Raw genomic sequence first — 141034 nt, forward strand, 5'->3', positions numbered from 1 at the left:
TGGGTGTATTTGCAACGTCCTGCAGGGAACGAATCGATCCATACGGCAACGCCGCCTACTGGCGCCACACGGGTACTCGGGCATTTTGGCATCTGGAGATGGTAGACACATGTAAACAGGCAGACATGTAAATGTCTTACAACAACGTAATATCAGGCTTTTAATATCAAATTAAAAAAAACATGCGACAGCCAGAAGTCATTTTAAAATGAAAGATAAACCTAGAATAACAATCTAAAAAAAAACAAAAAACCAAGGTTTTCCTCTGAAGCACAGAGCTATTAGCATTCAGCTAATCAAGCACAGCACAAAACATCACCGTTGGAGTTTAATGGAAGCGGCGCCGCAGCTACTTTTGCTGAGACTCTTTAGATTCCACGTCTGTGAGCTGTTGAACACGCACATTCTTAAACAGCCAAACAGCCTTCGCAGCTCGTTTGCTCTGACGGCTACTTAGAACTCGCCAATGTTTTCCTTTCCATCAAAGGGCAACACAGAACTATTTAAATATTGAAATGCCAAGTACTGTTTGACAGAAGCCGCGTTTCCACTGCGGGAGTTCCAGGCAAATACTGGGGCAGGAACTTTGCAGGAACCATTCCTCTCATGTGGCCCTCTCAGGGGCCACGGCGCCACCGCGGGGTGGGGCCGCTTGGCGACGTCATGAGCATCGATCACCACGTAATGTAACGTCAAGTAACCTTCACGCCCCGCCCAGTGGCGTTTAGGAGCCGATACGCCCCCCCCCCCCCCCGGAGCAGGGACTCAGTAGGGCAAACTAAACGTTCCTGAACAGGCTGCTTGGGAGCGGTTCCTGCAGGGGAGACAGGCACCAGCGGGGCCGGGATGGAGAGATTACCCTGAAGTTCCTGCGGAGGAAACGTGCCTGGAATCAGTTCTGTTGATAAAATGCTCAGAATTGATTCGCTTTCAGTTCCTTAGAGCCCAATAAAGTCAGTTTATCATTTCATTATTGTGTAAAATACCTTCTGATTTTGATCATTGACGGCTCTATTGTATTGCTCTCTCTCTCTCTCTCTCTCTCTCTCTCTCTCTCTCTCTCTCTCTCCTCTGACACACCACAATAATTCCATCCATTTCATTTGTCTTCATTATTGATCTATATGTTCCTATCCTCCTTTCCGTCCCTCCCATCTCCCCTTTGCCACCACCAAAGACGACGAGGACAAAGATGAACACTTTCTACAAGTTTTCAGCTTTGACCTGCGCGTTCGTGTGTGTGTGTGTGTGTTATGTGTGTTTTACTTTCCCTTCTTCAGTGTGTGTGAGGCTGGAGCCGGTGGCAGTAATCACTTTCCCTCCATACTGCAGGGACTCCCTGTCTCTTATCTCCACCCGGAGAGGTTAAAAACACACATTTGTCTCTTCCCAGCAGCCCCTGAGTCAACACACACGCACACACACACACGCGCACACACACAACTGTTATCTCTGCTTCTAACATGGAACTTAATAAATCTACAGTTGTTTTTGACCCGTTTTAAACTCCACTCAGATGTTGTGTTGAGAGTCATCTTTATGTCCTCTCCTCACTTCCTGCCTGTCCACCGGGCGTCCTGTCCAGGGTCCGTCTCCATTTCCGCTGGTTCCTACAGGAGGCTGCAGCTAACAGCAGCTAACAGCAGCTAACAGCAGCTAACAGCAGCTAACAGCAGCTAACAGCAGCTAACAGCAGCTCCTTTGGTAGCTCGTGCTTCATCACTAACAGTAGAGTTTCATTGTTGTTGTGTCTGTGGCTCTGGTTGCTAATTGGCTGACCCCTTGGAGTTCCCCACCAGTACCAACCCAGACAAAGCCCAGAGTCAGCACCCCCCCCCCCCCCCCCCCAGTGCTAAATACGCTCCCTGAAACTCAATTATTCACAAACTTATGAATAACACACTTTACTGCGAGCAAGGGTATTTTTGCACATAGCGCCTTGAATTAGTCATCACCTCACAATGGCTCAACATACAATTTTCATGCCTCCACTTCCTTTTCCGGTGCCGAATGGAAAAATATTTTCCCGTGGCTACACGTGGAGGCTGTCGCGGAGCGGCCGGCGCAGGATTGACCTGGCGCGTGAAGGAACGCGCTTGTGTTTAGTAGCGCTGAAATCACTGCAGCATCGCTCTTCCCGCTGGACGGATCGGCGTTATTCCCATCAAACCAGGCACAGAGGGCGCGGAGTTTTTAACGCTTCCTGTTCCAGGCCAGCTCCCACGGGCACCCCAGCCTCTATCCCTGAGGACCTCTTTTATTCAGCATTTCATGGGGGATATTAAATACAGCTGAGCTCTGCACCTCCCTGCATGACGAGACCGTGTGTGTGTGTGTGTGTGTGTGTGTGTGTGTGTGTGTGTGTGTGTGTGTGTGTGTGTGGTGGGGTGAGGTCACATGATCTTCTAATGGCCTCTAATGAGACTGCTTTATACAAAGCCCTGACAGCAGCAGATGAAGATCTACCTTCTGGCACTGAAAACAGACACGTGCGAGAACGTTGACCAAGCGCTTTGCCCCCCCACCAGGGGAGGTTAAGGGTGATGGATGGAGGGCTTGAGAACGGAACCACCCACATTAATGCCACGCTACCTTTGTTTCTTCCCCAAATGATTCTCCTTTTCTTTTTCTGCTGGACTTCGCTGGGAGAAAAGGCTGAATTCGCTGTCCATGGTGCTGAAAGTGTGTTTGTGTGTGTGTGTTGTGGTGGTGGTGTGTGTGTGTGTTTGTGGTGTGGTGTGTGTGTGTGTGTGTGTGTGGTGGTGGTGGTGGTGTGGTGTGTGTGTTGTGTGTGGTGTGTGGTGTGTGTGGTGGTGGTGGTGGTGTGGTGTGTGTTGTGTGTGTTGTGGTGTGTGTGTGGTGTGGTGTGTGTGGTGTGGTGTGTGTGTGTGGTTGTGTGTGTGTGTGTGGTGTGGTGTGGTGTGGTGTGTGTGGTGTGTGGTGTGGTGGTGGTGGTGTGGTGTGTGTGTGTGTGTGTGGCGGGGTGGTGTGTGTGTGTGTGTTGTGTGTGTGTGTGGTGTGTGTGTGTGTGTGTGTGTGTGTGTGGTGGTGTGTGTGTGGTGTGTGTGGTGTGGTGTGTGTGTGTGTTGTGTTGTGTGTGTGGTGTGTTGTGGTGTGTGTGTGTGTGTTGTGGTGTGGTGTGGTGTGTGTGGTGTGGTGTGGTGTGTGTGTGTGTGGTGGGGTGGTGTGTGTGTGTTGTGTGTGTGTGTTGTGGTGTGGTGGTGAGGTGGTGTGTGTGTGGTGTGGTGGTGAGGTGTGTGTGTGTGTGTGGTGTGTGTGGTGTGGTGTGGTGTGGTGGTGAGGTGGTGTGTGTGTGTTGTGTGTGTGTGTGTGTGTTGTGGTGTGGTGGTGAGGTGGTGTGTGTGTGTGTGTGTGTGGTGGTGGTGGTGGTGTGGTGTGTGTGTTGTGTGTGTGTGTGTGTGGTGGTGGTGGTGGTGTGTGTGTGGTGTGTGTGTGTGTGTGTGTGTGGTGTGTGTGTGTGTGGTGTGTGTGTGGTGGTGTGTGTGTGTGTGTTGTGTGTGTTGTGGTGTGTGTGTGTTGTGGTGGTGGTGGTGGTGTGGTGTGTGTGTGTGTGTGGTGTGTGTGTGTGTGTGTGTGTGCTGGTGTGTGTGTGTGTGTGTGTGTGTGGTCCTAATCTGGTGACTTCCTTCACACTGAGCTTCTGTCCGTCCTTCTGGGCTCGTACTAAATTCCACCAATCACTTCTTTGATTCGTCACCTTCATCTCTGTCTCACATTCCGTCCTTCTCACAGACACGCGCACGCCCATCACGAGCCCATGCTACCGCCTCCCAGTCGCCCCGCGCTGTTTGCGGTGCAGTTGCCCCCTCTGATCCCACGGAACGCAGAACCTACTCCCGCGCGCGCGTCCCCTCCCCGCGGCACGCGCGCCACCCGTCCCACCCTCCGCGGTGCCTCGAGCAGCGACACCGGGGCGAAGCCTCGGCGAACTCGGCGGGAAGGGTGGTGAATATTTCACCAAGGACCGTCAGCCGACCTCAGCAAACGCGCGCTTAATGACGCGCACACGCACGGAGTCGGAACGGGGCGCAGCTGCTCCGCGCTTGTTAAGTGACAACAATCACAATGATCTGAATGTTTGAGGGAGCGTTTCTGCCCTGGCACAAAATGAAGATGCGCTCGCACACGCACCCAGCAGCCTCTCTCTCTCCCTCCCCCCATCTCCCTCCCCTCCTCTCTCTCTCCCTCTCTCTCTCCTCTCTCTCTCTCTCCTCTCTCTCTCTCTCTCTCTCTCTCTCTCTCTCTCTCTCTCTCTCTCTCTCTCTCTCTCTCTCTCTCTCACAGAACTCTTGCTGAGAAATCACAACGACGGAGACAAAATCTGAAAGCAGCTGCCGTCTGGAGCTGATGAGGGGGACAGTTTATTCCGCTGCATCTCGGACGCAACACTTTGGCGAGGCTCTTTGGGATATTCTGTGTGTTTCCAGACTTTGGGAAAACGATGAAACCAAACCTGCGCTCCCGTTAGGATTCTGGGGGGATTCCGCGTCTCAGACTGCAGGTGTTCGAGCCGGTTTTGGAGGAAAGAAAAGCGCGAGGATGCGTTTTGGGAAGCGCCGCCATCGCCTGCAGGATCAGAGTTTGGACGGTCTGAGAACATCTTTTCCTGGTGTGTGTGAGGAAAGGAGAGTTTAAGAATTCAGCGGCGTTAATGTTTAATCACCAAAAGTGGGACGGGATTTTTTTCTTCCTCTTCTCCGTCGGATTTTTGCCGCCTGCTCAGGCAACGTGACCGCCTCGACTAAAGTGTCCGGAGCGCGTGGAACTACAGATATTGATTATCTGTGGGGTGAATTCTTGTTTGCAAGCCAGAAATCTTCTTTAGGAGCTTTTAAATAAGGGTTCAAGAAAGCACTAAGAGAATTGCCTTTTGGTTTTCTTCCGTGGAAATGTGAGTCCAGCGCGCCCCGCAGAGCGGCTGCAGCGGACGACCCAGGTTTTCCCAGCGGGGATTCGGGCTCAGCGCCGCCGCACCGCAACGCCCCTTCTCCCGGAGACGCCCCCCCACCCCCCCTCATCCTGCGCGCCGTTCCCAAAAGTGTCCGGCGGATAGTGGTTCTCCATGTGCGTTCACCCGGGGAGGGAGAGCCCTCGGCGGTTTGGTTCCATCCCGGGCACACCTTTTTAGATGCCAGTCAAGGTAAGTTTGGGCCTGTTTGGGCTTCAGGTGTTTGTCGCATGGCGCCGCGATCGTTGAAAACAAGACAATTTTGCGTCATGGACCTTTGAGGAAGGTTGCGAAACAAGTTGTCTTGAAAACGCCTGAAATTTTGGGCCGTTTGAAATCATTCAGCGGGGATTTTACCCCCCGCAGACAGCAGATTCAGTGGTTTTTGTTGCGTCGGGAGCTTCCTTCCTTCCTTTCCTTTGGCTTTTTGGGTCGCTGAAGCCCAGTTTGGCCTGTAAATGATGCCGCACGTGCACTGCTGTGTTGCCTCCTCCCAAAGCAGCCCCCGCACACACCACAGTTTGACCCTTCTGTGTGCCTGCTAAATTTTTTAAAGTCTGGACCAACATCTCATCAGACAGTTCTCACTGGAATAACCCCCCCCCCCCCCCCCCCCCCCTTCCCCTCCCCCTCCCTTCCCTACCCATATTATTGATGAAAGGAATGGCTGGCACGTCTCACTGCTCTGGCAGCAAATATACATGTGTATCTGCGTAACTGCACTTTTTCATCCACCTAAAGGATCCATGAGCCTCATGCGCTCCTGTGACCCCCCCCCCCCCCCCCCCCCCTCCTCCAGTGCTGCACCCACTGTAAATGACTCTGCACAACACTGCCATCTTAAAGTCCACGGCCTAATATGATTGAATTGCACATGCATATGCTGCCCCTCTCATGAGCAGACCCCCCCCCCCCCCCCCCCCTTTGGTCCCTGCTGCTCATGGTAGAATTTCTGCTAACACTGAGGTCGACCGCGACACCTTAAAATAATGAAAAGTCCAGCAGCTGGACATTAAGGGGCAGATGGAAATAATGTAAAGCGACCTCTGGACCCTTCCCCGGACCCTTTGGCCGAAACATCAATGCCCCCCTCTGTTCATATCTTCGCTCCCCTCCGTCTGCTCTTATTGATGTTTGCTTCCGTGGCGGCGGCTAACCTCGGGCTCCCGTTTTAGCATGAGCCGATGGATGGTATTTAGCTTGTCCTCAGCAGGTCACCTGTGCCAGGAGCTCACGATCCATATTTCAGTTTATTATTAGAAGGTAAACACCGACACTGGTATTAAATCTGACGGGCGTAAAGGAGGAAGTGTGTGTCTTTGCGTGTGTGTGGAGGGGGGTGCTGCAGTAAAGTGCAAGATTATTTTGCCTCCGTGTCCACCTCCACATCTGCAAGGCAAGGTTTGCCACGTTTTTGTGACTTTAAGAACCTTCTGGCAAAGCGTGGGAGTGCGCTAACACTGTAACCGCCTTTTATTTTGTAAAGCTCAATAAGCAACGGCGGAACGTGGCAATCATTCAGCTCGGTATTCCGAGGTCATTGAAACACAGTTCATCAACTCAGTTCATTTCATTTCAAAATATGATTTTTTCTTTCGACCTCTTCTTTCAAAACCATCACTGATGAGCAAATATCACGCAGATGTTTGGACTCCCGGGTGCGATACTGCCTTCCACCACAGGGGGCAGTGTGAGAGCAGAAGTTCAGACTGGCTTGACTATAACAGAGGGGAGGAATAAATAGAGACATGTTGGCGTGTGATGCACTACACAATAAAAACACCACAAAAGACCAAGGACAATTGCACAACAGAGGTGTAAGATGAGGATAAAGTCCACAAGATTGGAGCTGGAGCGAGGGACAGGGAGCGGATGTTGGCTGGCTCTGTAGAGAATGCTTATTATTGAGTTAGAAAGATTGTTTTTTCATCTGACAGCCGTGTAGTAAGGGCAGACGCTGACCCGAGAGCCTCTCGTTGGGGTCAGAAGGAGACAGAGAGGGTGCACAGAAGACACGCGGCGGCCATTATTTCCCAGAGAATGCAGAAAAAGAAGAAAGGCGAGGGCAGATGTAACGACAGGCGTGACCCTGCGACTCTGCGAGCCTCCGCGGGCGTCAGGCAGGGAGAGACTGATGAAGTGGCTCCGCTGGTGTTTAAGATGAAAGATTATTTCCATCTTTAATCACCCCCCAGACAACAAACCTTCCTGGTTCTCTTTACGTGAAGCGCGAGGGTTCATTACCAACATAAAGCCTCCCTCTGAGACCGGTCCCGGTTGCTGTTTCCATTAGAACCGACACAGCCTGAATGTGTCAACGGGTGCGCGCTTTAATCCAGGTGCTTTGGTTCTGGATGCAACGGAGCGGACGCAAACCTGCAGGTAATGTCTGATGACACGCAGCTGCCGGCGCCTCAGCCAACACCCCGATTACCCGCCGCATTGTGCGCGAGGGGGGGGCGGGTTTATGATGGCTGTATGCATTAGAAATGGCGGGGATTAGCCACTGGGCCGCCAGATTCCCTCTGACAGGTGAGGTTTGCTGGCTAAGCTGCGTTTGAGTCTGTAAATGAAAGGGTCGGTTCGGATCCAACACACGACGGAAAACATTAATCCAAAGACCAGCTCAGGTCCGAGGATTTGGTCTTGTGCTAAATTTTAGGAGCGGATTCACAGAGCTGGTGCGCTGGCACAAATTTAACCTCTGGCGCAGTATTAAATTGAGCACCCACACACACACACCCACACACACACACACACACTCCCACCCACTCATATCCACACTTGTCTCGCCTGACAATAGGGACTCTTCACTGAGTTCTCTCGCCATGGCTCCCTTGGCGGCCTCTCCCGCAGCTGTTTTGTCACCTGTCAGGGCCAACATGAGTAAGGAAGGGCCGCTCCAGCCCCACTCTACCGTCACTAAACCGCTTTGACGGGCACGGCGCCCCGCCGCTCAGGCCTCCGCTCGCTGCTCAGTGGCGTGAACGGAAATAGAGGCGCGACCTTTGCGCGGCAGAGCGTCATTTCCTCAGCGTCACTGTCTTCTGAGGTCGTCCACGGTGGAAGACGCGACGGTCGAGTGCTTTTCTTGACGGAGCGTCACCGTGCTACAAAATCTGGCAGCAATGATCTCAGCGGCTGGAATCAGCCTCCGAGAGGAACGTGGCGGCCGCACTGGCCCTGACCTCTACTCTGGGCTCTTGTCCTTGTCCTCACAGGCTGCGGGACGCTTGTACCGTGTCTCAGTTTCGGGGGCGGCTGACGGTATCGGCGGTCGTCGCCACAGTCGAGCTTGTCATCAGCGGCGGCGGCGCCAAAGACGTTTTCCCGCCCGAGCCAGGTCTGTCTGAGCTGCGGGCTCCTCTCCTCAGACTTCTGCTTCATCAGTTCGGCCCTGCGGTGCCGGGTTGTAACGGCTGCTTGTTTGAGTCATTAACTGCATGTTCGTCACTCTATTTTGAGGGGGGGGGGACCCACGGCTTTGATGCAGCAGCCATTTTTAATGGCCCGTTCTGACCTGCCTGGTTCTGTTGTGGTTCTGCTCACTTCTCCTAGCGATGCTGGTGTGTCGGGCCCAAACTTTTAATGGAAATGTTTCCCATCCTTCTTTCTATTTCGGTGGAAGCTCAGACGATTCCCCCAGCCAGATTGCTGCTCCTTCCTCCTGGCTTGGGCTCGTTTTCCCCTCACAGATCTCGGAACAACCTTTTTTCCTCAAACTAAAATCGGAAGGCTTTTTTTTTTCTCCTTTTGGCTTTAAAAAAAAAAAAAAAAGTCCCAGCCTTTTCCAGCAGCCGCAGCCGTGTCTCTTTCACTCCGCAGTCCTTTCTGATGCCCCCCCCCCCACACACACACCACCCCTCCCCCATCGCATTACATTGATTGTCGCATGGTAACGCTCCGAAATGCCTCCCTCCCCTCCCTCTCGCTGCCATCATTGCAAACGGCGGCGCCGGTCGGCCCCGCCGGCGGCGTGCCATCGCCACCAGCCGCTCTGGTCACTCACCGGGGCTGCAATTTCCATCACCAGGAAACGACCTGTCGGTAATAAAGTTTAAGCATTGATCGTCTGATGATAGGTGGGTGCCTCCTATCAGACAGAATTATGCTAAATGACCTGCCCCTGTAGCCCCCCACCCCCAACAAAACCTGTTCATTATTCAGAGTGACAGGAAATGCAAATAAAACACACAAACTGAACCGAGACTGTAAATGTCAGCCTTCACTTTGACTATTTGTTGATCAATAGCATTGATTTGGGGCCTGTGTGTGTCTGGCGCGCGCGCGCGTGTGTGTGTGTGTGCTGCGTCAAAGCTGTTGCAAATCCGGGTTTGTGCGGCATGAATCCTGCCGCCATGACGCCCCAAGAAATCTGCCCATCCGTCCGTCTCTCTGTCCGTCCGTCTTCATAGTCTCAGTTTGCTCCCGTCTCCCAAGCGCGGCGTCGCCCTTCACCGTTTAGCGGCTTGTCAAGCGACGCGCACAAACTCTTTGTCAGAAAAAATGTCATCCATCGGGTGACATTTGGATGCAGCATGTCGCGGGGCGCGTTACACCGGATTAGTCACGGATGCTAATGATGAGACGTGGGGGCGATGGACTCTGAGTAACTGGTGCAGTCACACGACATGACATCTGACATCAGCTGGGGGACGGATGGAGTGTGGCAGAGAAAATGCACTAAGCCTGTGTGAGTGTGCGTGTGTGTGTGTGTGTGTGTTACAGTGAACATGTAACACGGCTGATCATGGATCCAGAAAGCTCCGTTGTATCACCGTTTTCAAGGCACCTACTGTCTCCGTTATTGTCGTGCTTGTCGTAATAATGTGATTTAGGACATTCGGCTCATCCAGCTCACGTGCACGGCAGGGCCCTCCGACGTCGAGTGTGCTGCATGAGGGTTTCAGACGCAGGTGTTCATTCGCCTGACCTTTTACACTGTAATGGCTTTTTCGGGCCCTCAAAATGGCACTATTTGTAAAACAGGAGTGGAGTCTCGCGTCACACAAAACTCGCCGCCCACCTGTAAATCGATGGCAATGCAGGTGGTTCTCCTGTAAATAAGGTGTAAATTACCTCTAGGTGTGAGTGTGTGAGAGCCAGTGAGTAAGGGAATGGTGTGTGCGCACTTGTGTGTGTGTGTGTGTGTGTGTGTGTGTGTGTGTGTGTGTGGTGTGTGTGTGCGCAATCGGCTGGTATTCTGGGGTCATCCAGCCTCTCGTCCGGTGACTGCTGGGGTCACAGCTGAATTCCATTCTCAAAGGACATCTCAGCACCTGCACGTGGCTCCCCAGGAATAGATATTAATCATTTAACGAGCTCATTTTATTTCCCATAACAGAAATACTTGGATACATTAAGATGAGTAAGATGTAGTTCAGGTTGAGCTCAGGCAGATGTCTCCATCTCCTCCCCTCTACATCTGTGGCTCAGATGAGGCCACCGGGCAGGCAGTGATACACCTCTGTACATCACACTGATGCATCGCCGGCTGAGACTAACTCTCAGGCGTCAACAGCGAGCTCAAAATCAAGAAAGGGAATACACAGATCCTTCGTGTCGTGTAAATTCATATTTGCTACCATACAAACAACATGAAAAAAGGGAGGGGGGGGCAAAAAAATCAGGATTTGTCCTCTCGTTTAGCAACAACTCATCATTTATTTAGTTTGTTTTCATCAATAAACCAAACCGGAGCAAAACAGCTTTACCTTGTTATCCCGATCCCGATCATACATAAATAATGGGGGGAAAGAATCTAAAGGTTTTATGGAAATGCAAGAAGAAATAACACAACGCTCGCTGCAGAAGCGTTTGCGGTATTTTCTCACCCCGGCTCGCCCGCCCCTCTAACACACACTTGTCCTTGTGCTTCCAGCTTGTGAGGACGTTTGCAGACATCACGCACGAGCCCGTCCCAACCCCGAACCACCACAGCTCAGGACCTCCCGCTGACCCCAACCTTAAAACCACGTCTTAACCCTCAAACAGCTATTTGAACTTGTGAGGACCGGCCAGAAATGACCTCGCTTTGCTCGTAGAATGATTATTTTGGTCTTCAATAAACACAAGAATACACACGTGCACGCAGACACACAAAGAAGCAACGTGCTGACGGCACTCGTCCTGTTCCCCCCTCAAGGATTTTTGTAATTAGATTCCTACAGGCCAAGTCTCTCAATTTCACTGCATTTAATTGGAAACACACACACACACACACACGTGCACACACACTGTGAAGACTCCACAGGTCCGGGCTTGTTGATCACAAGCCCGGACCGTGCCGCTCTAATAATTAATTTCTATGCTGCCCCCCTCACATGCCTCATTTACCCATCAATCCCTTCTTTGTTTTATGAATTCTATTAAGTCTGTTCTGCTGGGAGGTGATGAGAGGAAGATGAGAGGTGACAGTGTGTGTGTGTGTGTGTGTGTGTGTGGGGGGGTCTTGTCACATTACTTTGAGCCGTGTACGGAGCTCTTGGGAACGTTTGTCCGAGCCGAGTGAGCTCCAACAGCCAACTTCCTGCGCAGTTCTGCCCGGGGCTGAGCAGCGGGGGTGAAGGCTGCGGCGTGTTTTGGTTCATAACGTGTGTGTTCGACGCACGCAGGGTGAGAAGGTGTGTGTGATCACACTCGGGCTCCAGCGGTCAGAACCCTTTACCTTCCATGTAGGGGTTTACATGCCACAATCCTTTGCCCGGCAGTAGTTGCTGGGCAACCAATGAATGAACCAGTAAATGAAGCTGTATTAGTCACCTGAAAATAGTTTATGGGATTAAACCAGCAGTTTGTGACAAGCTCATTAGCAGGATGATTTCCTGTGGGGGTAGTTACCTATGGAAAAGCTACTGTGGCGATCGCGGTGAGCTTGTTTAGACATGAATGTGCCATTAGCAGCGGTTATTTGCCTCCCAACAAGGAAGCCCCCCCCCCCCCCCCCACCCCACGTTCCCAGCCCTGCCCGTCATCGTTGAAATATGCAGGCTTCTATTGATCTGCTGCGGACTCACCTTGAAGCCTCAGCCGGCGTTTCCAACCCAAGTCTTATACAGTGTTTGTTGTTAATTACCTGGTCTCCAGCAGCCCACGTGCATCATAATGACCTTAAAGATTCCTCGCTCTCAGAGAGACCCCACTCACCGTTTCCCCTTTGTTGTGTGCTCTCATCCTCTCGCTCACCCACTCCTCCTGGTAAAGTCAAGGGTTTCCAGTGCTCACCGCTTCAGTAATGGTGAAGAGAAACTAACATTTTCATTTAAAATAAGGGGCTGGTGAGAGGCTTTATTAGCTCTGGCGGCACCCGAGGCAACAGTTTACCAATCTGATTGACAACCTCCGTCCCCATTTATAAGGCAGATACTGAGATGAAACCCGGGACCTTAAGGAGATGGTAAGGTGACCCTTCAGAAGCTAGCATATTAATTTAAAAGACTCTCACCTTCTGCAACTATGTAAGCATAATATGTTAGGCTAGGCTATGCTAAGCATCTTAAAAATAAACAGAGCTGCCCCAAAGTTGATTCTTGATCAAGTCCTTTTGGTTGCTAAGGTAATGCGATTACTTGGTATCTTCACAATGTTGACAATAAACCTTGTGCCGATTCTAAAATAGGAACTTTTGAAGTTTTAGACGATCCTGGGATCCAGCCTCATGTGTGTCTGGGAGCTAATTAGCATCAGGGGTAAGAACACGCTAGTGTAGGGTTAAAAAATGCGTCCATGGACCTCCTCCTGTCCGTCCTTTAGCTATAGAAGGAAGGGGTCGTCCAGATTGCCTGGTTCAAAAGCCGGCATCTGTGTTGGCGCGGAGGTGCGACCACCCCCACAGTGTGGGCACACCTGTCGTGGCTATTATGGGGTTTTGGAAGAACATATGCTGCTTTGTCAATGGCTTTTCTCCTCCTGGGTACCTGTCCTCTCATTCGACCGGGGAAATGCCGAATCACTTTCATTGCTTCAGAGCGAACGCCTGGTGGTTTACGGTGGTCCAGGGACCTCCCACTGCCACCCCCCTGTGCCTGTAAGTAAATGAATGACATTATAGGAGCTTGCGTTTTATCTCCTTGGGGAAGGAGTGTCCCTGCAACGTGTCAATGAAAACAGATTTACATGCACTCACAAAAAGCCCAGACCAAGAAAAGAGTGACTTCACCTTGAACAGCACAAAGCAGGGTGCTTGTAGGTGCTGCCAGCACCCGCCCAGCGCCCTAATAATGGAGAGGACTGCATGGAATGTTTCTAAATTATTCTTATTATTAAGAAGTGGAGCAAGCAATTAAGAAGGGTCGTTTAATCTGTTGTGAATGCAGACACAAGCAGTGAAGTAGACCATGAAAGCTCTCTATTTTTGATGGCGTTCCTCCTCCCTGGAGAGGCAGCGTGCATCCTGAGGCGCCCTGACTGCTGTGCACACGCGGGACAGGCTCGTATGTGGAATTGCTGCAGGATATTGTGTTCCGTTCTACCTCTGCAGCCTGATGGAACTCTGTTATTTGCTTATTTTACCTTTTGTGTTTGGAGAGGAGCCACCTGGGCTACTCCTGGGATGGGTGATCGGAGCGAGCTTATTTGTCGATTTGAAGCTTATGTGGGAGCAGAAATGACCTGGAAATAGTGTTTTTGGGAAGCGTGCAGACTTTAGGTAACCGGTATTGACGACTGCCTAACCAGCCAGCGTTGGCTGTCACACTCCAAATGTGGTGGCATCAGCTTGAACGTGTACATTGGAACAATGAGCTTTTAATGTACGGAGAAATGAAGCGGGCGATCTTATTGGAAACCCCCCTAATGTGTTTGGACAGGTGCCGTACTCTCAGAACCACGAGCTACCGTTTTTATCTGCGTAAGTCTGATGTAACCGAATGCAAAAAAGAGTACAATCGCATCGAAAGCGAGTCTTTCTTTAGCCTTAAGCTAACCCTGCCCGTGCGTGCACGCGTGAGCGAGGGTGCATTTAGAGAACCTCTGAGTAATGAGACGGAGCCGAGATGCATTAGTATTTTTAGACTTCACACAGGAGAAGAGAGGGGTTTCGGCAAAGCGTTGCTTGCGACTTGTTCTGCCTTTTAGTCTGCGCCTCTTATTAGGCGAGGACGGATGGTGGGCAGAGAGGCACGCCAACACATCCCAGGGGAGGAAAGGAGATGAGAAGGTGGTGGAGGGGGGGTCAGGAGATGCCGCCACCCAAACAGGTTTAGGGAAGGAACTGTTGTGCCTCTTGGCTGCCAGTCACATGACCCCCGATGAGCCTTCGCACACGTTTCACATCTGTTGTGTTCTTTATTAGCGGTCTGTTGCTCCGGACCTGCAGGTTGTCGTCCAATATAGCAGAGCCCTTCACCTTTTCATTACCCCCCCGGGTGTCAGTCATTCCTCCCGGGGAACAGAAAACCAGTCTGACCAGGACCTCACTGCAACTTCCTATGCAGCTAATTAAGGTGGGCAAACATGAGCAGAGGCGCTGTTGGCGTGGACGGAGACGGCAACAACGTAGTATCTTCCATTACGTAAGTGGAAGTACCCGATTGGTCGGTTCTGTTGTCAGGTGTGGTGCAGTCAGCCCCGACATATTCTGACCGGTGGAGAGCGGGTTTAACGGCCCAGAGGCGCAGAGCAAAATAAGGAAATGGGACAAAGACTGAAGCGTTCCATCAATATTTCATGGAAAAGAAGCAATCAGAGCGGTTATTGTCAGCGTCATGTGCCAGGCAAGGTGGAAATGCTGCTGCGCGGCACAGCGGAGCCAAAGGAAGCGACAGAAAGGGCGGGATGAAAAAGAGGGCATCAGGAATGACAGGCGAGCGGAGGAGATGGAGATGTAAAGGGAGGCTGGGAAATGAAGGGTGGACTGAAATGAAGACCTTTGAAGATCGGCGGGCGCGTCGTCTCTTTGATATCCGCACGCTGCCTTTCTGTCGCTGCGTTTGTATGCGTTAGCGCAGGTGTGCGTCTGTCTCAGGTCTCAGCGGGACTAAAGCGAAGCTAATGTTTCACGCAACACCTGCCTGTCAGCTCGGGCAGGTGTGCGTCGTGCCGCTTGTTCTTCTGCTGCCGCTGCGGCGTGGACGAGGCTGGCGTTTGCCTTTGGGAGACTTCAAATGGTATTTCAGCGCCGTCCTCTGCGGGCGATTTGGCGCGGTCACACTCGATCGGGAGTGTGTTTACCCTCCGGAGAGGGGGGAAGCGTTCGCCAGTCTGGCGGGGGTTTCATGCCGAGCTGGCCACGTGGCTGATGGGAGCTGACGTCACTCCAGGCCCAACAAACGTCAAATTTGAAGGCCAGGGGCTCCAACTTGCCAACTTGAACAGTTCCTAGGAGAAATCTATAGGTGGCAGCGTACCTGTCAAAATGCCATTTAAATACTTTATAAATATGTTTCCGCGGCTCAGGTTGCGTACCTGACTCCATTATACTAGAGACTTGTGACCCCCCCCCCCCCCCCCTTCAGACCTGTATCCTGAAGCAGGATCGCCTCCATGGTGATTGAGGACTGGGTGACAGGTGCTTCTTCCACCTGAGACAGCTCAGATTGGGACACATCTGCCTGTTCTCCACCTTGCAGTGCTTATTGATAACTAGGGTCGGGGGGGTTGGAGCCCGGGACTAACGCTGGACACCACACACACACCCTGAACACTACACACACACCTGAACACCACACACGCACTCTGAACACTACACAGGCACCCTGAACACCACACACACACTCTGAACACCACACACACACCCTGAACACCACACACACACCTGAACACCACACAGGCACCCTGAACACCACACACACACCCTGAACACCACACACACACCCTGAACACCACACAGGCACCCTGAACACCACACACACACCCTGAACACCACCACACACACCCTGAACACACACACACACCCTGAACACCACACACACACCCTGAACACCACACAGCCATTGCTGAGTCATTAATAGCAGTCGTGCTAACCACCCCAGGCCACCTGAAGTGAGAATTGGGTGGATTTTTGAAAAAAAAAAGTGCAGCAGCTTTATGAGCACCATTAGATCCACATCGCTATCTGAGCGCGGAGCCCCCCCACTCCCCTGGACGTACCTACTGTATGTCAGGAGGATTTCATTCTTATTTTAGTCGCCATTTTTATTTTAGTTGTCCCCGAGTGTTAGTGGCTAAATTAGCAGAGTTGAAGTATCAAACATGTCATCCGTCCGGGACAAACAAGCTCCATGATGAATTTATTCTTTGAACCAGATCCTGATATTATGTCAAATGAAAGCACATACATTTAGTTTGACATTTGCGTAAGGTCGTCGCTCAACGGCTTCCAAGTCTGGGATAATTGAATTTGGACCGTAGCTTTCGCCTCCGGCCTCCCGAAGATTACTTACAGGGCGCGGAGCACATGCCCACGCTCCCCAGGACCAGCGTGCGTGCCGAGCCAGCGCGAGATAGATGGTAATAAGGTGATTAATAACGCTGGATGCATGTGGTTACGGTTACGAGAGTCGTATCAGTCCGCTGAGTTCGAGCTGCCACTTTGTCTCCAAGTCTGATTGGTGCTGGTGTCACTGAGGCGCAGATATATGAGGTCTGTGTAACGGCAGCGTGGCGGGGGCTTCCTCCGTGGCACGTACACCATGAAGGTGTTCTCTGTGCGGATGCGCGTCCTGAATCTTGACTCTGCTGTCTTGAAGAACAGCTAATCACTTCAGCGCTCCCCGGCGGACGGGCCTAATGCAGTTAACTGCTCCTGCGGGAGCTGCAGCCTGACAGTGCAGAACGGCCTTGACGCTCGCTGCTACGGAAATTCTGCCCTTCTCCTCCAAGCTCTTTCATTTTTGCTTTTATCACTACATAACTCCTCCCTGTAGTCTCCTCTTACTGGAACCTGTCGTCCAGGAAGACTGCGGCTACTTTCATCTGCTGTAAAGTTGTTTTTTCGACCCGCGTCAAAGGCCAGGTGGCTAAATGCTAGCCTGCGAAACGCTAACTGCTTTATTAGATTTTATGATTCGCCCTTTCAGAGCCAGACAAAAACGTGCTCACCTCAAAGCGCCGGCTGGCTCCCTTTTGATATTGCGGGAAGAAAAATGGAAAAATCCTTTAGGAATTTCCAACAAAAAGCAAGCCTGCGTGTAAACAAACAAGGAAGGACAAGAATTCCTCCCCTGTTAGCATTATAACTCGTCAGCCTGCTGCTGGAAATAAATGTTGTCTATGAAAAACAGCAGCGTTTTAATGCTTCACTTTGTCTTCTGTCTTGCCTTCGCATTTCCTCGAGTTCGCCGAAGCGAACCTTCGTTCATTATCAGCACAGTCTGTGTTTTACGACGCTCTTTTCTGTCCTTGTCCACATTACTGTAACTCGGTCAATTGGACAGCAATGAGCTGGAATAACTGTCGAGACAAGTCCCTGGACTCGCACGTCCACGGAGGAGCATGTGGATCCAATTCTGCTCTTTACTCAGTCACTGGAAGAAATAAGCAAATCATTACTACTTAATGGAAAAGTGAGATAAACGACATTTACAGAAATGTTCTTTGATGTTTCTTTGAACATCCAATCACGCGTCAGCAATCCTTTTCCATTATAAATGAGCGACGACGTGGTCCAGATCCGTTTCCCCCATATTCTTTCATTTATGACTCGTCGTCACTGACTAACACACAAACTGCTGATTTTTTGTCCTCCCTCTTCTGTTTATTGCATCATTCGCAGTGTTGAGAGGCTCTGACTCACTGCTTTGAACAAAAATCAAAGCCTAAATATTAATATACGCGCTGCGGGGATAATGGAGCGCTGTTTTGATTTTAATCATCTTTATTTTGGTCTAATCTTCCTAGTTTCACTGTCATTCTGATACAGTGGTACCATCTCTGAATGGGTCACGCTCCTGTGACGCTCCAGAGCTGGAAGCCTCACGTGCACCGTGCAAGCTGTTCTCCGATCTGGAGCACTCCGTCTCTCCGTGGCTCGGAGTGACGTCTTTCATCATTGTCTTTCACGAGACTCCTCATCTTCATTTTTCCCCTCGTCTCCTTTCTCTGACCTGAGTTTGACCTTCCGATTCCTCCTGGAACCTTGAACCCGTGTGTGGAGGTCAGGTGGCGCACGTCCTCCCACTGATTGGCACTTCTTTGACCTACGCATCAATGTGACATCGAGTCGGGATTTTTGATCCTGAGTGTTCCCTCTTGAAAAGATGCAACTTTTTTCTCTTTGCAGACGTTCAGGAAGAAGCATTTTGAGCCATCGGAGAAACAACCTGCGTCCTCATTATTATGTCAGGAATCAATAACGGCTGGAGGCATTTCGTCTTTAAGTCCGTCAATTTTTATGGAAGGAAACTGACCGCCTGAGTCAGGGGAACACGCCATCTAACAGATTCTTAATTAAAAGGCAACGTTTAGTGAAGAAAGCTGGATAAATCCATTAAGGGGGGAAAACGGTTGCCCGGAGAAAAATGCAACAGAGTCAGGAGACGGAGGAAGAGGCTAAGAGCTAAGAGATGGAGATGTTATGATACGTGGTTGTAGAGGACCCGGACGCAGGCCAGGACACAGTGGTGGAGTGGTCAACAGCTTTATTTACGGGGGGGGGGGGGGGGCAGCACACACTGACGACAGGAAACAGTCCTCCTGGACCACAGGGGGATGGGGAGGCAGCGTCCGCCCGTCACAGGTGCATCGGCGAGTCCCCAACCAGACGCAGTCCCCCTAGACTGCGGAGAACTCGGGAGTCTGGCGCGACACACTCACCGGTCCAGCAAACGGCACGAAGACCGCGAACGTGCCTCGAGACGCTAAAGACAGAGGCAGTCCTCCTAGACTCGGGGACAGGAGCGACCCTCCAGGAAACGCAGAGCACCAACAAACGACAAGGGAGACAACCAACCAGCCTCACCAGACAAACAGACACACTCAGGAACATGAACAGACACCCCAGCACTGACAGGCAGGCGCCACCTGCTTAAATAGGCAGCAGCAAGATGTAAATGGCCTACAGGTGCGCCCGCCTGCAGTGCCAGCTGCACCCAATTGTGCTCCACAGCACCCCCTGCAGGCCAAAGACAGACACAAACCAGAAACCCCAACAGGAGAGGGAATGTGAATAAAGTAGGCCTAATGTGGGGAGGGGGCCTGGGAGCAGATGGGAGTATCGAAGTCCTGCAGTTTATTTCCGCCCTCCCACATCTGCGCTATCAACGCAACGTCGCGCCCAAATGTAGACGAACGGCGTGGACGCGTACCAAAAATCAACCGCGCGACGCTCAAGTTTCTCAACATCTGCGTAAAAGTGCTGAAGTGTCGGAGTGAGCGAGATGATAGATGTTGTGTAGCCGCGTTATTCATTTTCCACGGGCTGCTAGCACAAATGGCTCCAAAGCAGCTTCTTGTTCTAGAGGCTTGAAAACATCAAATAATGAATCATTAGCAAAAAAACGACTCATTTGTTGATAACACCTGAAGCGCTATTTCCATATTTGATTGATTTGCCGGGCAAACCGGACGCGTCGCCTGGTAGCCGCTGGCGTCGGGCTGTGACGTACGAGCTGGTTGTTAAAACCGCACGTTGCAGCAGCGTCGGTGAAGCACGCAGCGGTGAAGGCGGGGGCCTTTTTATCTCTCAGTGTTTGTCTCTGGGGATGAGGCCAATATTTGACACCTCATGGCCATTTCCTTCGCAGCAGTTTGGAGCTCGTGCACAGTCTTCTCCTCTCTCTTTCCTTGCGCTTCACCATAAACTTGGATTCGTGCTTCCTAATACCTGCTGTCCTTCCTTTTGCTGTTTAATTAGCTCACTGTCTCACTGGCTGGGCTGCCTTCACCCTCTGTCTTGTGACACACGCAGTTTTGCTGAAAAGGGTGATTTTTTTGGGGGGGAAACAATTAATTAGAAGAAGTGGAAGAACAATGGGTGCAGGAGACCTGCGGAACTGGAACTCACATTGGCCCCTGCTTCTGCTGACGGCCTCTTTTGTAGGAGCGTCCTCGTCTGGAACTTTAGTCGGTGCCAGCCGTTAGCTGTTAGCATCCGTGCTCCACTGCACTGTTAGACTCTTTCGTTGTCAGATTCTGGCTGTCAACCTGTTTTTGCGCTGATGTTATTCCGACAAAACGATAGTTCCCCACCCTTGAGAAACATGTTCCGCATATTTCAGCCCAAATGTGGAAAATGGTTGAAGAGAAACTGGCCTGACGTGACTGGTCTAGCAACAGTATTAGCAACAGCACCAGATCACTATCTGGTTCTGGACCTGGTGCATTTCAGGTCACATTCCTTCGCGGCCACGAGGGCCCTCCTCTGTATCTAAGGAAGGGGGGAGGGGGGGGCACAGCGCTCCGACAGCCATATTCAAATCTCATTTCACACCGCTGAGGGTGAAAAGACCTGACACAGCACTCGGCGGGAGGCAGGGGAGGCGTAGGGAAGGAGAGGCCCAGGGAACGGAGGGAGGGACGTGGGAGACGGGAAGGAAGTGACGGCGGAGACAGGCGGAGGAGGGAGGGTGAGGGACACAACGTGGGAGAGGATGAGCGTGATGGCTGCTGGCGTGAAGCTACCCACGGCGTATGGCCAAGAGGAGCGGCGGGGGGAGCGGGGATGGAACACGGCACTAAAGAAAAGGCAGGGAGAGGTGGATGCTGGGGGCGGGGGGCGGAGTTGAGAAGGGCAGGGAGTCTTGTCTTGTTGTCAGCTGGCTCATATGTTTGCCTGCAATCTCTTTACAATTTGCAGAATTGTGTCTTCCTCAGGTGGAGCATTGACACCCCCCCCCCCCACACACACACACACACACACCACCACCATGTGCGAGTTAATGCAGAGGTCAATTGGAATGCTGCTCAGCTTCTTTTGAGGCTTGAAGAGGTGCGAGGAGAGAAGAGAGGCGTGATGATCCAGGTCTCTGCTTGTTTGAATTATTCCCTCCAAAGTGCCGCCTGCACGTTTCCGTGAGCAATTTAGGAATGCCTCCATAAATCGCCGATGATTCCCAGCCTCATCTGGCCCGGAACACTCCTGCGCTCTCGTTCCCTCCGTCTTCTCTGTGACTTGTGTGCGTGTTCCCTTCCTCCTCATTTCCCTCACATCTGCTCTCGTTCCCTGCCCCCCCCCCCCTCCACACACCTCACTCCACATATTTGACTGAGGCCTTCAGTTGATTCTCTTGCTTCTTCATCATCTTTCTTTAGATGCTTCATCATGTGCTCCTCATCCTCTTGGAATAATGAAACCATGGGATTCTATTCTTGAAATTGTTTTGGTAATCTATAAGAAAATTAATATTAATAGAATCCTCATTAGAATTTCCTTTGTTTAAGTTCTCTAATTACATAACTATCGATGTGGGTCGTTTCAGCGTCATTGGTCTTGATCAAATCTACTCGATACATTTGGCTGTGATGCATAAAACCCTGCATCTCTTTATGTGGCACATTTTACAGACGCCTTCAGGTGCCTGGGATCTGCCTGTGCTCGCTACGTCAGGCCTGATATCAAAGCGCTTGCCCTGGCACGTGCGCGCCGCCTGGCTCACTCCGACTGTGCCGACTTCAGAGGACAGCCGCCTGTCGTGGCCCGAGCTGGAAGAGATTTTTGATAGGAGACAGAAACATCCTTGAGAGAGCAGATAGGGAGCTCTGCCCCGCAGATGTCAAGAATTCCCTTTCTTCAAAAAAAGAGGAATCCTTAAAGACATTGTAAGTGTAATGAGGGTTTTGTTTTGAGCCCCAGACACAAGCAGATTCAACCCTGATGTTACACACTCGAAGCTCCCGCTTCAGCTACAGCACAGAGCCTCTTGAACGCAGCCTCTCCAGCGCTTTATTAGGTGCTAATAGCTCTTCCTGGCCAATCAAGGCACACTTGTCCTAAATGCTGTTTCTTACACCACCCCACAGTATTTGTCTTCCCCCCTTAGTGCATGTTTCAATTAGCAAACACACACACACACACACTCAAATACAGTAGTTTGATCTGGTTTAGAGGGGGCCGCGAACGCACATTCGTCAAAGCTAATCAGCCTCGGTGGACGCAGCAGGACGGGGGCCCACAAGAGGGAGTGTTTGTTTCAATTTGGCAACGCCTGCACGCACCAGTTCCACCCAACCACCCCCATTGCAGCCCGGGGGGGGCAACATTTGTGTCGTTTGTTACGGTGAGAGAAAGACAAGAGCCCCTCATGCTAAATCATTGGCAGCATTTCTCACCTGCTGGAGTGGCTGGGGATGTTGGGGGGGGGGGGTTAGAAACACAACCTGGCTCCTTCCATCACACTGACGCTTGCACGCGTGCCAAGAAATCAGGGATGATAATGAACGTCCCGATGACCATTTTGGCCACTCTGTAATGCAGGCGTGGCGGCCTGCCAGCCTGTCGTGCCAAGTCATCATTTTTGGTCCACTCGGAGTCGGAGATGTCGTTTGTGTTCGCAGGCTGCGGCACGGCCGGAGTGTTTAGTGGGAAAAGGTGGAGATTTCTGTTGCGTAACATCATTTCAGGAGTGAAAGGCTGTTCGGTACTCAGTTGTGTAACCGACGTTCAGCCTATTAATGAAGTCGGTTCAGCGCCAAACATCCACCCGTGTTATTACTTCATCCGCTCGTGTCACCTTTTCCGTCAGACACTGTCAGCTAATGTTATTTAACCCCGAAAGGCTAACGGCAAAAAAAACAACACATAATGTCCCATGAAAACATCACACTGGAAATTTTAATCCTTCAGCACCAAAATGCATGAAGAAAAAAACCCTTTCCCAAATCTCGGATAAAACCCCGCGCTGTTATCGATGCAGTTGGCGGTTGCCGAGAATAAATACACGCCTTCAACAGGAGGGTGCTGCCTCAGCACTCTTCGGTCTCCAGCCTCTATTCTGGGAACAGCGAGCCATCATCCAATTTGCTGCTCCTCTCGTTGCTCATTTCCCAGCCTGGCTGTAATTTTGTCCACCTAAAACGCCTTATCCTTGTTATTATTATTATTGTTATTATTATTATCATTGTTATTCCTGATCTTTAGCATGATGCGAGTTCAAAGAGTCGGTTCTTTTGGTAAGAAACGCGAGTAATCAAGAAAAAGGTTGAAACCAGTGGAGCTGCGAGGGGACTGAAACGGGAGTGAAATGTCGGGGTTGAAAGTTTCAAAGGGAGGATGACGGATTAAAGATGCTGTACATCTTTCATCTGGTGTTTTGATCAAACAGAAGAATTCCTGTGAAGACTGTTGGCAACATTCCCCGAGCAGGGAATGGTTGGCGCTTTATTAAATACACCAGTTCAACTGAAATGCCATCGTCTGCTCAGCCAATCAGGCGGCAGCGGCACTGCACGTGCAAACGGATCTTTGACTATGGGAATAATTCATCCCAGGACCAGTGGAAGCATTACAGTATTTTAAGACCCCGCGTGGCTATTACGGCTAATTCTGCCGACCCTGCTGGTCTGTCATCCATACCAAATGTCCGGCTAATCTGCCCTTTTTTGCCGAGTCAGGAAGCACATTTCCTGGAAGCCGGAGATGAGTGCGGCACCCGTATGTCACCCACCAGCAGAAATCCTGAAGTATCTGGCAACAGCTGAAGGTTAACAGCCCGTGTCACCGAGGCGGTCACGGATATTTGAACCCATTTCCAGGTGGATATTCATGCCGTGGGATTCGACTGAGCACAAAATGTCCTCCATGAGGTGCAGTCATACCGAACCCCAGAACAAATGAGGTTTTTTTTAAAAAAAAATATTTTAGATGTACAGTAAAGTTAAAAAATGATTTTAAAGTTTAATAGAGAAATTCTTTCAATGCAGTGGTCAGAAACCTGAGGCACGCGGGCCAGTTGTGGCACACTGCAGCAGAATCTTTGGCACGCTGGAATTGGGAATCACTGTCAGTGTGACATTAAAAATCACTTGTACGAAGCATCAGCGCCGTGTTTGGCCGAATGTGCCTCTCTAATGGTGATGGGGAACCCCGTGTCCACAGTTCAGTGCCAACTACACACTTCAGTACCAACCTGCTGTGTCACGATGTTAAGGTGTTTTGACACAGAGCGCCAGAAAATCCTCCAAACATCCAGCAGATTAAGACAGAATGCCGGAAGCGGGTCAGGTCCAGGATGAGAAACTGGTGGAGGAGGTTAGCATCCTGCCGCTGCCAGCAGAGCAGGGAAGGCGGTTGTGCTGTCTGGGGGAGGGGGTTGAAGTGTACAACCCATGCTCCCTAACCAAGCCATAAAAAACTCCCATCATTCTTTCAGTCACTCATGGGACTCTAAATATGATGTTGTTGCCCAATTAATAATTAGGATAAATATCAGATACATACAGCAAGCAGATTTTCAGCATATTGTTAGTGCTAAATAGTGCACTCAACCTTTCCTATAGAGTGAGTAGGGAATTAGGTACGAATGTGAGACAGCAGAAGATTCTTGGGCCGTTGGAAAAAAAATGCTGTGGTTCTGGTTTATAGCTGCATTAAAAATTTAATCACCTGCGATTATATCGTTAACCGTGTATTACTCTTGTGCTAACCTATTTCTTGTCCTTTATAAAGTCAAATAAAATAAACCCTCCTGCACTCATTTGTGAAAGCAGTCGAGTCCTTTTAAAAGGGGCAAAGGACCGATATTAAAACAGTGTTATGAAAAAATAGACTAATTCTGGGTCGATTTGTCCATATGAATGTCCATAAAGTGTATGGAAAAACAGGACGGCAGCATTTGATAATAGCATTAGCCCTGGCTTCAGGAGGAAGGTGGTACTTGTTTCCTCGCCACTGCATGATTCACATTTTTCACATTCTTAAAAAGCTATTTGAGAGAGCTGTCAGGAGGCCAGCCGGCTTGTTCAGCGTTGGCTCCCCCGCCGGTTGCCGCTTCATAAACACATTATACTTTCATTGAATGTATTGATAGTCGCCGTAACAAAGTGATGTGTTGTTCTGATCACTCAGCAATGGTGTCAAATCTGGTTTGTCACAGGTCAGTGGATGAAGAAGTGGCTGACATTGCTGAAATATCTGTGCGTGCGTGTGTGTGTGTGTGTGTGGGTGTGTGTGTGTGTGTGTGTGTGTTAGACAGAGATAGAGACACCGAAGACATAAAGCACCATTGGACCATTCAGCCATTGTCCTATACTATCAGACTCACTTAAGGGCAGAAGACCCCTTGATTACACAGCACATATAAGCACATATATGAAACACACACACACACACACACACGCACGCACAGTAGACAGCTATTTTACCATGTACCCAGGGACTCAAACTTTAAGTAAACTAAGGACAGATTCCTAAAGAGAACACATATGAGTGATCTGAGCATGTCATCCAGATTCTGTAGCTTCAACCTACTATCTCAAACATGGATGGAGAGAGAGAGGGATGGAGAGAGAGGGATGGAGAGAGAGAGAGGGATGGAGAGAGAGAGGGATGGAGAGAGGGATGGAGAGAGAGGGATGGAGAGAGGGATGGAGAGAGAGAGAGGGATGGAGAGAGAGAGATAGAGAGAGAGATGGATTTCACGCCTCTTTCCTCTGCTGATGTAATCAGCGGTGTGTTGTCTCGGCTCTCCAGCCTGTGGAAATCAGTTTTTAAGCATGAGCTTGACCCAGTGATAGAACAGAATATGTAATTTAAAAAAAATATATATCCTTAATTAACTCGTGGATGTGTTTTCCTTTAAGAAAAGATTGTCTTTGATGACTCTTCAAAGCAGAAAACTAGCAATCCGTATTCATCCGCTGCCAAAAGCTGCTCGGTTCTTCTAAACCACATCCTTGCTTTAGGGGAAAACTTTGTAGCTATGCAAATTCACGTGTTTCTGTTTGCTATTTTGTGTCTAGTTTATTATTTTAGTTTCTGTGTTAGGGTCCAGTAAGTCCCTCTTTCTGTTCTCACCTGCCCGCTGACCTCCACCTGTGCCTGATTGGCTCCGCCCTCTTCCTGGTTTCTTTCCCTTCTTCCCTCCCAGATCATGTTGTCCTGGTGCCGCACACGTGAGTCCCTGGTATGTTTTTGGATAGTTCCACCTCCTGTCTTTGCCTGGTGACTGAGATTTGCCTTTTACAGCTTTAACTTGGACTCAGAGTGAATTTCTTTCTGTCATTAGTTGTTTGCTAGTTGCTGTTGACTCAAAATGTCCCTTCGAATGACCTTTTAACAGAAGACATTCAGTCCGTTTGACATTTGTCATCAGGCAGAAACGTGGTTAAAGTCATGTCACATAAGTAAACGCTTAAATAACTTTGTATTTTACCCTTTTTTGAGCCTTTAGCCCTTGAAAACCATATTTTTAATATCCAGCCTCTGAAAGCCAAACTTGATTTTCCCATTGTCAGTATCAACAGAACGGAGTCCGTCATTGATCCAGACTGTGTGTTTGGGCTGTCCTCAGCCCCTTCCGGCGTGTCTCTGTCGCATTGAGTGTGTGTGGGAGGGGGAAGCAACCTTTTCCACGGCTCCTCGCAGCCTTTAGCTGCCGGTGCAGCTGTGTGTTAATGTGTGAAAAGTGTGTACGGTGAGAAAGCCTCACTCTTGTGTTGGCCTGCAGATAACACGCTCCATCAAACCTTTCATGCCACCCTGTCTGATGTTCAACGGTTGCCATGGGAAATTAAAGCCAGCAAAGCACAAAAAAAATAAAAAAAACCCCAACCAAACAAACTTCCTGCTTACACAGGAAGCTGTTGTTGCCAGGCTAATTTCACCGTGTGTAAAGAGACAAAAATATTTCCATGTGCAGTATTTGTCTGCACTGGATTAGCAAATACAACATAAAGCGCTTATGCACATCCATAAATCAGCCACTTGCTGCGTTTGGTGGCTGTCGTTCGGTCCTTTTATTACATTTTTTTGCATCTCCAAGATTTCTCCATCTTGTCAGAAGATTAGCCTCACAGCAGCGGTACATGTTCTCCACTACCAGCCCCCTAAATCACACGTGCCCTATTTTTGTAGCTTGTAATGAATAGCCTTTAATGTCATTATCCTATGTAAACAAAACATGATCTCCCACAGGCACTTAATCCGATTGTGGGATTTAATACGGGCCCACTTCACAGCGTACACCAAGGAAACCACACCGATAAAGCAGTAGCCTGTGTTTTTAGGGCAGTCAAAATGGCATTAGCACTGATAACAATGATTATTTATGTACGGCCCCAGAAACATTTTCCCAATTGAAACAAAGCTGCAAGGGCACATTGACACATGCAGAATGGTGCATATCCAACACACCACCGTGCCGATATTTGCTGCTTGTTTTGGCTGTTAGATAAAGAAACTTGTGATAAATAAACATGACATCTGAAAGAGCTAACTAGCTAAGCCTGAGCCTCCTCACTGTCCAAGCCATCCAATAATAAGGGCTGAGAAGACTATTGGGCTTTCAGAAATGACCCTATGAAATCCTGTAATGTTACACTTACAACACTGAAGACTAATTTCACATTGTTTATATGTATTTTTCTTCATTTTTTGCTAAACTCCATGATTTTAAAAAACCAACTCCTTATTTGCAGAGGACCCACCCACCACTCAACCACCTGTGTTTATGGTACTGGCCAAATGGGTTAAAGATGGGACTAAATGCCAAATAAACACCACAAAATAGGGCCAAAAATCCTTCGACGGTTGTTTCAGCTTCCTGTAATGAGCTGCTGGATGACTCAGCAGTTGGACCAACATGACTCAACAAAAGTTCCCGGCCTTCGACTGTATTTTACTCCTTCAAAAAAAAAAAATCAAGTGGTTGCAGAAAAAATGTCCATGTTTCACACACATCGAATAAAAGCGAACCCCTTTGATGGGCTAAGAGGTCATTTCCTCCGCCTGAGCTCCGGGATGGGATTAAGCGGATCGTCAAGGAAAGCTCGGCGACTGTTGGCGTTGATTCCCGCTCGCTCTCTTCGCATTTGTTGCTCTTTCCTGTCACATCGCAATGTTTATTTGCCACTTCGTTGGCATTAACCTCTTTTTAATTCTGCTCTCAACTTCTCCGGCTTTTGGCAGATTCCGTCCGGGTTTCCATGATGAGCGAGGAGTGTCCGGTGCCACTGGGGGCCCTTTCCCCAGCACGGCCGGGCCGCAGCGAGGACTACAGATCGGCGCGCGATGATGACCTCATCGAAGAAGCTGGCCCGGCCGACGATGCCAGCATGGGCAGCGACTTGAGCACCCTTGTGGTGCCTTTCCCGGACCTGGCGCCGGTGGTCTTCTTCTGCCTCAAGCAGACCACCTGTCCGCGCAGCTGGTGCATCCGTATGGTCTTGAGCCCATATCCTTTCAAAACATGACCTTTACGCGTCCTCTAGCATCCAAGCCCACAGATAAGTACCCAGATCTGGACTGCGCTCATTACCGTAGCACGCCTCATTTCCACCCTTCCACAGAACCATCCATCTGTCTCTGACCCGTTTTCGTCCATCCTCACTTTTCCACTTGTCCCGTCTTTGGTACCATCAGATGTCCCCAGAACTACTCAAAGTAAGTCTCTGTGTGTGTGTGTGTGTGTGTGTGTGTGTGGAGAGCGATCGTTCTGAGCACTGAGGATGATCCTTTCACGTTAGCGACAGACGAGACCACCCCCCTCCCCTCAGAAATGCTGGTCCATTTGTCACTCACTGCTCTCAAAGCATTAATAGATTTTTTGGTTTTTGAAAACACAGGAAGGAAAACTACTATTACAGCCTGTCTGCTTGCAGCCATATTAACTGTAATTATAGAGATCTGTCAAGCGATTCAACAGGAAGTTGGCGCTTTAACTGTTGGGGTGGCAGGAAGGCACCAGGCTCCCAGGATTGGTAACGTTCTCTATTCGCACGAGGTTGCAGCAGTAAATGCGAGCAAATCACCGCCGAGGGGCTAACGTTGATGACCGTGGCAGGTCGATACTCCCATCAAGGATGATTACCGAGGAGTTATTTAGAGAAACCCGATCAATCCGGAACAGGACGCAGAGTTTGTTCAAGCGTGGAACTTGACCAATGTTGGGATTGGTCATTGTAAGATGAATATTCCAGAAGTTGTGCTAAATTCATTGGCTAATCTTAGCATCCGAACTGGAGATGATTTGAGGAGTCTTGTGTAGTTGGATGCTTTTTACTCTTTCACATGATGGACTTCTGGCTCTGTGTATTTTAAAGTTGTACAGTTTTGTCCCGTGTGTCTCTTTGTGCGTCACAGTGTGCAACAAATCAAATCAAATCAAATCAATCTTTATTTATATAACATCTTATACAATCAAAATTGTTTCAAGGCGCTTTCCAGAATCCCAGGGCCTGACCCCAACAAGCAACAGTGGCAAGGAAAAACTCCCCTTTAACAGGAAGAAACCTTGAGCAGGACCAGGCTCATGTAGGGGGACCCTCCTGCTGATGGCCACAACAACAAGCGATAGCTTAGCACGGGCATCTAATTATAATCTTTGTCACAGTTTCAACCTTTGTTGCTGTTTTAATTGCAACAAAGTTTCATTTTTAGCGTCTTTTTTGAATGCTATTTAAGATTTTTTGAATTTTTTTTTTTTTTTTGGGTCTAAGTTGTAAAATCGGACTTCTTAGACAGCGTCTGTAGCTATATGGCAACTATTTAAAGCACCCAAAGTCCCGGAGAGTCGTCCAAGCTGTCACATTCATGTTTATCCACACTGAGTGTTTATGCCAGGGACGGCTTCTCCTACTGCCTTATTATGGAGTCATAATTACTGACTCATCAATGAATATATTTTCTTTTGCACTAATTAGAATTTTAAGTCTCCACACAAGTGCAGCGCCAACACACACACACACACACCCTCACATTTCTATCTTTTTGGGGACATAATGCATTAACCAGGTCCTCACACTAACTTAGATTAACCCTAATTTATGCACAGTTCTAACCTCAACCATACAGCCGTGCCTTCGCTCCCACCCCCCCGACAGTCCTTTGAAGTTGGGGGGGCCCATTTCAAAAACATGGCCCCACTTTGATCGTAGAATGAGGATTTTGGTGCTCGGTATGTAGTAAGTTTGAGGAGCACACAGAAACACGCACAGATTGTAGCTTCCAGTTTGCTGAACTTCTCCCATTAGTTCATGTGAAATCCACCTTTCACCCCCGTGTCTAAAATTAGCACCTTATATAATATCTATGTAAAGTGGCTGAACTTCCAAACTTGTTTTTGCCGGTTTCAGAAAACTTTGTGCGACGCAGCAACAAGACTTTTTGTCATTCCAACATCATCAAATCGGGTTTGGCTCATGTTTGGTCCATCTGAAGTGAGTTTGGCCAGGAACTGTGTGTGTGTGTGTGTGCGTGTGTGTGTGTGCGTGTGTGTGTGTGTGTGTGTGACAGAGAGAGAGAGAGTGTAGAGGAGGCAATAAGTGGATGTTTCACTGTTTCTTTGCAGATCAATAACTCTGTTCACCACATAGTTGCTGTGAGAGGCATTCTGTGACAACACACACGCACACACACACACGCACACACACACACTGATGCTCTCCCACGCTTGCCTGCAGCAGAGCACCTGGAGCACCTCTCTATATTGCACCCCACACACTTCTTCTTCTTCTCCTTCTCCCTCTATTGTTCCTCCTGTGCTCAACACCCCCCCCCCCCCCCCCCATACGTTCTGCACCACACAGATTAGCCCTAATTGTCTCCTGCCGTTGTTTTTAAACTGATATGTGATATGAGCTTTATCCGATTTCCCGAATATCCTCCGACAATCGAATCCCCCCGAATTGCCAGTCCTCTCCGAGCTCCCTCCGTTCATTTTCCTCCTGTTTCATCGCTCTTCCCTCCCCCAGACATCTTTCTTTTCACTCCCGGCTTCTTTTTGTTTTTTTTTTGGGTTCCTAACAGAAATCTGCGCAGGGAGGATGCACGTAACTGCAAAATGTCGCCCACAGTCGTGCCAGAAAGTGTCTAAATATGCTCACCGTGCCTGTTCCCTGCACTTGTTTCTTTCGTTCTTTCTTTTTTTTTGGATTAGTTTGGGTTTGATGGCTGCTTTTATGTGCAGACGGTGGAGAATTCCAGATGGACGGAGGTGTTGTTTGGACTTGGCCTTGATCTCCCTGCAGCTTTGTTGTGCCGTATCTTCGCAGGAACGCTCCATAAGCTGCATTTCTGATGAATCGCGGCCTGGCGATTATCCATGTTGTGAAGTCCACGCGTGCACGTCACGGCGGGATGTAGTTTACAGGCTGATTAGTCAGAGGAGACGGGCGATGTGCTGACACCTGCAGACAAACAGCTCTGGCTGATGCGCACCTCCTCTCTCCTGCAGCACAAACATCTCTGCAGGCTTCCATCCATCCTCCCGGTTTCTCTCCCTGACTTCCTCCGCTCCACATTTGTTTTGGCTCCGCTATCGAACCCTCACCTCTGTCCTCCCGGTTTCTCTCCTCTTCCCTCTGAAGTGCTTAATGGCAGTATCTATTCTTCTCCTCCAATTGTACCCCCCCTCCTCTCCCCCATGGCGTCTGTGGCCCGTGATCCTCTCCGGTCCTGACAGCTTGTTATCTCCATGGTGACGGATGGCTGAGGCGTTGCCACGGCTTGCTCTTAACTACTGCTGGGGGTAGAGAAGACACCTGGGAAACATCAACTATGTTGTTCTCTCTGCTTTTCCTTCTTTATCCCAACTTTTGTCTCCCGACCTTCTGTTTTCTGTAACTTTAGTGGATCACATTGGAGCTTTTCCCCCGGTACACAGAGCGGGACGCCGGATGGCTGTTTGCACACCTTCCTGCAACCTTTTCTTCCGCCTGTTCACGCCATCAGGATCTTCAGATTAGCTGCCGTTCTTCTAGCGAGTCAGAAGGGCCGTCAACTGTTTCAAAGGAAACATTAATGAAGTCCTCAGTCATTACCCACAATTCTGATGTTGACCTTCGGTTTGCAGCTAAAACCTCCGGGGTCACGATAGATTCGGATCCTCCTCCTCGCCGTCCCCAGTGCTCCTTTTCCTGACACTTTCCTCCTTGGCCTCCTCATCTTCTGCTCCCTCAGGTCTGGTTCAAACTCCATTACTGCCATTACTGGGAGGAGGAGGAGCAGGAGGAGGAGGAAGAGGAGGAAGAGGAAGAGGAAGAAGAGGAGGAAGAGGAGGAGGAGGTGGAGGAGGAGGAGGAGGAAGAGGAGGAGGAGGAAGAGGAGGAGGAGCAGGAGGAGGGGAAGAGGAGGAGGAGGAGGAGGAGGAGGAAGAAGAGGAGGAGGAGGTGGAGGAGGAGGAGGAAGAGGAAGAGGAGGGGAGGAGGAGGAGGAGAGGAAGAGGAGGAGGAGGAAGAGGATGGGAGGAGGAGGAGCAGGAGGAGGAGGGGGAAGAGGAGGAGGAGGAAGAGGAGGGGAGGAGGAGCAGGAGGAGGAGAATAAAATGTGAGAAGGAGACTTGCGAAGAGTGGAGGAGCTTAACGTGACCGCGTAGCCAGGAGCCTCAGCCTGACACACTCCACGCGACCTTTCACATACTCTTTTTTTTCCATAATGCGTCGGGAACGCAGCGTTTTCCATCCATTAAAGACTCCGAGCGCACTCCCGAATCGTGCTCATCTCTGTTCGTTTCCTCGTACATCATTTTTATTTTGCATATAATTAGTCGTCCTGGCACTTAATCAGAAAACAAACCACGTTGCTTTTCTTCAAAGCTCTGATGTGGTGTGTGTGTGCGTGTGTGTCTGTGCGTGTGTGTGTGTGTGTGTGTGTGTGTGTGTGTGTGGTGTGTGTGTGTGTGTGTGTGTTGGGGCATGTGGGGGTGTTTGTGTGTGCGTCAGCCTTCTGCAGCTCAGCCCGTCATAGCAACAGTAATTAGAATCCGCTCTGGACGCACTTATTGGCTATTTGGAAACGACGAAATTGTTGTTTGGGGAACAAAGTTGCACCGCTGTTCCACATAAAGTTGGATATTCTCAGGAGTTAAAGGTGTGTGTGTGTGTGTGTGTGTGTGTGTGTGTGTGTGTGTGTGTGTGTGTGTGTGTGTGTGTGTGTGTGTGTGTGTGTGTGTGTGTGTGTCCAAAACACCCCTCCTTCCTATATAGTGCACTCAGTAGTGTGTACACCATTTTTTAGGGGTGTCCGAATGTTAAGGGAGGATCGCTGCACACTATGTAGTGAACTCAGTGTATCCCATAATTTACTGCAACCAATCAGTATATCCCATCATCCTTAGCGGCCATTTATTAACCAGTTGGGTGCTGACATTCATCTGGTGCTCATGTATATATGTTGTAAAACTATGACACGAGTGTCCGGAAGGGGAACTTCAGCTTATCGGTCAGGACACGAGTGTGTGATATCACACACACATCACACACACATGAGTGTGTTTGATATCACACACTCGTGTGTGTGTTTGTGCTTTTACTTGCTACGCAAGTGTGGGTCAGGGTGGGGGGCTGGGAAATGTTTGTCAAAGAAGAAAATCTGAAAAAGCTGATTTTTTATGTCCAACAGAGAGGAAATGACATCAAATTCACATCAGATTCAAACAAGATATCTGAAATTACAGTGAGCTCAGGCAAAGGGGGGGGGGGGGGCTGAAAACGCCACGTTGACAGGCACTCTGAACATTTGGAGGTTTGATACCATGCTCAAGGGCACCTCAGCAGCGCTCTGAAAACGTCTCATCACCCCTCCAGCTGTGTGTCGCTGGGTTATTTTGTGCTCATCTTTCATTGTGTCCATAATTTTATTGAGGTTCTGTTCAATGTCACATTTGAGATTCCTTCCTCTGTCTCACATCATCCACCCTCCCCATCATCCAGCCTCATGGCTGCTCCTCACATCAGGGCCTCACCTCACATGCACCCCCCCCCCCCACACACACACACACACGCACACACACACACACATTGAAAATTCAAAGAGAAATTTTGGTGGAACTTAAAGAGACGAACGAGGAGGAAAACAAATGGCAGCACGTAGCGGATCCAATACAAAACGGTTCCGGATCCACCAGAAGAAAAAACCTTCTTGATCCAACATCCAACCGGCATCTTTAGAGAAACTGATGTTTGCTTCTGTGTCAGTGGCTAAACGAACACAATCTCTTTAGAAGGTTTAGGGAGCGATTTGATAGCTCCTCCGACTGCAGCCACATTCTGAACCAACGCTCTCCGGTTTGAAGTTTCCCGTCAGATAAATCTTCCGAGTCATTCTCCGCTGCGGCGCCTGTGCTTTGCTCCTGACCTTCCCTTGGAATTCCCGCATCTAAAACATTAGCATTGCGATTATGGCGCGCGTGTGTGTGAGCGTAAGAGTGAGGCTCAAATGAGGCAATAAAAGCTGTCGGGACAAGTTAGAGCAAGCTCTCCCTCCAGAAGAAAAAAAGAAAAAAAAAATAGAAAAAGGGGCAAGAACGTTGAGCTGCGAAATGTTGATCTCATTATCTTTCAGTCGCGCATGACGGGGACATTTAACGGCTTTAACTTCTCTGCGTGAGCAGCAATCTGGAGGAAAGATCTCTGATAAGAAGGCTGGAGCGCCTGTGTTTTTAATTTTGGATAGTTGAGCAGATGTTGGATCCAAATTACATGCAAATCACACCACACTGCACCTCTGATCTGATCCAGCTGGCTAAGCTAGGCTAAGCTAGCCTGCAGATCCCTGAGCACTCGACGTCCCGTTCAAGTATTTATCAGCTGTCATGAAATCTATGGCGAACGGACGTGTGGAGAAATACCCGACACGCAGTGCCTTGACTACAGCTCAGCTGTTCTGGACTTTTGTGCCCGTTAGCTTGACGTGTCACCACAGATCTGCAAACTGGTGCTTCCTGTCGTGGAGACTTTTTAAATCCTCCAGCTGCTCAAGAAAGGTCAATGTTTTCTCAGTCTCTTATGCGGCTTCTTTCCGTATTTGATTACGTTCGAATCGACGTTTGACGATTAGCTGAGTCCTCTGAGGTTTAAAACAAGCAAATTCTGGTTTACAGCTAATCAGATCCCTAAAAAACCTGCCGCACCGCCAGGGGCGTTTTAAAGAGAGATGGGAATATTTATCGGGCTTCGATAAGCAGCCCAGGCAGGATTAATCCGTGCTGATGGGTGAGGACAAACTTCACAGGGCCGCGTGTGGTCGTACGTCAGCGTCTGTCAGAGCGGGTGCCACCTGCTTCGTCTCCGCGGGTAATTGGGTTCGGGCGGCGCTTAATGACGCTCAACTGGGGTGTGAGCGAGCGGAGGGAGGGTGGACTGGAGGCAGACCACAGCGGCACATCAGGAAATACATTTTTCTCTGGGTTCTTTCCGCCTGTATGCAGACAGGAGCAGGTCAGTCTGGGGTCACATGGGCGGGGTCACATGGGTGGGGTCACATGGGTGGGGTCACATGGGTGGGGTCACATGGGTGGAGTCACAAGGTGGGTCACATGGGTGGGGTCACATGGGTGGGGTCACATGGGTGGGGTCACATGGGTGGAGTCCCATGGGTGGGGTCCCATGGGTGGGGTCACATGGGTGGGGTCACATGGGTGGGGTCATCGGCGCCAATGGGGGCTAAAGGTGATTTAAGTCCACGTGACCCGGTTGAGCGTCGCTGATCCTCATCTCCTGCTCTCGTTAGCAACACTTGTCCTTTTTAATACCGCAATTCTGAATTCTTGTGTGATTTTGATTGAGTCCTTCTCCCAACTGAAAGATGAGGAATTATTGCTAATTACAGTTTATATATAAGCAGTGCTGGGGTGTTTGTGCCCTGTCATCCAGACGGATGCCTCCCCTGCATCAGGCTCATTACTATTACGCCCCGGATGCGTCTACACTTGAAATGGACAGCATGTTTCCAGTTCCAGAGCGAGTTCCGTGGTTGTCAGCAGAGGCAGCTGCAGAGACGGCGACAGAGAAGCAAAACAGTAATTATTATTCCTGGGATAATCTTGTCTTTCCAGGAGCTGAGCTGCCAGCGGACAGACGCACTAATAAATCAAATACGACAGCTCACACTTCTACCTGAGTGAAACTCCGCCGCGTGCTTCACTCCCTGGTTTCACTGTGGTTCTCCCAGCTATCCTTTTCTTTATTTACCCTGTCTCCTCATTATTGCCCCGTGCCCCCGCCACGCTCCAGCGCCCATCTAAGGTGTTCATTAGGAGGTTATGATGTGTCGACGCACCAGCGGTTCGCGTCTGCTTTGAGTGTCCGTTGGTTCCAGATGTGTTTCCTTCCCGCTGTCATGGCGTGGACGCTGCTCAGATCCATTTGAGGCCCCTCTGAGGGCGGGAGAGTGGATGGCTTCTGGCCAGGCCAGCGCGCACATGAAAGAGATCAAAGCAAAGTTTGCTCAGGTGATGCGACAGATGCCGGCGTTTTGCCCCTCCAAGGGGCTCTGATGCTGGAACCTGCTCATTTCTGTGCTGCCTAAAAGCTCATTTTCAAGCTCAAATCATCCGATGTTGTTAAACTTACACCTGCAAGTGAGAATAAGCTGGTTTTATAGGCTGCGACAGGCGCCACTGCTGATTATTATTGGCTTTTCTTGGTTCTCTCAATATCGTTTGCCTAGGGCACTAAATAGGCAGCTCACTATTGAGCATCGCTGTACCCAATTTAGTGTGTCCCATAATGCATCCTCGCACCTGAGAAGCAGGAAGTGGTTTAAATAATTAACAAAGCAACAACTGAGCGGATGTTGACGTGCTAGCGAGGAAATTTGCGCCGTTTACAGAAGCCTTAAACGCCATTTACAGCTTTCCACTGCAGCCTTGCTCCCTATTTAGTGAGTAGGGAAGGAGGTCACGCTCCTGATGCCGCGGAGGACCAAAACTTTGAAAGGGGAGAAAATAGGAAAGATGAAAGAATAAGAAATAAGAGATGGGCAAAAGAAAAGGAGAGATGAGAAGGCGTAATTATGGCGCTCGGAGGCAAAGTGAAGGACAAGCTGGTAACTTCTCTCTTGGAGCCGGATAAAACGGAGAGAGAAGGATGGTCTCCTTGGAGCATGAAACAGGGGAAGTGGGAGCAGCCAGATTACCGCCTGGCGCTCTTGAAAGGAACGCCGGGCGGCCGCTGAGGACAGAGAGGGAGATAGTTAGCACGGTGACAGAGTGAACTTTTGACCAGTGCCTGTCAACGTACTGAAGACGAGCGGTGTGTGTGTGTGGTGTGTGTGTGTGTGTGTGTGTGTGTCCTCTCCTGCTGCTGACAGTGAGGAGGAACATGAAGTCTCTAATTGCTCTGGTGACGGCACCTCCAGACCTCTCTCCCAGAAAGGGGGAGTCAGAGACTGTGGGGGGGGGGGGGGGGGGTCAAAGCGGCTGAGCAACAGATGATATCTTAAAACAATGGCGTCCAGGGACGTTGGGGAGATGGAAGAGATGGAGGAGATGGAAGAGATAGAAGAGATAGAAGAGATGGAGGAGATGGAGGAGATGGAGGAGATGGAGGAGATAGAAGAGATGGAGGAGATGGAGAAGATGGAGGAGATGGAGGAGATGGAAGAGATGGAGGAGATGGAGGAGATGGAGAGATGGAGGAGATGGAGAAGATGGAGGAGATGGAGGAGATGGAGGAGATGGAGGAGATGGAGGAGATGGAGGAGATGGAAGAGATGGAGGAGATGGAGGAGATGGAAGAGATGGAGAGATGGAGGAGATGGAGAAGATGGAGGAGATGGAGGAGATGGAAGAGATGGAGGAGATAGAAGAGATCCAGGACTCATGAGAAGAGAGCAAGAATGACTTCAGACATCTGGAACGCACCGCACACACAGCTGGGAGGTCTGATCCTGACGCGGCTCCTGGGAAGAGAGAAGATCCACCCGAAGGTGCTGCAGAAAAAGAGACGAGAGCTTTGGGGGGGGGCTGATTGAGGGGATGGAATAGCAGGAGCAGGAGCTCCCACGCGGGGGGGGCGCTAACAGGGAGCTCTCTGGTCAAGACCAAAGCCTCCAGGAGCATCTGTGGGTGACCTGTTGATCTGGGGGGGTCCAGCGCTCCAGAGCGGGCCGCAACGAGACCTCAGGGACGCACTCATGCAGATGGAGGACGGTAGCGGTGTGTGTGTGTGTGTGTGTGTGTGTGTGTGTGTGTGTGTGTGTGTGTGTGTGTGTGAGTTAGTTCCAGCCAACTCGCGATGGCTGATGTTGTGACAGGAAGTTTAATAAAAAAGAAAACCCCTAAATGAAGCCCCACTCGACCACCAGGCTGATCCTGGTGGTCTGAAGGGGAACGGCAGAAATTAGCTCCGCCCCCCAGGTTGGAGGAGGAAAACGGCGACCCAGTGACCTCATGCTCCTCCTGTCTGGATAACCTCAATTACAGCTCTGACGGGGGTCATTTGGGTGTAATAACGAGTGTTTCCGTGGCGGTACTTGGGGGACGAGCTACCGCGGACCCAATAACCATCTCAGGATGGGCCCATATGTTCAAATATGACGACTCATCAGAATTCCCTTGATGACCTGACGTTTCCAGGTGCTATAAATACGACCTGACAGAACAATTTTGAACAATTTAGTCTCTTGGCACCGGTGGGCGTGGGCGTGCTGGTGTGTGTGTGTGTGTGTGTGTGTGTGTGTGTGTGTGTGTCCTTTTGGCTGGTTCCCCAGTCAAACAAGTGTGAGAGGGAGCGCGGAGGCATCCGGAGCCCCCGGAGAGCCGAGCGCTGTTTAAATGATGTTATCACGTTGCATTAGCTTCCCCTCCATCTGTTTCACTGACACATTCCCTCGCTCCCCTCATCCCTCATCCTCCGCTGCGGGTTTGTTCATCCTCACGTGTCAAAATTAAGAGCGGAGCCGCTCACGGAGGGGCTGTTGCCGTGGCGAGAGACGACCTTTGTCGGGTCCTGGTGGCGTCACTCTCTCATTTAACTGGTTGGTTTGATCGGGACGGGGCAAAAGAATGACACCTGGACCGCATGTGTGTGTGTGTGTGTGTGTGTGTGGTGTGTGTGTGTGTGGGTGTGTGTGTGTGTGTGTGTGTGTGTGTGTGGGCCCCTGAGCTTCTCTACCTGCAGAGACGCGACCCTGCCAGGCGCAGTCACTGCCCGTTAACATCAACCACAGCGGCTAAGCCGTGCTAGCTTGACCTCGGTTCCGCTGTGGCTAACCTCTCCGCCGAAGGAAACGGGGGAATTTCAGCCGCCCGAGAGTTTCGCTTTGCGGCGGAAACGGCGACGACGGTGACGCGCGTCTCCGTTTGGCCTCGTCGCTGACGGATGAACCCAGCAGAGGATGGAGGAGAGGAAAGAAAACAGGGACTTTGCTCTTTGTTCTTCTCCAGGTTGTGGATGGTTTAGGGAGTTTCTGCCAGAGGTGAAGATGAAATAGGAGATTAAAAAGTGTCCTGTATTGAAGTATAACAACGTTCAATCCCCCCGCACACACACACACACACACACACGCTCCACAATGCTTCCCCCAGATCTTAATAAAATATTAACTACTTTTCAAACTGACATTCATTCTTTTTTTAGCCCTCTAAAGCATTTTTCGAATAATTCTGCTTGGGTTAACAGTACAGTGCCCAAAAAGGCTGGAAACACAAATGAGCCTTGCATACGTCTTCCCTCCCAGCTCCAAGTAATCGCTTAAAAGCTGTCAGACTAAAATGACTTTAGCTTCCATGAGGATGAGACAGAAGGCCAGCACAGACGCCCGCCGCTGCTTCATCGTTTAGGTTCAGTTTGAATCGTGGCCCGGAGTCTTGGCAGTTGTGGACTCTGCACACGGATGCTAATTTGCAGGTACGCTAACGTGGGCAAAGTCCATTCATCAGCGATGATGGAGTATAACAAATGAGAGCGTTAAAGCGAGTGTAATGAGAGTTGGAAGCGGCAGTTGTGGTTATTGCATTATAATGACACAACCAGGGGGGAGGGACGGCCTCAAGGAGAAAAAGCCGGAATATGTGGATTCTATAAATATTGTCATATGTCACATCGCAGCGCGCGGGTCATGCTAGCAGGGGGTAGCTGAGGTTGGCAGCTTGGATCTCTGTTCTGCTTCATCTGCGTTTGCTCAGTGCCCTTCCTGGTCCAACCGAGCGTGAGGTAAAACTGAAGCGCGGAGGGGACACGGGGACAAATCACCCGCTTCCGCTTGTTGCTATACGTGTGAGTGGGCCGCGCGTAGACGGCTTCCGCCACAAAAATAAAGTCCCGCAAGTGCCAGCGCTCGCGCGCCGGTGCTGGTGTGTGTCAGGTGGTAATTAATAAAGACAGGAACACTGGCTCTCCTGTTGCGCTGACACGCTTGTCGAGACTCGCCTCCAGTCAAACTTTTCTCACACACGCGCGCACACACACGCATGCACACACAGCGTATCATACTTATGAAGTAAAAGCTCTTTACTTCAACAGTTGAGATCTTTTTGTGTGATTCTTTGCCTGGTTGTAGCGCTACAGAAAGGATGCTACGCACCTTGTCGTGGGTACTAATGTTATATTAATAATAATTCTATTAACAATGAAAAGATCCCTTTTTATAATCAGCCAATTGTGACATTTTGAATGTTGTCTAGTTTCTGTGAGTGTCACATTAGTTTAAGGCTTGTAGGGTTTGCTAGCTTACTAGCGTCGAGTAAATATGCAGGAAGAGCTGCGGATGTTAGCATGTGGATTAGCTACTCTCGCACACTTTTGTGTTTGTTGTTTGGATTCTACTCTTCTGTGAGGCGCTAACGCGGAAGGAGCTTTACTAATTGTGCTCGGAATACGTTTCATGTCAACTGGAACCAAACTCTTCACCAGAGGGAGGTCAGAAGAGCCTAAAAGAACTGAGCTCAAAAGAGGCTCGACTTTCCTTTAGCGACGGCAGCGAGGAGACTGGCCTTTTCATTTTTTATGGAATTAGTCTGGAGTAGTTTGTTGTCTCCAGAGGAGACGCGCTAACTGCTCTGATCGTTTTCCTTTGGCTCCCCGATGACGCCCAGATCGGTGCCTAAATCGTCTGGGTGATAATTGGCTGGATTAGCATGAAATTAAACATCCACCAGCAACAACATTAAAGTGATGAGCAGCGATCGTCCTCACAGTCTGATGTTCTCCTGGGAGTTCTGCCGTCCTCGTGTCAGAACAGCCCCCCCGGGAACAACCAGTAAATATCGATATTTCCGTCCATCAAACGTGAGTTTTGTCTTGTCGCACACGCAGAATAACGAGATAAACGACCTCTCCTGATGCGCCGCGGCGTCCTCAACGTCGTAATTGTCATCAGCGCAACTGGAACTGGGACATTTGCTGTCCTCAGCCTGGACTCCAGCTGTTTGGCGTCCAGCGTCAGACGGCGGCGCCTGATTAAGCCAAGCCCCCCCCCGGGAGTCGCCTCGGCGCCCTCGGGTCGTCAATCTTGACAGACTTCAGAGAGGAGGAGGCTCGCGGCTAATAAAGCCCACGCTCGCGACCGCGGCTGGAGTGAGGTCAGCGGACGCAGCCGCGGACGCTTCAGCCTGTAATAACGTCCATCTGGAAACCAAAGGTGTTCTCATGGAGAACAGGTTGTAATGGAGAACAGGTCGTAAAAGGTGTAAATTAACGGATAAATTAACGTTGGTCGTTGAGGAACATCAGCGGACGCTTCCATTAGCGACTCGTTTTGTTAGCGCTTCGCTGTTTTAGAGTAAAACTCCTCTACGTTTCGATCCAGAGCCTAAAGAGGCTGCGATTAAACTTGTTTAACCAGAAAACAGGTTTAGTTTCCTGGCGTCCTCCCTAAGCCCCGCCCTCCCGTGCCCCCTTCCGCTGGCTAGGCCTGAAAATAGACGCAAAACTGACCCCGAGGCCGTTGTGTTGGGCTCGTGGTGACCCAGCACGACCCCGCTGAAATATGGATGAGTGGGCGAGGGAGGCGAGGGAGGCGAGGGCCCGTCTTCCTCACCTTCCTCATCCTCGCCTCCTCAGATCTTTGCTCTTCACCCCCCAGTAAAGGAACAAACTGATTTGGGTAAATAGATTTGACTTCTAATTAACGGCGCAGCCTTATTGTACCCTAACCCTAACCCCCCCCCCAATAACATCCCTTTAATTCTTTAATTGAAAACTGCCATCAACGTCTCAACAGAACAACTGGGTCAAGGTGGGCCAGATTCGGATCCCTGGGGGGGGGGGTCGCGGCCCCTCCTCCTGGCGTCAGCAGCTCCGTCCCGTCAGATCTAAATGGGACCGTGAGCGCGCTGCTTTACGGTGATCCAGTGATCCACCAAAGCCTCTGGTCCCTGTCTGCTTCCCCTTCTGTCCGTCAGTATGTCTGTCACACACACACACACACACACACAACACACACACACACGCACAGCTTATTTTTCCCTCGGCACCTCTGATGCTGTCGGCTTCACGGCGGCTGCGGCGTCCTGGAGCGGAGCGCCTGCTGCGCCGAGCTGATATGAGGAGGAATTTCACAGGTGTGTTATTCTAGCCGGGAAAATGCACGTTAATGCTAAACACGGTGGTGGTGGGGGGGGGGGGCACACTCATATAGGTGCTGACGAGGACCCGTGTTGCAACCCTTCTGCTCCCGTTGCCTTGGTTACAGGCACAGGCCTGGAGAGGTGGTCCAGGTCCCTGCCTGTGTGGTTGGAACGTTTTCGCGTGTGTGTGTGTGTGTGTGTGCCATGATTCCAATCGTCCAGTTGAATTCTAGTTTCCTGGATCCTGCAGCTCGTCTGCTCCCAGATCAGCGACAGCCTCCGTGTTTGGAACAAGTCGGTGTTAGAGACAGGACGAGGGAATGAGAACACATTCCTGTTCCTTCAAATCCGCCACTTAAGTTTCAGCCTAGAGTTGCATACGGCCATTCATCGCGCGGTCACGTTGGAAGTGGCGTAGACGCTCAGCAGTTTGCAGGAATCCGACCGGAATCATTCGGAATCCAACGAATCTCTCGATCCTGCTCGACTGGAATGTGCGGGATAATAAAGAGGAGCGAGTTGGCAGGAGGTCGGGGATGGTGGACGGAGAAGCTGTGGAGGGAAACAGGAATGTCGGCCAGGGACACAAATACAGGCTCACAACAGCAGGAAATTAAGTGGGATTAAAGCCGCTGCCGACGGGCCCCCCATCCACCAAATATAGGCCGTGTTGTGAGCGGGGGGGGGGGGGGGGGGGGGGGGGGCGCTGGGATCTATCAGAACTCGACCAAGAAAGGAAGCATCACACACACACACACACACACACACACACACACACACATTGAGCTCAGAGCCAGACTTTAAATGAAATATTAGAATTATTGTTTTAGCAGTAACACCAAAGCACATCTCAGGAATGTTGCGTGTGTGTGTGTGTGTGGTGTGTGCGTGTGAGTGAGTGTGTGTGTGTGTGTGTGTGTGTGTGTGTGTGCACGTGTGCGTGTGTGTGTGTTGCTGTGAAAACCCTCAGGATTAGTCTCATTTAAAGTGACTCAAAATGACATTGTTTCTCACACTGAGGCCCGTGTCTGCTGCCAGTGAGAAAACAGCATGATAGGTCTCACACACACACACACACACACACACACACACACACAGAGGCAGGAGGAGTCATGTGGGAACGTCTCATAGCAAATTACAAAGATCTCATTCAGACGTGAGTCACCCTGTCGCTAACAAACGTGCGCGAGCAGCAAACCTGCTCCTCCGAGGGGCGAGAACGACCTCACAGGGGCAGGAGAGGCGTCTTCCATTGGCGCCCAATCAGAGGTTCCGTTATCCTGCAGCTGAACGTCGCCGGCTCACAGGGACAGGCAGGTGTTACATGTAAGGGGGGGGGGGGGGCAGCTTCCAGGGACGTTTATTTCCTGACCAAAGACAAAAACAAGGTTCCTGTCCTGATAGTATCAGAGAGGGAGGAGAGAGAACGATGATCTGTTTGATAAAGAGGGGGGAACAGCTACGGTGGAACATTGGTGACGAGACGAGCAGTGACGGAGAGGGACAGGCGTGAAAATGGACAGAGACACCGAGAAGAGGGAGGAGAGAGGACGGGAGGAGAGCCGAGACGGAAACGGCTCCCTGTGTCAATCCAGAGGGAAAACGGGAGCAGGAGGAAAGATGACGTGATCCTCAATGATGGACGGAGACGTCAGGGACGGGCTCGGGTGCCCGTCCTGCAGGGCGTCCCCCAGAGCGTCCAGGCAGATGACAGATAAAAGCCCAACAACGGCGCAGCTCCCTGGTCCGGTTGACACGAGCTTTCGCCATGAGGAGGGAAAGAAAATCAAACGTTTGGAAGAGAAGCGAGAGCAGGACGAAGGGGAGCGAGGACGCGGGCGGGGACGGGACAGAGGCGGGGACGGACGGAGGCGGGGACGGGGACGGGACAGAGGCGGGGACAGAACGGAAGCGGGGACGGGACAGAGGCGGGGACAGAATGGAAGCGGGGACGGGACAGAGGCGGGGACAGAACGGAAGCGGGGACGGGACAGAGGCGGGGACAGAACGGAAGCGGGGACGGGACAGAGGCGGGGACGGGATGGAGGCGGGGACGGGACAGAGGCGGGGACGGGACGGAGGCGGGGACGGGATGGAGGCGGGGACGGGATGGAGGCGGGGACGGGACAGAGGCGGGGACGGGACGGAGACAGGGACTAGACAGAGGCGGGGACACCCATGTGACCTGAAAGAGTCCACAAAGAATATTCAATTTTATTCCATCGTTACCGTGTCAGCAGGTCATGGGGTCAGAATCAGAATCAGAATCAGAATCAGAATCAGAATCAGATTTATTGCCATTGTTCATGTAACACACAGTATTACACAAACTAGGAATTTGTCATGGTGTGACGCTGCGAAGCGTGTGTGACACTTCCTGTCCCTCTGAGGTGGCACCAGTCGGTAAAATGCCTCATTTCCTGTTTTATATGATCATTCGTTAGTTCTCGTCTTCCTCACCACTTTATCCCTGCCGGGGTCACGGGGACGGTCGCCAGGTCACCGCAGGGCCCTTTATGAGGAGTTTCCGGTTCGGCACCTTGCTCGAGGGTACCTCGGCAGTGCTCTGGGGGAGTTCTGTCGCTGACGGACCGGGACCGTCTTTGTGCTCGCTTGTTTTCACACCCTCTCGCTTCTTTTTTCCAGGCTGGTTTATAAAACGTCTCTCTTCTGGAGTAGCAGTAAACCTCAGGGCAGTCTTTAGCACACACACACACACACACACACACACACACACACACACACACCACACACACACACACACACACATGCACACACACACTCTCACACACACACACACACACACACACTCTGACCTGATTGATTTTTCATTGCCTGTCAGGGTTTATTGCGTCCTAAAATGTGTGTTCAGCTGTTGTTGCTGGGAGGCCCAAATTGTCCAGTTTTGTTCTTTCACATTTTGGAATACATCAGAGAATAGATGGGGGGGGGGGGTAGAGCCCAGCTGGGGGGGTCGGGGCTGTGTGGGAGGTTTGATACTACGTATTTCCACACGCTACTGAGATCTTCCTCTTTATATCTGTGTGAGTGGAACGTTGTGGAAATTCCAGCGCTCCTGAATGCATCTCCAGCTGCACACCTCTGGGATGGACGTTCTCATGGACGCACGTGCTGAAACAGTCAATTTGTCCCTCGCCATCCACCGTAGATCCTCTGGCTCCTCCAACACGCCGTTTATTAATTACTTTAGTGGTTAATAACACGTGGAAAACGCTGCACTTTTTTGTGTCTCGGCTCATTAACAGGAAAGTCTCTTTGTTGCTTCACGATGTTTCGGCGCTGAAGGCCATTTCGCTTCTCATCATCCAGATTAGAGCTTCCGTTTGGCACGCGGCGCTAGCAGACCTAGTGCGCGGCTCGCGCGGCGCTAGCAGACCTAGCGCGCGGCTCGCGCGGCGCTAGCAGAGCGCTGCTACAAGTGCAAAGTTCCCAGAACGAAAGACTTAAATCTCACCTTAAATCTCGGCTTAAATCTCTGGACCAAAACGCAAGAGAAGAAATGAAGCCCGAAGAGGATCGAGGCGCTAAAAAGGGGGAAAAGACGTAATCGGGCGGATTAAGATCCGAAAGCCTTCGTTTAAAGAGTCCCACTTCAGAGAGCCGTGCTAATCTGCACATTCCCCTTTTATTAATTTACTCAGCGTTGCTGACAACAACAACAACACCTGATGTTCCGTCACATTTGCAGCAGATTCAGGTAAACATTAAAAAAAAAATAACCACAGGAGAGGAAAGCGAGGAGCGGGTTCCTAAACGGGAATCAGGTAATCCTTCAGAGAGGCGATCCTTCATCCACCCTGATGTTTTAATGAGGGATCAATATGACAGAAATATGTGAGCTGATGAATCGCTCACGGGCAGAGTGGCGGCCCGCGAGCTCGCCGCTACCGGGGGGGCGGGGCCACGACGAAGGCTCTGAGAGCTCGTGAAGGTCCAGCCCATGCTGGTGGAGCCTGCAGGGGACAGAAATGTCAAGTGTAAAACTCATGAAGGTCCACCTGTCCCTCCGTCCATCTGTCCCTCCGTCCATCTGTCCCTCGTCCACCTGTCTGTCCATCCAGTATGTCCCCACTGCTGCTCTGCTCCTTGACCTCAGGACCGTCAGTACGTGGTTCGAGAGGATCACCATCATGGTGATCCTGCTCAACTGTGTCACGCTGGGGATGTACCAGCCCTGCGAGAACATAGACTGCGCCTCGGATCACTGCCAGATACTGCAGGTAAGGGTGTGTGTGTGTGTGTGTGTGTGTGTGTGTGTGTGTGAGCCTGAAGTAACGCTCCGCAGCGCACGACTGCAACATCTGCTCAAAAGCATCAACAAAACGTAAAAATCCCCCCCGATTTATTCCATCTGCATTGATTCCACCGTTTCATTCATGGAGGGGGAATAATCCGGCGAATCCGGGAAGAGTCCGAGGATTCCCCGAAAGAATCGGGCGTCAAACCAAATCAAAGCGAGGGAGCGAGATCACAGGCTGATTGAGCCTCCACCCTCCACCACATCTGGAGACGCTCCTGATGAGGGAGCAGATGTTCTCCCAGGGGACCTCCTCCCAGACCCGGACCCGTCATCTGTCAGGATGGGCTGGATGCAAGGATGCACAACATCCCGGAGGTTCTGGGAACAATCAACAGTGACGTTCCAGTAGGAGCTGAAGCAGCCAGTTAGGAGCTTCTCTAAGTTGGGGGGGAAACTATTCAGGAGCATTCTGAGAGCACCTCTCTGCCCCCCCCTCCCCTCCCCCGTCACCGCCCACCACCATGTTCCCTACCAGGAACCTTGTTACCTTCAGTCCTTCCCTTCCTCTAACAAGCACGTGTCTCCACGGGGGGGAGGAACGTCCACCCAGAGAGCAGAGGAATTAGCGGCGGATCGCCTGTTCTAATCCAGCCTCCGTCTGGAGACGGTGGATTTGACAGGGACACGGGGGACGGGGGACTGAGGGTTAAGGACTCGGATAATATTTGGTTGAACGCTAATTAAACACAAATCAATGAGGGAATCAACAAGTCTGACATTTTGAGTATTTTAAGCTGCAGCTAGCAGCGTTAGCGTAGCTTAGACTGGAGCTCTGGTAACCAGCTCCAGCTGTTGTCCCCACGGAGACGCTGTTTCTTTAGGACACCCATAACAGCGGTCACCGACAGGTCAGACCAGGATGTTTGGCTAAACGAGGTGTTTCCTCTCTTGCTTTGATATACAAGCACTTTTCCATTCGCAATTCAGCAGAATAGTTTCACCAAACTAGCATCAAGCGTTGGTTATTCCTGGTTATATACCTGGTTTCAGGAGCCAAGATAGATGGTAAACCAGCTGTCTGGGCTAAAACTTAGCTTAGCCTCTGCGGCTTCATCAGGTCTCATCGTTGTGCTTTAACGCTGAAGAATTTCAGCACAACGGAGCGGAACCAATTTAAAATGTGATCAAATCACTTCACAGATGCTTAAATTCCAGCCCTAAAGTCGACAGGGTCCCAGCTTAGGACGCTTTGGCTGCGGCGCTGCGCAGCAACATCGGCGCCCCCCCCACGTCTCCTCTGGGTCGTTTGAAAGAGAAAGAACCTCTTTACCCATCAAAGCAGCGTCTCTTCCGTGTTTCCTCCTGCTCTAAATCGAGTGTTCAGACCCAGAAATGTGGCACAAACATTCCTGCAAGCCCGCCGCCGTCTCCCCCCATGCTAGGAGGCTACGCTCCCGTAAACAGCGAGGCCGGCTTCCTGCAGCCATGCTGCCGACACGGCGTCTAAGGAAGTCGTGCACTTTTGACCCAAGCGCACGGGTAAAGCGCTGCACTGCTGAGAGCAGGACGTCAGGACGGTCTCGACCCCGTTCCCGTTGACGTCGGGAGGTCGGACAGGAGGGGAACCCGGAAAAACCTGTAATGACTCCGCCCTGCTGTCGCCCGGAGGAGGGCTGACGGGACCTGACGGTGCAGCTGATGTGGGATTAGGTGTGGAGCCGGTGGGCTGCATTATTTATCAGAGCATCATTTAAACAGCATGTGATGCTGATCCTCTCATCTTTCACATTGTTGGCTGTCAGCCCTGCGCGCGCACGTGTGTGTGCGCGTGTGTGTGTCTGTGTGTGTGTCTGTGTGTGAGCGAACGAGGAAGCGAATTTTCCATCATTAGGAGAACCCCCCTAACCACCTCGTAAAAGGTGCTAACGTTCTATCTCTGAGTTTGTACGTTTTCTCATGCTAACCGAAGATAAAGCTAAACACCTAAGAAGCGAGTTTTTGAATCTCTAAACCCGAAGGATCTACAGAAAGTCAGAAATGCGGTTTCACCTTGAGGTTGTGGGATGAATAACTGCCGCCGCCGTGCTCAGAGGCTGGGTGCAGTGCGTGTTTGTGACAGAAACGGGAAAAACGTCCTTTCGACTCACTGTCACTGGATTAGCAGTGCTCTCCGGGGATGGATGACAGGTTTGAATCAAAAGCCGAGAGAGCTAAATAGAAATTTAGTCCAATTTCTCATTACCGTGCGCGGAGCTTCATTGTGGTTTGGAATATTCAGGACTTGGAATTCTGTATCTCAAAGTGGCAGCTTGACACAGCCGAGCAGCCCAGGAACAACACTGGATATGAGTTTTCCCACATAAAAGAGGAGCTTTAGCTTCAGTGATCTGTACACAATAAAGCTAGCACAGCGTACCTCTCCAACGCTTCACCCTCAGAGGTTTCTCTCAGCTTTGCCCTGAATCTTTGATTCGTCTCTTCAATTATTCACCCCTGTTGTCGTTCGGCTAACGCGGCCTCGGTGGGGGCACTCTAGGAATGTTTCGCCGGGGAGATGCGAGCTCATCGGAACCATCAGCCGCGCGTCACGTCTTCAGCGTTGGATGCAGATAATAGCCACAGACATCCCCCTAATGGCTGTCCTCACCTTGTCCTTCAACAGTGGGTGGGCTCGGGACAACTCAGTCTGTTTCTGATGAGCGCCTGGATGTGTTTTGTGCACGTTTAACACCAGCTCGTGCTTGACAACCCCGGCTAGCAGCAGCTAGCAGCGAGTTGAATCCTTGACCCCCTCCCCATTTTAGAGGAGACCTATCACTTTTTTATGTTGTCCTTTTTTTAGGCCTTTGATGCTTTCATCTACATCTTCTTTGCGCTGGAGATGGTGGTGAAGATGGTGGCGCTCGGCATCTTCGGCCGCCGCTGCTACCTGGGAGACACCTGGAACAGGCTGGATTTCTTCATCGTCATGGCTGGGTGAGCAAAACCACCAACGTTTTACTGCGGTTTTACCTCCGGCGAACGTGGTGTTTCGTGTCGACGAGGAGGCCAAAGTGTCCGCGTCACGTTTGCCGAAGAAAGACCAAAGAAAACCCAGTAAAGGAAATAGAGACTCCGCCTTCATTCCGAACTATCCTGGGTTTTTTACTCACCTGCTGATACTATTAGCTTAGCCGCGGCGCTCATCGACGCAGCCATCAAACGCGGTTAAATGCAGTTTGACTCGCTGCTGACGCCTTTTATCGTGTTTCCTGTAACGACACGGTGTGACAGGAAATCAAGTCCATCTGATGGAAGAATGAGGCTTTGACCACAGAACCCCGACGCTAAAATCACACCTTCACCTGGATGGGGGGGGGGGGGGGGCACCATGAGGGATGAGGGAACAGAGCCTCCTCCCTCTAAAAAAATCCCTTTTTAAAGATGCCATATACACAATACGCTGTTGTTGAGCTACACAGTGTCCACGTGCTCATGCTACGGGTCATTATTAGCCTTCCCAGATCCATCAGGTGTAATTACACCGGATCAGCATTTACTGGCTGTTTCTTGCTGCCTTGCCTACTGTTTAATGTCCGAACACAGGCAAGACGAGTGTTTTCAGCTCTGACCTCCCGCAGAACGTTTTTCCCCCAACTCTCGGCAGCGTTCATCACGGTAACGCGTCGTCCGATCTCATCTAGCAGTCGGTGTCTTTACCCACCGACGCCACCTCACATTCTCACACTCCCCCCACAGTGGCGGTTGGTTTCACCTAAACCTTGAAGCCTGTTGGCAATGATCTGAGAGGCAGTACTCCGTATCGCCTGTAGGGGGAGTCTAGCGATGAGGCTGCAAAGGACACGTTTTAGTCCCGGTTTAGGGGTGTTTTACATGTCTTAACAATAAAGATTGTGTCAAAAAGAAGAAATGACCCATTTTACGGTCAGGATTTCTCTTCTGTGTGTTGCCTTATTTTCCAGGTGTCGTCACGCACAAAGTGAATTGGACAAATCCGTCCAGCTGCATTCTGGGGTGGTTCCGGGCTTTATACATTTATGCTAGCTACTTATGGTCGCTACGACCAGCGGCTCCTTCCCGCCACTGCAGCTGTAGTTCCTGAATTTCATCGCTTTTCACTGACTCCATCACAGCCAACAACATTTCTCTGCTGTCAGAGACAGAAACGTCGTTATTTTATCTAATTGATGCCTTTTTTGCTGTTGTTGTTGTTGTGGTCGAGAACTCGATGTAACCTTGATAAACAGACGTTGTTTGCTTGACAGTTCAATCAGAGCAGGTTTGAAATCTCTGGTTTTGAGAGTCAGTCTAAGCTTCAGGTAGCAGTTCTTTCATGCTCTCTGTGTAACACGTGCACACACACACACACACACACACACACACACACACACACACACACACAATGAAGATGAAGGCATCATCAGCAAAAAAGCGACGCAAAAACCAGAACAATCATGAAAAGGAAGCTTCCGGCACTCCTCTAATTACCCTCCCAAACACAGCAGCCTGATTGATGTGTGATTGATGTTGTTCAGCGCACCCGGATGTGCACGTGCATCAACAAAGCACTTCCAAAGACAGGCGCGCAGCAGCAGCGCACAAGCGCGGGGGTACTTGTGATCTGCTCTTTCATGGAGTGCAGGCCCGCTGTCCAGGTGCAGCAACAACAGGACACGTGCTCCATCGAACGCATCGCCGCGGAGCAGAAGTCGGCGTGGCGAGGAAGAGGTGGCGAGCAGGGATCGGCGGCTGGCGTGCGCATCGTGCGCATCTCAGCGGGCAAATGTGGAAAGCGGGTAGTCCAAAAGTTGTGTGGAAAAGCTAAAACAGATTGTGGGAAAGACGCGGGCCAGATTAGTGTTGAAGCCCGGCGGCGGCCGCCGCGGCTCAAATCTCCGCTACAACAACTACGCACACGCGTGTTTGGCTTTCACGCTTTTAGCAAACAAATGAGAAAAGCTGGCTCATCGTCTTCTGCCTGCGCGCGCACGTGCGCGAGCGTCTCCTTCAAAGGTTCGAGATGAATGTACAGAAGCTGTGATTGCTATTAGCATGTTTTGGTGTTCCGTCAATTATGCTAACCCTGTTGGAGCCTATTTACTCCAAAAGTGATTCTCTAAGTAGAAATGTGTGTGTCTGTGCGAGTACACACATAAACACGCACACAAAGGCGCACACACTGAGTGAACTGCAGCTACTTTCCTATAAAAGTGCTTTGAGTTTGGGGGCACAAACAGATTAGCCATGCTGGTGAAACGACTTGCTAACAGATGCCAAGCGCTGACTGAGCCACGGCCTCCTGCAGGCAACACTTAGAATAGAATGAATCCCTCTTTTTCCACCCGCTCCCTTTCCCCCACTCCCCTTTCATGTCATTCTCCTCCTTTTATGCTTTGTCACTTTATCCCTGCGCGTCCTCGGGAGGGTTGTGTTGCGGGCGTTTAGCGTTGCGACCATTGTTGAGGGTGAGATGGATCAGGGAGCCGCGGTCCAGCTGGAGTTATGATAAGCTTTTGTCTAACTTTTAACCTTTGTCTCATCTTTTTGTGTCCCTTATCTGTGTCCCCCCTCTCTAGGATGGTAGAATACTCACTGGACCTACAGAACATCAACCTGTCCGCCATTCGGACTGTGCGGGTGCTCCGTCCCCTCAAAGCAATCAACAGAGTCCCAAGTAAGAAGACAAATGAGGGAATATATGAATATTAATCTGTGTTTTTTTTCCTCTGGTTGTGCTCATTTTACGCTTTGACGTGCGAACTTGCTGCCGAGCCACGTCATTAAACACTCACCTTATGCTAACTCACACAGACCCACGTCACAGTTTTATCAGATGTGCGCTAATGCTGCTTGGGCGGTCCGGCCGTGCCCACAAACCCAGTGCTCTCATCTGACAACTTTTAGCATTGATTTCCTCATCCTGCTGCACTTTGGTCGGTTCTAAATGGCTCCAAGGGCCAATTAGCCTGTCCGAGCAAACTGGTCCTGCATTTTTAGCATGAGCAGTTATTGTTGCTAACTGTGGATGGTTACACTGGGGCACTTTTTAATCCATCCTTTTAAATGGTTCTCTGAACACCAGACCATGACTCTGCTGATGTTGCACCTGGTCTGCAACGTGGCCCCGACAAGTCCCAGAATTCGGACTCTCTCAGAGTCCCCTGAATCTCTCATTGTTCCACAAAAGTGCACGCTAGGTGAGAGGGATCATCATATACAGGTGATTCTCACCTTCTGAAGGACGTGTTGACTTTCAGCCACCATCAGCCCAGGAAGACAAACGCAGCAGCAACAACAGTAGCAGCAGCAGCAGCAGCAGTAACAACAGTAGCAGTAGCAGCAGCAGCAGCAGCAGCAGCAGTAACAACAGTAGCAGCAGCAGCAGCAGCAGTACAACAGTAGCAGCAGCAGCAGCAGCAGCAGTAACAACAGTAGCAGCAGCAGCAGCAGCAGTAACAACAGTAGCAGCAGCAGCAGCAGCAGCAGCAGTAACAACAGTAGCAGCAGCAGCAGCAGTAACAACAGTAGCAGTAGCAGCAGCAGCAGCAGCAGTAACAACAGTAGCAGCAGCAGCAGCAGTAACAACAGTAGCAGCAGCAGTAACAACAGTAGCAGCAGCAGCAGCAGCAGCAGCAGTAACAACAGTAGCAGCAGCAGCAGCAGTAACAACAGTAGCAGCAGCAGTAACAACAGTAGCAGCAGCAGCAGCAGCAGCAGCAGTAACAACAGTAGCAGCAGCAGCAGCAGTAACAACAGCAGCAGCAGCAGCAGCAGTAACAACAGCAGCAGCAGCAGCAGCAGTAACAACAGTAGCAGCAGCAGCAGCAGCAGTAACAACAGTAGCAGCAGCAGCAGCAGCAGCAGCAGCAGTAACAACAGTAGCAGCAGCAGCAGCAGTAACAACAGTAGCAGTAGCAGCAGCAGCAGTAGCAGTAGCAGCAGCAGCAGCAGCAGTAACAACAGTAGCAGCAGCAGCAGCAGTAACAACAGTAGCAGCAGCAGCAGCACGTTCTGAATGATCCACATTGTATGCAGCAGAGTGTGGCTAATGTTTATCGACCAGGGTCCAGATTAGAAATAAATCCACTTTTCTGGAACTGTAGCACGAATCCTCACACACACACACACACTCACACACACACACACACACACACACACACACACACACACACACACACACACACACACACAGCTGTCCCCTGAGTGAGAAGCACGATCACGCTCTACAGTTATTCCACTGTGTTTTTTTGGTTCCCTCCTTGGGGTCCGAATCGCTAGTTTTGTGGTAATGTTTACGTTTAAAGTGGGTCTAACGGTCGTCCCATTTCGAGACTTTTGGCCACGACGAGTGGAGAATTGAAAAGGTCAGCGGTTTGTGCAGCTTGACGTCTGTCGTTGAACTTGCGGTGGCGCCGCCGTCGCTGTTTTCTCGAAGGAGGTGGAGCGGAGCGGTCGCCTGTGGAGTAGCGCCCTGAATGCAGCCCTATACTGTACATTGTGCTTTGTCTGTCTTTTACCCCACTTGGTGGTACATTTGCATACCTGGAGGCCCCGTCTCCCCCTCCCCCCCCCCCCCCACACACACACACACCGGGTGCTGCATTTAATAGCAGTTCATGAGATGAATCAGCCAGAGGCAGAAATGAATGGCTGCAGGAGCCTGATGTGTACACACTCATCTATTTCCACCTCTTTACTTCACTGGCTGCCGTTCAGCACCAGGCTGCTCTCTTGTGCGAGGCAGCGTCACGGATGCGTGTGCTCGTTCTTCTGCCACCGATGATGAAGACGATGAGGAGCGCAACAGCCGCACTCGATGGTGACTTCATAAATAAAGCTCCAAACACGCTCATTTCAAAACGGCCCATATTTTAATCCCCAGGTTTCTCTCCTCGCTGCCTCCTCGTCTGCAGCTGTGTGCGCGTGTGTGTGTGTGTGTGTGTGTGTGCTCTCTCACTCTCACTTTCTCACTCGGCTTCTGTTCTGTCATCAGTCTGTCGCAGTTTGGATGCTGTTGTGTTTATAACACATTAACCTACTGTTGAGTTATTAGTCACAATCAGCCGTATGCTGCTGACACACACACACACACACACACACACACTGTGCAGTGATTCGGTCCCTGCTGTCTCACGTCTCCGTCCAGCCATTGTTTTCCATGATTTGCGTGTGAATATTCCGTGATTGCAGGACACGCGAGGTCGTCCCTGCCTGCCGGGTCGAGGGCCTGCGTTTCTCTTACTGCACCGCTTTTGGTCCCCAGGGCCATGGCTTTAATGTTTGAGTGAGGCCCCATGGACCCTGACACCATGATGATTTTATCCACTTTTAAAATAAAAGCTTCTCCACCTTCTTTAATCAATAACCAAGCGTCTGCCTCTCGTGCGCAGGTCTCCGTATCCTGGTGAACCTGCTGCTGGACACCCTGCCCATGCTCGGCAACGTGCTGCTCCTCTGCTTCTTCGTCTTCTTCATTTTCGGGATCATTGGCGTGCAGCTGTGGGCGGGGCTTCTGAGGAACCGCTGCTACCTGGAGGAGAACTTCACCCTGTGAGTCCAAGGCCCGGTCCATCTCTGCTTCAACCATGTCAAAGCCACGAGGAGGAGGACCACACAGACGGCGCATTAGTACTGTTTAAAATGTTTTTGCAAAGCATCCAAATTGTTCCACTTCCCACTTTGCAACCCACAATGTGATTAGCTCCCAGCGGCGCCGAGTGTGTCCGCGCATGAGTGACACTCGGCAGAAGGGTCTGATGTCACGGCGTCCTCCCAGGTTGTTTTAAAACTCCGACATCAGCTCATTAGCGCAACATTTACACTGCTGCGGCACATCGGATGCTGACGCAGCAAAAACCAGCGGTTTTATGGCCAGGTGTTGGGGGTCATGTGACAGGAAGACCAACCAGTCCTGCCTGCCAAAACCTCTTGTAATGCTTTCAAGGCTTTAAGTGATGTACAGGACCAAGGGCAGTGTCTGACATCCCAGTACCGCGTTCCTCCTCCTGCGGGTTGTTATATTGTTAGACCCATCATCTTTCAAAGAGTTCCTGTAGATCTTCCTGCTGCCCTGTTCTGCTCTCCGCTAGCAGGTGTGTTCTCAGTGTGAAGCCAGGTTTGGCTGTGCCCTGCTGTGCCGTGCCAAGTCGCCGTCAGGGGGTCTGCAGCCTTGTTTCACGCTCCAGTAGTCTTGACTGGTGCTCTCTCTCCCTCTCCCTCCCTTTTCTTCCCTTCTGCCCTCCATCTTCTCTTCACTATGTAAATTCACCACTCTGAAATCACACGCCGTCCCCTCTCCACCGTCGAATCGATGGCCGGTCTCTAAGCTACTCTCAGTGGGAAGTGCTAGCTTGATGTCACCACTGTTGCTATTGATCGTGGGCTTAGCCTGCACGCACGTGTGCTGTGCATGTGCACAAATGTGACTTGCAGTGAAGGGATGGACTCGCTCCTCGCCGGGCATCAGCGGAGTCGCTCCCGCTCTTTACGAGCAGGATGCAGGAAGGTGAGAGGACCAGATGACGAAGAGGACACGCCCCCAGAAACAAAAAGACGGAGGGTGTCAAATAGAGTTCATCCAAATAAGGCGCGTTGGTTTGGTGAACGTGTCGCGTCAGGACGTCGGTTAAAAACAGAGAGCAAAAAGGATGGAATTATAATACCTGCTAGGACCTTTCAGGATATCGTACGTTTGCAAATTAAATCAATTCATTAGTTGTTTATCTGCTCACTTTAGGCTCTTTCTGGGTTTCTGATCTCGTTTTCATCCTTATTGATCATATTGTAGCTGCATCCAAGGTCACCAGGGCTCAACAGAAGCTGCCACCTTTCATTATTGCTAATTCACCGACGAATAGTAAACAACTGTTTAATTTCAGTGCTAAAGAATCTGTCTCCCCACCCCAGCTCCTCAGGCATGACCCTGCCGCCTCCGTACTACCAACCAGAGGAGGATGACGAGCGCCCATTCATCTGCTCGTTGCCGTCCGACAACGGCATCATGTCGTGCTCCGACGTACCGGCGAGACGCGAGGGAGGGCGGACCTGCTGCCTGGACAAGGAGGACGCCTTCTACAGACAGGCTCTAGGCCTCAGCCCTGAGCCGCTGGCTAACGGTAGCGGTGAAGCAACAGGACTGTGCATCAACTGGAACCAGTATTACACACGATGTCACACAGGAAGCTCGAACCCCCACAAAGGCGCCATCAGCTTTGACAACATCGTCTATGCTTGGATCGTGATCTTCCAGGTACGTCCCGCATCACTGCGCTCCTTTTGAAGGTGAGCGAGCTTCTTCTTCACAGGATTTGGAGTGAAGCTACTTCCTTTTTTCCAGGTCATCACTCTGGAGGGTTGGGTGGAGATCATGTATTATGTTATGGACGCTCACTCCTTTTACAACTTCATCTACTTCATTTTACTCATCATTGTAAGTACCGCACGTTCCTTCTTCTCTCGTCTTTGTGTATTAACGGCATTTGAATCTCTTCCATGATTAAAGATTGGATTAATAGGGTTTAGGTTGCAGTTAACAGCATGGTCTCGATTTTTGATTCCTTTTTTCACCAGGCCAACCAATCTCCTTTACTCACACATGTTCTCCTTCTCAGAAATCCCAGACAAGAGTTTACAGAAATTGCTTTGGGAAATGTGCCAAAAAATGAGGTGCAAATAGGCCATTTCTATTCAAGGAAGACTCAGGTTAAGAGCTAATTCAGACCTAGAACCCATTTACACAAAGGGGGCCTGCTGAAAAGGGTATCTTTTTTAAAAAAAAAAAGAGTATTACATTCGCATGGAAACATTTTCCACAATACGTTGAACTCCCTGTTATTTCCATGCCAGACCACTAGTGGGCGACATGCTTAATACGATGTAACCAGTGAAACTACTACTCATATACAAAAGAAAAACACACCGCTTAAGGTTAAACCTGAACAGAGGGAGAAAAATTGAAAACAAACTGGGGCAGAAACTACATATTAATGGAGCACAATGGAGCGAGGAGGAGCCGCACACCTCTGATGCCCCCGGCAAAGGTGGATTTTCACTCCTGTTGGATAAGAAATTGAATAAGAAGTTTCTTATTGAAGAGGAACTCTCATAATTTCTTCCCACCTATGCTGCACACAGTGTAGAACGGGACAGGAATGCCAAGTCCTTTTCATTCATAGGGTGTGATCAGGCGTCAGTGATGCACGGGGTCATCAGAGACGAGCTCTGCGGCATCGGCGTCACCTCCTTAATTGTTAACGTGTTTAGAGATGTTTAGGCTGTTCCCAACAACTTAAAAGGATAGTCGGAGGGTGGGTTGAAGGTTAAGGTTTTGGGTCAGGATTGTGGATTTAGGAATGAAAAGACAAGTAAACTAATTCATCTGTATGTTTCCTCTGTGTGTGTGTGTGTGTGTGTCTAATTAACATGATGACTGCATTATTTTCATGACAAAGCTGTGATTTTAACAGCGATTTCCAAACTTGACCTCCACATCCACTCTTGATGTGTGCTGGTGCTGCAAGCTGCCATCTTTAGACAGCCAGTGTCTGAGCGTCAGGATTACATCATTGTTCTGCAGTCCAGTAAAAAGCCCTGGAGTAATTCCAATTACTGCCACAGCTGGACAAATGATATGAAAATAAAAGCACTTTTGCAGGGCCAACTTCAAGAATGCTTAGACACGAGTCAAGCAGGCGACTGAGGGGAGATAAAGGAGACATTTGCTGTACATCGCGTGCGTTGGAGTCTGAGGAATGAGAGGAAGGGAGATCGCCAGTTGCCGGACAGCGGTCTGGGGTTGTTTTAGTTCTGTCTGTCTCTTCCAATCAGCATGGATTTGGTAGGAGGCCAGCCCTCAGCGACCTTCGGCATCTACGCTAACATTTCCACAGGCGGATTGGCAAACATTGTTAGGATCAGGAACTGTGTAATCCTCTTCTTTGCAGGTTTCATGTTTCTTAAATGTGTATCATTAGCTTTAGCCATGGGCGTCCTAGCTAAAGTGGTCCGGCTACTAATTCTTCTCGGTTGAATCACACCCAGAAGTTGCCAAAATGACCAATGCTGTCCGACGTCCATCTAGATCGGCTCGTTCTTCATGATCAACCTGTGCCTGGTGGTCATCGCCACCCAGTTCTCGGAGACCAAGCAGCGGGAGCACCAGCTGATGCAGGAGCAGAGGGCCCAGTGCTTGTCCTCCTCCACCCTGGCCAGCATGGCCGAGCCCGGAGATTGTTACGAGGAGATCTTCCAGCTGGTTTGTCACGTCCTCCGCAAGGCAAAGAGGAGGTCGGCGGCGCTCTACTACACACTGAGGGGCAAGCCACTGCCGGCTGGATGGAGCAGGAGTAACAGGCACGGTGGGGGCAACGTGAACAGCGAGCACCAGTTTAGACATCCGAGATGTGAGTACATCATCGGCTTTGACAGCTCAAAAAAAGCAGGGATGGCTACAAACATGGCTGCTTTTTCCAGCACCACGGCCAAACGGTTCTAATACATGTTTGATTTGAACAAATGAGGTTTAAGGCTGCTAGTTAAGGTTTGGCTACTGGGTTTATCACTTGTCTCTGCGTCTCTGTAGCGTCCCACTGCCCACATCAGAGCAGGCCGGACCACAGCTCCCAGCCGTCGGCCAACCCCATCAGCCTGGCCGTGCCTCAAGGCCCTGACGACTGCCCGATATGTGCACAGATGGAAGGGACCAGGGCACAGGGGGACGGCTTCAGTGGGAAGGACCAGGAGGAGGATGCAGTGAAGGAAATGGACAAGGAGGAGAGCCGGCAAGAGGAGAATGTAGGGGTAAAGAGGAGGAAGAGGACCTGCTTCAGATACTTGAGGGACATTTGGAACGGTATGAGGAGGAAACTCTGGGGCATCGTGGAGAGCAAATACTTCAGCCGGGGCATCATGATCGCGATTCTTATCAACACTATCAGTATGGGAATCGAGCATCATAACCAGGTAAGATCTGAATCTTTAGTTATTATATTACTATTGCTCTACTATTACTTTACTATTACCACCAATATGGTTTTAAACAAGCCAGTTTTGATCAGTTTCTTTTGTCGTCTTTTTCTTTTTTCGCCTTCCTTTGAGCCCTCGGCTCATGCACCACGATGTCAGTCAGAGTGGGTGAGCCTAATAATTTCCCCCCTGACTCCCACAAATCACCGCAGCGGCGCGAGATAAACTGCCATCCCGTCCGCTAGAGCATCGCTGCTATAAATACAATAGCAGACGACATTCAGAATGATGTGTGGGGGAGACCAGCGGCTCTGTCAAGCAGCGTCCCCACAAAGGTGGAAACATCCCTGGTGGCGGCGGAGATAGAGTCAGCGCTCAACACCGGCGCCGGGTCGCACGCTTGCACGTGTATTGTGGTCATGCTGGTATATTTACCAAGGCTTTTTGGGTCAATGGTAGCTCAGGCTGTGTGTGTGTGTGTGTGTGTGGGCGGGGGGGGCTGGGCTGAGAAGAGGAGGGTTCTTGGTTCGAGTCTCAGTACAGACAAAACATGGAAGGTGTTCTGGTAATAGAGGAGGTGCCAGAACACCTTCAGAGCACTGCAAAGGTACCCTCGATCAAGGTACCGAACCGACAAATGCTCACATGGGGCCCTGCCATGGACTGGCCACTCATCCAGGGTTGGGCCCTGCCTTCGCCCATATGTGCCCCCTCCCAGTGACCCTGAAAGGGATAAAGTGGTGAAGAAGATGAGAAGAGGCAAACTTTTTCTTCCTAAAGTCCTGTCCTTGTGTTTGATCTTTCCATGCTTGTTCTTCCTCGCCAGGCGTCCTCCCTCCTAATGCTGCCTCCATGTTCCCTCCCTTGTTTTCTCCATAAATCTCTCCGTGCACCCTCCCGCTGCACACCCCCCCACCCCCAAATCCTTTGTTCCTGCTGTCTCCCTTCCGCCTTACCCAGAGTAGCTGATCTACTCTCTGACTTTTTTACCTCCCTCCCTCCCTCCCTCCCCTCCTCTTCTCCTCCTCCAGCTCCCTCTTTTTCTCATCCTCCCACCCAGTCTTTGACTGCACACAGAGTAGTTGTTTTCTCGCATCTCCGAAGACTCTAAAAATAAACGGGGGTTGAAGGGAACGGCGAGGAGAAGAGCGAAGGCAGACGCCAGTTACGCAGCACTTTTCAGCTCAGTTCCCAACGCTCTTCTGCGTGTGAGCGGGAGCGCGTGCACGGCAGTTTATCGCATGTATGCAGGGACACACACGTGAATTATCCTGCATGTTCTGCCAGACACATCTGTGTTTCTGAGTCCACGTCTCTTCAGATTTGCCACCAGCAGAGGCAGGAGTGGCGGGTGGAGGTTTTGCTTTTGTGCTCTAACTTTGGGAGCTTTTTAAAAAACGTGCACACATGCTTAAACCTGAGCCCCCCCAGGCACACAAAATGGCGTAAAACAGGTTCAAATGCGCCACAGCTGATCCAGCTGATCGTGGCGCTAACGATTTTGAGATACTGCTAAATTTAAAAGAATCACGAGCACAAACAGGAGAATCCACCTGTTTGTTATTGACGTCAATCTACTCGGACACGCACAGAAGAGGTATGACAGCTTTAGTAGTGCGCATGTGCAGGTGCCTCCTTTTTACAGAAAACTACCATTTTACCTGTTTGCACAGCGATGGGGGCGGGGCTTTTTAAAACACCCCATTCAGGAACCTATTTTTGAAAGGTTCCATTTTCAGACACTATTTCTGCGTAGACTGACACCCTAAAGATGATAAACTTGAACTATTTTCTACTGAAAAGTGTTTGTGTAAATGTTCAACCAGAACTGCCAAATGTGAAATGCCTTCAAAACATCAAACATTTTACAGTGGGGCCGTGTCCCTCAGGGGGGCCACAGTAGGGGTGCTAGTGGGGTCTCAGAAAATAGAATTATTGCACTCTTATGAAATATATTATAGCATTGCATTGAGATCTTATCTACCTATTAATCTTTCAAATTTCCTTTCTGAAAACATGGTTTTTCACGTTCTAATCAGTGTTGGCCTCGAAGTTTGTGCTTGTCATCAAGCTGCTCTGCCCTTTAACTAGTGTGTCACTAGCTAGCACAGAAATGGACTTTTGACCAGAAACAAGACCAACAGTCCTGCCGTGAAAGAGTCTGTTGCATCAACAGCACAGAATTAAACCATTAAATAGTGACTAAAAATATTTCTAGTATTTTCTAAACTAACCCCCTGTGGGAAATTTCTGTGGCCTTGAGAAGGGGCCCCTGGTCATAAGCTAAGGGTGTTTTGGCGGTGTGGCATGTAAATGTTTGGGAACCCTTCTTTAGAAAACTACAAAATCTTCTCCTCATGAGCTGCATAAGACCTTCACACTAAATGAGAAGGTCCAAAAATCCAACAAAGACTGCCGATTGCCAGCAGGCCACTTACCATGCTGCAGTGTACCAGTTTTGGCACGGGAACCTTAGTTTTTGAACCATTGGTGAGGAATAATACCAGCGTGTACTGTATATATACAGTATGTCTCTATATATTGTACTGTAGATACCACACAGTAAAGCACCATCATCCTCCTGAAGGAGACTTGAAATCGATGTTGCGTGGGTATAAATATTTGTGGAGACTGGACTGCAACACAGACTTTGCAGGAGCAGGCGGTAATGGCCTGAAATCCACCAGGAGTGGGCAGGATGGGAAAAAAAGAAAAAGAACGCTCTCTGTTTCTTTCAGAAAGATAAAACTTGGTCCCTGCACCCAATTTAGTTGCAACTTCGCCAAAGGTCCGTCTCCAAAAGAGAGGGCAAAGATAATTAGGGAAGGGAAGAGGAAAGGAAAGAAAGGAAGTCGTGATCGCTGAGAACAACTGTGGTGTCAGGAGCTGCGAGGGTTCCGTCAATAGCAATAAATCCCAAATCCTGTTTTTCCTGGTGACAGGCGCTGCAGATGTGAGACGGGTCAAGGTTAGAGCCAACTGCCTGCAGTCTGAATGCTTTTAGCCGTGCGTCACTATTGATTTTTAAGTGCTGATATCTGAGTTTTTCAGAGGTGATAAATGTGGTTGATCTCCATCCTCACGCTTCTGCAGACGGCCTCCGCAACAGTCGGCCCGGTGGGCTGTTCTGCTCTCCTGTCCTGGCATCGCCTTTATTATTTTTCCATCCTTGATCGAGTATTTGTTTCCGGGCACCCCCCCCCATACACACACACTCGTGGATTTTGCTCCTCTCCCCCCGGCTGAGTTCTTCCTGCAGCTCTGAGCGACAGGAGGATATTGATCAAGGAGAGATGGCCCTGCCTGATAATGAGACTCCGAAAGAAATAGGAGGAGAGAGAATTCAGGAGGCAGAGCCGGATCAGCAGGAAAAGAGGTTTAGAGGAGAGGGCAGAGAGGGTTTTCCTCTGACATGGTTTGCTAACTCCTTGTGGTTGGTTTCTTCTCTCTGCGGGCTTTGAAAGCAACAAATGAACACAAAATACACTGAAATGAAACAACTCTGCTGGTGTTTGGTACAGTTGTTGGACTCATGTGCACCAAACTGGTTTCACCTCCCTCCTTTTTCCTGCCGCAGCGTCGCTGATATGAAAACATCTCCCTGTATTTCCCGCTCTCCTCTTCCTACGGCCTATACTCAGTCCCCGATGAAATGTATGTGTTAATTTTGTTTTCCAGGCAGCGAAAACTCCCTTTTTATGCAGCTGACAGTTTGAGTGACAGCCTTTTTCATAACAGGCGGCGGAACGTGATGCGGCGCGCTTGTTTTCCCTCGGAGCGACTCCCGGGTCCTTTGTTGCAGTGGTTTATTATACTTTTTTCTTTGTTTCGCTGCTCTATTTTGAATGCGGGGAGCCATTTTAGCATTTCAGTTCCTTATGATCTGCTTTGGAGTCTCAGTGAGTTTTTCCTGCTTCTGCCCCCCCCCCACACACACACACCTCGCCTCCACCCAGCCCGACGAGCTGACCAACGTCCTGGAGATCTGCAACATCGTGTTCACCAGCATGTTCACGCTGGAGATGATCCTGAAGCTCACTGCCTTCGGCTTCTTTGAGTACCTGAGGAACCCGTACAACATCTTTGATGGCATCATCGTCATCATCAGGTGTGTATCCAGTAACGCGTAACCTCCCTCGAATCTGTCCGGTTTCCTCAATCGTGTGTCTCTCTGGTGTACAAACCTCTGACCCAACATCACCGCTGGACTCAAACCCCAGCGTGTGTGAGATCATCGGGCAGGCAGATGGCGGCCTGTCGGTGCTGAGGACCTTCCGCCTGCTGAGGGTCATCAAGCTGGTGCGGTTCATGCCTGCGCTGAGGCGGCAGCTGGTGGTGCTGATGAAGACCATGGACAATGTGGCCACATTCTGCATGCTGCTCATGCTCTTCATCTTCATCTTCAGGTATATTTACAGCACATCTGGCCAGTTTAGGGACTGATGTTATTGGGCCTAAAGTCATCAACAGGTGGCTCTCCTGGAGCTCATTAAAATCATGAGAATTATAGGATATCAGCCAGTTATGACACAAGACAAAACTTGAATATGGAGCAGACAGACGTAGCCTCAAGCCTGGAAAAAGTTTTTTGCAAAATAAGAGGATTAAAATTTCCAATTACCGGAGTTCCATTCCAGTTTCCTCAACGTTGTCAATGTGGGCTTGGTTTTTTTATCTCCCGTTTTTCTTTTTCGACTAACTTCCTCTAGCACGTAGCTGAATCCGGATGCCTCCGTCCGCCTGTCGCGTGCTTTAACCTCTGCATTCCCGGAAAATCAGACGGTTACACGTTGATTCAGAGGACAGACGGCGATTCCTCCACTGAGCCTCGATATTGGGTTAATTTATGGTGTAAGACATTTGGGAAGAGGAGTTCAAACTCAGAGACATGTTGTTCACTGATTTCAGCAAAGCAGAAGCATCTTAAAAATGTCCTAGTGGGCTGATCGTCGGGACAGGTGGGGGGTGGCTAACAAAGCATTTGTTCAGTGGGTACACGGCACTCAGAGGGACGAGAAAGAAAATTAGCAAAGCGGCTTCAGGGGAATCATTAGACTGACACTCTATGGCACAGGAAGCTCTCACTCATGGGAAACGACACCCTTAATGGAGGAGTTAGCCGTCACCTCTTTACTTTATTTATGTGCAGCAAGAGCACGTGACAGAGCTGCGAAAGGTCAAATTCGTTAGAGCAAAGTTTGAAAACAACCCCCGTTTCACCAACCTGCCCTAGGGATAAATAAAAAATGAGGGATAAATTAAAGCAGATGTTTACTAAATACAATGAAATAAAGGGCCAGAAAATACAACAAGGTTTTATTACTGCACATTACTCAGAATCGGGTTACATTAGCCACTGATGCATCATCTTCATAACACAGGAAACATGAAAAACAATAATGACAGAAGTACTAAAGCGGAGCCTACAATAGAGGAGTTAATTGGGGTATTTTATTTTAAAGACTGAGCGCAATCCATTGTTATCACACTCCAACACACTCGAGTTTGAAAACCTATATCTTAAAAAATAATAAGATTGTAATAATGCAAATTATTGTTTGAATCACTTATCACAATTGTTGCAGGTGAAAATCATTATGACCTGAGCAATATGAGTTCCACGGCAGCATAATGCCATTGGCCCGCTACTGCTTGTCTCTGTGTGAATTAATATTGCCGTGTGGGTACTTTTCATTCACTGTCTTTACTTCTGCACTTATCAGCATTTAACCATATGTATTCAAAGGCCAATACCATCAGAGCTATTTGCTGGCCAAGTAAGTGTCATTTGCCTAACAGTCATTGTAGCTTTTAGTGATCATTTAATATAAAGAGTCAATTAGCTGGGATGTTACCTTTAAAAGCTTGTGTAACTAATGTGGCCTCGTTTGCTAATGTAATACACACCTTCCGCTCTTTCCAGGGTAAAATTAAAGTCTTTGCTCAGTCTTGAACATGTAGAAAACTCATCTTGTATTGTGTTGTAGTATTCTGGGGATGCACATATTTGGCTGTAAGTTCAGTTTGAAGACAGAGGCGGGTGACACCGTACCTGACAGGAAGAACTTTGACTCCCTGCTGTGGGCCATCGTCACGGTCTTCCAGGTAGGGCAACAGCTTTGCAGTCTGCGTTCAGCCCAGTTTGTCGAGCCTGAGCTTTTTAGTAGGTGTGATATGTTTGAATCCCGTGTGTTGACACCCTGCAGATCCTGACTCAGGAGGACTGGAACGTGGTGTTGTACAATGGCATGGTTTCCACCTCGCCCTGCGCCTCCCTCTATTTCGTAGCTCTTATGACTTTCGGGAACTACGTGCTTTTCAATTTGCTGGTGGCCATCTTGGTTGAGGGTTTCCAAGCGGAGGTATAATGATCGCACTCGGCCAGCTTCAGATGCTGGAGCCACTTCCTGTGTATTAACGTTTGTGGTTTCTCTCTCCTAACAGGGCGACGCTAACCGTTCCTACTCCGATGATGACAGGTCTTCTTGTAATTTTGATGAAGATGATAAGCAGAAAGACTCTCTTCATCTCTCGGTATCTATGTGCTATAGTTTCACTCCACATTTTCCTTTCAGTTCAGGTGCCTTCCTGTATATCTGCTCCTGGTCTTGCACCCGGTGCACCCGTGTGTTGTGGCTAAACCTACATTTTAGCTGACCAACGTGTTATCAATATCAGTAGTCCCTTATATAATGTGTAGGGGTACCATGGGAACAAGAGTATAAAAGAAGCTACCAGCTTTTTTCATTTTTTTTTTCTTTAAGAAACAAAATGTCAACTTCGGTGTGCAGTATAAAGCAGCGTGAAGTAGTCATCTAAACATTTCTCTCCTGATATCAAATGTACCTTTTAAATGTCAGCTTACCTGGGTGGAACATATTCCGAAGGCTATTGGCTCCTTGAGACCCATTCTTGAGATGAGACTGAGATGTTGCAAGAGATATTGCTTCATGTCCTGCTCCTGTGAGGAGTGAAATTGACCAATCTCTGCTTCCTTCAGCGGGCTCTAGTGTAATTTTGCGACAGTGTAACAAGCACTGTTTGTCTGTAGCAGCAGCACGCTAGCAGCAGGGGTTTAGTGCTGTTTTCCTCTCTAAAATCTCTATTTCTCATTACTTTTCTTCCTCCTTGTCTTCACAAACTTTCAAACAGACCCTAAGATCAGTACTCTGACCCCAAACGGACACCTGGACCTGCCCCCGGCCCTGATTCACGGTGAGACGATGACGTTTGCTCTCGGGTCCAGGAAGAACAGCGTCATTTCCCTGGGTAGAGCGAACCTGGAGCAGAAAGCTGTGGTGAGTGCAAATAGCGATTTGCAACAGTAAGAACAGCAGAGTTTTAAGAGCCTCCCTCATTCTCTTCCTCAGTACCCTGGTTACCACAACTGGGGGCGCCCGCTGCCTCCCCATCCTCAGGCACTGTGGGCCCGCCGCTCCAGCTGGAACAGCCTGGGCAGGTGTCGTCCTTGCTCCTCTTCCTCCCCCTCTGCCAGTCCAGCCTTCACTCCCAGGCCTTTCTATGAGTACGGCCTGGCGGATCTTGGCGGCGTGGTCGGAGGAAGCCTCCGTATCCGAGGGCCCCGTGCCTCATCGCCACGCCGCCACCTCCACCCCGTCCAAACAGATGAGGAGCAGTCCCTCCTGTCTCCTCCTGCCTCCCATTCTCTCCACCCTCCCTGCACTATGCTCCCGGGCCACTTTGTGCCCAGAAGAGATCGCCGCGCCCTCTCCCTGGAACTGCCTCATCTACTACAAGTGCCCCCACACCTGGCACCGCCATCCCGCCACCTGCTGCGCCCTGTGGCGTTCCATGTTCACCAAAGGCAGAAGAGCTTCTCTGGAGGGGTGGCATTCAGCAGCGGCGGTGGGCTCGGTAGCCTGAGCGGCCTCGGGGACTTGCACCAAGACTGTAACGGAAAGACTCCTTTGTCTCAGGTTCTCCAACCCCGTCCCAGACACTCGGGCGAACAAGCGGAAGTTTTGAACCAGCAGAGTCACCTGGCGACTGACGTCTTTCCCCAGGTTAACGCCCGCATCAAAAACCAGGAGGACCTGGACGATGATCTGGACTACGTACGTCCATTTAAATTGCATTTGAATAGCTGAAAGAGACAGAAATTACATGTTGGGGTCGCAACTCTCAACCAATAGCTTTGGTGTTTACAAGCTCAAGGTGTCACCTCCAGCTCTGATGTACAGAAAGCCTGACGCTCCACCACCTGGACCTCACGGGAGTCCCATTGTTTTCGCTCTAAATAAGTCTGCGCGTGATAGAACCAAGGTTAATTAGACGCAACTATTTAGTCAGCGGGGGAGCCGCCATACAGACGCAGCTACTGTACGATGCCCTGAGCTGTTGCTGCACTATAGAACCGCTTCCTCGCTCATAAATAATTGGAATTATGAATGCAAATAGGCAGCGTCTTCCGTGTTTGTGTTTATTGAACGGCGCTACAGGCTGTTTGTTTACATGAAGGAGCCGACGTTGATGTTTCCAAACACCCCCACCATCGCCCCCTTGAGGAGAAACACATCACTCGTTCTTCCCATTTCTTCTTGCCTTGCAGAGTTTGTGCTTCCGCATCCAGAAGATGTTGGAGGTGTACAGGCCGGACTGGTGCGAGACCCGAGAGGACTGGTCCGTCTTTCTGTTCTCTCCACAGAATAAGTGAGTGCCCTTTTTTTGCCCCTCCTTTTTCGTCTGTCCCCCCCCCCCCAGCTCATCAATAGGAAGGATGGGCTTTTGAGCCTGGACTCCATTAGAGCATCGATTCCTGCTATTTAAATAACACAGAGATGTTTCCTCATGTTAGAGCTCTAGAAAAGAGGTTGAATGTAACACCACTGAGGTGAGATTCATGGGGCCGGGGGGGGGAGTGGTGGGGGGGGGGGTGGCTGCCTCGTGCCTTTAAAATAAAGAGGCTTTTAAACGTGCGGGCTCTGGTTCCAGCCTCTCCTCATGGTTTCATCTGTTCCAGTAAACACCACAGCAGACATTTAATTGCTTTTTGGCAGCTCTTCCATGACAATTTTTGAAATGCATATTTTCTCTGCCCCCCGCTCTCTTATCTCTCCATTTTCCTGTCGGGACGTACTCGGGAGTCTTGTTCTTCAGAGAGTGCCGTTAATGCAATTTGTTTTGATTAGAAAAGATGTAAACAAGGGCTGAACGAGGATGCCCCCCCCGTAAACTGTCTGGGAACCTTGGCGGCGGCGCGTCGTTTCTTTTTGTTCGCCGATGTTCTGATCTCCTCCACCTGCAGGTTCCGCCAGATGTGCCAGTCCATCATAGCCCATAAGCTCTTTGACTACGTGGTGCTGGTCTTCATCTTCTCCAACTGCATCACAGTGGCTCTGGAGAGGCCCAAGATTCTGCAGGGCAGCTTGGTAAATCCATCTGAACCACTCATTGCACACCTGCACAAGACAGTTTATTAATGTTTTCTGCAATTCAGCGTTTTCCAATTTGGGATTTACTGTCATAAACAGGGCTCCCTTCTCTTGCTAACCCCCCGTGCCTGCTTTCCTTTCTCTGCCCAGGAAAGAGTCTTCCTCACTGTCTCCAACTACATCTTTACTGCCATTTTTGTGGGTGAAATGACGCTCAAGGTAACAATTTGCAGTCGGTCTCTTCTTTATTACGGATGAACGCTGCGATGCAGCTGCATTTATGTCTCCCTGTTCGTTTCCCCGCACATTGTTCTGACTGTCCAGCCTCTCCCTTCACCTTTATTAGAGCGGCTGTGTGTGTGTGTGTGTGTGTGTGTGTGTGTGTGTGTGTGTGTGTGTGTGTGTGTGTGTGTGTTGGTCTGTCTTAGCCCTATTCAGAGATATTTGCATGTGAGTCCGTTTGTCTGTCGCCACTTATATACTGTAAGTGTTTTATGTTCATTTAACATCCTGGCATTTGGAGCCTCAGCTTATCATTGAGCGTCTTGATGTTACACACACACACACACACTCTCTGATATTTGGCAAACATCTTCAAATGTCAACTGCAGAACTTTACAACCTTAAATCCAGTTGCATATTTATTCCCATCAAAGCGGGGCCATTTTAGCTCCACAGTCCCCACAGTTCTAAAGACCCTGACACGGAGGGCTCGGTTCTTCTAGAGTTCCACTGTTAGACAAGACAGAAAAGCTTTAATATCGGGGGGATGTTGCAGGTAATGGAGGGTGTTGGGGGTAAACCCGCCCGTCCTCTGAGACCTCCCCTCTCGTGTTCAGGTTGTCTCCATGGGCCTCTACATGGGCGAACAGGCCTACCTGAGGAGCAGCTGGAACGTTCTGGATGGCTTCCTGGTCTTTGTGTCTTTAGTTGACATTGTCGTGTCCATGGCGGGCGGGGCCAAGATCCTTGGGGTGCTCCGGGTGCTCCGACTGCTCAGAACTCTGCGCCCGCTGAGGTACGTTCTCAGCCTGCTGGGTTCTTAAACCGTTTCACCTTTTTTGAAACTGAGCTGACGTTCGTTTGGTTTGACCGTGCGGAACCAGAGTGATCAGCCGGGCTCCAGGTCTGAAGCTGGTGGTGGAGACCCTCATCACCTCCCTCAAACCCATCGGCAACATTGTCCTCATCTGCTGCGCCTTCTTCATCATCTTCGGCATCCTCGGGGTGCAGGTGAGCAAAGAGAAATGCCCGAAAATGACTCTCCCGCTACCGTTCTCCCTTTTCTGACAGTTTTCCTCTGTTGGAGGAGGATCTTCCACCTCGTTGTTTATTTATTTACTCCCAGACAGTTTCTCGTCTCGCGCGAGGGTGCTTTAAAGGCTCATTTCTCTGTTTTTAATTAAATAGTCGGCCATCCTCAAACGTTTTGCTCTAATTGTTCCTCTACTGGCAGTTGTTCAAAGGCAAGTTTTTCTACTGCCTCGGTCCCGATGTCAAAAATATCACCAACAAATCGGACTGTCTGCAAGCCAACTACAAGTGGGTCCATCATAAGTACAACTTTGACAACCTGGGACAGGTTGGTGTTTGCGTGTGTGTGTGTGTGTGTGTCGTCTGCTGAGCTGTGTGTGGGTTTTTTGCCTCATGCTTGTGTTCTGGTGGAATTCAGGCTCTGATGTCACTATTCGTACTGGCCTCCAAGGACGGCTGGGTCAACATCATGTACCACGGCCTGGATGCTGTGGCTGTGGACCAGCAGGTACCCAGAGTGCTGCGCCTTGTTTTTACAGCTGGAATTTTCAAGCTAGCTAAGAGTTCTTCTGGTTCTTTTCCTTCCGTGTCAGCCGGTGACCAACAACAACCCCTGGATGCTGCTCTACTTCATCTCCTTCCTCCTCATCGTCAGCTTCTTCGTCCTCAACATGTTTGTGGGCGTGGTGGTGGAGAACTTCCACAAGTGCCGGCAGCACCAGGAGGTGGAGGAGGCCAAGAGGCGTGAGGAGAAACGGCAGCGGCGCATGGAAAAGAAGAGGAGAAGTAAGAGCGAGGGCGGCCGCGTCAGATAGCATAGTGAGATTGAGGAAGTGATGAACCTCAAACAGGTGACCAGCGAGACTTTCTGGGGTTCACGACGCTTCTTGACTCATCACAATGACTCAAAGGAACATCCTGGAATTATGTTTTAAACTTATATGCAATATTTGTTCATTTCGTTTGCGTTCTTTTTAACGACAGAAGCCCAAAAGATGCCCTACTACGCCAGCTACGGCCACGTGCGCTCAATGATCCACACGCTGTGCACCAACCACTACCTGGACCTCATCATCACCTTCATCATCGCCATTAATGTCATCACCATGTCCTTAGAGCACTTCAACCAGCCTCATGTAAGATGTGTGTGTGTGTGTGTGTGTGTGTGTGTGTGTGTGTGGGTGTGGGTGTGGGTGGGTGTGTGTGTGGTGGGTGTGGGGGGTGTGTGTGTGTGTGGGGTGTGGGTGGTGGGGGTGTGGTGTGGGGTGTGTGGGGGTGTGTGTGTGTGGGGGTGTGTGTGGTGTGTGTGTGTTGACTCTACTGGCAAAGTGAGGCCACCATCAAAGGACTGTTTGAAGGTTAAGACATGTTTTAAGATTGAGGTTAAAATTGGGGTCACGTTATGGCTATCGCTATGGTTACGGTTAGGGAGTTAGCTGGGATGGTTAGGGTTAGAGTGAGGAGCTGGGTAATGCATTATATCAGTGAACGTCCTCACAAAGACATAAACATGAGGATGAAATAGAAGATGCTCGGTTGTCTCTGGTGTGTGTTTTTATGGGAGTGGGTGCAGTTTTACTGTTTCCCTCACACACACACACACACACACACACACACACACAGCTCCCTCTTTTAACATTCTCTTTTCAGTCCCTGGATCTCGTCCTCAAGTACTGCAACTATTTTTTCACCTCCACGTTCGTGCTGGAATCCATACTCAAACTCATCGCCTTCGGTTTCCGACGCTTCTTCAAAGACAGGTACGGAGTGTGTTTGTGTCGTGTGTTTGTGTCGTGTGTTTGGGCCGATGCGATGCTGCTTCAGGTTCCTGCGCTGCTGGAGAGGCTCCATCAGGAAGCACAACACACACTGTGCAGGCTGCAATAAGCCGGCCCTGTGGGGTTGTTCATCAGTTATTACAGTGCTACGAAACTAGCTTTTTATGCTAAAACACAGTAAAACAGCACCACCTTATATTTATATTATGTGAAAATGAAATATTCCTGCTTCCATCTGTTCTCTCAACGTGCACTATAATCTCAGAAATTAGCGTATAATATAAATAGCGGCCCAGTAAACAGTTATTTCGCTTAGATTGGCTGTAGCGTTCGCTTTGATCATTAGAAACGGAGCGAGGGATAAGACAGATGACGATACAGAGGATTAAGAAATATATTTAAAGTGTCGCGGTGTTAAGCTGCTATAGCGTCAACGAGCCACCGTTTTCAGGCACACATCATCCCTCTGTTTAGCTTCTGCGAAGCGTAAATAAAAAATATGGTTATTGACACACAAGGTCTGCGGTTCGTTGTGCTTTGACCGACGAGGTGCAGCCTCCAAACAACCGAAGAACTTCCAACGCACTTTGCTAATTGGCATCGATTGGCGAGCATTTAATGTCTGTGGGAATAAGAAAGGTCAAACTGTTAAAGGTCCAAGATGGGAGATTTGGAATAATTGGCTGTCGAATGGCAAAAGGATCTTTTTGTTCCTCGCCAGCCACCGTAGGAGCTTTTATGGGCTTAAAACAGACGCCTTTCCATTTCCTTCCTCTGATGCTGCTGAATCCAACATGCATTCAGCTTCAGATTTTTACAAGTTTTTACAGGCAAATCAGACAGTAAATCCCATCCAACGCAACTTTATTGACACAGCGTCGGTGACAATCAGACAGGAGAGGGAGGCCGCGACAGACACGTGCGTTTTGTTCATCACAGAAGCTCTTCTGGTCCGTCTAAATTGGACACCGTCCTCTCTCTTTGACCTCCCTGAGGGGCGCGCCCCTCGCCCACGTGCACTCACTCCAAAGCCCGACCGGCTGACTTCTCACCCACCCAGACGTGCACAATGAGCAGGCTGCTGTCTTCTTTCCCTCTCTGAAGGATGTGAAATGAGTAATTAGAGGCAGGAGCAGATTTAGCCGCTTGTTTTACACTGATGGCAGTTTAATGTCGCTGACCTATTTTAGCTTTAGCGAAGATAGAGAGACATAGTTAGAGAGAGAGAGAGAGAGAGAGAGAGAGAGAGAGAGAGAGAGAGAGATGATATACGGGAGAGGAAGCTCGGCTGATCAAAGACCTAAAGAGGAGGACAAAGGAGTGATGAAAGGAGGACGAGATGGGTGGATATGAAGATCATTTATCAGGCGCTAATCAGCCGGTACTTGGTCTGCTTTTATCTGGCGTCAGCAGCAGCCGTGCGCAGTCCGGGGTGACGGAGTTCGAGTTCAGCACGCGGCGTCCCCCCTCCCAATGGCGCCCTTTCACTCGCATTGATGGCTTTGATGTGGTGACGCCACAGAGGCGGCTGATCAACGAGCGGCGGCCCTCTCGTTCCCAACGTCCTCGGTGTTGGTATTTTCATGCAAATCAAATTAAGGAGGGAATGGAAGCAGATCCGTCCCTCCCGTGAGCCCGTATGGATTTTAACAATTAAAATGTTCATGCGGAAAACTTCAGTGTTTCAGTGTGTACGAGTATGAATAATATCATATAGTGGCCTAAGCATGGCTGTGTAATCACATTAGCATCCTCAGCATGTGCTTTAGCTCACTTAGCATAAAATGGTATCAACTTTGACATTCATTAGCACCCCTTCCAGCTATAAACATCACGTTTTTAAGTATAAAACAGAATTTGAAATTCCAGTACTAATGTATCTGCATCAAACATCTGGACTGGAAACATCTGGACGGCTCCACCTTGCAGAAAAATTCCATTTCCATGTAAGCCCACTGGCTGAGGGCAGGGATTCAGCTCCCCCTCTGGATACATGAGATCTCCCATGTCCCCCGGGGAGCCACCACCAAAACGATCTAACTCCATCGTTGCCCTTGAGCCAGGCGTCTGTAGGGTTCTCCCGGCTTCGAGCGGACACCCCGGCGTATCCGTCTCATTTCGGTAAACATCTGCTTCCCATCTGTTTTTAAGCTGGGAGAAGAAATCACCTGATGGGCATTTTGCTGCACATGATGAATTTATTTAGGGCTTTGGGGGGGGGGGGGGGGGGTGCTCTGCTGCACGCGCATCAAGTAAAGAGTCAGGAGCAGCGGCGGCTGACAGTGGCGCCCCTGGTCCTGACAGGCTGTTGGTACCGGTGGGATGCATCAGATATAAACGATCGTTAACATCTTATCACAGAAGTGTATACTTGACAGCGATGCTAACATCTGTTCGCTAGCTTTGGTGATATTACAGGACAGCTGATAATACACAGATTAGTGTAACTCAATCTCAACCTGCACAGAGAGGTGGCTAGCATTTATAGCTGCTCGCTAATACTAAGCTGTGCAGCTAGCTGTGAGGCTTTAAGGCTACGGGCATAGGTGGATATTTACTTACAGGTGCTACTACAGCACCGGCACAGCAGAATGACTTATCTGTGAAGAATTATAATCCCAGATTCATCAGTAGGATGAGGTCGCCCAGTGCTGAGCAGCCATCGCGCGGCAGCTGGCGCGGCGCCACACCTTCAGCCACACCAGTGTGTGTTTGTTGTAGGTGGAACCAGCTGGACCTGGCCATCGTGCTCCTGTCCGTGATGGGCATCACCCTGGAGGAGATTGAGATCAGCGCCGCCCTCCCCATCAACCCCACCATCATTCGGATTATGAGGGTGCTGAGAATCGCCCGAGGTACTTCAATCCCTCCCCATAACGAGCTAACGCCGCGGCTACTGCAGGTTCTGCTCCAGACACCAGCGAAGCCCTTCGGTTCAGGATTCTGAATCGTCTTGCTCGGTTACAAACTGACCTCTGGGTGATTCAACCTTTCACTGAACCGGAGGGACGCACTTGAAACGTCTCCTTCTCTGTCTCTCGATCACGCAGTGTTGAAGCTCCTGAAGATGGCGACGGGGATGCGAGCCCTGCTGGATACGGTGGTTCAAGCCCTGCCTCAGGTAAACACTCACCCGTCCTTTACACACTCCCAGAGAGGAACCTCGAGCCCCGCTCGGTCCACAGCCACATTAGCACGAGTCCTGCTCTTTTTTTGTCGTGTTACAGGCACTTCCTCCAGGTGGGTGAGTCATCTGTGCCACAGCGTGTTAGCCTGGCACGTGCACACGCCGTGTTGTCTTGTTTTCACTCTCAGCTCAGTTGAGAGTAGCCAGACTCCCGCTGCCGCCACAGTGGGCTCCAAACAGCGGGGGCTTCTTAAAACAGCCCGCAGTTCCTTTGATGGTGAAATATTTTTGTTTGTTTGTTTGTTTGTTTTATAGGCAGTCAAAAGCGGACTCCCCGAGTTAATTCGGGTTTATGCTTGAATTGAGCGTGAACGCTAAGCTAATAGCGGTGTGTGAGTGTTTATGAATCAATAACGGTTGTGTAAACATGCAGTGATTGTTTTTAACGCTGAATTTAAAGCCCTCTGCAAAGGCTGCAGGGTCCTTTTTCACTAGTCTGACAGGTTTTTGCGTGTATTTAAAGTCTCATAGTAGCTAACAAGCTTAGCTTTGCATTAAAAGATAATATCTTGCTAATCTTTATCGATGATAGTGTCTGCTCACTGTCAGAGATTCCTGCCAAACAATTCTCAGCTTTGAGGCAGAAATTTTTTGCGGATTTTGCTCCCAAACTGGAGCTTTGTCAGTGTTAGCATTCTGGACAGAGGTTCAGCGCCAGACGGCTGCCTTATTTTTGGACACAGTCCACAAACACACACTGTCTGACCTCCTGACCATCTGCTGAGACGGAGCAAACGCAGGGAGGCAGATAGCGCGGCAACGGGCAGCGAGCTGAGGCGCCGGAGAACAGGTTCCTTATCTTTCTTTTCTATCGATCCCTCACTCATTAAGGCCGAGCCCTTTGCTCCGTCCCGAGAGCTCCACAGGAGGTAATTAAAACCGAGGCTAATTAAACCGTTCTTACGGGGGCCATCCGTGCAGTCGCGTAAGGCAGAACCCGTCTGAACCCGTCAGACCCGTCAGAACCATCAGACCCGTCTGAACCCATCAGAACCGTCTGTTAATGATGACGCTCATTTCTACACCTTCAAAGGAGGCTTAAGTGGACTCACCTATATTTTCCTTTTCTTCAGCTCCTTAAGCTTCCTTACGTTTTTTTTTTCTCGTGACTGACTTGATTCTAATTTATAGAGAGTAAATTCTTTGTGTGTTTCCAACCTTTTCAGGGTGATCAGCACATTACAGGTGCAACCTGTCGTGGCTAGTGGCGACACTTACACTGCCACCTACAGGCGGCTCTTGTAACTTCTGAAGGTGGCTGCATGGAACGGTGGTGAAGTTGTGTGACGGCGTGTGTGTGCGTGTGTGTGTGGACTCACTGGGCATCTTGAGAGGTTTAAGATAAGAGTCAGCAATAATATCAACCCAAATTTCTTTTTATCTGTGACAACGGTGGATTCCGGAGCTTTTTCGTGGGCTGTTTTTGTACAGTTTTCACCGAGTTTTCACACTAACGGCGTCACGCCCCTCGTGTGTTTTGCAGGTGGGTAACCTGGGCCTGCTCTTTATGCTGCTGTTCTTCATCTACGCCGCCTTAGGAGTGGAACTCTTCGGAGAACTCGGTAAGTGCTCAGACAGCTGTTTACATGTAGAGGACCCGGCAGCTGGGTCACGTAGGGGTCAAAGTTGGTGTGAGAGAACTAAACAAAACACTGCAGAAGAACGTGCTGCACCATCAAATGAGATTCCGCTCTTAGGATACGGAACACCTCATTCACCGCTAGCTTCCACGCTACAGCAGGTGAGGCCCAGTGGCACCACTGCTTCATCTGTTAGAACCGGGACGGAGGAGAGATCCGGGCGCAGCCTGTCTGAGATGAGGCCGGAGGGCGTCCTCGTCTCATCTGATCCGCCTGTTCTGGACAAGCGACACGATAGCTGCAAATCCCGTTGACGATTTCTCCCCCTGTTCCCTTTATGTCCTCCTCTCACCCCCCCCCCCTTCTCTCCTCCCCCCTCGACCCCAGTTTGCAACGCTGACTACCCCTGTGAGGGTATGAGTCGTCACGCCACCTTCGAAAACTTCGGCATGGCCTTCCTAACCTTGTTTCAAGTCTCCACGGGCGACAACTGGAACGGCATCATGAAGGTAGGGAGCGCTCCGGATCCTCACACATGAGGCCAGATGGATCCTCTTAACACTGATGAAACCGGAATTCTGCTGGCTCAGCAGATATCCTGGCCGGTTGGCACTGGGACGGCTGCGTCTCATTGCACGTGCACTAACCCCCCCCCAAGCACAGATCTTTCACTTTGGCTCTGAATGCTGCTGCTGCTAGGTGAGGGATGGGGGCTGCACCGGTGCGTGTCGGCTCTGGACCATTAAACGCACCCTGGATGAAGGCGGCAGGGATCGTAGTGGGCCGGGAAGCCAAGCAGCAGACCACAGCTGCCTCAAACTCTCACATAAATCACTGCTTCTTTTTTAGCTTTCTTATTACCGATGAGAGAAGTCGACCTGCTCGGCAGGTAAGACTGAGGGCTAATTAGCCAGGGAGCGATGGTATAGAAAATGGGAAATAATGAGGGAGGAGAAGGCAGAACGGGAGGCACAGGCGCTGGTGGAGATGTGGGGGGAGAAAATAAGTGCCCAGTTATTATCCTTCCTCCTCTTCATACAGCAAAACTGAAAACAGGAGAGAGGAAGGAGATATGGTTGAAATATGTGAAGAGATGAGAGAGAAGGGGGGGGGCAGAGGTGTTGTGTGAAGAAGCCCAGTCTGTAAATGTCCCGACAAATTAGGTCGGAAAGAGCGGCTTCAGCTCTGAGGGCTAGAGGAGGTGCAGGCGGTCACAGCCGGGGTGGCGGCGCCGTCCTCTTCCTCCAGACAACACTTGTCACTTCTGCTTCGGCTCCAGCTGAACTCCTCCGTGCTGCTCGTCCACGATGGCGGCAGCAGCTAAATATCAAACACGGATAACCGGAGAGGACGCGAGCGCACGCAGCAGAGCCCTGGAAGGGCTTAAATTATGAGCGTTTTATTATGATGTCGTGGCTCAGAAACAATGAAGAGTTTGGTGACAAACTAATATCAAACTAATATAAAAAACCCTGTTAAAATGTAACCAGCTGCCAAGTATCACATCACCTTCAGCTGCTTTAGCTTTAGCTCAAGCTAGAGTGGAAACCTTCATATAAGCCAGTGTTTAAAAGCTCTCATAATAAACTGTGTTTTTATAGTTCTAACCTCAGTATCCTGTTGATTCCTTTGCATAAAATAAGATATTTATATCAAAAATGACACACGAGTGCAGGGATTTAGCTGTAACATGTTTCTGGGGATGCCCTAAATGGACAAACCACCAAGTTTAAGACCTCTTCAGCTCTAAGTCCTGGAGCTGAGGGCTGTTTTTGAGGTCTTGAATAAATAAAAATGTCTGTTTACTTGCACAACCCTCCGTTTGACCTTGTGACCCTTTGTCTCCCCCCCCCCCCCCCAGGATACGTTGCGCGAGTGCCCACCCGACCACAACACCGAGGTGGACTATAACTGCAACCCGAGCCTCCAGTTCATCTCGCCCATGTACTTCGTTTCCTTCGTGCTCACGGCGCAGTTTGTCCTCATCAACGTGGTGGTGGCGGTGCTGATGAAGCACCTCGACGACTCCAACAAGGAGGCCCAGGAGGAGGCGGAGATGGATGCAGAGATTGAGCTGGAGCTGGCCCAGGGCACCCTCTGTTGCATGGGCGCCCCCGGCTGCGGGGGTGCGAGGGCGGACAAAGGCGCTGGGGGCGCGGCGGCGATGGCGGAGAGGGGAGTTTCCAGAAGAGAGAAGGGCGACGGAGTGAGGGCGAGTCAGCGGCCAACAGCCCCGCCGCAGCCAGGAGTGTACTCGCCGTCACAAGTGAGTGTGTGTGTGTGTGTGTGTGTGGTGTGTGTGTGTGTGTCTGGCAGATGGGCCTGGCAGGAATATTAAAATTCCTTAGTGGGTCCAGCGGTGTTTTACTGCAGCCCATCCTCCGAGCAGGAATCAGCTTTATAAATCAGCAGGAAAATTTTGTATTTTGTCTCTTTGTTATGTCTGGAAATGCGTCTGGGCGACACGAAACGTGTGATTTTGCACAATCCCAGCAGCCGCTGGGTAACGAAGCGTTCGGACCAGGACGCACTGCTGTTCAACGCTGTAGCGCAGAAAAAGTCCAAATTCCATCCACTCACCAGCGGGGAGATAACAAAAATAAACCGAAAATTCAACATAAAGGATAAAAAACAGAATTATTGGACACTGTAAACATGGCCTTAAGAACACTTTATTGTTGTTGTTGTTGTTGTTTTGGAACGTGAACGACGTATCTGATCATTAGCATAATACGTTTAGCACCACATTTGCAGTAGCTCAGGGACTCCTCAGGGAGCCTCCCTGGGCATCAAAACCTTCCTCCTTTGGTTTTTAGTCATTCTTAAGAAGTTTTCAGTCCTTTTAGGCTTTATAAAGTGAAACTTTGTGTGCTGGCGACCTGTTGGCAGGCTACATTTGACCGCCGCTGCCCGCAGGAGTCTGAGAGCTGACGCTAGCAGGAGGCGTCAGCGCGGAGACGCGTGTGACGGTGACTCAGCAGCCATTAGACGTCTCACCTGAGCAGAGTCGGCTGCATTAAGCCATTTTTAGCCCCGGCTGGTTGACAGACAGAAGCACGATGCAGAAACAGATAGAATGTAGCGCATTCTATGATGGCGTCAGCTAAAATGGCTCCAGCTCCTCTGGGAGTGGAGGGGTCCCAGGGAGAGAGCAGGTCTGGAGGTACAACAGCTGACACTGACAGTCAGGGAGGCTCAGTAATTAATTCTCCCTCCCTGTCTCTCGCGCCCCCCCCCTGCTCCCTGTGGACAGGCCCTGTTGTTGTCCACTAATAGAGTCATTAATGGAGGCCAACATTCAGGCCACCGCCGTCAGTCCAGCACGCTTTTTCCTCCAGGCTGTGCACCAGCAGACTGAGGTACCAGAGGACTGACTGGGCGAGCCTTTAAACGGGCCTGTGCTGCAGCCCCTCGGCTGACAGACGCCTTCGCCGCCGGCACGTCTGCGCCGCAGCGCGGCACCGGCGCAACACGTCCTGGTCTATTTATATCTGCGGAGTACAGTCGCGTGGCTGATGAGCTCCTCGCCCCCTCGTTCTCAACATCACCAGCAGCTGAGCGATCGTATCGGAGCAGCCTGAGTCAGACGTGTGTTTGCGTAACAGATCTAAGAGTGGACCTATGAACCGTGTGTGTGTGGGGGGGGGGGGGGGTGAAGAGGCCTTGTTCCACCGCATCTTTATCTATCAGTGTGTCTGTGTTTGTGCGTGTTGTTATAAATAACAACAACAATAACAGAGGTGTTATAAATGTTCCATTGGCTCCCCCAGTAGTTCCCCATGTCCAGTATTTCCTTTTTTAGCTTCCCCTCTTTCTGCCTGAGTGGGTTTCTTCGGTAAATCGGCTCTGGCAAATGAGATTGGAGCAGGGAGGGATCAGTCCGGTCAAAGAAAAAGCCTTTCTCGATTGGGTCCAAATTGCCTTAAACCCAATAACGCTCCGAGCGCCCAGGAAATGCCTGAATCTCCAATTGATTCAACAGCATATTGAGTATCTTAATTGAGGTGATTTATCAAACGTAACGGCGCCACTATAACTGCTTTAAGGCTTTCCAGGGGAAACTATGTGTATTTTTTGGTTAATTAGGGTTTGCAGTTATTTTATCGGGGAGGTTGTTTTTCCGAAATGGAAGGAGATTTATTCCCACGGGCTTTGATAAGTAGGTGAGGTGGGTTTGTCCCGGTTTATTGGTCTGACACTAAATTCCCGTCCACAGGCGAATGCATGAGAACACGTGACTCTTTACCTTGCCCAGTTCTATTACCCGATCACGAGCCTCTGCCTTTTCCCTGCGTGTTCCATGTCTCTGCATGTCCGCATGTGCACATGTCTGCGCCTGCGTGCGACTCCTTTGCCGGCCTGCGTCCCGTGTGCGTACGTGTCCTGGTGCGTGTGTGCGTGTGTTCCAGGAGAGTCAGTGGCTGGACAGTGTGTCCCTCCTGATCCAGGACACGCTGGAGGGGGAGATGCTGATGATCGACAACCTCTCCGGCTCTGTTTTCCACCACTACTCGTCTCCGCCCATCTGCAAAGACTGCAAGGGCCACCTGCAAGAGGTACCCCCCCCCCCCCCAAACATTATTACGAAGGGCCGAGGACGGTTCACAAAAGAAACAGAGCTGCAGATGTCTGCCCTTTCTCAGTGACGTTGCTTTCAGTCTGTTCGTAAATGTGAACTTACAACTGCTTACAAGGCATAAACAATTGTATTTATTCTACTCGGGAATTCATTTCATCCCTTGTGTTCCGATGGAGTCTAGTTTGGCAACGTAATACTCTACCCTGTGCACAGATCAGGGCAGCAGGCATGCCGATTTGCATGTACTCATGGACAGACACACACGCAGGGCTTCATTCATCGCATAAAGAGTCTCCAACGGGAGATTCTTCAAGCCACTGGACGGCAGAATTACGCTTCAGCTCCAGAGGGGAAACCAGCCCTTTACTGAGCATAACGGCGGAGTCCCGCGTGAGCGGAAATGATGATTAATGAGGCCCAGCGCATGCACACATACAGTACCAGAGTACATCCCCGCAGCGCACGCATGCTCGCACCTTGGGTTTGCATTTTGAGGACTTTTGCACGGTGGATCCGATTCTGCGTGAACCTTGGAACGCCGAGGTGCTGCTGGTCTACAAGAACTGTACTCTCCACTTTTCTGCTGTCAATTCTGCTCCCCACCTCCCTACAGAGGCTGTCAAACCATCTCTCTTCCCTCATTTTACATGTTTCCTTGCTCTGTCTGTCAACTGCTCTGCTGTATTTGACTCAATTTATCTCTTATCTGTCATGCCTGTGTGTGTGTGTGTGGTGTGTGTGTGTGTGTGTGTGTGTGTGTGTGTGTGTGTGTGTGTGTGTGTGGGAAAGAGTGGAGTATTTGTCCAGTTGCTGAATGGGAGTCTCAGGTCGAAGCTTGAGACTCGTTACTGAAGATCTCTGCACAGAACATGTCGCCCCTCTTTGTCGTCAACCGTTTGTCTCATTGTAGCTGTTACAAAACGAGCTGCGTGTCCACGCCTGGGAAAAAGCCGGCGCATTAGACAGCATTTGCACCTGTAGGCTAAGCTGTCTGACTCTAGCGTGTTTAGCTTGAATATTATCTTCACAACACTGATTTTGCTGCTTAGACTCCAGCATTAAATAAAACAACTCCGGCTGCAGTGAACACCTGTTCTTCCACCTGTCCCTGAAGGCAAAACCCTGGCACACAGGCGCAGGGATGCTCGTGTTTTCCTTGCCTTCTGATAGCTGTTCCAGCCTGCAAATTGCAGAGAGCTGAACACTGAGATGTGGAAGTGCTGCAAATACTGTACGGTACCTTCACACGGTAGCAGAGCGCTCTTAATGAAACAGGGCCTCAACAAGCTGCCCCTGCCCCTTTCTTCATGCTCAGGGGGTCAAGGAATGTTCATTTATTGATGCATATCAAAGATTAATCCCTCTTATGGACCTCATTGTCCTTCTAACCCGCAGGCTTCTTTTATTTTCTGCATCACAGCAGCACCCAGAACCTCTGAAATTCTGGAGTGTTTGCTGGTTGTTCTGCAGAAAGAACCAAGAAAATCTAATATGAAACTAATTCAGGGTAAACAATATATATATTGGGGCTAAGGTCTCAATTTGATGCGACAAAGGTAGCTGGAGCAAACGGGTATATGATAGTAGCAGCTGAAATGAGTGTCCTCACACCTCAGTTCATTCAGCGATGTTAATCTTTTAGCGATGATGTATGACAGCGAATCGCTCGCTAATGAGAGAATTCCCTGCAGGATGTCTGCAGCGACCGCCACCCCCTCTCCCCTGTCTCTTACTTTCTAGTTTTGAGGCATCGTTAAATAGATGAAACCTTTTTGCAGCAGATCAGGATGGCAGAGATTGAGCAGGCGTCGCTGAGGTCAGAGCAGCTATCGGACAAGTCCTCTTCCCCCGCCCTGCCGGACGACCTCAGTCTGGACGAACATACCGCCTTTCGGCTGCTAACGCGAGAGGCCACGGTGAGTAATACTGTTATTACAAGTGGGATGGGCTCCAGAATACGGATGCACTTTGGGCTCCAAATCTTTCTCATTTTTGGGTAGCGCTTAGAAATATCTATGAAGAATCCACCTGCCACTTAGTTGCTATCAAAGTGACTCATGTGGCCCCTCTCTTCCTCTTGATTTAATCTTTTCAGTCTCAATTCTTGTCTGGTAATTCAAGAACTTTTCAGACCGTCTGTCATCATCCACTTTCACCTGTCCTCTGTAATGGGATATCATCTTGAAGAAGCTGGACCTGTGTCACTAAAAGAGCTGCAGCTTATTAGAGGAGAGAGAAAAGGCAGGGAGGGCTGAGTGGGGGTTACAGTTCTTAGAGGGATGATACATTAAAGCTGCCTTATCACCTCGCAGCACACGCCAGTGGGCATTCATCCAGGTTTCTATAAGGTCACTGAAATAAGGATACTGTAACAAGAGGGGGAAGATACACCGCAGTTCACATTCAAGTAGGTTAAAAACAAAGATAGGACATTAAAGATGGAAAGAGGAGAAGCAGCACTGAGAATGTTGATGGTTTTGATTCAGCTCTGGACAGAAAGCCCCCTTCAGAGCGGTTTTCTTTCTTGTTAAAAAAAGAAAGGAATTGCCCTTCATTGTTGAATTGTCTATTCCTCTTCCAGGAAAGATGCAGCAGTGACTCCCACGGCTCTGCAGATGCTGGGGGTGTAGGAGGTCACCAGACTCAGACTGTGGTCCAGACACAGGTGCAGGGGTCACACCCACCCTGCCCTGCCATCAGCCCCGGCGTCGAGATAAAGAGTGCCCTGCAGGAACTGGAGAAGCACTCCCATCACTTACGTTTGTATTCACCTCACTGTAGCCCTGGTGAGTAAAACAGATGATCTGAACTACTGACAGGCCAATTGTGTGTAGACCGAGTGGTACATTTCTGAGAGTTATTCCAAAATCTTAATCCCAATTTTCGAGACCACGCAGCCATAACTGCCCACAGCAGAAGGAACTATTGGGGTGGTGCTGCAAAGGTTGCTCTCCCCCCAAGATGGTGTTTCAAATACCAACAACCAGTATCATTTCTACTCTTCTACGTTTCCCTGCAGAGTTCTTCCACCCTGCACGTGCTGCAATCCCCGCACCCCCCCGCAGTAGGAGCCTGCGGTTGACACGGGGTCTGAGACTAACCTCTCCAGCTTCCTGGGCTTCGCTACAGTCCCCAGGAGCTCATAGCAAAATGCTGTGTACACAGGTATGGAATGAAGACAAGTGAGACAGAAAATAGAGACAATGATGGTTGCAAGGCTCTTTATTCACTATAATGGCAAGAGAATGTGCACTTAACGACTTTATTTTCTGACCCAACTCCACACCATGTTTCAGTTCCCGTCCCATAGTGACTCATCGCTTGCAACTGGCAGCTCTGAGGGCAGTCTGCAGACCACCTTGGAAGAAGGACTCAGCTTCAGTGTCTCCCCACCACAGAACCTGCAATTTCCTTTGCCCGCAGTTCCAGTACCACTTGTGTGCCCTCTGCAGCTACCGGAGGACAGCACAACCTTTTCCTCGCCAGTACAGATCCTTAGGCCCAGGCTCAACCCTTCATCTTCCCGTACCCTCCGAGCCACCATAGGTCACCAGCGCAGCCAGAGCAGTGGCCGAGGAAGCACCAGCCCGGGGTACACCCGCGATGACTCTATTGACCCATCAGACGAGGATCTGGGCATAGTCATCGGATCGTCAATTGGCGGTTGTGGATCTAGTCAAGCAGGCAATAGTGAACACTTGTCAGAGACGATGAGCAGCTTATCGTTGACATCACTGTTGTCACCAAACTCCCTGGTGTCTTCAGGAAGTGCAGTAAAGAAGTGCAACAGCACAGGTAGCCTGGAACAAGGCGGAATGCTGCTGGCATCCCGGGGAAGGGAGGGCCGCCGGGAGATTCTAGGCCTAAAACTTAGAGACTCCCAAGGTTTCTTGGCCAATCCTTGGACGGGGATACACACGGATGCAAGAAGAGGAAAGGGAAGAGGAGAATTGGGAGATGGGGGGAAAGGATGGGCTAAGAGCTCGAGCCAAACCACATTAGGGCCTTGTCGAGAGAATAGATGAAGCTTAATGTTTACCCTTTATATGTCTTTCCATTATTTGGATCAAGCCCATCACCGCTCCTCTCCATCTCTCTGCATCCACCAGTGAGAGAGAGGCTTAACACATGATATATTCCAAAACCATCATTGTGCCCATCCACCCCTGTTTTTAACACGACTAGCAGACCTTTGTGTTGCTGCCTTGGTCTTGGTTGTAGCCTACTGGTAAGTTCTGTTGCGAAGGTCATCGGATGAAGGTCGAAGAACCTCAAAAAGTTCTGCTCCGAAACCTAAAGGATACTCAACTTTGAGGAGGTGCCTCGACCTGGATTACCTTCCTCTTTGTCAGTCTGGGTTTGTTGAGAGGGGCGAGCCGGCGTTCCTGCCAACGGAGACCACAGCGTGTCGAAGAAAGAGAGGAGGCTGAGCAGAGTTCATATCAACGTGGAAGAAACGCTGAGGAAGGTCCTTGTTTGGCTGGACAAGCACGCAAACAGATCTATCGTCCGTTTGGCAGGGCAGAAAGAAAAGCGCAGGTCCTACTCACGCTGGCATTGGACCCTTATTGAGTCTAGTCAAATTTAAACCAGAATGGGAGACACACATCATTGTGTGGAAGCACAGCGCTTCTGGGTTTGAGGGCATGAATGCAATTCTTCTCATCACTTCACCGTACCTTCTGTATTTTTGAGACAGGAGACTGGTATTGACTGATGAAACCTTTGTGCCTCTGTCAACTTAGTGGTGACTGGCAGTGGAAAATGAAAGAAATTGACGGAGTGCAGAGGCAGAACTGTGCATGGAGTGACTCGTGAAATTGGTTATTTTCCTTTCTATTTCCCGTGTCTTGTATTCAATCAAAAATTGGTATATATCAAAAAAAAAAGAAAAAAAAAGGTTTGAATGAACGCACGTTTTGACAAAGCTTTAGATGCCATCAAAAAGAAAGAGGAATGGTGTCGCGGTGAGTCTGGGGAGAAGTGAGGGAAGTAAAACTCTAAGCACATTCCTTTTGACTCTACTTCCTTGCATTGTGCCGAAGATGTGAGAGGAATGGACAAACCCCAAGAGTTGCGATGGACCTTGACTGCATGATGGAATTGCATTAAACAGAGATTTTTTTAAAATCAATATTCAGAAGTGTATCAGATGTCATGTCAGTCGATGATGATGTAATTTCTACACCACTATTTTTGTAGACAAGAGAATAGGCACGTCTAAGTTTTGCCCTTATTTGTCGCTGTTTAATTGAACTTGTACGATCTCTTTCACTTGTTGTCTGGGACTTTTTGTCTGCCAGTGGCTTCCATTTTTCTAACAGGCTTTTTTTTACCAAAAAAAAGTGTGGCCATTGTATTAAACAACAAGCAAAAATTTTTAAAGAGTTTCAAACTTACGAGCGCTGACGTGGTTGTTCCCTCTGGCACATATCTCTTTGGGAATGCCTGATCCCTGTGCGTTCCTCTTGTTATTCCCTGTTTTTAATGTTCCGGGGAACATCCAGGCATGGGAACAGCCATATTCACTCAGCACGTAAGCATCACTTTGGCTCATGGACGCTTCCTTTTTGCACAGAGGAACCAGTTTACTTTTATCTTCCTGCTGACAACCATGACTGGCTTCATCCATCTATGTGAGAGCTTTAATTTGACCTGTAGCTCATGGACGCATTCCTCAAGCATGGATTTGGGAATGCGGTGCGGTATGCCTATTTATGAAATGAGACCCTGATGCATTTTCTCGTGCCCACCTCTCTACATGGTACAGGATGTTGTAGCAATGCTGTCATATAGTTTGAGCTCAAAAGCTGACAATGAAACAAAGAACCTACATTTGCATCTTTTAATGCAAAGTTATTTATTTTTTTGACTTTTGATTAATAACGCCATCATCCAAAAAGGAGATGCTCATTATTTCTAAGCCTGATCCCTCGAGGTGTATCGACTGTTGTATCCATCTTTCCCTTCTTTATTTCTCAAAAAGATTGAGGCGTCGTCAGAACTTTTGAGGGGTCGCTCTCTGTTTTGATCATGCAAAATCACTTTGATGACTATGTTTTACCGCACGTTGGGGGATGGCAAAGACTGCGTGTGTGTGTTTATGAAGCGACTGCCTTTTCCTGAAGATGTCGGCCTGATTACCTGAGAACAAGAAGAAGAAGAGGGGAAATGTGAAGAAACCAAGGGCTGTTTTAGCTTCGGAGACCTTGTGTAGATGAACATGGCATCAAAGGTTCGAGCCTGACTACACAGCAATAAATGTTCTATGTGTGTGCCCCGAGTTTGATCTCTTGGAACACAAAAGTATTTGTTGCTGTTTCTGCGATCCGGTTAGACAGCCGTGTTCGCCTCCGAGTTTTAATTAAAATAGATTTTTAGGAAATGATACAAAATCTAGCTGTAAAGGTGTGCTCAGTCTAAAGCCACGTTTACATGACAACAAAAGTTTTTGGGTTGTTTTTTTTTGCGTTTTCAAAAGCACTCTGTGTTCACACGAGAGATGGTGTGAAAACGATGCTCACCCAGATCCACGATAACAACTGAAAACACTGTAGAGAGCATGCCGGGCCAGTAGGTGGCGATGTGCAGCAGAAAGATTGTGATGAGGAATATAACAAATGCGTCTCCAATGGTCAGAGTACTGACACAGCAAATCCACCTTTTTTGGAGGCGCGATAACAAACCTAGCAGAGTTAGCACAGCTAGCAGCATACATGTTGCTCGGTCATCAACTCCAGCTGTTGTTCCTGCATGTGCGCGCTACCTTTATCTGAAAGAGTAATGCACGTGCCCCACGCTTCACCGGTTTCACTGTAAACGCCGCTCCCTACTGACGCGGAGACTTAAACACTTAAAAACTTTTCGGCAACAAAAGTGAATCGGTTCCAGAAGTTGCTGATTCGGACACTCTGGGCACCTTTCTCGTGTAAACAGAACACAAAGAAAACCTTGTCGTCATGTAAACGGATGCTGAAAGGGAATTGGGGGTGGGGAAATGCTCCAAATGGTCAACCACAAACTTGGGATCCACCAGCCAGGTAACCAATGTGTGGAATGCTGTTGAACATCGGAGAATAACGATTTTAGCATTCAACCTGTTGGTGAACAGAGGAGCCAAGGTTGCAAAGTTGGTTTCAATCAAGGTTCTCTAGAATTTGTGGGACGGAGTCATACATCATCGGGGGCCTCACCAATAATTCGATCAACTGATCATTTGGGAATTCAGACAGGAATTCTGGAACGCACCGACAGCACCTGAAACTGCTTCCTCCGGTTGGACAACAGTCAGGCTACTATCACCTACTGAAAAAAAGTCCAAGAGCATCAGCCAGAATGCAGAAAAGCAGCGGTGGCTTTCTGACCATCCACTCATCTGCCCACTCTCAAGCTGAGCTCATCTGACAGTCATGGCATTTGACCCCGCGGTCGTTTATTATTGGCACACAAAGAGACTATATCTGTGTCTGAGGAGCGTTTTCTTTGTAGCCAGAATGATGGAGGGCCTGGATACCATCAAGACAGTTTTCCTTACAAATGTATGAATTTACCTTCTGTCCAGTCTAAACAAAGCTTACTAATGTACATATTTGTACTGTACCTGCATATGTATTTTGTCGCTACGGCTATCGTGATATCATTAGTATGTATTTTAAAAGGAGTCGTCATCTCAGTGTCTCCCAGACATTCATAGATACATATCACACAATATCACACTGTTTACATTAACACGCTCAAATGATTGTTGCTCAGGAAGTGGATCAGAACAGCCCAACCTGTCAGAGCGGATGTGCAGAGTTGGTGTAGGAACCAGAGACGCTGCCGACAGCCTGTCATCGCCAGCCTAGCCCAGCGGAGCTGCTGGTGCGAGAGAGCGCATTAGGCATGCATGCTGAACTCTGAAGTGTTGTTTACCCCGCAACATCTCTCCAACCATCCAGTCCTCCGACTCCACCTCACCTGACCTCTCGAAACCAGCTCTCCCCTGTAGGCCCGCGTCCTTCAAATGTCACGGCAGGAGGGTGGAGGTGTGTGCGTGGAGTGTTAAGTGTATGCAACTGGAGACAAGAGCCTGCTGGGGCCAACATGTCGCCGCCTCGGCTGACTGCAAGGGTCCAAACTTGTGAACGGCGGGGGTATTAGTTCCGCTCCAAAGGTTATTTTCTGTGAGGCTCCTTTAACGTTTTCCTCTTTTTCGGTCAAATATTTATGGCGTTGTGTTGTAAACTACGGCCAAAGAAGAAGCCTTACCTCAGAAACACATCTGATAGAGGTGGGAACAGCTCCGACCAACTTCTGGCAACTTGTTTTCATCAGCGTTTCGTTCCCTCCCCCATTTTCTTTCTGTGGGATCGTAGATTCAAAAGGTAAATGAGGAGTTTGTCTTTAGTTTGCTGCCACCTAATTAGTCCGTAAGTGTCTGATGTGTGCTGGTGTGATCTGGTTGCTACCTGCGCAGGGACATTAAAAGACTGCTAGCTAGCCGCGGAGTTTCTGCCTGAAGTTCCGTTGACTCCTGTGGGTTCTGCCATCTTTGTTTCACTTGGATTTAATCCTGATGCAGTTTTATAGGATTGTGTTTGAAACATCGCATTAACCTTCAGTTTTATTGATTCTGGCAGAGCGTTGCCCAGCCCATATTCTTTCCAGCTCTTTCTTTTTTCCCATTCTGTCTCTCCCACAGGTTCAAGGAAATAAATGTTTTTTTAGAATTATGGCTGCCACATATTTATAATTTGCAGTCACGTAAATCACAGTGTACCTGGACCTACTCTGATTTAAAAATTAGAAAATGTGCCGAACAGCTTTCAGCAGGCACCTTTATTTTCACTGGAAACAAAAAAGAAAGAAAGTCGTCAGGAAACTGAAAAATCAGCCACTGGCATGAAAGCAGAGTGGAGCTAAAATGAGCGGCGACAGCGGCGCTAACAGCTCTCACAGCTTTAGTTGTGTTTGGAAGAGTGCGAAAAACTGCAGAAAGAGAGGTAGTTAAAGGACAAAAGCTGCTTGGGAAGGGATACGTTTCTGCCATTGGTGCCATTTTATCTCAGAAAGGACTGAAACTAAACTTGAATCAGTCGGGAGCTGTTTAGTACCATTGAGACGGAGCGGCTTCCTTCAGTTTCCTCCCACTTCAGAAGCCTGGACGTCAGGTCCATTGGAGTCTAAGTTTCTGCCAGGTGTGACTGGAGACCTGCCTGGGGCCCGGCCATCTTCCCAGACTCTTGCTGTGTCCTCATTATTCAAAATAACAGCTGTGTTGCCTCTTCTTCCTGTGCGCACGCTGCCCCCTACTGTTCTGGAGTCTGAACACACCAGAGGCGCCAACGAGAAAGAGGAGCGAGGCTCCATCTCTCTGTTCCATTCCAAGTATTTTACACTCCACTATTAAAGATACTCTACAGATTGACAGATACTTTCTCTCTTTTCGCTGTTGGGGATCCTCCATCCCTGCCTGCATGTCTCGCCCTGGAGTCCACGATACGGTCGAGAGGTGCCGACAACTCCCAGGACGCTTCTTCTTGACAGCTGGCAGGAGCTGGTTTCCACACACACCGTTGGTCTGTGTGTGTCTGTGACTCCGAGGATACCAGACAGCGGGCTACGCCGCGTCTTCTCCACTCTTACCGGTAATTGTTGGAATTAATTGCCGATTTTCACTCCCGTTTACCGAGCAGAAATGAGGAGGGATTAAGAATAGATGGAACCCTCTGAAGGAGTCACACGAGGTCGCTGCTTACGCAACGTTGCTGATTTCATAACTCGTTTTTTCACCGTCCCAAAGTTTGTCCTCCAAGTCAGGAAGTGTTCACAGCAACAAAGGCAGCAGTTGGATATTTCATTACAGCGACCTTGTAAATTCCCCCTCCCCCACACTTCAAAGCCCGTGTAGATGAAAGTTATTGTGCATACTGTCAGATCTTGGGTTCCATCACGGATGGCTCTTTTACGATCTCCTGTTTTTGGTGCTGGAAATATCTAAAATGTCCTTTATTGGGTTGAGTTGTGTTTGGTGGCGTCACCACATGCTGCTGCGCACCTATGGGTGAAGTATTTGCACGTGACCGTGCGTCTTGGTGGAGGCTCTTTGTGTTAAGAGCTTTTGGCTGTAGGCTCCTCGTGCGTGTTGTGCTTGAGAGAGCGCCAGCTCAAACTCACAAACCGGCTGGAATTCGATATTATGCATGACATTATCCAAGGTTGCGGCGAAGGACGGACGAGCAGGACACTCATGAATTTCAGATGATGTAAACCTCCCTGAGTTTATCCTCGTCTGTCAGGGATTTAATCAGAAGCAGGACTGATGAGCTCAGAGTTCTGCTGTTCTGCAGAGCCTCCTTCACATGTGATCAGATCTGCTGTTTCAGACCTGAAATCTACAAATACAATAATCTGTAAATGATGTATTCACGTTGCAGCCACCCATCAAAAACCTGCAGCGTGAGCACCTTTCAACAATCCTCCTGCTGACATTATGCTATTAACAATTTATAGGTCTTTGATGCGGAGTCCTGTAGTAGCTCATCTTATAAACGCTAATTTTATATAGCAGGTAACAGCTGCTAGTAGCTGTAACCACCTGGGAATGGAGGGTTGGGGAGGGGCAGAAACAGATACATACATCATAGATGCAAATAGGAAACCTATAGAAGAGATAGGATTTTGTATTAACACATCTAGATCACTATTAAGCCGCAGTGTCTTTTATTTTGAAAGGGAATGATAATACAAGTGCAACACCCTGAGCCCCGGCTCACTATTTGATTCTATTTGCTCTAATCTGTAGCTCATTGTATGTGGCAGTGCATCATATAAACAGCCTATAAACAGCTACTTTCCTTCCAAAGGTTTATATACGGAGACTTCATTGGAGATTTTCCTCCAATCACCACCGCCTCATATTCATCACTGCAATTAGGTGCTCTGCTGAGCATGCAGACACACACTGAGCCCCCGTTTCTCCTCCACTGAAGAGCCTGACAGCCCTGTTTACCTGTAGCCTGCTGTGTGTGTGTGTGTGTGTGTGTGTGTGTGTGTGTGTGTATAAGTCGAAAGACTCTGCCATCTTGTCTGCAAATAGGATTCTGAGCTCCTGATGAGCAGCAAGAGTTTTTTTGTTGCAGCGCAGGAGTCAAAAAGCCAGAGGAGGAGGATGCTATGCAGGATATTTTGTCTTTTGTCCCCTCCCCCATGTCTTTGTCTGCCTCACACTCAGGACCTGGTATCACCCACTAACAGATCCGGTAAAGAAAGCAGGAGATGATTTACTGCTGACCAAGCTATGCAGAAGGAAACCAGACAAGAGCCGCTGCCAGGACTCTTTAGGGAAGCATCGTGATAAATGTGAAGCAGAACGGAGGTCATTGTCCCCCGATGGACTCTTGGATGTTGAGCATGTTCTGGACAGCAGCGTCGCCTCTGAGCAGGTTGAAGGGTCCGAGTTGGTTTCTCCAAATAGTTCTCAGAGTCTCTGAAACTCTGTCGTATTCACACAATAAGCAAAAGAAGAATCACTGAGGCGATTCACAGCCTGTATCTGTGCGCTGTAAACCACACTCATACACATCTTACACACTAACAGGGGACGTCACTAGACATGCTTATTCAAGGGACGGTTTTCTCTCAAAAACCAATCTATTCACATTTAATGCTGTAATCTGGTGTAAATAATGGTGTCCAATTATTGTTGCCTCCATAGGCATCATGCATAATGCCATCAGTAGTTGGACAGTCGAAGGGATTCATTGTAACATGACTACACACGACCTTTGTTTGAATCCTTAAATGTGTGTTTGCATAGAACACTGCTAAAACTTTTATTCAGCTCTTCTCTTCTTCCAGTCTTTTACTCAGAGGGACAAAAGCAAAAGCTCCTGCTTGGTTTGTGTGCACAAATGTGCATCAAATATTCCTCCTTTCAACTTTTAATCACTTTCTTTACAGTCTGCGAATATGTAACTATTCCGCTAACCTAAAAAGAATGTGTGTCAAATCAAATTTAATGCAATTTAATTCCACAGCAATAACACTAAATGATTCATCCCCACTTAAGAGCATCAGCCAACAAACTTTAAGCCCACTCAAACTTTCTGGAGCAGCTTTCTAATAGACCTTGAATGCACATTTGCTTCTTTATGCAGCTTTTTAAATATTTAAAGGCGGAAAGTTGGCTGAAACAAGAAAATGTATTTTCCACAACTACGTCTACCAGTGGGTAACAATGCATCAAATGAAGACAGCACACACGTGTGCGTGGACCTCCAGAATGAATAAATCCCCTTAGATGCTAGCATGAATAAAGAGGTAACTGGGCTGTAACCCTGGGAAAACTGTTTTTCAATGTTTTTTTCTTTAGAGGTGGAGAAAAGAGATTTTCTTGTTTGGTTCTAGCATTTTTTAGTGCCCCAGAGTGCAAAGGAAGTGAAATAACTAATTTGGAAATGTAATGGAAATGCATTAGAGACCACATTTAAAAGGCCTTTTAGTGTTTTAATGTTGATCGACACCAGCTAACGCATGCTAAGGCGAGCCGAGCGCACAAACAAGGCATTTTTAGATCATTTTAGAAAAAACCCTGAGGTCATCCAGGGCCGTCCGTGACGCCGCCGCGCGTTCATATCAGCTGTTTTCTTACTTTACACTGAATATTCAGAGATGTTTTCAGAAGTACAACCAAGGAAGGAGCTGCAGAGCGCGTTTCTGAAGTATTTAGTTCCGTCTAATCAGGAAGTGACTGGTGGTGACAGGACGGCCATGATGAAGACATGAGTTCTTTTCCATGTTGCCTCCCGTCAGGTGCGGCGACGTGTTCCTGTTACGCGTTCCCGAGCGTCGTATTAAACAACAGCCGAAAACGGGTCGCTCTTGTGTGTTTACCTTCCCCCGCTCTGCGACAGATGGTTTCTCCTCCTGCACATATGGCGGCGCCGTAGAAGAACCGAATGAGAAGCCCGCTCACTTCACACGTCCGATGCGTTGAACATTTGAACGCACTTAAACAATTAATGACACTTTAATTTTGACATGAACGTGAGACTTCCTCTGTGGCCTCATGTTAATGTTTGATAGACACAAACAGTACCACCGGACGCTAACGCGAAGCTGTGAGACGTGTGTAAAAGCTCGGGTCTATATTGTCTGCGTGTGTGTGGCGATGGAGGACCTGCGCAACGTTTTTGAGACGAGAGTCCGGCGAGGTCAGTCCGTGTTATTTCTTCAATTTCAGTCCACATCACTGCAAATGTCAGCACTCATTCTCGTCACCCTCTGAGAGACAAACACAAACATGTTCCAGTGGCCACGTCTGCCTTTTGCTAGTCATTTAGGGAACATCTTTGTCAGCCGCTGCAGGTGAACGGTCCCGCAGTGACAGGTGACTGGGCCCGAAAAACGCGGGTTTGACTGGAAAACTAGCGCTCGGTACATTGTCCTTAATGCTGCGAGCCCTCTGGAATATTGCTCGTGCAATGCCCAGCTCGCCGCGCTCGCTGGCTGATTGACTGGCTCCTCCGGTGCCGCTCACGTGGAAGAACAAATCAGTCCTGAGGAGGTCAGCCTCCCTCATTGTTCAGGATCTTGTGTGATATCTTTGCTGGCTGCAGATTTGCATGATTGCACGGACTCCATCAACCTTAAAACCCTTTCTTAACCCTTTAAGCCCACAGGTTTTTGGTCGTCAATATGTAGCAAATACAAGGACACACATAAGAACCTGCTCTGACACAAATGCTGCGCATCACAGTAATGCTGCGCATCACAGTAATGCTGCGCATCACAGTAATGCTGCGCATCACAGTAATGCTGCGCATCACAGTAATGCTGCGCATCACAGTAATGCCACCTGACGCTGTGCTGCAGCTCTCACATGACGATCGTCTCAGTCTTTGAAAGCTGGAGCCCACAGACGCTTTCATCTTCAGGCACATGCCCACGTCGTCAGACGGCATTAGAGCCCAGCGTGTTACGCCGTCCTCGTCGCTGATCTGCCTGTGTACAGTCGCCGCCGGGCCAACACAAAAGACAAGCGCAGCAGCTGCAGACAGGTACATGACGGATCTGTGTGCGGGAAAAGAATGTCGATCAATGCGAAGACCCGGATCAATAAGAGGCCAAAGGATTCACAATGCAGAGGCCACCCTTTGAACAGCCCACCCATCGCTTCCTGTTGTGAGAGCAGTGCTTTACAAGCTTATAAAAGCCAGTGTGTGTGTGTGTGTGTGTGTGTCTTCACAGGACTATTACAGACTTGGTATTAATGTTGCATTCAAATTGGGTTTAGATTAAAGAGAGGGTAATGGTCCAAAACATGCATGGAGTCAATAACCGTCCTCTCGAAGACAGAGAAAAGAAAAGCGCCTCCTCGTGCACACGCATGTGCGCCAGGACAGCCCGCCATGAGCCCGGCGCCGATCGATGGCCAAGGAGCTGGTTTATTGCACAGAAAGCACCTTGTTGTGGGAGACTTGTGGGCTCGCCAGGAATTACAGGTTTGTGGGAGATTTACACCTCCGGGGGGGGTCATCCAGAGCTACAGACGCATGTCTGGGGGGTGGGGTCATCCAGAGCTACAGACGCCTGCCTGGGGGGTGCCTGCCTGGGGGGTGGGGTCATCCAGAGCTACAGACGCCTGCCTGTGACTCCGGGAATACTAATAAGAGAAGGCAGATTAGTTACAGGCCTGGATTAATGAGGCTTACATTGATCCTTCCAGCGAGGATCAGCTCCAGTATCAGAATATCGTAGAATCGCTATGGTTACCACGGTAGGCCCGACTCGGACGCCGGGGTCGGTGTGTAGATTCGGCCCATGGCACTCGCGGCCTGTGCACGCGATGTTCTTTGAAGTCACCATCGTGGCGCCACTCTGCTTTTATGGGAGCATCTGCTCCGCTTTGATGTCCTCCGGCGAGGCTCTTTTATCTTGTTATCTTGTTATTTCATTGTAATCCCTTGAGCAGCACCCAGGGGGACGCAACAAATGCCTGGGAGCTCTTCCTCTCATCCAAACAATGACGGCGGGGGGGGGGTCAATTTCTATGTTTGAACTACAACAGAAGGAAGTTGACCATATAGTGTAATGATGAGACTAATTAATCAGATGCATAATTCATACTTGGGAAGGGGGGGGGGGGGGGGGGGACGACTCCGTCAGCATTTTTCCTAGAGAGGGAAGATAACGAGCGGAAGAGTGTGTCCACTCCACAAACAGGCTCGGCCAAAAACGCCAGTATGGACAAAGCGCTGGTTTTAATAATGAAATGTAATTTCTCAAGAGCTTTATTATCGACTATTATGCACGTGTCCGTCAAAATTAATTGCACTGCTTATCTGCGGCACAGAGCTGGATGAGGCGCCTCAAGAGCCCTCGCGTCCATTTTTGAGGACCTTTTTTTATTTATTTAAAAATTAAAAGAAGGTAATTTCACAGTTTTGCCGGGTACTTTTTGTCATCGTTATTAGCCTGCAGCTGGATTTAGCCTCATTTTTCTGGTTAGCATCGCGCTAGTCAACTGTTCTGCTCATTTATATTCATTTTGGGTTGCACGAGTAAAGCAAATGCAGATAAATATTTACATTAGTTAAACATTAATGATTTCTGGCAACTCTGTGATGAGGCCAGACCGGTAAACACCACTAAGATGCCACGGCAACAATCATAACGTTAGCGTTAGACAAAAAGTGCTTTATTTCCTGAACTGGTTCAGCCCCCCCTCCCTCCCTGGTGGAGGTACAGCCTCCTGTAAGTATCCCTCACCACAATAGCAGCACAGATAATGAAATAATCAATGGGGAGTCCTTCTGTAACACGTCATAGTGAGATTAATGTCCTTCCATTATGACGGAGGATGAGAGCGTCGATGGGACGGCAATCAGAGCACCGGGAGCACGTCGATACCAATGAACCTTCGCAAGTAAATGATCAGTCATGATGGACGAAGGCGGAACGTGTTCTTCGTTTAAGCATCTTGTAATGGGAAACCTTTTGGTGCCACGGTTGGGGATCGATACCAGGATACTGGACCTGCAGGCTGGCCCAGTCGTGCATAAACTCATTAGGGAGCCAAGCGACACCTTTTGTTGTGTGGTTGTGCTTCTCCTCTCGTGGCTCCAGACACAAACTTCTGGAAAGTGCTCGTGTGTTGCAATAATCACCCCCCCCCCCCCCCCCCCACACACACACACACACACACACACCCTTTTTTTCTTTTACCCCACTTATCTGTGATCTCTGAGAGTAGAATTATTTTCTGCACCTGCACATTTTCCTGCTGGTCGGCAGGACAAATTAGGCGAGGTCAGCTTGAGCCGTTGCCATGGAGACAGGGACTAGAGGAGGGTCTCAATGCTTTTCTCTTCCAGCTCCTGATACCGATTGAAAACCTTGCTGCGTTCTTCATGGTTGATCCAGTTATTCCCTCTGTTTTCAGAGAGATGTGTGTGTGTGTGTATGTGTGTGTGTGTGTGGGGGGGGGGGGGCTCAACCTCACTCCAGTGCCCACAAAAAAGTCTCTGACGCTCTGGTGAACAGAGACTCACTGCAGATTCTGGCAACTCATCAAGTGCAGAAAAACACGAAGGCAGCAGTGGAAATGAAGAGAAGTGGGTGGTGGTGTGGGGGAGGGGGGTCCTTATTCTGTTGGTTCCGGGCCCGTTCCTGTGGTGGAACCATCTGTTGAGAGGAGGGAGATGGAACGCTGAGGTAAGGGCCTTCTCCGATTCTCCACCATCGATGGGGGTGAACTGGACTGAGGTGCGTGAAGGTTCACTTAAGAAGCTTCTGGACCCTGAGCCTTTGTGGGCTGCTGGGTCTGAGAAGAGCCGGGGGGCTCCGACTGCAACAGATTGACTTTGTTCCCAAGTTGTGGGGGGGGGGGGGGGGCATGGGTTCCTTCGGAGTTCCTGAGGGACGGCTGATGGTGTCGGGCCGAGCTGCCACGGCGACAGGTTGTGTGTCGGCCAACAGGAACAGATGCTGACAACGAAGCATCCGTCAAATTGTGAGGACAGAGAGGCCGCCGGCCTGGTCCCGGCCCACCACTGCGCCTTCGCATGGAAAACAAGGTGACGCCGCAGCCGAGGCTGTCATTACATCACCTGGAAAACAGGCGGAATAACGTGGAATAACGCAGCAACGGTCGGAGTCAGCACAAACAGCAGGAGCCTGCAGGGGAAGCTCTAATCCAGCATCAGCACTGAGTGGCAGCTGACACGAGCCGTGTGTGTGTGTGTGTGCGTGTGTGTGTGTGTGTGCGTGCTGCAGGAGTGGAGATCATTAATCAGACAGTGCGTCGACAGCGCTGATGAATTGCATCTCCACTGCATAATCTACGACTTGCTTTCCCTCCCGAGTCGACCTTCACTGGAGACTCCGCGCTGACGGGGAGAGGGAAAAGTGGAGGAGGGATGGAGACGATCCATCTCCATTATCCCTGGTTCCTTCAGTCGCCCCCTTCCATCTCCTGCTCTATCACTCCCCCCATCCTCCCCGCTCACCGTCTCTCCTGATGTTTCCTTTCAGCCCCCCCACCCCCCACTCCAGAGGGAAATGCAGCCTTTTCTAATGTCGTGTACTCTGAGCAGCGGAGGGAATGAAATGATGCCATCTGAGGGGTGGTGGGGGGGTCTCAAGGATGCCTCCACGCTGCCTGGGCGAGAACATTCCTTTGACAGTGATGAGGGCGCTGCGGTGGCAGGTGTACACCGCCCCCTGCCGGTGGAGAGTGGAACAAACCAAAGAAAATCAACCTTTCCTCCACAAACTGTATTTCACCATCACACAACAATCTATAGGGCAACAATCTATAGATAAACCTCTCTAGATGCTTTAGGAATCTAATCTTCCTTGTATAAATAATTATTCTTCATTTACGCGCCCGACCCAGGAGGTGCTGCACCATCTGACGGCCACCTGCTACTGTGGCGTCCTGGGACAGGAGGCTAAGTGAATCCAGGAGGCTGAGAGCACTTTCAGGGACAGCGATGGGATCACAGCTGGGCCGGCGCTCCTGCGAGCTCATGCTTGGTTAGTTGTAATTACTCAGTAATTTTATCAGAGCACACACACACACACGCACACACTCCCAGGGTCATTTATTCCCCCTCATGCTGGATCTTTGGCACCGTATCCCACCAACATGGGGCAGAACTTGTGAAGGGAAACTTCACACCTTTAATGACTGTTGCCATTTCGCCCTGGGGTGGGGGTGGGGGGATTGTGGGCCCGGCAACCGTGGTTTGAAGTAACTAAAGCCGATCTGTGTGCAGCTGATCAATGTATTCAATCAATCAATCATTTATATAGCGTCTGTTACAATCAAAATTGTCTTTAGGAATGGAGAGGAGAGGGGGAGGAGGGAGGAGAGAGAGAGAGAGAGAGAGAGGAGGAGGGACGGGAGGGGAGAGAAGAGAGGAGAGGAGGGGAGAGGACTACCAGTCTTTCCAGGCTAAAGCTGTCATTTACAACGTCTATATGGATATTAAAGTCTCCAATGATAATGACTTTTTCCGTTCTAAGGACCAAGTCAGATAAGAAATCAGAGAACTCAGACAGGAACTCTGAATGTGGCCCAGCAGGGGGCCATATACAACTACTAACAGAAGTGGCTTTTCTGTCCCCTGGCTGTTGAGATGGGTGCTGCCAAGAGTCAGGCTTTCATATGAACTGGAGCTGTGTTTGGGTCGAGGATCAATCAATAACTTGGATTGGTGACAGTAACCTGCAGGTTGGGTCTTTTCCCTTTAATCTCCGCTGAGGCTCAGCTAAGAGCTGCTGCTGGGACGTTCAACAACCGCTTGGACAAGAGATTAGTTGATTCTCCTGCCCTCCCAGTATATATTCCCAGGAGAGCCCAGACCCCCCCGCAGAGACCACCAGGCAGCCCCGTCCCTGCTAGGCCCAATGAACAGTGGTGCTAATGTGCATTCAAGGGAGGAGCCAAAGAAAACAAGTTTTCACTTTTTATTCATTGAGACAACGTGAACATTAAAAGTAGAACAAAATGAAACAGCTCAGTCCTCGAAATGAAACTTTTTTTTCTTTTTAACAATATACACTCTAAAGCCTTGTCCGCACCAGTCAGATATCTTACTACGGTTCATCCGCTCGCTCTGAGGGTCAGAGACCAGCCGCGGTGGTGCGACATGGAGCTAAGACTGGGATGACTTTGGTTCAGCGGTGGCTCCTGGTTTCTCCAACATGCCAGGAGAGGGGCCAAATGAGCACGTTTGAGTTCTGGCTGCTGCGTTCAGGCGCGTCACGGGCAGTAGTGCCGGCTCTAACGGTAACATGGTTGGTTGTTTAATCAGAGAACATTAGAAAAACATCTGAGTGCAGACACGACCCAATGGGAGGAGAGACACGCCCCCGTGCTGGACTGACATTGTACATTAATATTGAGCTGAATCTAAAAAAGGAAGGAGGTCAAGGAGGTGAAGAAGAACCCGACTAAGCAAACCAGACCACACGTACGGCTTTTATTTCAATTGTCACTGAACGCCAAAGTGGAAAACCGTTGAAAACAAAAAGCACACAAAAAAGGGGCAAAAACAAAGTTCTGGTCTCGCGCCGAATAGATGAACCACATCGACCTTTTCAGTGGGCCAAAATAACAACCAGTAAAGCCAGAGAATTAAATGCCCCCTCTGCGTGTTTTCTACAGGTGCGGGGGGGTGTTTGATAAGCCACTACACATGTTGTGGTTCACCTTGTTTTTAAGCAGCGCTGCGTCGGGGTCAGGTTTGGGTCGGTGTGCTCTGCCGCCGCTTCCTCCAGAGTTCCCAGCGTCCCCTGGTGAGAGAAACCATCGCAACAGCGAGTGTTATTAAAGGCTCCGTGAAGAAGGCCTGCGGCATCGTATCAGACATGGCGGATGCTTAAAAATGCCCCTTTGGCTCCAAGAAATCACAGATTCCACCTACTACTTTGATCGGACCATTACTTTTTTTGCACCCGCTCAGAAGGCGAGTCCAAACTATCAAATATCCTAAATACCTTTAAAAAAAAAAACAACCTTGATAGGTGAAATAGTTCTTATCAAGCAGGTTGTTTTTCCATCACACTGTTTAAAAATACACGTCTGTGGCACGTCACAAGCATACGCTAACACATAGCAACAAGCAACAAAATATATGCAGTCAAATGCTCAATTTTATTGTCTGGAAAAGTATAGAATTATGTTTTTGACAGGCAACAGAAATGGATGTGGGTAGAGAAAGGAGTACCTGGGGTGAGTACCTGCACAGTTTGACAGTCAGAGTATCCATGATTTTTAATTTGCCCTTTTTCTCATGTGGTCTCGCTCACAACACCAACGCTGTGTGAGGTATGGGAAGGCAGCTGCAATTCATTCCGTAAACCCTAGCCTCCAGTTAGAGCGTTAACATTAGGCCCCAGGTGCTACAACACCCCCCAAACACACACTGCATGGCATTAGCAGGCACAGTAAGCTGGACAACACATCCATAACATGTGAGTTGTGATTACAGAAAATGGCTCGCTGGCTGGGGAGATCGTTCTGGGTTCCCCATAAACGTCAGAGCTGAAAATGTGTCTGAGTGTTTACATGAGTGGAAATCTGGATAAACCTGGAGACCCAGGGACCCAGCTTGGGAAGGGGGGGGGGGGGGGTTTGTTCTTTTTTTGCCCTTTCTGGAGCAACTCACATCAAAATTGCTACATGTTTTAACTGAAAGTAAAAGAAAAATGAAAACAGGCAGGAAAAAAACTGGTTAGACTATGAGATTTTTCTGCCATTTTGTCCACATAGACAAACTATTATTTCATAAACCGATACAAAACAAGGGGTACCTCCGGGCATGTTTGCTCAGGACTACACTGGCCTTTCCCTCTTGGCTTTGTCAGAATGTTTTCTACATTCTTCTCATTCATCAGGCCTAGTCCTTCATCTTCAGTGCATACTTATGATGCACTATTCAAAAACAGGATAAAGATATATGCATATAGTACATAAGACAAAATCATAAGCATTGAACGTAAACGGGGTGAGAGGGGAAGGGCGAGAGGGTTGGCAAGGTTGGGGGACAGGGGGGAAAAGGGGTAGAGGGGGAGGGAGTGGGAGGGGGGACCAGGTTCAGAGCCAGGGGGAGTGAGGAGGAAGACACACTTACCTGAGCCTGATCTGAGGTCCTATCAGATCAGTTTTAATTGGACTGAGTGTCACCTTCAGAATGGAGGAGCTCTTGCTGGCCGTTAAGCAGCGGGGAGGAGGCGGGAGCAGCGGCCGCTGTCTCCGTCTCCATTGGTTCCGCTTCGGAGGAAGCCTTGATGGGCGCTGCGTCGCCGCCAGAGTGCTTGTCTTTCTTAGAGCTGCTCCTCTCTTCCGTCATCTTTCGGTCTGGAAACGGGGCCACACGTTAGCTTCAGAGCCGCCCGAGCATTCCTGCGCGAGCGCCTGCTACAGTACGCCGAGGGCCGTCCTCACCTTTGTCTTTTGATGACCGCTCTCTGTCTCTTTCCCTGTCTCTGTCTCTGTCCTGATTCCGATCCCTCTCCCTGTCCCTGTCCCGGCTGCGGTGGCGGTGAGATTTGCGCTCCGAGCTGCGAGACCTCCTCCGCTCGCGGCTGCGGGAGTGGCGTTTTCTGTCAGAACGCTCCCTGCTGCGCCTCCTCTCCCTGTCCTTGCTCCTGGTTCAAGAAGACGGGGACATCGGTCACACAAATACTGCGGTTAACGGAAGACTGGAATAAAGGCGGAAGCCACACCTGCTGCGCCTGCGCTCCCTCTCTCTGTCTTTGTCTCTGCTTCTGGATCTCCGACGATCACGAGATCGGCTCCTTTTCCTGTCCGAGGTCCGACTGGAGTGGCGGCTGTTTGAGTGGCTCCGGCGCCCCCTGCGTTCCTTTTCTCGGTCCCGTTCCCTGTCTCTCTCTCTCTCGCGTTCCCGCTCGCGCTCCTTCTCGCGTTCTTTCTCCCGCTCCTTTTCCTTCTCCTTCTCCTCCTCCTCTTTGCGCTTTTTCTCCCGCTCCTCCCGTTCACGCTCCCGGTCTTCCCTGTCCTTCCGAACAACTGGGTTTTCTCCCTGTCGGTCTTCCGAGCGCCGTCGCAGTTTCTCCTAAACACAAGCGGCAAAAAGTTAAGCGCCGTTTCGAAAATGTGGGCCTGAACATCAGCAGGAACAGCTTCTGTCGCCAGGTGGTTCTTCTCACCTTGAGCTCCTCCACAGTGGATTTGATCTTGGCGTAACCCATGTGTTGTTTGCCCATCAGGTGGTCGTCCACACGAGACTGCGCGTCGCCGACAATGAGAAAGGCCCCACACACCTCGCACACTTCCATCTGTTTCTCCTGAGCAGCAAAGCTCTCAATTGTCTACACAAAACACGCACGTCAGATCCACATCTAACACTGCATCGTACCATCCAGTCCTCTGTGATCTCAAGAGTAATAAAGGTGGCGTTTGGGCTACGGGCTAAAGGCTACTTACTGAGGGAGTCGAGCTGAGCAGCTCCCTCTCCTCCTTCAGCTGCTCCACCAGTTTCATCATTCCCTGGGCTTCCTCCACACGGCCCTCTGAACCCAGTTCCTCAATCTAAGTGAGAAGCAAATGAGCCACTTCCAAATCACATCATGCCAAGTGAATTTTACTCTATAAGAATTAGCTTAAATCCATGTAGTATCTACCTGGACAACCAGGTCTTCGATCTTCTCTGTTAGAACGTTGGCCTTCTCCTCATTCTTACCAGATGGGCCAGGAGTCTGCAAGGAGAAAACCGTCAATCCCGACTTTTTATGGTCCGTGAACTCCAAATGACCCTTCCCAGGAATCTCTGTATTACAGGTGGAAGGAGAGCGGGTACAGATGGCTCAAGTTTATCACTCCAAATTACGCACCCCTGCATTCTGCTGCGCCTGGGAAAGCGCTAGCCGGGCATGTCCTCTGCGAATTCGCCGTTCCACCTCTGCCAGAAGAGACTGAAGATAGCGCAGGAAGTCTCGCTCGTAGCCCTCCTTCATGAACCGGGAACTCTTCTCATACCTGGACACAATGAGACAATCCTCAGAAAAGGGACGGTCACAAAAAAAAGTTAGAAACTAAAACATCACACGGCGTTATTTCAAACTTACACTGTCCTAAGATTCTCGTCGTGGATTTTCTCACAGGGGCCTGAATGAAAGAGCATATAATATATTCATCTAAAGGACAACCAGCATCTGGCACCGAGGTCTAAACAGGGGGGGCAACTTTCTGACTTACCCAGGTCGGAGCGGGTGTTTGTGAACAGTTCAGCAGGACAGAAGCCACACAGGTAGTACCGGCACACCTTGTTGAAGAGCAAGACTTTTAAAATTGTGACAATATGATGCCTTCAAAACGTACTAAACTCCAACGAAATGTGACAACACCATATGTACACGCTGTACAGGAAGGGACGATGGCAACATATAACGTTAGCAGACCTTGGCGTCAACGTATCGTTAAAAAAAAACACAGAAAAAAAGAATAAAACCATCCTATACCATCTGTCCACGGTAAAAGAAAATCTGTAATATTTATCCTAAAAAAAATAGCCGTCTTGGATAGAACTGACAACCATGCGTTCAAGCTTTTAGCATGCTAATATTAGGCTATGCTAATGTTAGCTAAGGAGCTAACTTACGCTCTCGTCATCCCAACGCACGTTAGACCGCTTCTCATTAGGTGCCAAATTTCTGTCTCGGCCCATTAACTCATCGAGTAGCTGCGCCGCCGAAAGCATTTTGCTTTATACAATGTAGCCTGGACGTAAAGTACAACGATCTCTCCAGATGCGCCAGGATACTCTTGTAATGCGCGCAATGTACTGATCAAAATGGCAGACTGCCGTTTCATCAGTTAGCCAGCGAGGGGACGGATGGACGAGCCGTTGAAATGAACCACAGCAACACGCAACTGTCTGAAAACCTATATATTATTATTATTACTGTATTATTATTATTATTAGTAGTAGTAGTAGTAGTAGTAGTACGTGTTTTTATATTTCCATTTCGATTTTACACAATACCCCTGAACACCCAAACACTTATAATTTAAAATAGTAAGGCAACTATAGTAATCAAAGTTGATAGATAGATAGATAGATAGATAGATAGATAGATAGATAGATAGATAGATAGATAGATAGATAGATAGATAGATAGATAGATAGATAAAACAAAATACAATTAAACAGTTTTGACTGGGACAAATGATCTGGCTCTTTTTGTCATTCCTGATGCCCATCGTCAAATTACAGTTTCCTGTAACTTTTCAACCGGAAGTGCAAATAATCAGGGCGGGCACTTAGGAGCGCTTGAACTATGGGTAATGTAGTTCTAATCCTCGAGTTTGCGAAGAGACCAGTTTTACTAATTCACACACACGGTTAATAAAACAGAGGTGGCACCTGTAACGTTTTAGCAGCACTTTAGACCATGTCCTGTAATTTAAAACAGAAATGTAGCCTCTACAGGAGTTTTTCGGGTTTGTAAATTATTCAGGTTTTTTATTTGTTTGTAAACCTTTTCGGGTTTTATAAATTATTAAACCTTCCTAATTTTACAATCTGTATACTCTAAAAGACAGTTTACCATCTACCTAGAAACCCAAGAATGCAAAAGATGAAATTTGATTTAATGTTTTCTGTAATCTGATAGTGAGATCTGGACAAGATCATCCATTGAACTCTTGTTGCTTAAGAGCCAAATTATCAGCATTTCATAAAATGTATTGCTGCTGGAAGGCAGATTTTAATAGGGCAGCGTGGTGCTGCTTTCTATATGCTTAATGGTGTTTGTTGCTGCCGTGGTGCTGTAACCCGACCTATATTAACACAACCATTACCTTTTATCCTACGAGTATTTTCTGTTGGCTGACAGCGACTCAGATGCTTTTATGTGAGTTTATCCTGAGAAAATACTGCAATCATTTTACCCTCATGTTGCTATCTGTTAAATATATATATATAAAATATGAGTTCTAATCAGCCCTTCCACCAGCCTGTGTGCATGTTTCCAATCAAACAACAGTAAACCTTTACAGTGTTCAGCTGAGATGATTTTTTTTAATTTATGCATTTATACACACAGAGGAACAAGCCAAACCTCTTGTGATACAACAGCTGTTTTTTTTTTTTAATTTAAAAAAAGCATTAATATTCAAGTAATGCTAATTTGTTTATAATTTATACTTTTCCCCACTCTTTGGATGTGTGAATTTAATAGTTTCAATGAAATGGATTATGATGGGTTTTTAAAACAGATGGGTGCCCTGGAGTTTGCTTAAATATGATTGAAACTGCATAGTAATTATTCGAAATGATTTGCATTTTAATGAACAAAATCGTACAAACTAAACTAAACACAAATGTTAAATCTGCCATCTATTGCAACTATTTATTGTACATAATGGTTTCAGCTAACTAACCTGACATTGCATACATGTTTGATTTTAATTTATTCATTTTTGTTTTAAAAACATTTTAGAATGCAGGATAACGCTTGTGCATGTCATGGCGAGGTCATCCATGAGGGTTAAGACATTATGGCCAATTATCAAAATGAAAGAAGAAAACCTTTTCTAAAAAACTCATTAATTCTGGGTCTTTACTGCCCTCCAGTGGTTTTGCTGAAGACGTGAAACGCTTACGTACAATAAAAAGTGAAGAATTAACGGAAAAGGGTGGACGGGGGAAGCCCAACACTTGAAATCGACGCTGTAAAAAGGCTGCAGTCGTTATAATAATATTGACACATTTTGCTGCAGAGTCGGATATCGGGGGGGGGGGGGGGAACGAATGTTTCGCTCAGTGGTGTCACACCAAAAGATGTCCCCTGATGAGGTAGTGGTGTTCTGACAGCCCCTCGCGAAGCGCCGGCACTGTTGGCTGGTTGTGGGTCCTGGTAGCGGCGCTGTAATTAAACTAATGAAAGAGTAATCGACTTATAGGGAAACCGCATTACAATCGTTCCAAAAAACGTGATCAACCAACACCAAGTTAGCCGAAGCTGCAAGCTAGCAACTAAGTCGTATCCTGTCAAGCTAGCACGAAGGTGCTGTTGCTGTTAGCCGGTAGCTAATGTTTGCTTTCAAGTCTATTTTTGGAGGACTTGCGTGTCATCTTTATGGTAACCATTAGTTGACTGGTATTGACTACTTTGTCGCAGAGCTTTCTGCGTGTCCAATGACCTCCCAGTGCTAGCTTTGTTCGAAAATGTCCTCCATTTCGTTGGATAAAGAATTGCAGGAGCGACTAAGAGAGGCGTCTGCCATCGGGGATATCGACGAAGTGCGAATTTTGGTGGCGAGTGGAGTAAATATTAATTCACAGAACGAAATAAATGGATGGTGAGTTTTAAATCAACATGTCTTCCTTCATCACTTGGTCGGATTGACGCATGCATTTGCTGTGTAACATTTAACTTTGAAGGTTCAGGGCTGCTAAAGGCGTTGTTGGAGGGATTAAATGTGCTCAGTGTTATCTGATTAGAAAGATTACTGAGCTGGTTTAGTAGCCAGATCTGTGGCCTTTTATGTTGCCTATCTACACAGGAGATAAAGTCCCTTCCATTCTAAGACGTGAACTCGATCACTTCTGAACAAGAGTAAGGACTAGACTTCATATAAAGTGACTTTAACATTTAAAATCAATTCAGGGAAGTAAGAAAAGTAAAGTCAATTGTGTTTACATTGTTTCCTCACTTGGTTAAATTGTGCTTTCTCCAGGACGTGCCTTCACTGGGCTTGCAAGAGGAACCATAAGCACATCGTGTCCTACTTACTGTCCTGTGGAGCAGACATAGAAATTCTGACCGCGAAGGATGAGTTGGCCTCTCAGCTCACATCCAAGCCAGAGATCAAACGGCTTTTAGGCGGTAAGCGCACGTCCCGAGAAGCCTGGTGACAACTGCAACGTGTAGTGAGGTTTCATTTTGAGAAAACGTGTTTGTGATCCCCACAGTTGAAGTCGAGGAAGTGCCTGAAGTCAAAGAGCCAGAGCTGCCAATCATCCCCAACTATCTGTCCAACCCCCCCTTCATGTATTCCAAGCTGGACAACAAGTCGGAGGTCATCACGGACCAGCACGCCACGCAGAATGGTACCAGAGGCTGCGAGGAGGACAGCGAGCCAGCCTCGCTTCCCCCAACTCTTGAGGCTCAGGACCCACACAGCATGCTTTCCGACCCCCCCGCTGCTCTGCCCAACCCTTCGCCACACCGCACGCCGCACGCCTCCGACCTCCTTCCCGTGGCCGAGCAAAACGGCGCCTCGCCCAGCTCGTCCTCGTCTCACAACCACGCCGTGGTGAACTGCACCGTCCCCATGGACCTGTCTGTCGAGCCGCACCTCATCAACCACGCCGACTACCAGCACGTGGCGCCCGCTCGCAATGGCGCCATGTGCTCGCCGCCACTGTCTTCAGCCAGCAGCGGCGGGGGGGCGGTGCAGCCGCCTGTGGCCGGGGCCCACCCCACCATGAGCAGGCAGCAGTCCATTCCGCAGCAGCTGGGCCACAGCCAGTCTGGAGGAGCCGTGCCGGCGTTCCAGCCTTTCTTCTTCACCAGCACCTTCCCGGTCAATGTCCAAGGTGAGACAGTCGTCTTTTATTATTAGGACACAGCGGCAGAGGGTCCAGATCCAAGTGGCCTCTGAAAATACAGAACACCCAAAAAGGTGCAAGAGAAAAATGATTCCAAACGATTTCCTTTTAAGTTAAACCTGTCACACACACACACACACACACACACACACACCACACACACACACACACACACACACACACACACTCTCAGTATGCTGGAAATGCTGGACTCTGTTCTTCCTGATGCGGAATTGAAGCCCAGCGTCTCTCTCTCTCTCTCTCTCTCTCTCTCTCTCTATGTCTCTCTCTCTCTCTCTCTCTCTCTCTCTCTCCTCTCTCTCTCTCTCTCTCTCTCTCTCTCCTCTCTCTCTCTCTCTCTCTATGTCTCTCTCTCTCTCTCTCTCCAGAGTTGGTGTTGAAGGTGCGCATCCAGAACCCCAGCGCCCGGGAGAACGACTTCATCGAGGTGGAGCTGGACCGCCAGGAGCTGACCTATCGATCCCTCCTGAGGGTCTGTTGCCGCGAGTTGGGCATCAGCGCCGAGCACGTGGAGAAGATCCGGAAGCTGCCCAACACCATGCTGAGAAAGGCAAGAGGTTTTCAGAGCGAGGAGTGGAGACGTGCGCCTGGACGGTTCTGAGTAAGACCACCTCTGTTCCCCGTCTCCCCAGGACAAGGACGTGGCTCGGCTGCAGGACTTCCAGGAGCTGGAGGTGGTGTTGGAGAAGGCGGAGGGCCTGTCGTTTTTCTCTGGAGGGGGCCTGACAGACAGACCCTGCTACAACATGAAGGCGTCCCGCCTCACCTACTAGTTGTGCCCTAGACCTCCCCTCGTTTATGACGGGCTTCTATAGCTGCCTTCCCGGGTTCCTAATTCCAGCTTTGTTCGGCTTTGGTGTTTTTGCCAGTTTCATTAATAGGAGTCCTCTCCTGGCGTCCTGTAGCTTCTGTCCTCTGGTCCTGCCGCTTTCATGTCCCCGACCAGTTCTAAGCGATTGCCGACGCATGGTGTCCTCCAGCCTGCCAGAACGTATTTTGGGCTCCCCTCCTTTTCTTCCCCTCTTTTCCAGCTATGGTGAGTGCCAAGGTTTGGCAGGACCATGGGGGGGTGGGGGGCAGGGGCTTGTCTTCCTTAGAGACTGCACTTGGACGGGATTCTGCAATAGCCCTACGTGGACACAGAATGGACGGATTAAGAGGACAAATTACAGCACACAAACTAAACCTTAGTGTCTTTCAGAGAGGGCGTCTGTTCATGACCTTCAGGAGGAGGCGATGAAGCCAGTGCTGACCACGCCGAGTACGCTCCAGCTACACCCATTCATAACACGTGCACACACTGTGAAAAAGAAGCTAGCTTGTTTGTGTCATTCAGTTCCGTCAGCGCAACTCAGCTGTGACTTATTTATTTTTTTAGTTGTTTTGAATTTAGCAGTTTAAGCGAGGCTCTTCCTCCAAACTCGACCTAATCAGAAGGATTAATGGCGCCGCCTGAGCGGCGAACACGTGCTGAGGTGAAAAGCGCTAACGATTATGTAGCGCGTCAGAAGCTGCAGCGCTCTGATTTGAAGGAAGGAGGCTGCTTTGATCCACACTTGATTTTCCCTTGGACTCAGCGTTGGGGGTCACGTAGCGGCGCCGTAATAATCAGATTTGTGTTTATTGCACCGACGTACACCTGAAGCTCTTACTGTCTGTATGTTTTCTATGTTGACATTTTTTTATGGATTCTTTTTGTCTTTACCAGCTACGCCTGCGTTCATGCCTGATATCTAACAGACGAGTAGAAAGAGCAGGATGAGAAGTGTTGAAGGCTAGTGCAATGTTGGGAGGGGAGGAGGACCCACCAGGACTGAGGGGCCACTGGGGTCTGACACTTTATTATTGCACCACCGTTTCAAAGGTGAGCGTGGCCCTTCGAGTTTGGGCCGCGGCGTGGTGGGGGGGGGGGGGGGAGGGGCTTAGGGCCATCAGCATGTTCGACCTTTGAACTGACACTAACAAAGTTTGCGGGGGGGATAACTTGTTTTAGAAAAGGCCGAATTCAGTTTAACTTAACCTATGCATTCAGAGTCAGATATTTTTATATACAGTATGTCCTGTGTACCTCTGAAACTAATCTTAGGCACTGTTAAAGCTGTGTTCTTTGTGTTCTCCAGACCTGTATCTGTTCTTTGATAAAGCATGGTGAATTACACCTCCGTCTCCTGCATCTCTTCCTTCCCTGCCTGACCGGCTGCGCTTCACACCGCGGCCACTAGAGGGAGCAGACGGGCTGGGCTCTAACGTCCCCCGCTCGGTGTAATACTTTAGTTTTTTAGCTCGGCATTCCTCGATAATAGAGCGCCACGGAAAAAGAGCGTAGCTGTCCAGCTGTGGTTTTGTCTGTCTGCCGGCCGTTCACCTTTGACCTCCATCTGCACGCAGAGCCGACGTGTCGCCCAGGACATCCTGTTATGAACCCGGCCAACGAGGCATTTTGTTATGTTCCCTTTCCGACTTAAAGAACATAAACACTGCGGTTATGGTCGTCCTGACACGCTTGTGTTACCCCCCTTAACCTCTTCGGTGACATGGTGTTCATGTGGCGAGCAGATGTTCGGACTCTGTGGAGCACAGATGTTGCGTAATCCCTCCAGAACCAGATCGTGTGTAAACTCTACGCTCGGGGGAGGTGAAGGAAGGTTTTAAAAAAAGCCCCGAATTTCTATTTCAGGGGTACCTGGGAGGCTGTTTCTGCCTGTTGGCATGTCCTGTGTCTAGACGGGCTGAGGAATCAGCTTAGGGCCCTGCTGTGGCTGGACGTGTCCCTCCCCTTTGTTCTGGAGTGAGACACTCATAATAAGCTTATACGAACAGTCATAACACCGTCATTGTTAGGAACCGGCACCGGCAGCCTCCCATGGACTCAGGAGTGGTCGAGAGAAGCCCCTGAGAAAGTTCCAAAGGTGGAGGCTGTGAAGCGTTCGCCTGTGGTGGCTCTGGGGATGGATTTGGGCTCTGGGAGTGTGCGCACGCTTGCAAACGAAACCTCGTGATATGATATAATCCCTGTGCAATAACCCCCCCCCCCCCCTGCAAATATGTACACCTGTGGACAAACCAGTGCACCTGCACACAAGTGAGGCAGGTGAGCTGCAGACCAAACATCATTTACGCAGAGTTTTGCAGTGTTTTCTTTGTTCCACGTTAACCATTATTAGTTAAACAGACCATTGAGCTTTGTGGGGGTGGGGGAGTTGGAGGGATGTGGGGGGGGGGGGGGTTGCACAGAGAAGGTCAAAGTCAAGGACCCTTTGCAGACAATACAGGTCCTCGGCAGCTTTATTCTATATGTGGCACACCCACCGCTCCGTGCTGGCTATGCTGGGAATGCAGGCTAGAGGGGTGAAGGTTAAGGGTGCAGGGCCCCCGAGGGTCGGGTCCGAGAGCGGGCTTGGGGAACCGCTGCGCTGCGAGCTGGATTTGGTGCTTTGATTTGACCAGAGCTGCTCGCCGTCGCTCGCTAGCGCAGCTCAAACTGCAGGTTTGTGCCCTCGAGAATGTGTGTTTTCAGACAGACGGATCAGACTCGCACAACAAGCTCTGGACTGTTGTGCACTGGGCCTCACTGGGCTCAGCAGGGACCCTGAGGAGGAAACACACCCCCATTCACACACACACACACATACAATTACGCCAGCTCTGCATTGTCAAATCTTATGATTCTTTCACTCTTTTGTCCTTCATGCTTCCTTTTTTTTTACGTTTTTAATGACTTATTCTATTTATGTGACTTAATAAAACACTTAATGGCTTGAAGTATGTTGTCCTGTCGTCTTGGACCCCTCTGTCCACGTTCCATCCTGTCCCAAGCAGGAAATGCACGATCACGTGGTCACACTGGGGTTGAGCACTGTTTAATTTCATGTCTGCACCTTCAGCTAACGAGAGGAACCACATCAGTGTTTCCTTTCCCGTGGAAACCTCAACACGTTCTACTGCGCCAACCTGACGAAATGCCGAGTTTGGTGCCACCTGCTGGACGCTGCCATTGCGCCCCGGTATAGAACATATATAGAGAGAGAACGTACCCAAACCTTACCCTAAATAAAACTCCGCAATTGTTTTTCTGTGACACTCGTTAAATGTAAATGCACAAATTTCTGCATTTGCGCGCATTTAAAAAAAGGTTTCCACCATCGAAATTCGCCCAAAATATGTTTTAACCCGTTTGTTTGAACTTTCCGACTGGTGCAAAGTGCCTCACATGGGGATTTTGGGAGTTAAGGGTTAAGGCGGCCAGCGCGTTACGCACAGGTGTCTCGCCAGTCCTCCGTCAACCAGCGCCTGCAAACTGTCGGAGAACTTTTTTTAATTAAGTTGATCATAACTGTATCCCAGCTGGGATTTGCTGCGCGGCCAGTCGGGAACAGTAATTCCCACAGTCCCGTGTTCGGTGGGTCTGCGCGCCGCGGCTTTAATCTCTCGCTGCTTATTAAGCGTGGAGCGACTAACCTGGAGTTCTTTCCACATCCGGACCGGACCCGCATGCTCGCCTGCGCGCTCCTTAATACACATCGTCCGATCCAGCTGCTCAGAGAAAGTTCTGAGCCGCCTCCCCAGCTTTGAACGCGCGTCCTTGCGGGACTTTCACGGCTCTTCGGCGGCCGACATGTGGTGGATGCTGTTCCCGCGGTGGATCTGGTTTCTGCTGGGACATTGTTGCGCTTTGCTCCTTTACACGGACCGTGTGAGAGCGATGCCCATGTCCGTGGCCAAAGTGGTGTACTCTCATGCAGGTATGTGCCCGAACGAACTGAACCCGAACCTGTGGGTGGACGCCATGAGCACCTGCATGCGCGAGTGTGAATCCGACCAGGTGAGTTTGGAGATGGGATGTTCCGAATAACTAAAGTAAGAGAAAGACGACACAGAACGATACACATGTGATCGATGTTAGCCCATGGAAATGATACCCCCAGTTTAAAAATGTTAACATAGTAAAAAAGACAACATAAATGCGTTTATTGTATTTTATACGGACTTGTGCTCTCTTCACAGTCCACTAAAGAGGATTTAATCGGCTCGAAAACTTTATTTTTATCGCACATTTTTGCAGGGATTGATGTTTTAAAGACATTTATTCCGCAAACTTTTCTCTTATTTTCCATCTTTAGGAATGCGAGTCCTTTGAAAAGTGTTGCCCCAACGTCTGTGGTAACAAGAGCTGCGTGGCCGCGCGCTATATAGACATCAAGGGCAACAAGGGCCCCATCGGAATGCCAAAGGGCGCCACCTGCGACAAGTTCATGTGCACCCAGCAAGGCTCCGAGTGCGACATCTGGGACGGACAGCCCGTGTGCAAGTGCCGGGACCGCTGCGAGAGAGAGCCGCACTTCACGTGCGCGTCGGACGGCATGACCTATTATAACAAATGCTACATGGACGCGGAGGCGTGCTCCAAGGGTATCTCTATCTCTGAGGTCACCTGCAGGTAACATGTTAAGTATTTGAAGCATTTGGCTTTTTTTTGGTGATATGAGGTAAAGTTTGTCTTTATTGTTTGCTTCCCTGTAAACTGAAATATGACGCTCGACCTGAAATGTGACGACGAAAGACTCGTTTTGACGAAGGAACACACCAGCGTAAAGACATTACAAACGTGTTGTATTCAGAAGCTTATGGACGCTGTGCGATCTCATTCCTAACAGCAGGAAAACTCCACGTTTATCGGAACTTAACTCCAGATTCGAGACTCGATCATTTCCGCCAAAAAGAGCTTTGAGTTAAATCTTTTGTTATTCCGCCCCCTACAGGTACCACCTGACCTGGCCCAACACCAGTCCCCTCCCCGCAGAGACCACCCTACACCCCACCACTGCCCTCCAGACCACCCTACCGGCCGACGTCCAGCTCCCCACCATACACACCGGCCCCGCCCAGCAGGCGGTCTTCGTGGGCGAGACGGCTAGCTTCCTCTGCGAGGTCTCCGGGAAGCCGCGTCCGGAGATCACCTGGGAGAAGCAGCTGAAGGGCAAAGAGAACACCGTCATGAAGCCCAACCACGTGAGAGGGAACGTCGTGGTCACCAACATCGGCCAGCTGGTCATATACAACGCGCAGCTTCACGACGCCGGCATTTATACGTGCACGGCCCGCAACGTCGGAGGGGGCGTGTCCTCGCACTTTCCCTTAGTGGTGATCCGAAGAGAGGCCAAAGGTCAGAGCGGGGCCAACAACACCAACCTGCCGTTTCCAGCGGAAGAGTGTCTGAAGGGTCCCGACTCGGACGACTGTGGCGAGGAGAGCATCAGCTGGTACTACGAGTCCAAGCGCAACAGCTGCTTCACCTTCACCTACAGCCAGTGCAACAAGAACCAGAACCACTTCCTCACATATGAAGCCTGCATGTTGTCCTGCGGGGGGGAGCTGGCGGCCCCCTGCAGCCTCCCCAGCCTCCAGGGGCCCTGCAAGGCTTACGAGCCTCGCTGGGCCTACAACAGCGGCCTGAAGAAGTGCCAGTCCTTCGTGTACGGAGGCTGCGGCGGCAACGAGAACAACTTCGAGTCCAGAGAGGCCTGTGAGCAGATGTGCCCCTTTCCGAAGAACCACAACTGTAAGGCGTGCAAGCCCCGGGGTAAGATGGTCAACAGCTTCTGCAAGAGCGACTTCGTGATCCTCGGCCGCGTGACCGAGCTGACCGAGGAGCAGGAGTCCGGTCACGCGCTGGTGACGGTGGAGGAGATCCTGAAGGATGAGAAGATGGGCTTGAGGTTCTTCGGCAAAGAGCCCCTGGAGGTGACCCTTCTGAACGTGGACTGGAACTGCCCCTGCCCCAACATCACCACCGCCAACGAGCAGCTCATCGTCATGGGCGACGTTCACAACGGGATGGCCGTCCTCCAGCCCGACAGCTTCGTGGCCTTCTCCAGCGCACGCAAGATCAGGAAGCTGCGGGAGGTCGTCCAAAAGAAGACCTGCGACTTCCTCAAAGATTTCCCCCCCCCCCAGTAGAAGCTCGCCGAGGGCGCTCTCCTCCCATCGTCTCCACTCCAGTGACCTCACCAGGCTGGACACCTCCCCAGAAGTACGTTAGACGTCTGTCTGCCTGTTTGAGATCTTCTTTTCACCTCGTTACTCCTCAATAATCCCAAGCTTCTATCATCAGAGATGTTCTCCGCACTCACAGATGCTCTCCACGTCATTCGTTTCCTAAGACGGTTTGAATAGTTCCGCCTATCCACACTAAGCGTATAGAATAGCGTTATCCAAGCATGTACTCTGTAAAAAGTATTTAATCTCTGTACGTGTTTACTAAAATCCCAGCGTGTGTCCCCGAGACGTACCGTGAGGAACTCTCGCCCTTTAACACCGTGCATTGATAATATTTCTGTGTTTGATTTAAGGAAAAACGCCGCGCGTCGGTCACGGCAACGCATCTCCAAGCCTCAGTTTCCACACCAGAATCAAATAAGCTCATGGGTTCCATATTTTATGGAATCTTTTTGACAACTTTTTATTTTTTTGCCAATTTACAAGCACAGAATATGCACATGGACTCCTGTATTTGATATATTTATTTTTCTTGACATATACAGGCTGTGTTTATATACAGTGTACGATGGCCGTCTGTAGGGAACAGTCATATTTATGTGTTCAGTGTCATGTAGTTTTTATTCAAATGATAGAACAAAGCAAATAAAGATGGTTTAGAAGATTACAGGCACTTTTTGGACTCGTGCTGTTCCAGGTGGTTACGGAGACAAAATACCCAGCATGCTCGCTGCTTATCCACAAGCTTATGTGGGCACTCAGAGCGTTCTTCTGTAGTGGACATCCCTCCATGCATGTCCTCCTCCTCCTCCTCCTCACACACACACACACACACACACACACACAGGGCCTCGTCTGAAGCAGGTCACATTCCAGCCCAGCTGTGGTGGCCTGCAGAGCTGTGTGTTGTGTTGTGTCTGGGTCTGGGGCCCTCACATAGCACACCCGACCCCCCCATTCCATGTGCAGGAGGCCAGGATGAGGGGAAGCCAAGGAGGACTGGAGATCTTGGAGAGTCTCTTTCTTTCAGCCAGTTTGTCTCATTTGCGTTTGAGGAATTTGGTGGAATTCATTCAATCAGGGCTAAAGCTGGTTTTTCCAACGTCGCCGCTCTGCTGTTTTCCTACTGTTTTTTTTTTTTGTGCTGGATTTTTGTCGCGGTGTCAGATCGGAAGGGAACAATGTTGAGAAAATAAAAAGTCCTACGTGAGAATCAACGTTGGACTTTAGTTGGACTTTTGTGCATCGCGAGCAAAGGTGTTTTATGCTGACTAAATCTGGTCCAACAACAAAAGTATGAAAGTATTTGGACAGATATCATAACCTCATCAGCCGTAACAACACGACGACCTGCCTCATAACGTCCAGCCATAACAGACCTGGTCCTTGGAGGCATGGCCCCCCTCCCCTCAAGGTTTGCTGTGCCTGTCACCCTAATGTTAGCAGCAGATCCTGAAGTCCTGGAAGGCTGGACCTCTGTAGCTCGGATATGTTTTTCCTGCTCGTTTGGGTCAGTTTTGGGAAATTTAAAGGCCAAAACGACACGTTAAATGTGCAGATTAGCGCTGCCGAAAGGCGCCACAGCCGCCAGGGAGCGACCGTCTCCTGCTCTGCAACAAGGCTGAGGCGGGCGTCACAGTAACGCCCACACGGACGACTCGACTCGAGGTTTCCCAGCAGAAGGTCGGTCACGCAGCACGCCGCCTGGCTTGCCTTCCCTCCACAGTGCGCCCTGGTTCACCCCTGTTCACAGCAGTCTGCAGCTCACACTATTGTTCAGAATGTAGGTGGGTGTATATTAATCCTCCTCTGCAATTGAGGGGTAAATCTGGCACAGTTGTGTTTTAGTTTGAATCTCTTTCTCTTTTAATCCAAAAAAGGTGTTCGGGAGCAGCAGGACATACAGGAACCCCCCCCCCCCTCGAGCCTCTTTCCTGCCCTGACATCCACTCCTCTAACTTTTCTCCTCAGACCTCTCCCAGACAGCCTTGAACTGCGACCTCTGACCCCTGCTAATGAAAAAAAGGCCGCAGAGGAGAAGCCCAGTTCCATCGGGAGTGTTGACAAGTGTTCTGCGATCTGCTGAGCTCCCAAGAAATCCTCTTGCATCAGGCACCAGCCTGAGACAGACCATAATAATAATAGTAATAATGGTGGTAGTAGTAGCAGAAGGTTTGGTGGACTGTCCTCAGTGACACTGTCGGATGTAATGAGGTGAGCGGATGCATTTTTACTGTGATCAGTCAGATTTATGAGCCCATATACGCTCACATGTCACAGGTCTCCACTGTGTATGTGCTGTAACCATGGTTACAGGTTACATCCTTTTCTTTAATGATAAAATATGGCGTGGCCCTTGTTTTTTAATGCGCAACAGTTAATCATGAAGTGTGTATTCACCGTGTGTATATACTCCATTGATGTTGGTGCAGTGTACTAACTCGGCCACTAGATGGAAGCACAATAGTTCCCAGGAAAGGCAGCAGAGGTCTGAAGCCTTGAACTCGTGATTACCAACAATTGTTGTTTATCTTTTTTTAAAAAAAAACAGGGATGTTGTGCTCGCCTCTTTGACAAGGACCCAGTTAGGGTGCAAACATTGTTTCTTCTGGGGCTGATCAAGGAGACACCTCTAGTCAACTCTGTTCAGTCATATACTGGAAATGTGTTTTGGATCATCTCTACTACAGAGAGGAATATTGGATGTTAGTGGGTCTGAATCCTCGTCACTGTGATAATAAACCAGAACTGACTCATCCATCAGGGATGCAACTCAAACGTTGTGGATGCACTCTTAGATAAATAAGGTAACAGAGCTTGATAGAAGCTGGCCAAGGAAGGCAGAAATGGTCATATATGTGATTAATGCCCACACGCGTGTATGGTGGGGGCAGTTTGGGTGAAGATGAGTGTGGGAGCCTTTACGAACATGCACGGTGTTAAAAGACAAGACACGGCGAGAGGATTCCAAAGAGCAGGAAAGAGGAGATGAAGGTGAAGAGATCAAGGAAAAGCACACGATATGGGGGGAAATAAAGAAAAGGCGGAGAGGACAGACAGAGGGCGGCGTGTGTGAGTGTGTGTGTGTGTGTGTGGGGGGGGGGGGGTAGGTATAAGAGATGAAGGCGGAAAGGTCACCGCTCCATAAAGAGGGTATAAATTGTCCAGAACATAAAACTGCTGCTGTTGCCTCCAGGGGATTCTCCCCCCCTTCCCCCTTTATCTTTCTGCTTTCTAAATATAGCACCTTCTCAACATAGGGCGAAACTAGGACACCGTTACCTCTCGCCACTTATCATGTCTAATTGTGAGACGGAGGCCCGATGTGGACGCCCGGGTTTCTCCGGCCTGGCGTGACTGAAAATGGCGAGGAGCCGCACGTCTGTGGCGCCGCCTGACTCACCTCATGGCGCCGGGCAGGTCGCACAGGTACGCACACGTACACACACGTACACACACACCACACACACACACACACACACACACACAAACACACATCTGTGGGTGCTCATGTTGAGTCAGATGGGATATAAATTGGGACTTAATGTCTTTGTAGAATCAACAAACTGAGCAGAGAGAGAGAGAGAGGGGGGGAGAGGAGGGAGGGAGCGAGAGAGAGAGAGGGAGAGAGAGGGGGAGGGAGAGAGAGAGGGGGGGGACGGAGGAGAGAGGGAGGGAGAGAGAGAGAGGGGATGCCGGGGACAAAATGTCCTAATCCCAGGCTCACGTGGGGGGGGCGACCTGAGGATTTCCAGATTCCTGCACAGATCAGCTGATGCCATCGGCAGCAGGTGGAGGAGAGGTCGCCCGGGGGGGACACGGGAGCACGGAGCGATATTTTGGGTGTTGCAGAGCGCGCTGGTGGACGGGGGGGCGGTCCGAGGGGCGAGCTACACGAATGGCTGAGTGCGGGTCGGCCTGTAAATGAGCAAACAACAATGGCGTCATTCATGGCGGGATTGTTCTCAGGCACGGACAAAGAGGAGGAGAAATTTCAGGAATTCAGTTCTGGCCGGTGCTGCACGGGACAGTTAGTCCGACGACACTGGAAGTTTCTGGGGGGGGGGGGGGGGTGGCCTGCGTCTCATTAATGTGCTACAGAGCAAACGCTTGTTTTCGAGGACATTAGCTGAGGCTTTTAGCATTAGGGTGAAATACTGCCCCCTGGTGGAGGGCTGCAGGAACCGAAAATCACTGGAGTAAATTCCTGGTTTTCATATGTGAGGAGGACGTGCGGTTGGGATGCACCGGTTGGACCAGTTACCCCCGCATAGACGTGTTTATCACCATCACAGGACTTGAGTAACGTCTCTTACATAACAGGACGCTCATGCGCGGCCCGAATCGGCGTGCTAATCGTCTGACATCCGAGGGTTTTCTCGGGAAGCAACGCTTTCCACGAATAGATGGAGGGTGGAATTCTGCGCCGTATAAAAGCAGTTAGGAATTTCCAAAGGCGATAATCTCTAGACTGTGGCTCCACTTTGGCTGATTGTGTTGATCCTGAACCCTCTGACATCACTTCCTTTTACAACAATAGAATAAAATAAATGCCGGAGGAGAATGTAGAAGCTCCGGGAGCATGTGTAGTCTTTCCCGTCCGCCCCCCCGACACCAGAGGGAGTCGGAATATTAATCGTCCGGAGTTAATTGCGTGAGAAGGAAAGAGCTCCATCTGTTTTTGGAATGTCAGGGAAGCCATAAAGTCATGGGGAAGGAGGCGCATTTCTCCCGGAGAGACAGAGGCGAGAGGAGGCGGATCATTTATCCTCGGCGCTCTGATGATTAGCGATCCGCAGGTGACGAGCGGGGAGAACGCAGGTGACCGCAGCCAAAACCCTCACGTGTGCTTAGCTTAAACACCCTGACCTCTGACCTTTTGACCTTGCCGCACAACCCCCCCCCACCCATCACGTAATGGCCGCGGGGGCGCACCAGTGTGTATCGCACGGCGCCGCTAAGCTTCTCCGTGTGCGACAGATGGGACGGAAACGCTGCCAGGTGACGGTGAACGGAGCGCCGGAGCGATATCAGCACCTTAGAACAGCCCGGGCTGAACGACCCTGGGGGGGAACCGCGCGTGCGAAGGGCGTCTCTGGCTTCTGACGCCCTCCTGAACATCTGTTCCAACCCAAACCGGTTGCCAGGAGAGAGCTGAGCGTAACAGTTAGCAGCAGATGGCGCCCGTGACGTCAGCAGGCAGCGTTCCCTGTCGCCAGTCTGTCAAACACACAATCCGTGAGGCGGCTAAAGGAACCGTCCCACAGAACCCACGTGGGCATGTTTGCACCGCGGGAAGTTATTTTGTTGTTAGAACTGCAGCCCTCCGCTGCAAACTTCCCAGTAAATCACCATGGCGACGCCTGGCATTGCAATTCCTCAGCTACGTGTGAAGGTAATACTGACTTACAGGCTGTTTCCTGCTTTATTGCACCGCTCCAGCGTGACAGGCTGGAGCGGTGCCGCTAGCGTGATGCTTTGAGGAGCTGCTCAGGAACATGTGTGTTGCCTTCAGGGGTGTAGCTGAACCATGAATCTGGTGCCAGGACGTTTCCTGGGGCTGGGGCGGGGCGGTCACGGCCACGATGCGTTCAGTGACGCACAGACGTGGGAAACTTTGAGTGAAAAGACATTAAAGCACTTTGATCTCCCGCAGCAAGGCTGCGAAAAGGCAGAAAAACAGGCGGGTCTGAGACAGGACCCTGCAGCCTCCCGCCTCATCTGGACCCACATGAGAGAAACAAAATAGTTTCAGACGGATTGTTGGAGTGTGAGGTGGAACTCTTTCTTGCTAATCAATACATCTCCCTCTCCCTCTCTCTCTCTCTCTCTCATCCATTGTTAGGACTCATAGAACGCTCCACACTCGGCCTTTACAAAAGGCCGCTTGTGCTCTAGTAAACCTTGGGCCAAGAGCCTTTGTAGTGGAAGTCTATGACCTCACACACACACACACACACACACACACACACACACACACACACCACACACACACACACAGGAGAGGAGCGGCGCGGAGGCGGCCGCTTTAGCAGAAAGGGAGACGTAATGTTGCATTTGCAAACATTAGCCTGCGTCTCTGAGCACACGCACGCCTACGAGGACGCTCTGACTCACAGAGACGGACTCAGGCGGCGTTTCACAACGCTAATGGCCTTGGTGTTCTGAACGCAGCGCGCCTGCGGAGCACAGCTGCGTGTCGCTGGAGCATTGGGTTAAAAACGTCAGCCGTGCTCCTTTGCTTCGGTCACACTTATGCGGGTTGTCTCGTCTCTGGCGTTGACCTCCGCGACCTCCGCACTCGTGACGCAGACTGTTGCCGCGTGGCCCCGGAAGCGCGTTTCAGACCCGGGGCGGCCTTCTGTCTCCTCCCACAGTTCCCTGAAGCAGCGGCGCTGGCGAACGTCACCCCAGAACAGGCCTTCAGCAATAATGCTGCTGTCTGCGTGTGTGAGGGGTGGGGGGGGGGCGGGAGCGGAGCCTGCTGAGCCAGGCCTCTCATTATGTGGGCTGTAATCTAAGCTTTTCCAGGGCCGGGCCGGTCCTCCAGTCCCGCTGAATGGGGGTCGAGCGCCGGCCCCCGCTGTCCTTCCTGCGCTTTCACTCTGCTTAGCTCGGCAACTCTGATTATAAACCGAGAAGGCGGGGTTGGCCTCTGGGGCCAGGGTGTGGCAGAGCGGCGGGGGGGGGTGGGGGTGGGGGGGGTGCGCTCCGGTTCTGTGGCTGGTCCCACTGAGACTGGGGGAACGGGTTAGATGGAAAAGGAAGCAGCACTAGCGCTCGCTGGCCCACCGTCTGACAGGAGAGGAACAGACATTCTGCACACTCTCCACACGGGGCAGCAACATGCTACATGTCAACTCAGCGGCCCTCCAGGAGCCTCCGTGGTCGATCACATGACCCTGGCGTTGCTCCGCCCCCTGTGGACGCAGCCGCCAGTCTCACACCAGTGCTGCCGTCACGATCAGAGGGAAACGGGCCTCTGGGACGTGTTGAGTTAAAGGATCATTCTCAGTGTTTCTGATCACGTCCAGCATCTATGAAATGAAGCTAAACAAATGTAAACAACTGGAAAATGTAAACAACTGGAAAATGTAAACAACTGGATGTTGTCAGATATCAGCTCATGTTTTAAATCAACCTGTCAGATGTCACCGTTTCATTGGTGTCAAATATGCTGGATCTGCGTGCGTGTGTGTGTGTGTGTGTGTGTGTGTGTGTGTGTGTGGTGTGTGTGTGTGTGTGTGTGTGTGTGTGTCTGCTGAGGACATTTTGATCCCTCGCTGATTGAGATTTAAACCTTTGAGAACTGTTAGAGTTGTGGTTTAGGTGAAGGTTCTGGTGTTCAGCTGAGATTATATGTTAGTGCAGAGGGTCCTCATAAAGACAGAAGCTCAATGTGTGTGCGCGCGTGTGTATGTGTGCTTGTGTGTGTGTGTGTATGTATGCTTGTGTGGGTGCAGTACACCTACACACCAACCTTGAGTGACCTTAATGGCCTTAACAAGTTGTACACAGTGTTGATGAGTAACGTCCACCTTCAGTATCTCACACACAAGCTTGTGTGTGTGTGTGTGTGTGTGTGTGTGTGTGTGTGTGTGTGTGTGTGTGTGTGTGTGTGTGTGTGTGCTGGAGCTAATGAGGCCTAGCGACCAGTGTCCCATGACACCAGCTGTACTTGAACCCAGGACCTGGACCTAATGCAGGACGTCGGGCTTCAGCTCCGCGTGTGTGACGCAGCTTTGACCCTCGTTGTTTGTTAAAAAAAACAAAAACAAAACAAGACGAGCGACATTTGCATTTATCTTTTTAAAGATGGACGAGGAGCTCAAAGCTGCCGTAACGTTGCGAGGTGACCCTGTTTCTGGCTGGCAGAAGTGGGTCTGTCTAATGAGACCAGGCGGCACGTGTGTGTTGTCACGTGTGTGTTTTCACGTGTGTGTTTTCACGTGTGTGTTTTCACGTGTGTGTTGCATTCAATCTGCGTGTGTGTTTGAGGTGATTTTCCCCGGGGAGCTCCTTGCCCACCTGCATGTGTGTGTTGTTGTCTCTGCCAGTCGTAATGGAAGGAGCGACTCTTTCCAACCGTCTCCGGGGACCAAATGATTCATGGAGCTTCTGCAGCCCCACGACCACACAGAGGAAGCCCGTTTGGGCCGCCTGTGTCCAGCCGGGTGGCGCTAACGCCGAGGCTTCCTGGACCAAACCTTAGAATCTATCTTTAGCCATTAGCCCATTAGATCCTGGAAGCGATAGCGAGCGGGGGGGTGAAATCTGATGAGCGTGTCTGGGTGGACGATTGATGTGGAGGCAGGTGCAGCCCCCCCACCCCCCCACCCCACCCCCAGCCTTTAGCGACGACAGCTAACATGGTACAAGGGGCTAATTTAGCGCCTGTGCTCGACACTCACGTAGCTTTAAAGGTCGTTCACAACGTTTTGTGGGGATCAAAGCTGGTTTGGGTCGGTACCCCTCCGACCGAGCCCTGAAATTAGAGCCCAAAGAGAAGGTGAGACTTTGTTTTCACCCAGAACACCAAGACTGCTGTCGTCCACAGAAGGGACTCATTATACTGTAACCAGGCACCAGGGGGCAATAGAGACGCCCTAAACTGGAAGGTTTAAAATGCTCATAAATGGCTCCGTCCTCTAAACGGACATCACGGCCGTGTCATGGCTGGACCCCTGAAGTGTGCACGGTGTGTGTTTGCACGGTGTGTGTTTGCACGGTGTGTGTGTGCACGGTGTGTGTGTGCACGGTGTGTGTGCAACGATGGTGTTCTGGCCTCTCTGACAGCCACGTAGCTGCTGATGTGTGTGTTGCTATCTTTGGTGGGACCTGGCGTTCTGCTGACGTATCACTAACTGGAAAATGAGAAGGAGAGGAGCTCTGTGTGTGTGTGTGTGTGTGTGTGTGTGTGTGTGTGTGTGTGGTGTGTGTGTGTGTGTGTGCGCGCGTGTGTGTGTGTGAATGCTTCAGACGGGCTACAAAAACTTACAAACGATCAAACAAAGTCAGCAAAATCCACAGAAAAGAACACGTTATAATGAAAGTTGTAGCCGCTGCATGCTAGCCCCGCTGGGTCCTGACCTTTCACCTCTGGGGCGACCACACTCTGGGGGTTAGTTGATGCGAATTAAAATAGCTTCTAATCCCGCGACGTGTTGTTGAGGATGTCACAGCTGAGACGAAGGAAGCATGTTTTTACACCTTTGAATCAGAGAGTCACTTCAGAACGAGAGCGCGAATCAATAATGAGCGTCTGAACTCAGGAAGCTTCAAGAAAGTAAACGTCTCTTTACATGCACGGCTAAAAATGCTACTGTGGGTCTGAGCTTGTTTCAGGGCGGCCACTAAAGCCAAGAATGGTTTTATTTGTTCCTCTCTCTCTCACACACACACACACACACACACAGACACACACCATATAATCAGCGTCCAACTTTTCTTTAGCCGGGGAGGCACAACTCTAAATGATGATATTTATGTTGTAGTTCACTGCTTTGAGTCTTGTCCTCTCTTGTATGCTTGCGTGTGCATGTGTGTGTGCGCATGCCGTCACCCCACTATTAGCATGTCTAATGTGTGCGGCTGTCGGGCTGCTCTGAACACAACTGGAAGTTAAACAGGGTGGTGGGTGGAGGCGTCAGGCAGCTTTGGGACATGAGATCTTCATCTGTGGGTAAACAGCAGCCTCCTGGTTGATGGCGTCCAAACCCATTCCGATGGTCTGCACAGCGTTAGCTACGTTAGCTACATTGGCTACGTTAGCTACATTAGCTACGTTAGCTACGCGACGGTTCACGCTGCGCTGGATGCTAACACAAGTCGAATCCGGCCTCTGTCGGGACTCTTATCTGTGTTTTCAAGTCATAAATTTACCAAAAGAAATGGCTAAACCCCCCAGCTCCTCCCCCTAAGGTGGCCACGTCATAAAGAGGGAGGAGCTAGTGCAGTGATTGGATAAAAGCTCATCTCTGAGGGAACGGCTTCATTTCTCTGCCTCCATCACGCGAGCGGCACAAACACAAACCTGCCGCTCCTCTCGCGATGGATAACCAGAATAAAGTGACCTGTGATGAGCAGATAACAGCCTGGAAACCTCCACGCTGTCGGTGTAAACGGGTCCCAGACGCCTCTGTGATCAGCCCCCACAGATAAGAGTATCGATCAGGGGGCGTGGGGGCGGGGCCTAGCGGAGGCCTCAGTTGGGGGCGGGGTCTAGCGGAGTCCTCAGGTTGGGGGCGGGGCCTAGCGGAGGCCTCAGGTTGGGGGCGGGGCCTAGCGGAGGCCTCAGGTTGGGGGCGGGGTCTAGCGGAGGCCTCAGGTTGGCGTGTTGATGGACTCGCCTGCAGGAAACGCGTCAACAGCAGTCGCCCTTTCAGCGGCAACCAAAACCACGTTTTCATGTGAAATAATGGGAAATTCGCTGCCGGTTGCCTGGCAACAGCCCCGCGCAACGCATAGATATTTCTCCGTAATTGGTAATTCTGACGCCTGAATCGATGCTTCACGCCGGCCACCGCCTCCTCCGTCAGCTTCAGTCCCTTCTGCTCCCATTCCAAACTTCATTTCCCTCCCAGTTCTCTTCCACTCCGTCTGCTCCCCTCACACACACACACACACAACACCACACCACACGCACTCACTCACATACACACACACACAGCCCCCTCTGCTCTGCTGATGTCTGCAGGAACGCTGGCCTGTGGCCAAGAGCTGCTTTAAATTAAACGGACCTCTAATGAAACGCTCACACATGCTGCAGTTTTGGGATTTTGCACAGCGTCATCCTCCCATCGAGGGAATTCTGCGCTCCGCCTGTGTTTATAATGTTCCGCGCCCCCTCTGCTCACATCTCCAGCCAAGCTTCGTCCTTCCTGACCCACATTTTTAGATTTATGTCAGAAATCTGAGCGATAAACGGAGCTGATGTCAGAGGAGTGGGGGCGGAGTGTCCCCCCCCCGCCCCTTCAGGTGGGACCCTCAGAGCATGTCTCAGTGACAGGACTCCTGCTCCTCCTCTTCCTCCTCCTCCTCCTCCTCCTCCTCCTCCTCCCCTCCCCCTTCCTCCTCCCCCTCCTCCTCCCTCCCCTCCTCCTCCTCCTCCATCTTCCTCCTCCTCCTCCTCCTCCTCCTCATCTCCTCCTCCCCCCTCCTCCTCCTCCTCCTCCTCTCCTCCTCTTCCTCCTCCTCCTCTTCCTCCTCGACCCAAACGCTGCTCCGGTTCCACATTTCTGAGGGTTTCCTGCTGTTTTTCTCATTCAGACGATGTTATGAAGGAATTCCTGTTCAAAGTCCAGGAACAACATGGACACGGACAAAAAACTGGACGACAGGTTGATGAGAAACACTAAATCACCTCCAGGTGCGTGCGTGCGTGTGTGTGTGTGTGTGTGTGTGTGTGTGTGTGTGTGCGTGTGTGTGTGTGTGTTTGCTACATATTGAGGATCAAAATACACATTCCACAAGCAAAGTGAGCACATTTTTGGGAAATGAGGACATTTGTCCTGGTCTTTTTGAGGGTTGAGATGGTTTTAGAGGTTAAAGTTGGGGCTACATCAGGGTTAGCATCAGGGTTAGCATCAGGGTTAGCATCAGGGCTGCTCCATCATGTCCTCATAAAGATAGATAGATCGGTCGGTGTCCAGGGTGTGTTCCTGTCTCCTGGTGGCTGGGAAACGCCCTAACGGCAGAGGTCACACACACACACACACACACACACACACACACACACACACACACACACACACACATACACACACACAAGGAAGCCTCCAGCATGGATGTTGTGTGTGGGAGGCGTCTTCTACACCGCCTGTGTGTTTTTACAAAACAAACAGCAGCATGAAGAGAATTAGAGTCTCTGGGGGCCCCTAACCAGTAAATGTGTCTCCTCTGTCCCAGTCCAACCAGTAAATGTGTCCTCTCTGTCTCCTCAAATGTCCATCTACTCTCCCAGTACAAACAGTCAAATCACTCTTGGATGTTTTAAACCATCATAAAAACCAGGAGTCAAACATGACCTTTGCCTCATCCGACGCCCCCACAGGCTGATGTCCTCCGTCCTGACTGTGGCTGATGTCCTCCGTCCTGACTGTGGCTGATGTCCTCCGTCCTGACTGTGGCTGATGTCCTCCGTCCTGACTGTGGCTGATGTCCTCCGTCCCGCCTGTGGTGGCGTCCTCCGTCCCGCCTCCACGTCTGACTCACTCGTCTCGTGTCCCGAGTCACTGATGGGACCCCAGAGACGAGGTCACGTCCCCGTTTCCTTCTGACGGGAGTTTAAATACGTTTGGATCATTTTTTATTTGTCTGCCTTCTAGCGGCTGAGCTCCAGGAGACCAACAAGAAATGCTAACCCAAACCTGCTAGCCTGTTTTTAGCTTAACCTTGAGGTTTACGCAAACAAGGGAGTTAAACAGTCCTTTTTTTAAATCCTCTTAGTTTTTAGACTAAGTAATTGGGGCTAATGGCATAAATAGATGCAAATTAGAAGGTTGAGTTTGCGCAGCAGAATCCTCCAACCCCAGCAGGCTGGCTCCTGTTAGCCCAGTTCACAGCTAATGCTTCTCCCAAACAAGCCTGGGTTTGCCCCAGTCTGTTCCCATTAGCGTCATTAGCCCTTTATTAAAACGGTCAGAAAATGTTTCATTTAATTTCAATTTAGCCTTGTTCGAGCATTCGCTGCAAACACTAAAGCTAATTTAAAGCTAAAGCCCGATCAGCTTTAGTTTCCCATCACGTGCTTTCATGCTAGGTTGAAACAGCTGTAGGAGGGAAAGGTGTGTCCAAAGTGGCTTTTTTACCAGGATAACTGGGATTCCAGCGTCCTGAGTCACTCAGCTGCTCCAGCTGTGCTGATATTTGTCTGAACAGGTTTGCTTCAGCGGCGGGGGAGGGGGGGACAAGCTGACTGAGTTACCCCATTAGCAGCAAAATGGTTTACTTCTAAACACCACCGGAGACTAGCGGTATCTCAGTGTCACACTGGAAGCTAACGCTAAGTCAGCACTGCGACGTTTGTTTTGGGTGTCTTTCAGTAGATAAGAGGGGCATGAAGGGCTGGGTGGAGTCTGCGGGGGGGGGGGGGGCTATCTGCAGTGGACAAAGCAAACTGGTCCCCTCCCAGTAAACATGGGCCCAGTAGCGGGAGGAGAACCGGCACCTTTGAGCTGGGTTTCTAATGAAGAAAACGGGCCCTCTAGTCTTTTTAAATGGACGTGAGTGATTCAGGTGTTGACGGAAACAAAGCGCAGACAGATGGATCCTCTCAGTCCCTCCTGCCAGATACAGATCAGAGTAATATTCAGGGGGGGGGGGGGGGGGCGGGCGGTTCCCTGCAGCACGCCGCCACTCTATCAGATCCAGAGTGCTTCCAGAAATAGACGGTGTGTGGGGGGGGGGGGGGTTGGACCGAAGTTTTTGAGGAGGGTGACTTTGCTCTAAGGCCTCGCGGTCCCCCAGGGGAACCGAGCGGCACCTGTTTTTGTGACAGGTGAAAGCGAGGGGGGGCGGGGGGCGCTTGGCACCAGATTAGAATCGATAGCAGCGCTGGCAGAGTTTCAGTCTCCCCTCTTCGCTCTCACTCTCTCGATCCTCTTTTTCTGATCCGGCTCCCGTCTCTCGCCCCTCTGTTCTATTTTGATCCCGTTCTCAGCCTCCTCACGCACGGATCTACTTCCCCATTAAAGTAGCCTTAGCAACAGCTTTCTTATGCCGCTCACATCCGCCGCGTCATGCTCCCTGCACCCTCTACCCTCAAACATAATTGGGTTTATTAAGGCACAGGTCTAAGGCTAACCATGAGTTAACCAAGCTAACTGAGCTCAGACAAGCTAAATGAAACTGTTAACACGTTATAACTCCTCACTCCGCGGATGCTAAAGGGGCTCCCCGGGCGCTACTTTTGGGACGTAGCCGCTCTTCAAAACGGATCAGTCCCGCTCCCAAAAATGTTGACCAACGTATGCAAAGTTAGACGTGATGACCTTTGACCTCAAGAGCCTGGCAAAAACCTGGCGGCACAAATTGATGCTACATGCTTAGCTAACAGAGTTCAGGTGGGTGTATGTCTCTCAATCTCACGTCCCAGACGCAGACAGACGGCCGCTTCCCTCACGCTATCAGTGACCAAGATAAACTTTACACAGGAGTATCACGTGGAACAGGGGCCACGCAGACAGACAAGTGGCCCCTGGAGAGGCTCTGACATGCTAACGGTGTCAAAGATTCCCCACGACTAGCCCAGAACCACCAGTCAGAGGGGAGTTTCTCTGCCATTTTCACGGTAATGGTGTGCTTAAACACATCTGAGGGCCGATCTGGGATGGTGATAAAAAGAGCAGCCGTGTGTTCACGAGCACGCCGCTTCTCTGAGAACACTGGGCGAAATGCAGCCAACAAGATTAGCACGCCGCGCTTCATCGCCAGGTTAATAAGTGCCCCCCGGAGGCCCCGAGCATCCGGAACATGGTGCAATTTTGACTCCATCATGGAGCCTGTCCTAGTAGCCACTGGGTGAGAGGCAGGAATCACCAGGACCGGTCACCAGTCCGTCTCTCTCTCCTCTCTCTCACACACACACACACACACACACACACAGTGTTAGGGTTCGTGATGTCAGACTGTGGGAGAGAACGTTGACACACCGACTAAAAGCAGGCTGGTAACTCCCATTATTATGTGTTCAGTGAGCTAGCGTTAGCTACAGCTAGCGTTAGCTACATATTTAGACTCGTTCATTATTTGTTCTAGTTTAAGTTTCAAGAAGCCAGCCCTTAAAAAAATGACCACAAACTCAGTTATTTTCAAGCTTTTTAATACAAACTTAATAAACTATCAGTCCCTCTGAACATGTAAGACACTGACTCCAAATACTTTGTTATACCGTTTGTTTTTATCAAGTATTGCACAATGTAGGTACAAAATTAATATACGATTACATTTTGTCCATAATATAGCAAAAATCTTTAAACTCTTAACAGAAAATACAACTTATGTTTAAAAAAAAAAGAAAGAAAGAAAGCAAATATTCTTAAATCCCACCACTACGGAATAATCTGTACACAATCTTTAGAATCGTCAATTTTTGTTTTTCTTTATTCGTCTCAATAAAAAAAGAAAACATAAAGTCGCTGCAGTCATCACAGATCACTGGAGTAGTAAAAAGATAGAAATGCAATACCGCGTCGTAGAAACAATAGATACTCTGATATCTTACAAACTCTGTACTAAATTAAATTATACAATTAGAAAAAAGACCAGGAATTCCCGCTTATTTCTGCCAATTTCTTGGAAAAAAAGAAGATTTGGCAACATCCAGTTCTGCTTAAATACTGAGGGGGGCCGAGAAAACGGGAGAAAACGGGAGAAAACAGGAGAATTGTGCTTGGTTGAAATCAGGAGGGTCGATGAAGTCGGGGAACCAAGCCGGGACATCTGGTGCTCAAGGTTCAACTGGGGGGCAGGGCACCAAACCCACCCCCCGACGCCTCAACTCAACAGATCTGAACGCTGACGAGTCACTTCCTGTAACATTCTCTTCTTCACGTGGTTTTTTTTTCTTTTACTCTTCACGTCACCCCCCCCCCCCCCACACACACACACACACACACACCCACCCTCCCCCCCACCCCCCATCACATTATTTCTGGTCGCTTCTGTCTGAAGTAGCTTAAGTTGTAGCTCCCGTGCTAGTTGGCCATGACTGGCTGGAATTGCTGGTTAGAATACTGCATGTTGCTGAGGCTGAAGCTCAGCCCGTCCACCACCGAGCGCTCGCTCAGGCCGCCGTACGCCGCCAGCACGTCGAAGGCGCTGCCGTACTGCAGCGGGCTGAGGCTGAGGGCGGCGTCCCCGGGGAACAGGGCGCTCTGGCCGCCCTGGCCTTGCAGGCTGGGGAACACGAACTCCTTGGCGTTGGGGGAGAGCGCCGAGGGTTTGGGGTGCGGCGGCGGGGGCGGCGGCGCCCCCAGGCCCAGCCCGTACAGGGACTGCATGGAGGTGGAGATGGCTTTCTGCTTCAGGAGGCTGTTCACGTTCAGGCCCAGGTTGGTGGGGGAGGTGCGCGACGCTTTGCTCCCCGCGCAGCCGCCGCCGCCGCCGTTGTTGTTGTTGTTGTTGCCGCCGCGGCCGCTGCTCTTCATCTTCGTGGAGCCGAACTTGGTGGCGGCGAAGGTGGCGGTGGTGAAGGTCAAAGGCTGCGTGGAGCGGGGCATGAAGGTGGGGCTGACGGCGGCGGAGTGGCCGAAGGGAGGGGAGGGCGAGCTGGACCCCGGGGAGGCGCCGCTCACGGCCTCGTTGATGGGCATGAAGACCTGCGCCTCCGGGTTGAAGCTGTTCCGGACCTCCTTGTCCTGGTCCAGGCCCACGGCGCTGGCTCCGGCCTCGTTGCTGTCGTCCACGTACAGCACCTTGACCGGGCCCTTCTCCCCGATCTGATACGACACCTCGAAGGGGTCGATCCACACGCTCAGGTCCTTGGGGAGGTTGTTGCGGACGTCGGCGATGTCCAGCCCGCTCTCTTTGGCCGCCGACTCCACCACCGGGTCCACCTTCTCCCCGACGTGGATGCACCTGAATCCTGAGCCCTTGTATGGCTTGTCTGGGTACCAGTGTCCCTCATACTTCTGCTTCAGCTGCCTCTCCAGCTCCTCGCCGAAGATGTTGACCCGTCGCCGCGGCAACTTGTTGTACAGGTACGAGATGATGAAGTTGAGGGCGACTTGGATCTCAAGCTGCATAGCTGAGGTTCACCAGGAGGACGAGCCGCGTCTGACCTTGAACGTGAGCGTCGTTTATCCGTGGGTGGATATCCAAGATGGATATGCCAGAAAAATTAACAACAACCACCAGGACAAACTGGGATCAACGGATCAGAATCCAAAAGTGCTGGTTGTGGTGGCGTATTCTCCTTTCACAGGCTTGTTCTCCTAAAACAAGAAGACAGAAAGGTTGACATTGCTCTGTTTACGTGCTGCCGAGTCAGTAACAACAACAACAAAAAAGGACATTGAGAGACACACGGAACAAGGACTGGCTGATCCGGGATCAGCCAGTCCTTGTCCTGGTGGCTCTCCAAGTTAGAAAGTAGGAACTGAGCACATTAAGCTCTCAGTGGGAATCAGGAATCCTGTTACGTAATAAGCTGCCGGAGTGGCACAGGAAGGACTGGTGTCCAACAGGCTCCACTGGAGGGTTCCAGTGGTCCAACAGATCCCTCTGGGCTTCATTGATATGCATCAATAAAGGCTAACCCCCCCCCCCCGTCCCCCGCCCCCCAGGACTGAAGGAAGAGCCTCCATTACGGGAACAATAAACTGGAACACCGAACCAAGAATTGGTTTAATCGATATCGACCGAATCCTGCGTCGCGGAGCCTGGAGGCTGTGGCGGAGCACCGGCCACCGGCCACCGGTTCCACCCAGCCCGGGCGGGCAGGCGCCCGCACCCTCACCGCAGCGCGCAACAGCACCGCGCACGGCCCTCACGCAGGAAAGGTCGATTGCAAACAGCAGAAAGGAAAGAGACGTGATATAAAGGCTAGAGTTTAGTCGGGAACGCAGGTTTTTACAAACGCGCACACACACACACGCACACGCGCACACACACACCCCTCCCTAACTTGGACTGACGCAGCAAATCAGCTTATGAATAGAGCTACAGTACAGCGATATAAAGCGATAAATACGGGCGACAGGAAACAAACAGACATACTTACGTTTTGGTAGAAAATAAAGGTTCTCGTTAGCGTTAGTTAGTGCAAATAGGGGGGAAAAGTATAAAGACTCTCTGCACGTAGACTATCTTTACGACGTTACAAAAAAAGTATTCCAGGGCATTACATTTCGGAGGACTTGCGCTCACGGCTGGCTTGTGTTTCGGTGTGTTTTTCCCTTTTCTTGGCTTTGTTTCGCGGCTGTCAGCAGGCTTCCAGGGCAGCTCCCACTTCCACGGGAGTTTAGCAACTTAGTCCACCACCTCCTCTCGCTCCGCTCCCCTCTATTTATAGCCTCCTTCCGCCATGGGCACGAGGTAGGCGGTGATGCGGTTTCAGAGGTCAAAACAATACGGGCTCCTGTGATTGGTCGGGAGATGTAGCCCCGCCCTCGACGCGAGGACGGAAGAGCGCGTCCATTGGCTGATGGCTGTTGTCACTCCGTGACATATGACACCGTGAAATGGGAGAGACGCCTATAACGAGCGCTTGCGTCAGAGATAACCTAGGTCTGTGCTGACAGCGAAAGCTGCGATAATTACCGTCGAGGCACAAACGGCGTTATATAAACACGTCCACTGCTCGTGTTCGGACGCTTCTATTGAACTGAACATGGCTGGGTAGTGCCCACTTTGTTGCTGCGCTTTTGCTGTCAATCAGGCGCATTTTGACAGCAGCACCACGAGTTGCTCTTTCCACAAACCGGATGTCGTTGCCATCTTTGTCGTCACCTTTTGACACGGATAATTCACTTAAGATGATTCCGAGACCAGGCACACACAAACAATATAATAGATATAAAAGAGGAGATTCCCTAAAGCGGAACAACACAGAAGAGAGCAGCAGCAGCCACGTGGGCGGGGCCAAGGCCTATCTGGGAACCACGGCCGCTGATTGGTCTAAAACGGGGCAGGAGCCCCACGGTGAATGGTGTGTCCGTATCCATGGTGATGATGTAGCCTCGCACGTCATTGTCCGGCGGAACGCGAGCTGCTTCCAAATTTAAAGTGCAATAACACAAAGATGGATGCACAGGTTATGAAGTCATTGTTCATAGAGTGTCAGAGTAATGTTACACCATCGTTTAGATAGATAGATAGATAGATAGATAGATAGATAGATAGATAGATAGATAGATAGATAGATAGATAGATAGATAGACAGACAGACAGACAGACAGACAGACAGACAGACAGACAGACAGAGAGACAGAGAGACAGACAGAGAGACAGACAGACAGACAGACAGACAGATAGATAGATAGATAGATAGATAGATAGACAGACAGATAGATAGATAGATATGGGCTGTTAACAGATCAGGCCGGGGTGGAACAGAGGAGAAATTATATTGACATTGAATTGCAAACAGGGCCCAGAGGTGAAGTGGGCGGCCCCGCCGAGGCCTTTGTTTACTGTCAACATCGCAGCGCTGCCATGTCTGTCCTCCAGATCCGAGTCAGCGCTTCATTCCACTCCGCACGCGGCGCAGCTGCTGCTGCTTTTCCCAAGGACGTGTCACTTTGGGGGTTTGAATGAAACAGCCATTACCTGACCGAGCAGGTTTGGCGAAACGAGGCACGCTAAGGCTTCTATATTGTCTTAAGTGTGTAATCCGTGTCCCCCACTCACTGCCACTGCTGTCACTTGTGCTTATGAAGGAGCGTAACACCCTGTGATCCCTAATCCCTAATCAGCCTCGAGTCTGGCACTTTGACTTCAGGAATGTGGGAAGAAAGAAGAAGTTAAATGGTCACCTTGACAATAGTTTTTGTCCGATTTTAGTTCATAGTTTCAGGACATGACTGAGCACTGAGTTGTTGGTAGAATTTGTCGTGAATGACCCCGAAGGCAGGCGTGAAAGGCCAGCGCAGGCAAAGGCGCTGAGCTGGGGCGCAGGGGTAACACCACTCTGTTCCCACGGAATCGCTGTGAAAAATATTTGCCAGAAAGGAAAACTGGTTGAGATAATATTTATCGGCCGCTGAGGCGGAGGGAACAGAGGTCGTTGGAGCACGGCTGTTTGTGCTGCCTTCTACACACTGATACGCAAACACAAGGAGGGCGACTGACACACAAGCCCGGCGGATTTTTCACCCACTGTCTCCTCCACACTCCCCTCCCCTCCTCCTCCTCCTCCTCCCTTTATCCGCCCCCTCGCCCTCCCTTTTTCCAGCTCAGACGGAGAGCCTTTGACGTCACTGGCGGTTATTACTTAACACAACTCTGCAGAGCGCCCACAGCTCCTCCTAACAGACAGGTGCTCTTTTATCCTACCTTTGAAGAGTTAATGAGGCAGTGGGTGAAAGAGGCTGTGATCACAGACAGAAAGGGACGGGGGACGCACTTGGATCAGCGGGTTTATTTAGGTATATTTAGTGTCTCTTGCCTTTTCTTGTTGTTCCCTGCAGCCTATAAACGTAGCCTTTAGCATTAGCCTCAGCTGTAGAAAGGGCAGCAAATGTCTGCTGGAGTTGCTTCCTCCCACGAATCCATGAAGTGACCAACCCTGACATAACATCTCATTAGCCGCGTTTCACAAACGGCGGCGATCTCGCCTCAACATTCGCTGGTGTTATCAGGGAATGACGGGAAGCTCCTTCTTTCCTCTGGAGCAGTCTGTCACATGCAGCTGTCCAGCGCTCGTCACGTGCCAGCGGCCACGCTCAGCTCTGTGGCGTGTACGCATGGAGGGTTTACATGCGAACGCGGAGGACAGCGGCTGGCACGACGGCGGTGTAAATACTGCTTGGTTTGTTTCTTTCCCCTCCCTCGCAGCCACATCCATAACCCACTAAAGCTGTTACATAATTCATCCAATGGCAGCTCACAGGGGCGACATCAGTAGATAGAGAGCTAAAACAACAACAGTCAGCTCCAAGGATGCAAAACTGCTTATTATTGAGCAGTATATTTTCTGCAGTTCTATGTATTGGCTTGTTTAAAGTGGCCTATATAAAGGTCACTTTAATGTCATTTTGCCACCAGCTGCCGCTGCTCCTATAGCTGAAGCTTTGCAACTAATATTGATTTAAATATTAAATAAATTACTGCTTTTTTGGATGTCAAAAAACCCAAACAAACAGACGTAGCATCAGGCATCAGCCCTGCAGCTTGTATTAGCTACATGACCATTAGCTACATGAGCTAGCCGTGCTATTGATACTGCGTTATAGAGGCCCTTGCATGTTTTCTTCTTCTGGGACTTGTGCTTCCTTCTTCCTGTGACCAGCTCTTACTGGCCCCTTGTTTGCATACCTCCATCTCTGGACTATTCTGGGATGTCGACTGGGGAAATATTTACGTTTATGCCTGTGCTCCACGTCTCACAGTGGGCCCTCACTTCTTTCAGAGGTGTGAAACCATCCAGTATTTTTCCACGATGGCACTTTAATATATAAGAGCTGTTTAACTGATCATGTTATGTTATGTTATCAGCTGTTCTATACTCTGTTCTGCCCTCACATGACATTTTTTAGGGCAATTCTCTCCACATTCTGGCAACTGAACTGGAATTGTCTATAAAATATAGATTTTTCGCATAGCAACAAAGGGAATCGATGCCATGACAAACACGGCCGTCATCCCCACATCGTGACTGGCCCTCAGAGGTCAGCATCTTCTAATTAAGTTTCTAACGCAGCCACCCCTCCCCCCCCTCCCAGCTTACTTTCTCTTGCAAAACAACTGAGCTAAACAAAAGACGGGTGCAAAAAGAAACACAGCGATTCCACCAGATTAACAGGCCATTTTTTGACTTGATGACTCCACACCGACTCTTCAGCAAGTCGTTACTCCTCAGCCCAGCCCCCATTAATGACTTAAATGAAGCACTTCAGAAAATAACCCCCCATACACACAAACAAAGACACACACCCACACACACCTCCCCAGTCTCTTTACGCATAAACCGTCTAAGGACAATAAGGATCAATTAGAGTAAAATATTAATGTCGTGTTGACGCCTGATAGATAAAGAAGAGAAAGGAGCGGCAGGTACGCCCCTTTGTTGTCTTTTGATTAAATTGACTCTTCTATAGTCTCTCTTGTGTGAGTGCTGCAGGGTATGACCCCCCCCCCCCACCACACACACACACACACACACACAGCTGGGCTGGTAGACGTCAGTTGTGGGGGGGGGGGTCACCCGTCAAACCGAAACATCAGTTCGAGCGAATGTTCTTGGACTTTGCACGGCCGAATGTTGCTTCACTGCATTCATGAATTATTGTTAGCTTAGTTAGATTGTGCAGACCAAATCTGCACCGGTCGACCCCCCCTGAGGCCCTTGGCGTGGACGGGGGATATTTGCGGCACATTGGTGGCTGTGTCCTAATGTGTGTTCCTGACTGGTCCAAATGGGATCCACTCCCCTGTGCTTCCTGGTTACATTCACACTCTGTTTACATCAATCAAGACGCCTGTTTGTGACCGTTTTAGGTGTTGAGAATGAGCTCTTAAAAGAGTGTTTGAGGGGATGTAAAGAGGTATAAAGGGTGGCTGGGGGGGATGTGAAAGGCTGGTTGAGATGAGAAAAGGCAAATGGCATCATCCTGCAAACATAAAACATCAGATTAATTCTTTTAATTACCGGAAAACTAAATGGTCCTGCAAAACCAGAGCGCACAACGAGATAAATGATGGTAGCACTCATTGGGATTGAAGCTAAATTGCAGGGTCTGTTGATGAAATACAGCCGCTATTGACCCCACGGCTGTGTTCCACCCCAGCAGAAGGCTGCTCTGCCTTCATACTTCAGTAAACCAGAATATTCCACCTCAGGAGCAGGACAGGTCAGTGTCCTGCTCCCTCAACATGGCTCCTGTTCCTCAGCGCTAACAAACACTGTGCTAATCCGCATAGTGTTTAATAAAGTGGCACCGCTCTGGATCTCAAATGTTTCGATGCAGCTGCAGCCCCTTTTTTAACCGCCATCATTTCCAGCCTGTGCTAAATATGCTACATCTGCGTCGCCGCGGAGACGCCTGTTGTGGCTACCAAGTGTCCTCACAGGAAATGGAAATTAATGCATGTGTGTGAATAATACATCAGTTCTGTGTGTTTGTGCGTCCATTGCTGACGCACAGTGATTCATTATTCATCAGCTTAAAGCGGATCTAAAAATAACTTCAGTATTTAGGGGTCTATTCACACAAGCTCCTTAATAAATACATGTATGGTTATAGTAAAAAAAGTGATTTCTGAATCAGTGGAACATCGGTTTCCTCTTGATAACTGAGCCTGTAGATCACTTCTGTGTAAAACATGAGCACTTTTAAGAAAAACAGCAGATTTACGACGCTATCAATGTGCCCCCCCCCCCCCCCAAGGCTCTCCCTGCTCAGCAGAGGTAATGTGGCACTGGCGTTTATATTCTGCAGATTTACCAGGGATTGCAGGATTTATCATCATTTCAAGCAGCTTTTGTCCAACGCGTCCTGTAAATGGACGCAGACGCTCAGGTCTAGCATGGCTTCGTGAGAATCGTGACCGGGGCCTGAGAATACTTTGTGCTGCGGTGTTTCCGTGGGTGGACGGTGTTCAGAGCCCATGAACTCGCCTGATCGGCTCTTCCAGATACCCTCCTCTTTGACGCAGCAGCTGCGTCCATCTGCCTCCTGCGTGAGACGACGCATCAGCGGTTGATCTCCTGTCGCTTCATCGATGACTCCAGCGTCCCTGCATGCAGATGGGAACCAGCGCGTGACTCCCAGCACCTAATGCTTGTACCTGTTTTAGGAACAGATACGGCCTCATGCACTGGCTGCTGCATTCTTCACGGGGAGGGGGGCAGTACTTTATTTAGCCTGAGTCCTGCGAATGTCAGATAGCACGCGGCACAGCCGTGAAGGACGCGGCTAAAGCACCAATAGAGCGCAGTCGTTTCCTTAAACCCGTGGGCACAAACAGAGGCTAAAGGAACACTTCAGATTAGAATCACACTGGAGAAGCATTTCCCTCACCTGGGAGGTTTAAAAATAAACACAGATGATGCGTCACATGTGGAAACCCCATTCTTGCTGGTTTTATTTGAACATCTTATTCTTCGGGGGCTAATGTCATTCTGAGCTGTTAGCCTTAAGAGAGGATGAGCAGTTAGCTGCAGGGTTTTGGTGTCCCGGCGTCTCATCACCCACAAACTTTCTTTGTCTAATTCGACCTTCTGGTCTTCAGCGTTCGCTGACTCAAGTGACATCACTGTAGGCAGTTTATCCGTCTTTGCAGAGCTTGTTCTGAGACCACAGAAGGACTCTTTCTTCACTTGTTTTATGAGGGGGCCTGATGTGGTAATTAAATGTGTAAAATGTGCTAAGTTAAATGCAAACGTGTGTGAAACAAGGCTACGTTTGTGTCGCGCGCTCCCTTGTTCTGATCCAACCATCCAGAGCACCACCTCATCAACTACTGCCACAGTAATCGATCACACCTGATGGATCACCTCAATAAAATCCTAAAGTTCAGTTCCTTTTATGCTGGACCCTAACGGAACTGTTAGCATCAGCTGATTCCTAAAAAACACTCACCTCGACACTTGACTGCAAGCAATTTGTTTGCTTTCCTCTCAAATCTCGGCCTCCCCAGCTACAAGAAGGAAGCGACTGGTGCCGAGCTTCACACCCAGGTCACCTGAAATCCACTTCAGACAGCAGAGGAGGGGGCGTGGCCTAATGATTCACCCACCGGAGTGAATCGGCGGGGGGGGGGGGGGCATCACAAATGGCTTTGATCTCACATGAAGTGCGTCACATGTCACCACTTCGCCCAAAAGTGTCGACCGTGTCAGTGGGACAACTGCGTCACAGCTCTTGTTCCGACCTTTGACCCCTCCCTCAGATATACACATGCACAAATCTTTCTTTGACATAATGGGGCCGAGGACAAATAGGAGGGTCTCCAAACATTTAAATTAGCTTTTAAAAGTCTAAACTGAGTATTCGAAGTCACCCGACCCATCAAGTTTGTCAGAGTCGAAACATTCATTGTAACTATGGCTGGTTGGTAAAATTGATAAGGTCTGTGTTCATGTGAGCCTTTTTTTTAAACTCTTGAACTTAAATGTATCTTTATTTAAAAATGAAATGAAGAAAGACCAGCAGAAGCGCCACAGTTTTGGACCCACATCAGGCAGGACTGAAGAAAAAGAAAAAAGAAAAGACGTGTCATTCATCGGATCTCTGTGTGTACACACCGACACCCTCTCGCCGTTCACTAGTCTGATCACTAGTCGTTACACTCATCATGATGTCACCAGCCTCCTCCTCGCCTCATCCATCAAACGCGTGCTAAAAGGCCGACTCCTGGGTCCGCCTCGCCAACATTAAAGAAAGACCCTCCAACGAACGCCTGGCGGAAATGACGCCACTCTCGTCCTGGAACCATTAGCGGCGCTAAAGCCTCACGATGCACGTCTGTCTGCAGGGAAACGCATTAGGGCGACGAGACGG

At 50.0% G+C, this 141034-nt stretch overlaps 5 protein-coding genes and 1 long non-coding RNA gene across 10 annotated transcripts; 3 read left to right on the forward strand and 3 right to left on the reverse strand.

The window, feature by feature from the left end:
- Positions 1-4303: 4303 nt before the first annotated feature.
- cacna1ia (calcium voltage-gated channel subunit alpha1 Ia) lies at positions 4304-88954 on the forward strand. 4 transcript variants are annotated; one of them, XM_057015753.1, is made up of 38 exons: positions 4304-4630; positions 4923-5161; positions 27969-28232; positions 46417-46529; positions 49392-49525; positions 52126-52223; positions 54940-55099; positions 56456-56798; positions 56886-56978; positions 58629-58950; positions 59130-59509; positions 63469-63620; positions 63733-63918; positions 65500-65617; positions 65719-65874; positions 65957-66044; positions 66662-66810; positions 66883-67587; positions 68082-68182; positions 68778-68901; positions 69055-69123; positions 69744-69922; positions 70011-70137; positions 70361-70486; positions 70577-70666; positions 70752-70944; positions 71143-71294; positions 71809-71918; positions 74658-74791; positions 74987-75057; positions 76607-76685; positions 77091-77212; positions 78565-78969; positions 81113-81259; positions 83061-83198; positions 83864-84068; positions 84302-84447; positions 84579-88954. In XM_057015753.1, the coding sequence occupies exons 3-38, from the start codon at positions 27986-27988 to the stop codon at positions 85305-85307; spliced, it is 6891 nt and encodes a 2296-aa protein (XP_056871733.1). In that variant the 5' UTR covers positions 4304-4630; positions 4923-5161; positions 27969-27985; the 3' UTR covers positions 85308-88954. The 4 variants fall into 4 exon arrangements, with proteins under 4 accessions (XP_056871733.1, XP_056871734.1, XP_056871735.1 ...); XM_057015754.1 differs by having other exon boundaries at positions 4304-5161; positions 83064-83198; XM_057015755.1 differs by lacking the exon at positions 81113-81259 and having other exon boundaries at positions 4304-5161.
- LOC130515487 (uncharacterized) lies at positions 27401-46530 on the reverse strand. The gene is made up of 2 exons (XR_008947198.1): positions 46409-46530; positions 27401-28224 (listed from the first exon to the last, which is right to left on the reverse strand). It is a non-coding gene; the product is annotated as an uncharacterized LOC130515487 (long non-coding RNA).
- Positions 88955-100225: 11271 nt separating the features above from the next.
- Positions 100226-105133, reverse strand: luc7l3 (LUC7-like 3 pre-mRNA splicing factor). The gene is made up of 10 exons (XM_057015758.1): positions 104898-105133; positions 104495-104561; positions 104365-104404; positions 104131-104275; positions 103921-103995; positions 103724-103828; positions 103447-103608; positions 103003-103352; positions 102722-102924; positions 100226-102634 (listed from the first exon to the last, which is right to left on the reverse strand). Exons 1-10 carry the CDS (start codon positions 104994-104996, stop codon positions 102441-102443), a joined length of 1440 nt encoding a protein of 479 aa, XP_056871738.1. The 5' UTR covers positions 104997-105133; the 3' UTR covers positions 100226-102440.
- Positions 105134-107062: 1929 nt separating this feature from the next.
- ankrd40 (ankyrin repeat domain 40) lies at positions 107063-111033 on the forward strand. Its single transcript, XM_057015760.1, has 5 exons — positions 107063-107602; positions 107981-108129; positions 108216-108842; positions 109244-109425; positions 109508-111033. Exons 1-5 carry the CDS (start codon positions 107469-107471, stop codon positions 109646-109648), a joined length of 1233 nt encoding a protein of 410 aa, XP_056871740.1. The 5' UTR covers positions 107063-107468; the 3' UTR covers positions 109649-111033.
- Positions 111034-113004: 1971 nt separating this feature from the next.
- wfikkn2a (info WAP, follistatin/kazal, immunoglobulin, kunitz and netrin domain containing 2a) lies at positions 113005-116538 on the forward strand. Its single transcript, XM_057015757.1, has 3 exons — positions 113005-113697; positions 113996-114312; positions 114635-116538. Exons 1-3 carry the CDS (start codon positions 113491-113493, stop codon positions 115830-115832), a joined length of 1722 nt encoding a protein of 573 aa, XP_056871737.1. The 5' UTR covers positions 113005-113490; the 3' UTR covers positions 115833-116538.
- Positions 116539-130679: 14141 nt separating this feature from the next.
- LOC130514875 (protein Tob1-like) lies at positions 130680-133911 on the reverse strand. 2 transcript variants are annotated; one of them, XM_057014717.1, is made up of 2 exons: positions 133718-133911; positions 130680-132805 (listed from the first exon to the last, which is right to left on the reverse strand). In XM_057014717.1, exon 2 carries the CDS (start codon positions 132614-132616, stop codon positions 131567-131569), a length of 1050 nt encoding a protein of 349 aa, XP_056870697.1. In that variant the 5' UTR covers positions 132617-132805; positions 133718-133911; the 3' UTR covers positions 130680-131566. The 2 variants fall into 2 exon arrangements, with proteins under 2 accessions (XP_056870697.1, XP_056870696.1); XM_057014716.1 differs by having other exon boundaries at positions 133594-133902.
- Positions 133912-141034: the final 7123 nt, after the last annotated feature.

The sequence above is a fragment of the Takifugu flavidus genome, chromosome 18 (genome assembly GCF_003711565.1).
Source record: "Takifugu flavidus isolate HTHZ2018 chromosome 18, ASM371156v2, whole genome shotgun sequence".
Classification (NCBI taxonomy): Eukaryota; Metazoa; Chordata; class Actinopteri; order Tetraodontiformes; family Tetraodontidae; genus Takifugu; species Takifugu flavidus.

Coding starts and splice junctions, on each gene's coding strand:
- wfikkn2a (XM_057015757.1), top strand. CDS start 113,491: ATGTGGTGGATGCTGTTCCCGCGGTGGATCTGGTTTCTGCTGGGACAT. Junction 113,698..113,995: donor GCGAGTGTGAATCCGACCAG/GTGAGTTTGGAG, acceptor TTCCATCTTTAG/GAATGCGAGTCCTTTGAAAA. Junction 114,313..114,634: donor ATCTCTGAGGTCACCTGCAG/GTAACATGTTAA, acceptor CGCCCCCTACAG/GTACCACCTGACCTGGCCCA.
- ankrd40 (XM_057015760.1), top strand. CDS start 107,469: ATGTCCTCCATTTCGTTGGATAAAGAATTGCAGGAGCGACTAAGAGAG. Junction 108,130..108,215: donor GATCAAACGGCTTTTAGGCG/GTAAGCGCACGT, acceptor TGATCCCCACAG/TTGAAGTCGAGGAAGTGCCT. Junction 108,843..109,243: donor CTTCCCGGTCAATGTCCAAG/GTGAGACAGTCG, acceptor CTCTCTCTCCAG/AGTTGGTGTTGAAGGTGCGC.
- luc7l3 (XM_057015758.1), bottom strand. CDS start 104,996: ATGCTTTCGGCGGCGCAGCTACTCGATGAGTTAATGGGCCGAGACAGA. Junction 104,562..104,897: donor TGCGTTGGGATGACGAGAGC/GTAAGTTAGCTC, acceptor CTCTTCAACAAG/GTGTGCCGGTACTACCTGTG. Junction 103,996..104,130: donor AGGCGCAGCAGAATGCAGGG/GTGCGTAATTTG, acceptor TTCTCCTTGCAG/ACTCCTGGCCCATCTGGTAA.
- LOC130514875 (XM_057014717.1), bottom strand. CDS start 132,616: ATGCAGCTTGAGATCCAAGTCGCCCTCAACTTCATCATCTCGTACCTG.
- cacna1ia (XM_057015753.1), top strand. CDS start 27,986: ATGATGAGCGAGGAGTGTCCGGTGCCACTGGGGGCCCTTTCCCCAGCA. Junction 55,100..56,455: donor CTGGAGGAGAACTTCACCCT/GTGAGTCCAAGG, acceptor TCCCCACCCCAG/CTCCTCAGGCATGACCCTGC. Junction 78,970..81,112: donor GAGTGTACTCGCCGTCACAA/GTGAGTGTGTGT, acceptor CGTGTGTTCCAG/GAGAGTCAGTGGCTGGACAG.